At 47.9% G+C, this 144179-nt stretch overlaps 1 protein-coding gene and 2 pseudogenes across 1 annotated transcript; 1 reads left to right on the forward strand and 2 right to left on the reverse strand.

The window, feature by feature from the left end:
- Positions 1-3244: 3244 nt before the first annotated feature.
- Positions 3245-88888, reverse strand: LOC122125532 (annotated as a pseudogene).
- Positions 88889-97803: 8915 nt separating this feature from the next.
- Positions 97804-113335, reverse strand: LOC122125533 (annotated as a pseudogene).
- An 8498-nt stretch (positions 113336-121833) lies between these two features.
- On the forward strand, positions 121834-133050 carry LOC122125535 (serine/threonine-protein phosphatase 2A 65 kDa regulatory subunit A alpha isoform-like). Its single transcript, XM_042700065.1, has 11 exons — positions 121834-121863; positions 122504-122561; positions 122649-122719; positions 122924-123060; positions 123264-123435; positions 123535-123595; positions 124852-125006; positions 125367-125509; positions 126020-126096; positions 130388-130578; positions 132997-133050. The coding sequence occupies exons 1-11, from the start codon at positions 121834-121836 to the stop codon at positions 133048-133050; spliced, it is 1149 nt and encodes a 382-aa protein (XP_042555999.1).
- The last annotated feature ends 11129 nt before the right edge of the window (positions 133051-144179 follow it).

Raw genomic sequence — 144179 nt, forward strand, 5'->3', positions numbered from 1 at the left:
CTGCCTCTGTCTAACTTTCACTACTCGATCTTGAAGCATGCCCTAAGAGCCTGCATATATAATGTGCATTTGTTACCTTGCCCCAGACTTTCTTACTCCTGATTATATTATCACCCGCTCTCTTTCCAGATGTGTCCTCTTACCTTAGCAGGGTCCTCTGCCTTGATCCCTAGTTTTCAGGTCCCTGTTCAGGGGCCACATGCCGGAACCTGTAGGCAACAAAAGGTAATACTGAATTAGGGGGCAAGTATGTGGAAAAATGAAGGCATAAGACAAAGGATGGGGTCGGGAGGTCTGCAGCTCAAGACTGCAACACCATTTATTTTTAACTTTCCCTAATATATACTATTAGAAGTCAAGAGGTAACATAAGGTTACAATAGTCCAGAAAAACAAGGAAAATTTCAGTAAAAACAGAGTGCAGTAAAAACAAGACAAGGTCAACTGGTAGAAAGTAAAACAAACTCTGCAGACATAGCAAAGCAATCCCGGGCACCTGGTGTTTTTCAAGAAAGCCAGCTCCTTGTATGTGCCTTCAAGTGAGCACCAGGGTCAAGATGACCTTTAAACTTTACTCTCCTCTCCCAACACCTTGTGGGCCATCTCTCAAGAGCTCTCGCCCTTTGACCTCGAAGTCCACTTCATGCTGCTGGTGAAATGGCTGGCGGGGGGGCAACTGGTTCACCTCCCGCATCTCTGCCTGAGGCCTCCCCCCGTTTGCTACCCCGGAGTGTCCAGCCCTGTGAAGGCAGAGCTCCTTCATTGAGTCTTGGGCTCCCCTGCCACCACCTGCACCACCACCCCTGTCCTGTCCCCTCGGGACAGCTCACCTGCTCGGCCTCAGTGGCAGCCCCTCCCCCCCTCCACAGGTGCGTGAATGCACAGTAAGCCTACTTCCTGCTCCCTTGAGCTGCCGTGGCTGAAGGCCCCCCTCCTCCTCTTCCTCCTATCCTGGGTGAAGCCTCCTATGCCCTTGGCAGCAATCATGGAGCCCAAGGATCCACCCCCTCTGATCTCTCCTGACTCTGAGTTCATCCTGCCAAGGGTATCTCATCTCTCCTTCATATTGAGCATAGTAACTAGGTGCTGCTGTGAATGAAGTCAAGTCAGGAGCTGGCTGTGAGCTCTGACCAGCAGGTGTGCAGCGGGTTAGCAGGAGTCGGGAGTCTGGCCACCACATGGCAAGGACACAGGGGACAGGAAACAAGACGGTGGCATAGAACTGAGGGTGCTCAGGAAGAAAGGAGGAGACACAGATGGAGAGAGATGTCCTGAATGTGTGAACTCTCCAGAAGTAACGAGTCCAGGCAAGGCTGCATGTCAGCATGACAATGGGAGGGTGTGCTTCCAGCAGACTGCAGGGGTCTAAGGGTGCAGAGCCTAACCTTGAGCTGAAGAGCTGAGGGACAGCGCCTAGGCCCAGAGTTGAAGCCCCTCGGCAGACCAAAAAAAAAAAAAAGATGAAAAGCGCGTGGAGCATTCCCGAGTGCTGTGGGGGAGGGGAAGCGCAGGGTGTGGCTCAGAACCCACAGTCCACTCAACACCTGGCCTACTCCCTGGATGGCTCCTGGAGGCAGGTCTGTCATTTGCTTGCTTTCCTTTTCTGTGCCAGTCCCAGGACTTGAAATCAGGGCCTGGGTCCTATCTCTAAGCTTTTGTGCTCAGGGCTGGTGACTGTACCTGGGGCATCAGTGCTACTTCTGGCTTGCTGACACCCTGCAATTCATTCCCAAGAAGAAAAGGGTGGAGGTGGAGAGCCCTGGACCAGAGGGCCCTGCCTGTCATTCAGCACAGCAGCATTCACCAGCACGCCAGAGGCTGTGGTAAAGTGACCTCAAAACAAGCAACATGAGGAGCACTGCAGGAAATGTCACAATAGCCAAGCAAGGGGCTTTCTCAAGGAGCCATCGTGTTGTAAAAACAACTTTACATTAAAACATGTACTTTTCAAAATACACTTAATGTCCTTGTTGAATTAGCAGAGAGTCTAGAGATATGTAACATAGACCACCAAGGAAAATCAAGAGTTGTGAAAATAAATTATGTGGAAGAAATAAGCACCAGACTAAGGGAGTAACTGTCAGTAAAGAGCCTTGATGTTTGTGGTCAGTGCTACACCAGCAGGACTCCTCACTTCCCTCCGTCCTTTCCTTCCTTCCTTCCTTCCTTCTTTCCTTCCTTCCTTCCTTCCTTCCTTCCTTCCTTCCTTCCTTCCTTCCTTCCTTCCTTCCTTCCTTCCTTCCTTCTTTCCTTCCTGCTGTGCTGGCTTTCCCTATCTCTCCTCTGTCTGTCTCTGTCTATTTGTGTGTCTGTGTGTGTCCCTCATTCTCTTTCCTTCTTTGTGCCAGTCCTGGGGCTTGAACTCTGAGCCTCCATTCTATCCCTGGGTCGATTTTGCTCAAGGTTAGCGCTCTACAACTTCAGCAACAGCACCATTTCCATGTGTTTTTTTTTTAGTGGTTTTTTGGAGATGAGAGGTTCAGAGAGTTTTCTGCCTAGACTGGCTTTGAACTGTGATCCTTAGATCCCGCCTCTTCAGGAAATCAGAACACAGCTATCAACAATCAATACCCAGCTACTATTTTCTTTCCAACTACTTTCTTCCCCAGAACAGAAAGGGCTTTAAGAATGATTTGCTTCATTGCATAGTGAACTATTAAAGACAGAAGAACAAAAAAAATCAAAGACTCAAAATAGAATTAGGAAAACATTTTAGGTGAGTTTAACCAGTTTATCTTGAACTTGACACTACCACCCCTTAATGGAGCAGATTATCTGGAGGAAGTTGACATGATGTTAGAAGCATTATTTCAAAATCTAACATTTTCACTTTCATATAGTTTTGTAGGCCAGCACAATAGAGACAGATGAACACACACACACACAGATATATAGCACACAAATGTGCAGGTGTGGTCGTGTATGCACACCTCTATCTCTCAGCAGATACTTTTATCTAGTTGTGGAAATTGTTGAATGTCCAAGCAAAGTTCAGCAGAGATGTAAGCTTGGTTGGCCTCAGGGGAGGACCACTTTCTTCTTCTTTGTGCAGGTGAAGAGGAGGCTGCAGGAAGTGGAGTGTCCACTCATGAGCAGGAAAGGGCTGAGGGTTGGGAAACAGCCCATAACAAACACCCCCATATGGTAAAACACAGGGCTAGGATTGTAAATCACAAACAAGCAAATCCAAAAGATGCAGGATGCGGAGTAAAAGAAGACAAAGGAGCTCACCAGGAGGAGGATGCTTATGGTAGCTCTGGACTCAAGAAAGGCTCTGGTGGAGACACTGGTCTCTGGATGTGTTGCATTGTCTGCTTGTGTCTGTACAGGCCCAAGAGCGTGGAGCTGCTGGCCCAGAGCATGAGCGCCAGAAACAGAGCATCACGAACCGAGAGCATGGCCAAGTACAGCACATCAGCAGTTGGTATGTGACGCACGGAGGAACAGTATCCATAGGCCTTTAAGCTCCTCATGTTGTCCTGTGCTTTGGGTCCGGTCATGAACATGAGAAAAACAATACTCACCAGGAGGAAGACTCCCCCAGCTAAAGTAGACAGTGGAGACAATATGTTTGTGGGCGCTACCCTTCAGCCCTGCCCACTTGGAGTCCCCCTGACTGATGCTGACAGCAAGGAAGATGCTCAGGGAGCAAGTGCTACCATTCGACACCCCCCTGCCCACTCAGAAAAGATAGATCATTTTGCACTCCACATCACTGAAGAAATTTCTCCAGCCCCAAGCCACCATCGTTTGGGGAATACCCCTACACAGAAGACATAGGAAGCTGGCCACAATTAAGTGCCTAAGAATCAAGTCTGTGGCTCTCATCTTGTTCCCAATGCAGGAAAGGAATAGATAATGGGAGATAAGAGACAAATTATCCACAAACCCAACCACAGTCTGGGCTAAGAGGATCACCCCCATAGACACATGGGCATCTGCCATCTTCTCTGTTCCTTGAGTCTCATCCAGAGGTTCTGGCTTGGGAAACTGAGTCCTGCACAGTGGCAAGGGAACTCAACATTCTCCATCCAGCATTCAGACCATTCGAAATACTGTCCTACTGTCTCTCATGTATTAGGAAAAATCCATTCTATTCATCCATTGGGAAGAGGAAGATGGCATTTCCAGGAAAATTGGTGAACCTGGAGAAATGGCAGTAAGGGAAGGTGAGTCAGGTTCTGAGATGAAGGCAGCTACATTTCTCCTCTGTAGAATCAGATATAAGATTCTAAACAAGCGAGGCCCTAGTGGCTCAAGCCTGTAATTCTAGCTACTCAGGGGCTGAGACCTTGGATTCCCAATACAACGCCAGCCAGAGAAAGAAAGCCTATGAGACTCTCCTCTCCAGTTAAGCACCAGCAAACCAGAAGTACACCTGTGGTTCAAAGTGGTAGAGGCCTAGCCTTGAATAAAAAGGGCTGAAGTATAATGTGCAAGCCCCAAGTTCAAGCTCTCTGACTGACTAAAAAAAAAAAATTAGAAACATGCGTGACACATTCCCTGGGAGACATGCACCTATACCTCAGTACGCTGGCTGCAGGAGTGGGTCCCAGGTGTCACACGTTCCTCAATACGGAGCCCACATTTCACAGAAGAAAGACCAGGAAGATGAACCAGGTCTGCAGTGGAGATGGTTCAGGTGAAGGAGGAGGTGGATGACAGAGACCAAGAGCGGCAATTTTAGGTTCAAATGCCATTCTAGAGTCGCTGATGTGAACACAGGTTCCCCAGCCCCCGGTCAATCAGGATTCCTCCTCACTTGTCATAATCCAGGACAGACTCTGTGAGGGAGAGGAAGTTAGGAACCAACAGGGCTTGGGGCTGGGGAACCGAGAATCCCAGTTCTTTTCACTGTCCTAGCCAATTCCTATCTTTCCCTGTTTCATTATCATGCCACCTGATTCAATCCCAAATCCCTGCTCCTAAGGTGATCCCTTACCCAGAGTGTAGAACCTGGGGTCTCTCCTGCAGGCTGCGCCTCTCCAGTGGCAGTGAACACAAGTGCTTGCCTCTTCTCTCAGGATGTGCGTGGCAAGGCGACCCATGAGATGCACAAGGGAACTTCAGATATTCAGAGGGCTCCTTAGATAGGGGTTCAGGAGGGCGGCAGTTGAGGTCGTCTCCTGCAGGAGCGGTATTTTTCCCTTCACCTGGTGTGGCAAGCCAAGTTCTCAGTAAACTTTTTCTTTTCCCCCATGTGACAATTATCAAGACACTTTTCACTTTCTCGTGGGTGCTTCTCCAGGGGGCAAGGGAGTGGTGCAGTCGCTTACCTCTCCTGGATCCCAGTAGGCCAGCAGGAGACACTGAGGCCCAACTTGAGATGACTGTCTGTAAACAACCTCAGCGGTGTGTACGTCATTTATCCCCAAAATGTCTTACCAAAGTGTGGATTGAATTCTGGTCCTGGCTGCTGTGCCTCAAGTCTTCAGCTGAGGGCGAGCACTCTACCACCTGAGCCACAGCCTCATTTCTGGTTTTCTGGTGGTTTATTGGAGATAAGAGTCTCATGGACTTTCCTGCCCTGGCTGGCTTTGAACCATGAGCCTCAGATCTTAGCCTTCTGAGTAGCTAGGATGACAGGAATGAGCCACTGGCACGTGGCTAGGTTTGTGTCTTTTAAAGTCTAAATTGTTCCTCAGTAAAACTTATTTACATTTCTTGTCTGGCTTGTTTTCCTTCCCAAGACACATGATGAATACCAGTTCCATCCATTTTCCTGCAGGTGCCAGGCTTTGTTCTTTATTGAACAGACAAATATATGAGATAGAAAGGAGTACATGACAATAGATAGTATATTAAAAATTTGGAGCTATTTGGTGGTGGGGAATTGATATACAATGTAAAGCTGACAGTATTTTCCAGATCTGTATACACCTCCCCGAACTGTAAAGCAGTGACCCGGCTCTACCCTGTGCCTGTCAGCAAGAAGGGAGAGCTGGCCCGAGCCAACACTGCATAGAGATGACACTTCACCAGCCAAGACTGAAAACTGAAAGTTCCAGATGGAAAACTGTCCCAAGCAAATGTGAACTGACCTGAACAGAATTCCCAGTTGCTTGTCCCACAAGAGCAGGGGAGACATAAGAAGCCTCACCCTCTGCTGACAGCAAGCCAGCACACAGATGCGTACTGCTGCCCTGGTTTCATGAACTAGTACTACTTGATGCCATGGAGCCATAAGTCCAGACCAAGTTAGAATGTTGGCTTAAGACCCTCCCTCATCAAGTGGTAGGCTGTAGAGCCCAAAGTCAGCCATAAGACTTAAGGATAGAAAGAGAATCATAAAAATCAAGATAGAGCCAGCCAGACACAGATGGTTGCTCACCACTAATCAGAGCTACTCCAGAAGCTCAGATCTGAGGATTATGGTTCAAAGTCAGCAGAAAAGTCCACGAGGCTCGTTTTCTTTTATTTTTTTATTTTTGGGTCCTGTTGTGGGGCCTGGGCACTGTCCCTCAGCTCTTCCACTCAAGGCTAGTGCTCTACCCCTTGAGCCACAGTGCCACTTCCGGTTTTTATCTTTTTGCTTATGTGGTTCTGTGGAATCGAACCCAGGGCCTCTGGCATGCAAGGCCACATGCAAACCACTGAGCCACGTTTCCAGCCCCACAAAGGCTCATTTTCAATAAACTATCACCAGAATGTACAAAGCAGAGCTGTGGCTCAAGTGGTAGCACAATAGCCTGGAGCTAAAGAAACTTAGCAATACTGTCCAGGCCCTGAGTTCAAGCCTTATGACAGACACATACATAAACACACACACACACACACACACACACACACACACATAAATAAGGGTAAAAATGAAAAAAAAATGGAGATTAAATGAACAATGTAAAAATAAATCAGTGAAAGAAGCTGAGGCCTGGTGGCTCACGCCTGTAATCCTAGCTAATCTGGAGGCTAAGATCTGAGGATCATGGTTCAAAGCCAGCCAAGGCAGGAAAGTCCATGACACTCATCTCAACAGAAAACTGGAAGTGGCAATTATGGCTCAAGTGATAGTGTGCCTGCCTTGAGCTGAAGAGCTGAGGGACAGTGCCAAGGCCCAGAGTTCAAGCTTCAGGACAGACAAAAAAAAAAATCAGTGAAGGTAAGAAGTTTCCTTGATAGCTAAGACTGACAAGCCTTCATCCAAGAACAGTGAAGACATCAACTAAGAAAACTAGAATATCATAACAGTTTAAATTCAAATTGTCACTGGGGAATATATTAGAAAATTAGTCCAGGGGCTAGGAAGGTAGCTCAGTGGTAGAGTGCTTGCCTTGCATGCCTGAGGCTCTGGGTTCGATTCCTCAACACCACATAAGCAAAAAGAAAAAAGCCGGAAGTGGCACTGTGGCTCAAGTGGTAGAGCACTAGCCTTGAGCTGAAGAGCTGAGGGACAGCGCCCAGTCCCAGAGTTCAGGCCCCATGACTGGACCCCCCCCAAAAAAAAAGAAAAGAAAAGAAAATTAATCCAACACTATACAAAACATACAAGGAATGGATTCAGTCTTTGCATGTTGGACCCATCAGGTTTGATCCAAGATGACTTTAATCACCTAACTTCATCTGTAATCAAGCAGTATATCGATTCATTGATGGGTTACACCAGGTGTTCAGAATTACCACCAATGCTCCTCAGAGAGGTTCAGAAACTAGGAAAGGAAGAAGGCTACCAAACTCTCTCTCATACCAAAATGAGAACAGACTAGAGACAAGATTAGACACCTATTTCCTTGAAGAACACAGATATAAAATATTTCATAACACACATGCAAGTAATATCAATCATGCATTGAAAGATCATGCACCATGCCCACATTGCATTTCACCCATAATTGCAAGTGTGGCTCAACAAGTCCTGGACAATTTGAAGAGTAAGACCCTGGACACCTGTGACTCACACCTGTCATCCTAGCTACTGAGGCTGAGATCTGAGTATCACAATTCAAAGCGAGCCTGGGCAGAAAAGTCCAGGAGACTCTTCAATTCCCTACCAGAACACTGGCAGTGGCACTAAGCTCCAAGTGGTAGAGCACTAACCATGAGGAAAAGAGCTTAGGGACAGCACCCAGGCCCTGAGTTCAAGCCCCACCCCACTACTGATTCCCCACCCTTCCAAAAAAATCATTATACCAAGGATTCATCTGCTTTAAAGGTTTGTCCGCCAATGCACTATCAGCTTTCAGAAATGAGTAGTTACGGATTTTAATGAAGTAGAAGCAATGGGAAGGAAGATACAGTACAGCTGGGATCTGACAAGGCAAGGTGTGTGCAGTGTGCAATAGTGGCCACCATCATGCCAGGACATGGGTGTGACCCAGGAACAGAAGTCAGATGTTGCCTGTCCTAAGCGTCAGTCAATGGTTATTCCCAGATCAGACCTGGCATGAGTGCTTCCCCCCAAAACCTCCTCAGGACGTCCTTGGCCCTTCTGGATTCTGCTGTTTTGATTGCAATGGAAGATGATTTGCCAGGCTGGTGGTTTTGTGAGGATGGTGACCACAGTGTGGCCTGCTCTACCAGTAGGAGGTGCACAAGGTGTGGGCCCGGAGCCCCCAAGCTAAGGATGCAGGGTGTGGGGGGGGGGCTGACTTCCCAGCTGCTTCACAGGCTGAGTCACACCTTTCTGTCACAACCCATTTTTTCTGAAAAGCTTTGTCAGGAGCTTCAAGTCATCCTCATGAGTGAGAGGTGAGCGTGTCTCATCCCTACTTCATATTGAGCATAGTCACCAGGTGCTACGTGAATAAAGCCTAGTCAGGAGCTGGCTGTGAGCTCTGGCCGGCAGGTGTATGGCAGCGGAGCAGGAGTCAAGGGTCTGGCCACCGCGTGGCAAGGACACAGGGGACAGGAAAGGGATTCATACAAGATGGTGGTGAAGAACTGAGGTTGCTCAGGAAGAAAGGAGACAGAGATGGAGAGAAACATCCTGAAAGTGCGAACTCTCCAGAAGTAACGAGTCCAGGCAGGGCTGCATGTCAGCATGATGATGGGTGTCTGTGCTTCCAGCGGACTGTAGGGGTGCGTGGGGTGCAGAGCTTAACCTTGAGCTGAGGAGCTGAGGGACAGTGCCTAGGCCCAGAGTGCAAGCCCAAGGCCAACCAAAAAATAAAAGAGGAAAAGCATGTGGAGCGTTGCTGAGCGCTGTGGGGGAGGGGAAGCACGGGGTGTGGGTTGTCTTGGATTGGGATCCTGCTCAAGACAGAGTGTGAGGTGGGTGGAAGGTGGGGTGCTCCTGGGGAGCAGGTCCTGAGAGGGGATGGGGTGGGGGCAGGGAAAGCCTTCATCCCCTCTGAAGGCAGGGAGCTGGTGGAGGAAACACGCTGCCCCTAGGTCAGGAGGATAAGTCCACATCCATGTTCTCCAAGGTGACACAAACAGGGGGGACCTCTGAGGACCGGAACACCAGGGGTCAGGAGAGGACCAGGTGTGTGTGAGGTTAATGATGACACCAGACAGCTCCCCAAGGAGACCAGAGCTCGAGTGTGCTGGGTGGAATGACTTTGGGCTGGATTAAGGGTGTTGGGCAGGTACGGAATCTGGCTAAAGAGAGTGTGGGGGGAGGGAGTACAGGGATAGTGGGGCCTGTGGTTCAAGCCTTTCTGTGGTGGGGTGGCTGTGGGAACTTCAGGATCAGGAGGAGGCACCTGGCTCAGAGCACACAGTCCACTCAACACCAGACATAGTCCCTGGACGCCCCTGGATGCAGGCCTGCCATCTGCTTGCTTTCCTTTTCTGTGCTGGCCCCAGCACTTGAACTCATGGTCTGGGTCCTATCCCTGAGCTTATGTGCTCAGGGCTGGTGACTGTCCCCGGGACATCAGTGCTACTTCTGGCTTACTGTCACCCTGCAATTCATTCCTGAGTAGAAAAAGGTGGAGGTAGAGAGCCTTGGACGGGAGGGCCCTGCCTGTCATTCAGCACAGCAGCCCTGACCTGCACCCCAGAGGCTGTGGTAAAGTGACCTCATAATAAGGAACATGAGGAGCACTGCAGGAAATGACACAATATCCAAGCAAAGGACTTTCTCAAGGAGACTTCGTGTTGTAAAAATAACTTTACATTTAAAAATGTGCTTTTCAAAAGTAAACTTAATGTCCTTGTTGATTTAGCAGAGAGTCTAGAGATATGTAACATAGATTGCCAATGAAAATAAAGAGTTGTGAAAATAAATTATGTGGAAGAAATAAGCACGGACAAGACTAAGGGAGTAACTGTCAGGAAGGAGCCTTGATGTTTGTGGTCAGAGCTACACCAGCAAGACTCTCTTCCTTCCTTTCTTCTGTCCTTCCTTCTGTCCTTCCTTATTCCTTCCTTCCTTCTTTGCTGGCTTGCCCTCTCTTTTCTCTGTCTGACTCTGTCTGTCTGTGTGTCTGTGTCCCTCATTCTCTCTTTCCTTCTTTGTACCCGGCCTGAGTCATGAACTCTGGGCCTCCATTCTGTCCCTGGGACGATTTTCCTCAAGGTTAGTTCTGTACCACTTCAGCCACAGCACCACCTCCATGGTTTTCTTTTTTTTAGTTGTTTATTGGAGATGAGAGTCTCAGAGAGTTTTCTACGTAGGCTGGCTTTGAAATGTGATCCTTAGAGTTCACCTCCTCATGAACTCAGAACACAGGCATCAACCACCATACCAGCTGCTATTTCCTTTTCTTTATTTTTTTTATTGTGAGAATACCCTACAGAGGCATTATAATTACATGGCAAAATATCGAGTACGATTCCTATTAAGCATTGTTGCCTCCTCTTTGTTTCCCCTCCCATCCGTTCCCATACTTCCGCCCTTCCCCAACCTGATACCTTCCCACACCAAAGTTGTAAAGTTCATTTTTTGACATAAGGCCTTGTACGTCTCATTGTTGCAATGGGTCCACCTGTATCCCTAGTTAAAAGATTTGTTTTTTCCCTTCCCCTCCACAAATTATACCAACATCAAATAAAGTGAAAGTATGGGTTATACCGTGGGCAAGGGACATACAAAGCAACATTGAAATCATCTTATAAATATGTTAGAAACAATTGCCAGGGAAGATGGCGGAGGAGAAGGTGGAGTCTAAACAAGCTCTAGCATAGAAAGCAGTTTTAGAGTTCCAGTGAACAGTCCTAAGCCAGAGAATCACACCAAGTGTGCCATCACAGGACAGAGAGGCCAGAGAGGGAAAATCCAGGCAAGGAAACACATCTGAGCTCTTGCCAGCAGCTACTGTGGCGGCGGCCGTGGTGGCGGCGGCGACGATCGCAGGCGCCATACCTGAGCCACAGAGAGTCTGAGACGAAGGAGCCAGACGCAGCAGGCGAGTGGATTCTACTCAACACCAGCAAGATCCGACAAGGAGTAGACATCTTCATCCTGCAGTTCGCAGACCAGAGACGACCCAGGAACCAAGACTCGGCGTGAATAGAAGCCTGACGTCCTCACTCCTTCTCAGGGAGCAGAGGAGGGAAGGCCATCCTTCCTCCCCTCAGTACTTGAGATCTCCATCTTGGATACCGACAAAGCTCAGCGGAGCTGCTAGTTCCAACTCAAGCCTTGGAATAAAACGAGTCATTTAGCAGGTCACAAGAACTTAACGGCGGCATGACCTGCCAGACTCAGCTCCACCCAGGGAAAAGTAACCCAGCTCAGGTACCAGCCCTAGGAGTGGCTTTCTTCACTGGGTAATCAGAGCCAGAGGCTGCCCCTCCCTCTAGCAGCCTCTACAATCAATTGAAATTCAGTAAAGAGAAACCCTGAGAATGGCTCTAGGCTGGGCTCTGTGAATTTTTCACAAACTAGCCCCTGGGAAAAGCTACTGTTTGTTGAAAGGCCTCAACTCTACCCAGAATCTAGCCTCATCACTGCATCCCCCTCTTTTGTGATACTCAAAGCAGATCTGCCTCCCATTGAACTAGCCTGGGTAAAGCAGAGCATTTTTCTGCCTGTTCAAACAAACTGATTTAAGAAACGAACCAAGCCACAGGACCACAAGCAGACCAGAGACTCCAACAAGAGGCTAGTTATGGACACAAGGGAGATACAGGATTTATCCCACCTCTCCCAAAAAAATCAAAAGAACTTTTCCTTCTTCTTCTTCTTCTTCTTCTTCTTCTTCTTCTTCTTCTTCTTCTTCTTCTTCTTCTTCTTCTTCTTCTTCTTCTTCTTCTTCTTCTTCTTCTTCTTCTTCTTCTTCTTCTTCTTCTTCTTCTTCTTCTTCTTTCTTCTTCTTCTTCTTCTTCTTCTTCTTCTTCTTCTTCTTCTTCTTCTTCTTCTTCTTCTTCTTCTTCTTCTTCTTCTTCTTCTTCTTCTTCTTCTTCTTCTTCTTCTTCTTCTTCTTCCTCTTCCTCTTCCTCTTGTTCTTCCTCTTCTTCTTCCTCGTCTTCTTCCTCTTCTTCTTCCTCTTCTTCTTCCTCTTCTTCTTCCTCTTCTTCTTCCTCCTCTTCTTCCTCCTCTTCTTCCTCCTCTTCCTCTTCCTCTTCCTCTTCTTCTTCCTCTTCTTCTTCCTCTTCTTCTTCCTCTTCTTCTTCCTCTTCTTCTTCTTCTTCTTCTTCTTCTTCTTCTTCCTCTTCTTCTTCCTCTTCTTCTTCTTCTTCTTCTTCTTCTTCTTCTTCTTCTTCTTCTTCTTCTTCTTCTTCTTCTTCTTTCTTCCTCTTCTTCCTCTTCTTCTTCTTCCTCTTCTTCTTCTTCTTCTTCTTCTTCTTCTTCTTCTTCTTCTTCTTCTTCTTCTTCTTCTTCTTCTTCTTCTTCTTCTTCGTGTACCTTATATAAAATTTTTTTTCTTTTCTAAAACTTTCTTTAATCTTTAATTTTTGCCATTTTTGAAAAACAATTTGTTCTCCACAAACTTTTTTTTCCTCTTATAATTTTTATTTTAGGGATACGTGAGTGTACATTTATTTCTTTTTTTGTTTTCTTTCTCTTTTTTCTTTTTTAATTATTTTTTTGTTTTTTGTTTAGTTCTACTGAACTTCTGATCTTTTTTCTTCCTTTCTTATCCTTTTCACCTTTTCCTCTCTTTCGTTGTTCTTTATGTGACTTAATTCTTGTCCTGCACATCCTCAGATAAACCCGTAGTTAATTAGTAGACTCTATCCCCCATTGTGTACACACTTAATCCACAAATTTATTACTCAGTTGAAAACCTCTGAGACTTAAATTCCTTAATAGCAGTACTACCTCTTTATACCTATATAATATTTTAAGCATTCTTATTTTTAAGTTTTTCACATCTCCTTTATATCCCTCCCCTTCTCTCAATATATTCACGTTCTTCTCTAAATAGATTGTGTTCGTCTGCATAATATTATTGACTTTTACTTTTCTATTTTTTCTGGTCTCTTTTCTTTTCCCTTTCCCTTTCTTCTTTTTTTCTCTCTCTCTACTTTCATCCTACCCAACCTATTTCCTGCCTTGAGATTAGGACTTAGTTAACTCTCCCTGTGCCTCCCCACATCAATCTATTCCTATTTTTCCCCACATCTCTCCCTAACCCTAATAATTTCTGGTTTTCCAAATTCTTCTTTGCAGTTTGTAGCCCACTAACATATAGTTGTTTGATGTTGAATAGATGTATCTGTTGAACTAGATTGTATCTATAGTCTATTGACTGTGCAAAATTCAGACTTTGGTTGATGCTTGCCTTAAGATAGTGTTCTAGCACAAAACTGGTTCTATTTTCATTTCAAATGGGCAGAGTAAGCCGGAAAAACAGAAGAAAAATGGCAAATCCGGGTATCTCAATTCCCAATCTTGATAATCAGGGGACAGAACAGATAATGAATAATCCAGAGCAGAGTTCCCAAATAGCTCTACAAACACTACTGGCAAACATGATAAATGAAAAGATTGAAAACATACAAAGGACTCTGTATGAGCGTGATAGAGAGATAGAGGAGGCAATCCAAAACTTTATACAGGAATATCATAAGCGTGAGGAAGCTACTCAAAAACTGATACAGGATTTGCGTGAGCAACTTGAGAATACTCAAAGAGAAAGGCAGGAATGGCATGAGCAGGCTGAGAACACTCAAAGAGAACTACAGGAATCCCACGAACAGGAGGAAGCTAATCAAAGAGTAATACAGGAATTGAGAGAGCTGGAAGAGAATACACAAAGATCACTAAAGGCATTCATGGAATCCATTAACAAAGAGCTGAAGGAAGTCAGGGAGACCACAAAGGGAATGCTGAATGGAACCCAACAGAAGGAATGGGAGTCCAAGGAAACCATAACCAATCAACTAAGTGATTTGAGAATAAACACTGAACACCAAATTAAGGAAGTAAAGAAGTTCATACAAGATCTAAAACAAAGCTTCAACAAAGAATTTGAAGCCATCAAAGCTGACCAATTAGAAGGAAAAGAGACAAACAACAAAGTAGAAAGTCTTGACAACAGGTTAGACCATGCAGAAGATCAAATCTCTGGGATTGAAGACAGCCTAGATATTATAGAGAAAGAACATACAACCATCCAAGACAAGTCCAAGAAATATGATAGATCTATCCAACACTTGGAAGACACCATCAGAAGGCCTAATCTAAGGATAATGGGTGTAGAGGAGCACCTAGAAACAGAAGTTAATGGTCTAGGAAATTTGTTTAACATGATCCTAGCAGAGAACTTCCCAAACATGCAAAAAGATAGGCCTATTCAGATACAAGAAGCTTTTAGAACCCCAAAGAGACCAGACCAGAATAGGACATCCCACCATCACATTATAATCCACACAGGATCAACTCAGACCAAGGAAAAGATCCTTAAAGCTGTCAAGGAGAAAAGATTAATCACCAATAAAGGGAAACCAATTAGAATCACCTCAGATTTCTCAGCAGAGACAATCAAAGCAAGAAGAGCCTGGAATGATGTATGCCATGCCCTAAAAACAAACAACTATCAACCAAGAATACTGTACCCAGCTAAACTCTCCTTCATAACTGAAGGTCAAATAAAAACCTTCCATAGCAAAGAAAAATTGAAACAATACATCTCCACCAAACCAGCCCTACAAAAGATTCTTAAAGATGTCCTACGCATAGAAAACCAACAAGACCACAATAAAGGCCAAGAAACTGCGCCCAAACTGAGAATCCAAGAACCATAGGAAGAACCCAGTTTTAGCAGCCCCCAAAAAGGTGAATAACATGGCAGGAACTCCCAAATACCTCTCAGTCCTATCTCTTAACGTTAACGGACTGAACTCTCCAATTAAGCGACATAGATTGTCTAGTTGGATTAAAACACAAGACCCTTCTATCTGCTGCCTTCAGGAGTCACATCTTGCCCATAAAAACAAACACATTTTCAATGTTAAAGGCTGGAACAAAATCTACCAAGCAAATGGCCCCTATAAACAGGCAGGAGTTGCAATCCTAATATCAGATAAAATAGACTTCAAATTAAAATTTGTGAAAAGAAATAAAGAAGGTCGCTAAATACTAATTAAGGGATCTCTCCTTCAGGAGGATATTACAATTCTAAATATCTATTCGCCAAACAATGGAGCACCCAAATTTATCCAAGAAACACTACTTTCCCTCAAATCCCATATAGATCCAAAGACATTAATTGTTGGGGATTTTAACACAACACTCTCCCCACTAGATAGATCAACTCGGCAAAAACTCAATAGAGAAACCGCAGAATTAAACAGCTGCATAGATCAACTAGATTTAACAGACATCTACCGAACATTACACCCAGCAGCATCAGAATACACGTTTTTCTCAGCAGCACATAGAACATTTTCTAAAATAGACCACATTTTAGGCCACAAAGCAAACTTGTCTAAATTCAGAAACATTGAAGTTATACCTTGCATTCTCTCTGACCACAAGGGAATAAAATTAGAACTCAACACCAAGAGCCACCAAAGAAAGTCCGGTATCACATGGAGGCTGAATAACACACTGCTGAATCGTGAGTGGGTCATGGAAGAGATTAGAAAGGAAATTCAAATTTTCATGCTATTTAACAAAAATGAGCACACAAATTACCAGCTCCTCTGGGACACAGCAAAGGCAGTACTCAGAGGCAAGTTTATAGCTCTGAGTTCCTACATCTACAAATTGGAGAGATCTGAAAACAACAATTTAATGAGACATCTAAACCTCCTTGAAAAAGAGCAGCAAGATAAACCCCAATCCAGTAGATGGAAAGAAATAATCAAAATTAAATCAGAATTAAATGAATTAGAATCCAAAAAATCTATAGAATGAATCAACAAAACAAAGAGTTGGTTCTTCGAAAAAATTAATAAAATTGACAGACCCTTAGCAAATCTTATCAGAAAAAGAAGAGAACACACCCAAATAAATAAACTCAGACATGAGAATGGAAACACCACCACGGAAACAAACAAGATTCAGAACATTATAAGGGAATACTTCTCAAAACTTTATGCTAATAAGTTTGAGAACTTGACAGTAATGGACCTTTTCCTAGCAAATATTGACATGCCAAAACTAAACCAAGATGAGTTAAACCATCTTAACAGGCCCATATCAAGCATTGAAATAGAAACAGCAATAAGAGACCTCCCAGCTAAGAAAAGTCCAGGACCAGACGGTTTTACAGAGGAATTTTACAAGGCCCTCAAAGCAGAGCTCACACCAATACTCCTCCAACTCTTCAATGAAATTGAAAGAGAGAGTTCACTACCGAACACATTCTATGAAGCCATCATAACCCTCATCCCAAAACAGGCAGGGACTCATCAAAGAAAGAGAACTATAGACCCATTTCTTTGATGAACATTGATGCAAAACTTCTGAACAAAAGTTTGGCCAATCGACTTCAACAATTCATCCAAAAAATCATACACCACCATCAAACAGGATTCATTTCAGGGATGCAAAGCTGGTTCAATATACGCAAATCAATTAATATTATTCATCACATCACCAGGAGCAAGAATAAGAACCACATGGTGATCTCAATAGATGCAGAAAAAGCATTCAACAAGATGCAACACCCCTTTATGATGAAGGTTTTGGAAAAATTAGGAATCCATGGAACATTCCTCATTACAATAAAGGCTGTATATGACAAACCTACAGCCAGCATTATACTTAATGGTGAAAAACTAAAGCCATTTCCTCTTAACTCAGGACCAAGACAAGGAATGCCTACTCTCTCCACTTCTCTTCAATCTAGTATTAGAATCCCTAGCTACAGCAATAAGACAAGATGCAGACATAAAGCGGATCCAAATAGGGAAAGAAGAAATAAAACAATACCTCTTTTCAGATTATATGATCTTGTATTTGAAGAATCCCATAGACTCCACTCCCAAATTACTCAAGCTGATTCAAAAGTTTGACAAAGTAGCAGGGTATAAAATTAACCCCCCAAAATCAATGCCTTTTCTGTATGCCAACAATGAGAAAAGTGTGGCTGAAATTAGGAAAGCAACTCAATTTGTAATAGCCCCACAAAAAAAATATCTAGGAATTAACTTAACTAAAGAAGTGAAGGACCTCTATGATGAAAACTTTAAAATCTTGAAAAAGGAAATCAACACAGAACTTAAAAAATGGCAAAACCTTCCATGCTCCTGGATTGGAAAGATTAACATCGTGAAAATGGCAATACTTCCCAAGGCTACCTACAAATTCAACTCGATACCTATCAAAATTCCAACCTCATTCTTCAAGGAAATAGAAGAGGCAATCCAAAAATTCATATGGAACAATAAAAGACCCTGAATAGCAAAAATGCTCCTCAATGGAAAGAACACTGCTGGAGGAATATCAATACCAATTTCAAACTCTACTGTAAAGCCATAGTAATCAAAACAGCTTGGTATTGGCATAAGAACAGACCTCAGGACCAATGGATTAGAATTGAAAACCCAGAAATGAACCTACAGACCTATAGCCATCTAATCTTCAATAAGGGAGCTAAAACAATAGAATGGAAGAAAGACAACCTCTTCAGTAAATGGTGCTGGCAAAATTGGTTAACTACTTGTAGAAAACTAAAGCTAGATCCTTATAAATCACCCTGCACCAGAATCAACTCCAAATGGATCAAAGACCTCAGAGTCAAAGCAGATACTCTGAAAATATTACAGGATGGAATAGAAGAAACCCTCGGTCTCCTTGGCTCAGTCGCGAAATTTTCTTAATAGAGACCTGGAAACACAACAAATCAAAGAAAGGTTGGACAAATGGGATTGCATGAAGTTGCAGAGCTTCTGCATGGCAAAGGACATAGTTAGCAAGATCAATAGAAAGCCCACGGATTGGGAGAAGATCTTCACTAGCCATACAACAGACAAGGGTCTCATGTCTAAAATATACTTGGAACTCAAAAAATTAAATCCCCCAACAACAAATCCTCAAAGAAACAACTGCCCATAAATAAGTGGGCTAAAGACTTAAAGAGAAACTTCTCTGAAGAAGAAAGAAGGATGGCCAATAGACACATGAAGAAATGTTCAACATCCCTAGCCATAAAAGAAATGCAAATCAAAACAACATTGAGATACCACCTCACTCCAGTTAGATTGGCAAAAATCAAGAACTCTAACAATAACAGATACTGGAGGGGATGTGGACAGAAGGGAACCTTACTTCATTGTTGGTGGGAATGTAAACTTGTTCAACCACTTTGGAACGCAGTATGGAGGTTCCTCAAAAGACTTCACATAGAGCTCCCCTATGACCCAGCAATCCCACTTTTGGGCATTTACCCAAATGTTTACAAACCAGACCACACTAAAGCTACCAGCACAACTATGTTTATTGCAGCATTATTTACCATAGCTAAGATATGGAACCAACCCAGATGCTCCTCAGTAGATGAATATATCAAGAAAATGTGGTATATATACACAATGGAATTCTATGCCTCCATCAGAAAGAATGACATTGTCCCATTTGTTAGGAAATGGAAAGACTTGGAAAATATTATATTAAGTGAAGTAAGCCAGGCCCAAAGAAAGATAGGTCCCATGGTTTCCCTTATTTGCAATATCTAGTATATGTATGAGTCAAGCGGAAAAGGTCAGATAATGTTATGTTAGGAAAATGAACCCGTAGATATGTATTGAAATGTTTTTTTGTTGTTTTTTTTTTTTTTTTTTACTTTCAGGCAATGTTTCTAACGCATTTATAAGATTATCTCTTTGTTGCTTTGTAAGTCCCTCCCCCACAGCATAACCCCTGCTTTCACTATATTTGATGTCAGTATAACTTGTGGAGGAGATGGGGAAAAACAAGTCGTTTAAGGATACAGGTGGACCTGTTGCAACAATGAGAAGTACAAGTTGTCATGTCGAAAAGGAGCTTTACAACGTTATTGCAGGGGTGGGGCGCGCGAGGGGGAAGGATTGGGTGGGGGGTTAGGGGAGGCTGGGAAGGGATGGGAAGGGTAAACAAAGGAGGGAGCTGCAATGCTTGATAAGAAATGTACACATTATCCTGTCCATGTAATTGTAACACCTCTGTACAGTATGTTCACAAAAAAAAAGAAAAGAAAAGGAAAGAAAAAAAAAAAGAAACAATTGCCAGGTTCTATTTTCTTTTCAACTATTTTCTTCTCCAGAACAGAAAAGGATTTAAGAATGATTTCTTCATTGCATAGGGAACTTTTAAAGAAAGAAAGAAAAACAATCAAAAGACTCTAACTGGAATTAGGAAAACATGTTAAGTGAATTTAATGAGTTTATCTTGAATTTGACACGACTACCACTTCATGGGGCAGATTCTCTGGAGGAAGTTGACATGATCTAATAAGCATTATTTCAAAATCTCACATTTCCACATTCATATAATTTTGTGGGCCAGCACAATAGAGACAGATGAACACACACACAGATATATAGCACACAAATGCACAGGTGTGGACGTGTGTGCACACCTCTATCTCTCAGCAGATGATTTTTATCTAGGTTTGGAGATTGTTGAATGGCCAAGCAAAGTTCAGCAGAGAAGCAAGCTTGGTGATCCTCAGGGGAGGACCATTTTCTTCTTCTTTGTGCAGGTGAAGAGGAGGCTGGAGGCAGTGGAGTTTCCACTCATGAGCAGGAAAGGGCTGAGGGCTGGGAAACAGCCCAAAGCAAACGCCGCCATATGGTGCAGCACAGGGGTGGTGTTGTAAATCACAGACAAGCAATTCTGACAGATGCAGGACACGGTATAAAAAGAGACAAAGGTGCTCATCAGGAGGAGGATGATTATGGTGGCTCTGGACTGGAGAGAGCCTCTGGTGGAGACGCTGATCCTCTGGGTGTGTCGCATACTCTGTTTGTGTCTGTACAGGACACAGACCATGAGCCCCATGGCTCAAGTGGTAGAGCGCTAGCCTTTAGCACAAAGAGGCTCAGGATAGCAGCAGCCAGGCCCTGAGTTCAAGCCCCAGGACCGGCCAAACCATTAATTAATTAATCAAATATAAAAATACTGACAGTTTGCCAAAAACTATATATGTTTTCCTCAAGAATAACTAAGAAGGGACTCTCAGATCAAGGCAGGACAGCTGTGTTGGCAGGCACAGTAGTAATTGTTTGCATGGGGCCGGGCCAGGCTGTATATTTTTTTTTGTTTTTTATTTTTATTTTTGTCAGTCATGGGGCTTGAACTCAAGGCCTGGACACTGTCCCTGAACCCTTTTTGCTCAAGGCAAGCGCTCTACCGCTTTTAGCCACAGCTCCACTTCCTGTTTTCTGGTGGTTCATTGGAGATAAGAGACTCACGGACTTTCCTGCTTGGGGTGGCTTTGAACTGCGATCCTCAGACCTCAGCCTCCTGAATAGCTAGGATGACAGGCATGAGTCACAGGCATCGGGCTCACATATTGTAATGGAGAGGGTTGGCTGGATCCACACTTGAGACCCTCATGTTCTGTTCTGTTCCAGCAGTGACCCTCAGGGTCTCGATCTTAGGAAGAGGCTTTGTGGTGAAATCAAATTCCAGCAGGGTTGGAAATGTAGGGGGATTGCGTCAAATTGTGGGGAATGCCATGTGGGAGCCCCGAGGGGCTGGAGAGGGGAGGGCCTGGACTCAGGGAGGAGGAAGCCATCCAGCTCCGGAAGGGAGGGGCACGGTGGGGAAACAAGGAGGAGCAGGGGGTGATGGCCAGCCTGGGAGTGGAATTGAGGCCAGGCCTGTAGTGTGGGAGCTGTTCGGAGACGATGTGACATGTACAGGGGGGAAGGATGGGAGGCAAAGTGGGTCTCACTTTTGTCGAAATGATAAGAAAATTGGGTCAGAACTGTGGGGGAGAAGGCTTGAGAATTGGGTCAAGCCTTTGGATAGAGGGGAAAGTGAGTCAAATGTGAATGTACGTGGAGAAAGGGGAGGAAGGGGGCGCTGGGGACAGCAGGCTGCTCCCCCAGATCAGAAGGGAGGGCCCAGGCAGAAGCAGCCATTCCCTCCCCACTCTGTTGGCCTGCTGGCTTGCCCTCGCATTGACTTAGACTCACATGATCGACTACCCCAAATCACATGACCTAAAGCACAGCCAGGACAGGGGATCATTCACCCTTTACTGTGCTTTGCAAACCTATCTTGGCGTTTGTGGTGGTGACGATTCCCCAGGACATTAGGCCACTGTGGGCTATGTCTCCCTCTCTCTAGCCCACACACCAACCCATCCACAATTCTCTCTTCTCTCTGACCCCTAGCATCATGATTTCGGAGCGTCAAAAATATAGTTGGTAAATAAAAGCTGAGTGATGAGTTCCTTGTAGCAGCTTCCAAGCTGGCCGTGTTCAAGTCGGTGCAACAGCAGGGCAGGCAGGCTACACCGTGTTTCCAAACTACACTGAAAAGGGACATCTGCCCTCCCTCTCATCAGCTCGATGCCTATTGGCCGCTGGACTGAGGAGAGACATTCTCAAAGCACAAACGGGACACACAGTTCACAGCTCTGTCTGCCAGGGCCTTGCACAGCCAAATCACTGGCATCCAAAGAACATGCTTATGACAGAAAGGGCCAGCACATGCCAGTGTGCTGCTCTGGTAGCTTTAGCTCTACTTACACCCAGGGTGGGTTAAATGTCCACTCAAGACCTACCATCTCTTCTGGGTACCTAGATATGGAGTTCTAATAAACTGGATTCGCTTAAGCCATGTTGATCCATCTCCATTTGGGTTCTGAGGATGCCCTTTCCATGGCATGAGTCAACGTCACCCATGAGATGGGCTTCTGGAATCTTCTGGGATCTTCTATCTACCTGTCTTGGCAAGACAGGGATAGGTTGACTAGGGAATAGCCTCCTTGTAGGAGAAAAGAAGGATGGAGACATCACTTACAGGGATGTGTGCTTGTTCAGATGAACTTTTAGATCAAGTCACTGGGCTCTGGTATTTCTTGCCTGTGAACCGTTGGCTGTAGAGGGGCCTTGCTGGTTCCGACCACCTCCAGGAAATTCAGGGAGGGGTGGGGGTGGGGGGGTACCAGTCCCTCTGCGATTCAAAACAAGGCTTCATTTTTCTTTGGCAGAATTATTTTGAGTCATTCATTATGATTTTTGCCCCCTCTAGAGTAGAGGCTGTTTGATGCTCTAAGACTTAAGAAGCACAAGGAGGAATGTGATCCCCAAGTATTGTCGTTGCTTCCGTTGCAGAAAAAGTTGGTGCTGACAAAAGATGTTTTAGCGCACAAACACACTTCAGCAGACCGAGAGAGAGAGAGAGAGAGAGAGAGAGAGAGAGAGAGAGAGAGAGAGAGAGAGAGAGAGAGAATGCACAAGCTCCATTAGGCAGCTCAGGGAAATTAGGTCCCTGCCTCTTTTCCAGGTCATTGGGAGGTTGCTCCAGCAGCTGCTCCCAGGCAGTGAGGTACAGACACCCCACACTGGATGTGGAGGAGGAGAAGCTGGGCTAAGAGCTTTCTGTCTCTTCCACTTCTGAGAGTTGTGACCTTGGCCAAGGCTCTTAACCTCTCTGAGCCTCCACATCCTCCCCCTGTGCAGGAGGAAAGGCAGATGGTGCCTGCCTCAACCGTGAGCCACAGCTTACAAAGCCCCATCCTACCTGTTCTCCGCGTGCATGCGTGGGGAAGACGCTTAATGTGGACTTGAAGCCCTGAGACCTGAGTTCCACAGAATAGTTCTGGCAGTCATATGAGTTAAAATAGGAATCCCAGGCTGGGTGTGGTAGTGCATGCCTGTGAACCCCAGCTACTCAGGAGGCAGAAAGTAAGAGGATTGGGATTTGAAGCCAACGTGGCAAAAACACAAGACCCTATCTGAAAAGTAAACTAAAGCAAAAAGGGGGGGGCGGTGCTCCGGTGGTCTAATACTTGCAACATGAGCTTCTGAGTTCAAACCCCAATGCTTAAAACAATTTTATTTTGTTTTTGGTCCGCCATGGGCCTTGAACTCAGAGCCTAGGTGGGCACTGTCCCTGAGCTTTTTGCTCGAGGCTAATGCTCCACCACTTTGAGTCACAGCGCCACTTCTGGTTTATGAGTGATTAATTGGAGATAAGAGTCTCCAACTTTTCTGCCCAGGCTGGCTTGGAACCATGATCCTCAGACCTCAGCCTCCTTAGTAGCTAGGAATACAGGCAGGAGCCACCAGTGCCTGGCTTAAAACAAATATTTTAAATTATGTTTTAAAATCTAGGAGTTCACTGGTCACCTTGAGTTAGTGGTTTAGCCTCTCTGAGCCTCAAGTTTCTCATTTGCAAAATGAGTGATCCTGTTGCCTGGGAGGGTGGCAGTTTGCATGGATCCCTGGTGGCAAATAGGACTCTCTGACAGAGAGGGCCGTGACCCCAACTGCAAAAGATCTGTCTGCCACCAAGATTCAGGTTAATCCCAGGAGTAACGAAGGAAAGGCCAACGTTGTATGGTCTGAAGCTCGGGGAGGGCTGTAGCAATGTGTGTAGGGGCAACGAATATCCTGTAACTAGCTTTCTTGGGGGAAAAGGAGAGAAGCTATTCTTTCAGATTGGAGAGGATGCCACTGTGGGCATTGGCATCACCCAGATAAGAAGAACCACCATAAGTGCTGTGCCCTTGGCCCTCTTCCTCCTCTCCGTGCCCCACAGTGAGGCAGGGGCCTTGTGGACCTCCAGAAGTGCACATGGGGCTGGATGCAAGTGTGCAGGCAGAGCGAAGCCCTCAAAGTCCAGGCCAGAAGTGCAGGCCTTTGTTCTCCTCTAGCTGTCATTCACTAGGCTGTGTTTGTGGGGCAGAAGAGTCAAACCAGCCTTTCATTCCCTCCTCTTCCCTCCTTCTCAAGTATCTCCCTACAGAAAGGGAAGAAAAGGAATCTTCTGATAACAGGAGGCAGGAGAGAGAGGCAGAGCTTAGGGACCATGCTGGCAGGCAACCAAGGTGGCAGGTTATGTCTTTCCCTGCCAGGGAGACTTTGGAATTCATTGCAACCCATTGGCCTGGAAGTATTCCATGAGACATCATCCCTATGAGACCCGCCATCTTGGATATGTGCCCCCCAGCACTTCCCAGGATGACTCTGAGGATCATAGGAATGGAATTCACCTCCCAGGCCTTTAAAACCTGATCAAAGCCTCCCTTTTGGGTGAAGGAAAAAGAGAAGACAGGACCGATGGGCTTCTTCCTTTGAAGCGTCACTTACCTCTAAGCGACTTTACCTTCTCGCCAATCTCATGAGTAATAAGAGCCAGGGGGCCTAGAATACTACCTATAGTCCAGGCACTGTTCTAAATGCCCTGTTTCAGTTGCCTCTCTTTGACTCTCACAACAGTCCTCCCATTTGTTTTACAGATGAGGAAACTGAGGCTCAGGGAGATCAAGTCACTTATTCAAGGCCACATCTCTAATTCGCTGAGATCAAGATCAGTCTCAGTGCCAGATCTGCCTCATTCTTCCCCGTGGTATATATAACACAGTGTATAGATAGACAGTCCTGGACTCGGGCTGTCTGCTTTCAATGCAGCTATCACAATGGACTGCAGTGGACTTCCATATCTTCACCTGTGAAATTGGTTTTGAAGTGGCTTAAGAATTACCATTGACTTTTGGGTCATGTATTGAGGCTCGACCATGATCCTAGCTATTTGGTGGAGATAGGGAGACAGAGGCTGGAGGCCAGCCTGAGGGTGTGAGCTCATGAAACTCCATGTCAAGCCCAGACTAAGTTTAGCACCACCTGTCTGTGGTCCCAGCAGTGGGGGAAGCACCATGGCTCAAGTGGTAGGGCACATGCCTAAGAAGTGTGAGACCCTACAATCAAACCCCAGTACTGCCAAGTAATAGTAATAATAATCATCTTTTTTCTTTGTCGTTTGTGGGGCTTGAACTCAAGGCCTAGGTGCTGTCCCTGAGCTCTTTTGCTCAAGACTAGTACTCTTCCACTATGAGTCAGAACACCATGTCTGGTTTATGAGTAGTTAATTGGAGATAAGAATCTCACAGGAACTTTTCTGCCCAGACAGGCTTTGAACCAGGATCCTCAGATCACAGCCTCCTGAGTAGCTAGGACTATAGGTGTGAGCAACTGATGCCCAGCATTAATAAATAATAATAATAATAGTTATTGTTATTAGCAATAATAGTTATTATTATTATTAAACACATTTGCAGTCCATGCTGAGAAATGGGCACCAGAAGCCCACCCATCCTTCATGTTGCACTCTTCCCTTGAGGGCCACAGAGCAAGTTGGCAGCATAGATTGAGATCACTCCATGGGGTTATTAGCCTGGGCCAATGTCAGCTTCCAGGGCCCAGCCTCAGGGCAGGAGTTCAAGTATGCTTTCGCCCGTGTCTTATGTGATCCGAGGGAGGGGAATCTGACAAATCGGTGCCCACTAGCAGTTTTGTGCAATCGCCTGAAATTCACTCAGGCTCTGGAAGCAGATCACTGTAGGCCCGTCCCTCCCCCTCCGGCTCCGGTCATTCCCCACCCTCACTGCGGCCTCTCCTGCCTGCCTGGAGAGAGGAGTCGATTGCTTTGTGAACCGTAAAGCGCTTTGTTCGTGGAAGGTCTTCCTCTTCAGGCCGGAGCCCTTGGATAAAGTGGTGAAACAGTGCTGGACACTGTAATCCTTGCTTCTCAGATCTAAGGATTTGCTGTTCAAAGCCAGCCTGGGCAGAAAAGGCCATGAGACTCTTATCTCCAGCAAAAAGCCAGAGGTGGAGCTACGGTTCAAGTGGTAGAATACCAGCCTTGAGTGAAAAAGCTAAAGACAGCACCCCAGGCTCTGGGTGTTCAAGACCCAGTAATAGGACAAAAGAAACAAACAAAAAAGGCTAAATGTTGAATAAACCATGATTGGGGCAGGAAAGAGGGCAGCTGTCACTTGCTGTCTCCCTGACACGAGGCCCCGCCCTCCTTGCCTTCTATACACCAGCCTCCCACCTGACCAGAGTGGCCCCCATGGCTTCTTCAGCCAGCACAGCCCCTCCACGGAGACCCTGGTGCGGCTTGCGCTAGTGACGCCTTCCTAGGCAGTCTGCTGTCCATGCTAAGCATTTACCGATCGTTCTGACATTTTTAAGAGTTCAGAGAATTCGATTTCTAGTCTCTTCCATCTTTTCTTAATCCTTGCTGCCTACCCAGATGGATTAATCACCTTCTTTCCCTTCGTGGGATCCCTTCCATTTCCCTCCAGCCTGTGCCTTGCCCCTTGTCTCTCTGTTTTCTGGAAGATTCATTAAGTCACTCCCTCACCCACCTCTGAAGTCAGTGCATGGGCACTAGCCACCCTCCTCACCCACCAAGCTCTGGCCCCAAGCTTTCTTCTTAAACACTTGATGTCCAGTGGAGACACGGGGTGGGGTTGGGTCAGTGTGGGGCAGGACGTGGCTGTGAGGAGAGACAGTAACCCCACTGGAACCCAGATGAGGACGGAAAGACTGACAAGCTGAGCACTAAAACTGCTCCCAGGTTCAAGGTCATCCCACAGTCAGGGGCAGGGAGATTGACACATCCCAAGACCCAGATTATTAGTAGAGTCCCCCCTCTCTGCAGAAGCCCCCTGAAGCCAGCCTGGTGGGAGGCACCATTGCCTGGGGTCTTTCCACCTCTACTCACTTCTTGCCTTCCATGCACTCCTATTTGAACTGTACCACCTGCAGCCTTTACCTGTTGTTTGTTGTGCTTGTTTGTTTTTTGTTTTAACATGTGTTGCTTTGGCAACCTGAGGTCTCTCTCGTGCTCTGCATCTGAGGAGATGCTTTTCCCTGTCTGAGAATGGGCCTGTCTGCACCTCCCATCATTCCTGTCATTTCTCTTCTGTGTTGCCCTTGGTTAATTCCTATCTGTCTTGCTCATTCTCATCCCTGCTTCTCTCTTCTTTCCACAAGGGCTGGCCACTCTGCCCACTAGCAGAGGCCTCGAAACACCAGGCACACCTCTTCGAATGTAGACTGTCAGAACCCCCATGGGCCTGTGAAGGGAGGGAAGGGGTACGGGAAGCAGAGGCTCCAAGCAGGCCCTTGGAGCCTGCAGCATTGGGCCAGGCCTGTAACTCAGATCTCAGTGCAGCCAGGTGCCCGTAGCTCATGCCTATAATTCTAGCTACTCGGAGACTGAGATCTGAGAACCTCAATTCAAAGTCAGCCTGAGCAGGAAAGTCCATGAGAATCTTACCTCCAATTAGCCACCAGAAAGCCTGAAGTGGAGCTGTGGCACAAATGGTAGAGTGCCAGGCATGAGCAAAAAATCTAAGGGACAGTTCCCAGACTTTGAGTTCAAACCCCAGTACAGACACACACACACACACACACACACACACACACACACACACACATGTGCGTGTGCATGTGCGCATGCACATGCATGCACACACAAATCTGACGTGCCTTCACATACCCCAGGAAGTGTGACTAGCCTTCTTCCTTCCATCAACAGGAAGGCTGGAAATTCACGGAGGTTGTGAGCACCTCAAAACGTGCGCACCTGATGAGTCAGTGTCTTGCAGAGCCCTAGCTCCTAACCCACAGCCTCGCTGTTAGCCGGCAGAACAGTCAGTGTGTAATCACCCGTCTCTCACAGCCCTAATCACGCAAATGCCAGTGGGAAGGCACAGGCCTTGCACAGGGGCATGAATTATTTAAACCAATCAGCTGTCAATGAGAGGGACACTTTTGGGGGTCAAATCCAAGGGGAGCTCTCAGCAGCATTTTTTCAGTCTGCTTGGAGACTGTCAGATTAATTTTTACTTATTTATTTCTAACTTTACAGAAAATGTATTACCACAAGGTCACAGCATTTTCCTCTCCCCCCTTTCTGTGTGTGTGTGTATGTATAATTAGGATTTCAGAAATAGAGAGACACTAGTTGAGTCAAGAACATCAGTGTGGACACAGCCTGCAGTTCTGACTGTCCTACCCTTTGAACAAATGATTTGAACATTCCAGATTCAGGAGTTAACACATTTCTGTTTGGGGGATGCAAGTGTAAAGAGGCATCTTGAAGAGGGTGTTCTGGGCATGGAACAAATTGTAAGCAAAGTCTAGGATGAAGCTCCATTATTTGGCTACCATGATAACCAATACTTGCACAGTAGTCCAGTAAGATTGTCCCACCAGCCAATGAGAAACTAAGCTATGCTCTATATTCATATTTTTTATTCAATTTTTTTTTGTAATTGGCTTCAGGATTTCTTAGGCCAAAACCTTGGCAATGGGGAGCTTTGAGTCTCACAAGATGAGCTAACTGGCCCTGTTCTGCTGGCTTCTCCTTAATTCTCTTCTCAAGTCAATCAAGAGTCAATCATTCTCCAGCCCAGCACCTCATGCTGGCCACGGGCTCTGGTGTCTAATCAATGTTTGCTGTCAATGCTTGGAATGAATGAAGCTCATATAAGGTGAAATCTTAAGGTTATGTCAATGTCCCACAGAAACTCAAGAGTCAGAAAAGGGGAAAGAGAGAAACTGAATCCTTATATTTAAACAGCTTATCATCTAAGTATGGGAAGAAAGCAACCCTGAGAACACACAACATATGTACACACCACACACACACACACACACACACACACACACACACACACACACACACACACACATGCATATTCCTGCGCGCACAATCTCTAGGCAGACAAATGCTAAAGCAGGTGGTTCAGACTCCAAGGACAACAGGCATTCAGAGCCCAGACTCAAGTCATGCCTTTAACGATGTGCAAGAATTATTGACCTAAGGTAGGCATATAGGCATTTAAGGGTGAGTGGTCTGATGAGGAATTTATGTGTCAACTTGGCTGGCTTATCCAATGCCCAGGAGCTGGTAAACATTCTTTCTGGGAGTATCTGTGAGAGTGTTTGTAGAAGAGATTAGCATTTGAGTCAATAGACTTGAGTAAAGAATATGGATAGGCTCCATACGACTCACTGAGGGCCCAAACAAAGCAAAACTGAACTGCTTCTTCTTTCCTGGGTGGCCGAGGTATCCATCTGCTCTTGCTCATGGTTGTGGGAATCGTAGGTACTGAAGTTCCTGGATTAAAACCAAGACTTCTACCTTCATTTCCCTTGGTTCCCAAGCCTTTGAACTCAGACTGGGTTCTACTACTGACTTAACAAATCGTTTTTATTTTTTATTTACTACTGACAACAAATCGTTTGATTTTTAAGCTGGCCCTTTTCAATTCCATATAGTAAGATTTGACTGAAATCTGAAAATCAGATTCTGCCACTACCCCAAAGGTCCTGGCTGGCGTTAGTCAGGAGCTGCAATGGAACTTTGAGGAAGAGGAAGAGGAGGAGTCTTACGGGAGGTTTTTAGGTCAATGGGGGGGAGTGTTCCATGGAGTTCTATTAAACCTTGATTTCTTCCTCTTCCTCTCTCTTTGCTTTTTGGCCATGAGGTTAGCAGTTTTCTTTACTCTGGGTCCCCTGCTGACTGCCCAGTTCTTGCACCACAGAGGCCCAAAGTGATAGGTCCACTCAGTCTTGGACTAGAGGAATCTCCAAAACCATAAACCGAAATAAACTTTTCATCTCTGTAAGTGTATTACATCAGGTACCTTGTTCTAACAACATGAAGCTGAATAGAGTCACTGCCATTGTATTCGCTTTAAGATTGTGCTGTTTGCTGGGGGCTGGTGGCTCATGCCTATCATCCTAACTACTCAGAAAGCTGAGATCTGAAGATTGTGGTTCAAATCCAACTTGGGCAGGAAAATCCATGAAATTCTTATCTCCACTTAGCCACCGGAAAACTGGAAGCAGAGCTGTGGTTCAAAGTGGTAGAGTGCTAGCCTTGAGGAAAAGAGCTCAAAGACAGTGTCCAGTTCTTGGGTTCAAGCCCCACAATCACAAACAACTATATGTATATACTGTTTACAGAGTGGATCAATCTTAACACATTTCCTCTTTCCATGGTCTCTATGTATCTTAGTAGCTCCGTTTCTCTGTGGACCCTGACTAATTTGTGGGGGTGAGTGCACAGGAGGGGGGGGGGGCCTGGGACCACCGTGGAGTGCTGGCTGGTCCTGAGAATCTTCAGTTGAACATACCAGAACTACAAGGTGGGAATGAGGGGCCTGGTGAAGGGGAGAGGGGTGCCGGGGGAAAGCAGTGAGCCCTGTGAACTGGGGTGACAGGATGACCCGCCTGGGAGCCCCTGGGAAGATCTAAGGAGCCTGTGTGGGCTAGACTGTTGCAGTGCCAGAGACTGAGGTGGCCTTGCTGTTTGATAGTGGTTAATATTATCACGAGCGAGCTGGAGCTGAGAAGTAACAGCACAGATGAACTGTTTTAGGAAGCCAAGACTAGCAAAGCAAAAAAAAAAAAAAATAGAAGAAGAAGAAAAAAAAAGAACTAAGATAACTACCAGATATTTAGGCCAGAAGAGAAGTGATTAGCATGGCTCTGTAAGGCACACTTAACGACACCCAGTGACCTAATTTCTCGAAGGAGAAACACGAACCCTGGCTTTATCCCTCTTGCTTTAAAGGCAGAGTGGAGCCTCCTGCCTCTGGCCTGCTGTTCCCATGTGTTTTCGCTGAGGACAAAAACAATCTTCCAGGCTTCTGTGTGAAGTTAATGGAGCCTCGTTACCCAGGGGCTTATAGCATGCTTTATAATAATAATAGCGGGTAATAAATGCCCTTCTGGCCAGTGCATTCTCCATTTCTTTCATTGTTTTTATTATTTACTTAATGGGTAGAGTCTTACTGTGTTGCCCAGGCTGGCCTTGAACTCCTAGGCTCAAGTGATCCTCCTGTCTCAGCCTCCCAAGGAGCTGGGACAACAGTCATGTACTACAGCACTTGAATAGCCAGGTGGCTATATCCACTTGGCAGCCATTGGCTGAGGCACAGTGCTAAGCACTGGGCCAGCCTGAGAGGTCATGGGCTGAGGAGTGGACTCTTGCTGTCAAGTGAGCAGAGCATGATAGGGGAACTGGACCAAAATCCAGCTAGGGACCCTGTGGCTGATGAAAGTTCTCCCTAAGGTAGGCACCGAGTCTTCCATCTGATGCCCCGTTGCAGGAGGCCTGAGCAGGGAGAAGCTAGGCTGGGAGAGGAGAGAAAGCAGAGCCCAGAGGGCAAGGTGTTGAGGTACACTGGGTATACTGGGAGCGGAGATGAAACAACCAGCCTGCATTCCTCTGAAAGCAGCAGAGTCTTCACAGGTATTCTGAGGGTGTTTTCCCACCGTTTTTTTTTTTTATTGTGTCAAAATTATCTATAAATGTTACTATTGTTCAGCCGGCTGTGGTGGCTCACGCCTGTAATCCTAGCTACTCAGGAGGCTGTCATGGTTCAAAGCTAGCCTAGACAGAAAAGTCCTCATGGGACTCTTATCTCCAATTAACCACTAAAAACCAAAAGTGGCACTGTGGCTCAAGAGTGGTAGAGCCCTAGCCTTGAGCAAAGGAGCTCAAGGATAGCATGCCCAGGCCCCAAGTTCAAGTTCCACAACTGACAAAACAAAAACAAAAACAAAAATCTATCGCTGTATGTATAGCTCAGTAGTATTAAACCCAATCCTGTAGCCACCTCCAACACCTGTCTCCAGACTCTCTGTATCTTATAGATCTTTAGCACTGGGCCCTGGGAACCACAGGTCCCCATTCATCCACCCCCTCCAGGCCCTGGCACCACCCTCTACCATATATCTACAACACACATAAACCACAGTCCCTTGAGCTGCCTCTGGGTGTTTACAATTATAATGTTGCAAACATACAAACGTCTCTTTAAGAACTCTTCTGTAGGCTGGGAATGTGGCTTAGTGGTAGAGTGCTTGCCTAGTATGCATGAAGCTCTGGGCTCGAGTCCTCAGTACCACACAAATAGAAAAATCCACAAGTGGTGCTTTAGCTCAAGTGCTGGAGTACTAGCTTTGAGCAAAAGAAACTCAGGGACAGTGCCCAGGCCCTGAATTCAAGCCCCAGGACTGGCACAAAAACAAAGCAAAATAAAACTCTTCTGTTCTTTTGGACATATACTCAGGAGTGGGACTTCTAGGTCATATGCTAATTCTGTTTTTAATTGTTGGAGGCCCTCTCCCCGTATGCTGTTTATTAGAGTGACTGGAGCATTTCAAGGTGCCACCAACCGCATTCAGGGCATAGTGCCTGCACCTTCTCAGCATCATTTAGTACTTTCTGTTTTTCAGAGTACCCTAGTGAAAAGTGGGATTCTTCTGACCCACACAGCCGGGCCTGCATTTCCTTAGAGAGTAAGACGATGAGGACATTTTCATGCACTTATTGGCTACTTAAAATGTCATTTGAGTCATTTGTTTGTCCCCCCTCCTTTTCTTTTTTTTGGGGGGGCCAGTCCTGAGGCTTGAACTCTGGACTTCTTTGGCTCAAGGCTAGTGCTCTACCTCTTGAGTCACAGCTCCACTTCTGGCTTTTTCTGTGACTAACTGGAGATAAGAGTCTCAAGGACTTTCCTCCCTGGGCTGGCTTCCAACTGTGATACTCAGATCTCAGCTTCCTGAGTAGCTAGGATTACAGGCGTGAGCCACCGGCACCCAGCCACTTGCTGATTTTTTTAATGGAGGCTTTATTTCTGTTTGATTTTTTTAACCCATGGAATTTTTAAAGGGAGTAATATAAGGCAATTTAAAAATGCTGATTGGGGCTGGGAAGGTGGCTCAGTGGTAGAGCGCTTGCCTTGCATGCCTGAGGCCCTGGGTTCAATTCCTCAGCACCACATAAGCAAAAAGAAAAAAGCCGGAAGTGGCACTGTGGCTCCAGTGGTAGAGTGCTAGCCTTGAGCTGAAGAGCTGAGGGACAGCGCCCAGACCCAGAGTTCAGGCCCCACGACCGGACCAAAACAAAAAAAAACAGGGGCTGGGGAGGTGGCTCAGTGGTAGAGCACTTGCCTTGCATGCATAAGGCCCTGGGTTTGATTCCCCCCAGCACCACATAAGCAAAAAGAAAAAAGCCAGAAGTGGTGCTATGGCTCAAGTGGTAGAGCACTATCCTTGAGCTAAAAGAGCTGAGGGACAGCGCTCAGGCCCAGAGTTCAGGCCCCACGACCGGACCCAAAAAAAAATAAAAATAAATAAAAATAAAAATGCTGATAGTTGGAAGCACAGTTTAGTGGCAGAGTGCTTGCCTAGCATGTGCAAGGTCCTGAGTCTGATCTTAAGCACTAAAAATTTAAAGATAACAAACAACAATGATGATAACTCTCATTAACTGAGCACTTATATGGTGCTGAAAAGTTCTTTTTGGGTGCCAGTAGGTCACTCACTTAACAGATGAGGAACTAGGAATACAGAATGGTCAAGTGACCTGCACAGAGCCACTGAGCATAGAAATTTTTGGACTGGGCTTCAAGGCCACACAGCTTGGCTCCAAGGCCTAAACACTAATCACCAGGCTTGGTTTGACTAGAAAAGTCCCTGTGCCTACATGTGAAGGTAGGCACTGAGAAGAGAAGCTGGAGTCTTAGAGGAACTAGAAATAAATCTTGAGTCCACTCAGGTCTTCCCTTCCCCTGCCTTCATGAACTATCCTTCCTTCTTCTTTCCATTGACCTCTCCCATCTGCGGCCCCCTGGGACTTCCTTCCACCTCCCCTGGCTCCCTGGACATCCGTCTGGCCTTTTGAGAAACCCCACTTCCCAGGGTACCAGGCCTCCACTATCCCAGCTGAATTATAAAAGCAAGAACTTAATTCTTCTGGGTCTATTCTCTTTATATTTCAGCCTGAAACACATGCTTTTCCCCCTGGAGCTTCCGGTCCTAATTTCTCTTTGCTGCTCTATAAACATTAGGCGCTGATGCTCATAAGAGAGAAGTCCCTTTATCACTCTGCAGTCTAGCGAATGGAATGGAATTAGGCAATGCCTCTTTGCACATACTTCTACTTCAACCCATTTTTCCTTCCAGGTGGTTCCAGCTTTCCTAGCTTGAGCAAGGGAAGACAGTCAGCTTTAGAGCTCGGTTCAGGTGGGTGGGGCCTTGGGTGATTGCCATGCTTGGGTGTGTCTTAGGCTCAGTAAGAGCCCTCCCCTAGGAGGGTCGGCTACTGGGCTCTCTCTGCCTCACAATTCCTCTGCATCCTAATACGGCCTTGGTGATTAACTGTGATAAGGGATCAGTAAGCAGTTAGGAATGATGGATGGACAGATGGATGAGTGTTAACATAGGCCTTTCCAGTTCCAGCCTCTTGAATCTGGGTATGGGCATGTGTTAAGTGACCCTGAATGTCCTTGGCTCTTCCATCCATGGTAAACTTTCCCTGTGCAACTAAACTTCCTTTTCTTGTAAGGCTTGACACACTAAGTTAGTGGAATGAAATATTCGTGACATCAAGTTCTACATTTTTTCTGGCCATCACACAATGCCCAGCCCTGGGGAGGAAACAGGGGAAAGAGGGCTTCAGCTGTGTGGGGCAGAACAGAGCTGTGAATGCCTGGAAATGCGGGTGTCGGTGATTGGCTGCGATCCTTAATGAACTCAGGTGTGACCCTCCTAGGCATGAACTGTGCTTGTTCCTGCTACCATCAGCCTGGCTCCTTCTGAGCCTCTTCAGGGCATCTGTGCCCTTGCTTAGAAACGGGCCCATGTGACAAGGCCTGTGTCCTGAATTTCCCTGTCTTCCAGTCTCCCACAGATGGGAGCTGAGTTAGGACTGCCTTGTTCTGGCCCTGGACACAGCGGGACCTCATGACGCGGCCCTGTCCGACTCTGAACAGTATCAGGTAGCGATCTGAGGCTCCTGGGGATGCTGGACTGGAGAGATGCAAGCACTTTGGATGTCTGCCTCCCACCACTCGCAGGAGAGGCCCCCGTGAGACGCATTAATAAAGATTAAAGGTCTCTCTAGTCCCTGTGATCTTCGCCATGTCAAAGGGAAAGAGTCATTTTCTCAAGCCTTCTCTATGTCATTTGCTAATATTACTGGGCTTGCTGTAAAAAGGAATAGCAGAGGGGGCCTGGTTTGAGACGCGCTTTAACTTCAGGATCGCTTTGCCATTTCGTTTTGTGCTTAGGCACACAGCGGTCATCAAAAATCCAATTTCCCCAGAGTTTAGGGAGACATAGATGGCTCTTTCCTCTAGGGTACCCCTTAGTATAAACCAAAGACCATTTAACTTGGGAGCCTGAAAGTTGTCTTGGTTCACAAAGAACAGGTATCTAAGTCACCAAGGGGAAAAGCACCTACTTGTCTGCTCTGTGTCCCTCTATGCCAGGCAGTGATCAGGCAAGTGTTGGCTACCACACTGGGGTGGGGCCTGTGTTGACTGACAGCTTTGGACAGGTCTTATGCTCCCAGTGAGAAGCTGAAGCTTCCAGCTCAGAGGAGGAAGGGAACCTGGGATGCTTCGTGCAGCGCTGTTGTGCCTTTACTTTTTCAGTGGCTATTATTCTAGCAACCCACATCAGTGCTCAGATTCACCCTTGTTTGCCTCCCTACATGTCACAGGACACTGGAGACACAGAGATAAATAACTTAAAGTTCAGGGAAAAAAATTGTAACCATGTGCCCCATGGAGAATGAAGTGCGTTGTGATGGAGTTCAAATCCTGGCTCCTTGACCGTGAGGGGGAACTAATGGCAAAAGTGTCTGCAAAAGAGTCCGAAGTGCCGAATCAACCAACTGTGTGTCATTGTCTAGGATGTATGCAAGGCGCCGAGGTGCTTGGCGCCAGGGTACCCCCACCTCCCAGGCTTCCTGGAGGATGGGGACCCTGAGTCTTAAAGGACACATGTGACTGAGTCAAACAGAGACCACCAAGTTTGGGGAGACCTGTGCAATTCAGCCCTGATTCTATGCACACGTGAGTGGGAGATGAGATGAACAGGGGATGAGGCGTGCGAGGGAATGAGTGAATGAATGAATGAATGAATGAGGGAGTAGATTACAGGTCTTTCAGTGCCTCCACTTCCCCACTTGCTCAGTGAGGATATGACCACTGGGGCCACCTCTGAGGGTGACTTGGAGTGGCACTCAGCTTGTAGGAAGTGGCAACAGTTGTTCTCCGGCTTCCTGGGGTCCGCCTGCAAGAAGATATCATTGTGTCCATTCTTCAGGTGAAGAAGCAGAGGGTGGCAATGTTCTGGCATGTATGCAAGGCCCCAAGGGAGCAGGGTCCCAATCCATTCAGTCTTCAGTCCAGGTCCAGTGATCTATCTCCTCTAGAGGTTTGGCACTGTGACAAGTCCTGGACCGGATTCCTCCCACCCCAAGCTAAAGGACTGTCTGTCTCAGGGTCCCTGTTATTGGGTGACATGCAGTGGTGTTCATTACCAACGCTCTGCCTCCTACCACGATGCCACGACCTTCTACAAAGCTGACCTGTGACAAGACCTTGGAGGTGGAGGAAGACCAGAGTGGGCACCATGGCAGCTGCTCTTGAGAACAGAGCTGCCTTCCTTAGGCCATGTGGCCCCTTGTGGCCACCCCATGTCCTCCTGACACCCCTGGGGGAGACACAGGGATCAGCCACTTAGAGGCTGATTTGTCCCATGTTGTGACCAATATGGGAAGCCAACTCCATGCCGCTCGCTCTTCTCTGGCTGAATAGGGAAACAGGTCTTCATTCTCAGGAATGTAGCATTTCCATGTAGCTCAATACCCCTCATGAGAGACAGAAGAGCAGTAATACCTTGAGACCCCTGTGGACCTCTGTCTTTCTCCCCCATGCCATTTTCTGAGCCGGTAGAAGTGGGCAAGGGACATGATCCATGTCGGCTCCCGAGCTGTGCCCTGTCAGGGGCAGAGCACCCAGCAATTGATTTCACCACGGGGAGCTGGCAATAGAATCTGCTGTCCAGGAAGGAAGGTCCAAGCCCTGAGAAGGAGTTCCAGTACAGACACAGTCCTGAGCTTCGCAGTCAGCAGTCAGCAGACATTCACTGGGCACTACATCCCAAGCCAGGCAATTGGACTCTGTCTCGTTGAATCTTCATGATGGCCCTATGCTAAAGTCACCTCCATTTTCCAGATGAGGAAACTGAGGCCAGAGAGAGTAAGTTGTTTACCCCCCAGACACAGGGTTAATTAGAAGACTGGAAAGAGACAGGTGCCTGTGGCTCATGCTTGTAAACCTGGTTACTCAGGAGACTGAGATCTGAGGATTATGATCTGAAGCCAGACTGGGCAGGGAAGTCTATGAATCTCTTTTCTCCAATTAATTACCAAAAAAAAAAGCTAGAAGTGGAGCTATGGCTCAAGTGGTAGAGCAGCAGCCTTGAGCAAAACAAACTCAGGTATGGCACTCAGGCCCCATGACAGGCTCAAATAAGTGGAAAATAAACTGGGAAGAGGCCAAGATTTAGAAAACCACAGGTGAACAGGGGTCAACTGGGCTTAACAACAGGCCAGTGGAGCTTCCGTCTATTCACAGGCCCATGTCACCTAATCCTGATGCACCTGCCTTGTGGGGGAGCCCTGGCCATGCCCGCCAGTCTTGTGATGCCCATGCGAGGCTGGCCAAACACCCATGCCACCCCCTCTCACCTGGGAAAGTTGGGGACCCAGGCTGGCAGGAGGAAGGAGGCCACCGAACCGAAAGTAGCAACATCTTTGTTTGTGTTGGAAACCAAAGGCCATGTGCTCGATTCTTCTTGAGTCACGGCAGGAATTCCAGGAGCAGCGTGGAGTGTCCTTGTGATTTTCCAAGACAGAAAGTGAGAATGGGCTGGAATTATCCCAGCAATCAAAAGCATCAGGAGGAAAACCAATGCTGAAATGTGACAGAGGCCTTGGCCTGCTTCAAACCCGAGGGGTGGTGAAGCTGGGGTTAAGCTCAGCCCTGGGAAGCCAGTGCCATGGACCGTCCACCTGGCTGGTCCCTGGGCAGGGGTGGGGTGAGCCCCTGCACTGGGCCCAGTTTTGTCATGAGCCCTGGAGACAGGCATGACCCAGGCTTTCCCTGTCACCTGGGAGCTCACAACCCTGTGAAGGCCAATGACACTTAAACAGGTAAATGACACGCAAGACAGTGGGCCCATCTCTGGGCTGGGGAGGGAGAATCCCCAAAGCCAAGCCTTTGCGGATATTGCACACCGAGTGGTGATGGAAAAGGCTGGGCAGTCAGCTACTGGGCCTCTGCCCCCTCCCCCACCCCAGCCCGCAGCCCCAATGATGGGAGCCAAGGCAGAGGAGGCAGCTCTTTTCGGTGGGGGGGGGGGAGGCTAATCACGCAGCCCTAGGAAGGAGGTGCTAGGGCTCTTCTGCTGAGGTGGTCTATGGGGTGGGCGGACAGCATGGATGGGGATGGACAGTGTGTTCTTCCTGCTGCTGAGCCTAGCAGTTGGCACAAGCTGGCACCTGAGCCCATCTCTTTCTGATCCCCCCAAAGTGAAGCCCATCTCAGCACCCCAATCTTCCGCCCGTCACTTTGTCATCTTGGGGGGTCTCACCTGGGTGCCATCAGCCCCATCCCCAGCTCCTGCTTCTTGGGCCCCAGATCTTTCCCTGGTCAGATGACCCCTTCTGCCACTCAGCCAGGCAGATCCACAGCAAGAGACTCACATTGGGGAATCAGCCCCTTGAGGCCTGAGCGCTGTGGGCTCCTCCATATTCTAGAAATCAGAATCTCCTCCTCTGTGGGTGAGGGTGGAGGAGAAATACAGACCTCACCACCGCCCCGCCACAGGCCATGTTCCTGGGCCTGGTGAAAAAGAATCATAGGGTTTAGAAGAATTAAAGTCTCTGCCCAGACTTTACAAAAATCATCAGCACAGTGTTTAAGTCCGGCATCCAGCCCTCTCCAATTTAGGAAATGAAATCTTAAGCTAAACTCCTGATCTAGCGGACTCTTATGCAAATAAGCTGCTCAGAGCCCTGGCTTCCTTCCCGCCCACCTGGGGCAGAGCTCCGCCTCCCAGGTCTGATGTGCCAAGTGTCTTCTGGGTAGCAGCTCTCTCCCTTTGTGACTAGAATCTGCACCTCCACCACCCCTGCACCCCAAGGCTGCCCACCAGACATCACTCCCTCTGCCTTCTCCATTGCAAAGTCTCTCCCCCACCCCCCACTGGCTTTCTGTGTTCAACGCCCCTTGACCTCTCCTGAAGACAGCAAAAAGGCACGATGCCACACGGCTGCTCAACCACTAGGCCTCAGAAGCCTTCACACACACAGACACACACACAGACACAGACATACACAGACACACAGACACACAGACACACACACACACACACACACACGCACAGCAGCTCAGCACAGCAAACAGCAGGAACTGGGTCACATGCCCCGTGGATGGTCCCACCCAGTGCCAGGGAAAGTACTGAGGCTATGAATCACTACAAGGCCTGGGGCTCTGGCTCTGAGCACAGGGGAGGACCATGGGAGGATGTGAAGAACGGGCCATGATCTGGCCACTGGATAGGTGGGAGCTGGGAGGCTGCTGGGCCAGATCTGGGCAGAGGATGTGGCTTAGATTTGGGGGTGCAGAGCAGATGAGAAGGGGCTGGAGTTGGGGTGTGGTGAAGCAGGGTGAAGGCGTCTATAGATTTGCATGTGGGTCAAGGGAAAGGACAGACATCAAAGCGGAGTTCAGGTCCAGGGGGGCCAGCTTAGAACAGGTCATCTGCCTTTCCCTTCCCTAAAGCATGTATAAGAGTGAAATGCCAAGGAAAGGGGGTGAGGGTGGGCAGGAATAGCCGTCGCTTTGGTCCCCGCCTCCCATCCAAACCTGAAATTGTGCCTGGTGTATGGGAGCTGACCGAGGAGTAACTCCTCCCATCCTCCACCTCAACACAAGGCCCAGCCCAAAGTCTGGGCACCCCTCCACCCTTGGAGCCCCCCATTCAAGTTCCATCTGCTTTGTTTCTTCATAGGTCTTGAATCTATGCACCTCTGTCCTCATTCATCACTGCCGATTCGTACTGGGAGAATCTTACAGGAAAGACACTGGGGTGGTTCTGACTGTGAGTGTGGAAAGATGTCATTCAGGGGCTCAGAAAGGGGCTGGGGTCTGAGGGGAAGCGAGTGAGAGGGGAGGAAGGGCAGCCTGGAACTAAGGGAAAGACGGATTCCAACACACACAGCAGAACACACATTTGCAGGTCAGATCAGAAGGAGGCCAGAGAGACAGCGCTGCTGAGGAGGGCAGGTGGCAGAGGGCGGGGCCGGCTGGCTGGCAGGGCCTCCAGGCCATGCTGAAGGCACTGACCTTCTCCCTGGGCTCTAGAAGGCGGGAACTATGGGGAGGGGTTGGGGGGGCAGAAGAGGAGGTCACTCAGGAAATGGGTTACAAGGAGGCATCAGGGTCACCTGGCAGAGGGTGATGCAAAGCTATGCTTGTTCCTGCCTGCACAGGCTATGCTCCAACAGGAACAAAGTAGGTGAAATTCAGAACTCTTGCTAAGAGCAGTGGACACAATTTGTTGGGCCCAGTGTGTCAACTGATGGAGACAGAGAGGGGGGAGGGAGGGAGGAAAGGGAGAGAGAGGAGAGAGCACAAAGAGAACAGAGACAAGAGAAAACTCTCAGTCTCTGCCTATAGATCACATCATATAATACATATGGTATGTGTGTGCGCTTCTGAAATCATACGAAATATACTGAAATTATATGGTAAGCCAAGTACAAGGCTCTTCTAGACACAAGGTCTGTGGGATGGCATGGTCCAGCCACTACTGAAGACAGCCCCCATGTGCTACACAGCAACACATGTTAAAGAGAGAAGAAAGCCTGCCTTTTATTTCGTGGAAAGGAAGTTGGCAATTTTATGTAAGGGCAAACAAGGAAGACCTCGGTGAGAAGACTTGACTCACATTTGAGTGACTATGTTGGAAGGAGACGAGGGAGTAAATAACTAAAATGTTATAATAAATAGAGTATTATCTGGGAAAAAGTGTTCTGGGGTGGGGATGGAGCATAGCTGGTGCAAAGGTCCTGAGGCAGGAATACACCTGCTGTGTTTTTAGACCAGCAAGAAAGGCCAGTGAGGCCCGAGTGAAGCAAGCAAAGCAGGAGAGGCTGGGTGCTGAGATGACGGAAAGCAGGGTAAAGAGGACAGTGGTGCGGCCCTGAAGACCACTGCAAGGAGGCTGGCTTTGAGTCATTGGGAGGAGAGAGGCGTGAGAGCCGAAGGCTGGGCTGTTGTGGTGTTACCATTCCTTGCGTTGAGTGGGAAGTGAGTGAAGGGCCAGGTGGCCATAGGGAGGGGACGGGTACAGAAATGGACAAGCAGGCTCCTGCCCCCATCCCAGCAGGACTCAGCAGCTTAGACAGGTGGCCCAGGCAGCGTGGCGGTGGAAGCAGCCACAGGCTGTGCAGGCTGGCTGGACCCTGGGTGTGAATCACGTACAGAGGTGCTGGGGCCCAGCTGGGAGGATGGAGATGCTGGTTTGGTCCTGAGAGGCAGGGCACAGTCAGGCAGCCAGCTGCAACCCAGCCACAGATCTTGAACCCATCACACTTGGCTGAGGTCACCCAGCAAAGAGGTCACGGTGAGGGAGGGAGAGGAGCAGGAGTGAGTCACAGGGCTTGGCACTCCTCACAAGGGAAGGGGGCCATTTTCCTTGGTGAAGAGTGTCCAGGACTTGCATACCTGACCATATTTCCTTCCCAGGCTACTGTGAAATGGACTCTGTTGGAATGGCTCTTCATCTGGGGCCTTGGAGAGAGGCCTAGAGGGAGGTGGGAAATAGGGGATCAAAGACAGAGAGAAGCAGGTGGAGGGGTCGTGGGGCAGATGTGTCAGGCCGCTCTCATTAAGATGATACTGGAAAGCTGAGCCCTGGCGGCTCACGCCTGTCATCCTAGCTACTCAGAAGGCTGAGATCTGAGGATTGTGGTTCAAACCCAGCCGGAGCAGGAAAGTTTGTGAGACTCTTATCTCCAATAAATCACCAGAAAACCAGAAATGGAACTGCAGTTTCAAGTGGTAGAGAAGGAAGGAAGGAAGGAAGAAGAAAGAAAGAAAGGAAGGAAGGAAGGAAGGAAGGAAGGAAGGAAGGAAGGAAGGAAGGAAGGAAGGAAGGAAGGAAGGAAGGAAGGAAGGAAGGAAGGAAGGAAGGAAGAAAGGAAGGAAGGAAAAAGAAAGAAAGGAGGAAGGGAGGGAGGGAGAAAGAGGGAGGGAGGGAGGGAAGGAAGGAAGGAAGGAAGGAGAGAGAGAAAGAGAAAAAGAAAGAAAGAAAAGAGAGAAAGAAAGAAAGGAGAGAAAGAAGGAAGGAGAGAAAGAGAGATAAAGAAAAGAGAGGGAGGGAAAGAAAGATAGTGCTAGCGAGTGAGACCTGGGAGGGTGGGGGGAAGGATTGGACACCTCCCCCTCTGCAGGACCTGGGCAAGGGTCAGCCATCACGTTGCCCAGTGTTTGCAGCCCAGCGCCTACCCCCTGGGGGGTCAACTCTGCATTCCTCCTTCCCCCATCCAGACCCGACAGGATGTGGTGTTTGTTCTTCTCTTGCTTGATTTGGAAATCAGATCATCTTTGTACATTTTTTATTTGCATTTCATTCCGGGCTCGTGGATGTCTCCTCAAGTTGGTGGAGTTATTTGGCAAAGGGCGGTGCTTACCCAGGGGAACAGTTGCACAATTGCCTCCAGTGGAGGCCCAGGACTTGACCGCAACAGAGCGGGGCACTGTGGTAACTGCCTGGTGTGCTGGACAGAAGCTCTCCTCTGGCTCCTGCTTCGATCCTTCTCTTACCCTAGGGTCATTTGTTCATATATGTATAGATATATGAGGTAGGGTTAGTAGGCTGTTGCTCTACCAGTGAGCTATCCTTCCACCCCCTTTCTCTCTGGGTTACTTTCAAGAGAGGGTCTCACTTTAGGCCCCAGCAAAGGGCGCTGTTAGTCTCCTATGAGTGCGTCTCTGCTGCTGGGGTGACAGGCATAGGCCACCAACAGCCAGCCAGACATCAGCTGGGATCGAATTTTGAGAACTGTTAAAAAGTTTTAATTTGGGCTTGCCTCGAGCCTTGAAACTCCATCACTAGAGAAGATGATCAGTAGCTAGGACACTGCAAATATATCTCTATCTATATATCTCTATCTCTATCTATCTATCTATCTATTTATATCTATCTATCTATCTATCTATCTATCTATCTATCTATCTATCTATCTATCTATCTATGTTGACCATGGGACTTGAACTAAGGCCTGGGCACTGTCCCTGAGCTCTTCAGCTCAAGGCTAACACCTCTACCACTTTGAGCCATAACACCGCTTCAGATTTTCTGGTGGTTTATTGGAGATAAGAGTCTCATGGATTTTCCTGCCCAGGCTGGCTTTGAACTGTGACCCTCAGATCTCAGCCTCCTGAGTAGCTAGGATGACAGGCTAGTGCAGCCAGCTAACAATATTTTTTTGAATCCTCCATTTTTTTTTTAACTGGGATGCCTAAGTTCTGGGGGTAGAGTGGGAAGCAACAAGTACAGTCCCTGTACTCATGGAATTTAACACAAACACACAAAAACACACACACGTACACACATACAACTACCAACCACACCAAGTGTGGAAGGCAACATCCAGGAATCTAGGAGACAGTGTAACTCAAGGTTTAAGTCCCTAGAAGGAGAGGGCTGGTATGGCAACTGGGAGACAGATGAGTAAGGAAAGAATGGTCCAGACTAAGATTACTTTATGGGCAAAGGTCCTGCGGCAGAAAACAAATCATGATCATTAAGGACCAAGAAAGCAGGCAAAGTGGCTAAGGAAGAAATCTGGAATTGATGTAATCAGATTTGCATTTTACATAACCCCTGTGACGGTAGAGCAGATAACAAGCTGGAAAGGAACTGGGGTGACCCAGGCTGGGCCTTTGAGGAGGCCACTGCCACTGCCCTGCTGAGAAGTGAAGGTGGCCTGGGCCAGGCTGCTGAGTGGAGAGGGAAAGAAATAACTTTGAGTGCTAGATCAATAGCCAAGAAAGCAATGTAATCCCTAAGCCCTTAGATGAGCCAGAATCCTGGACTCATTGATTGTTCACCACCTGGCTCAGCCCTGCAGAACTGCTGTGAGCTGACAGCAGCCTGGTTGTTTGAATGAAGGGTACTCCTGGCTGAGCACAGGTGGCGCATATCTGTAATCCTAGCTACTAAGAGGCTGAGGTCTGAGGATCACGGTTTAAAACCAGCCTTGTCAAGAAAGTCCGTGAGACTCTTATCTTCCCTTAACCACCAAAGGGCTGGAAATGGAGCTGTGGTTCAAGTGGTAGAACACTAGCCTTGAGTTCAAGCCCCAGGACCAGCACATAAAGAAGGAAGGAAAAAAGGAAGGAAGGAAGGAAGGAAGGAAGGAAGGAAGGAAGGAAGGAAGGAAGGAAGGAAGGAAGGAAGGAAGGAGGGAAGGAGGGAAGGAGGGAAGGAGGGAAGGGGGGAAGGAGGGAAGGAGGGAAGGAGGGAGAGAGGGAGAGAGGAAGAAAATGAGAGAAAAAGAGGAAAAGGAAAAGAAGCAAATCTCTGTTCAACTTCACAGATTGGAGTAGGCTCTTTGGAATTCGATGGGACTTATTTAAATACCTTTTTTTGTTTTGTCGGTGGTGGGGCTTGAACTCTGGGCCTGGGCGTTTTCAAGATGAGCACTCTACCACTTGAGCTGCAGAGCCACTTCGATGGGACTTATTTAAAAAAAAAAACAAAAACAAATATAACTGATTACAAATCAATTTTGTGCTGTGACAGCTAAAACTTGGCTGAGGAGCTGCTGATGGCAGCAATGATGGCACTGGCATCTAACCCAGACCCATCCCCCCATGCCTGCTCCAACAGCTTGCACATGCTCCTGGCGTCTGCCTCCAGGTGCTGCTCACTGCTCATTCCAGCAGACCTGGTTTGCAGAATCAAGCCAAACTTGTCGATTGCATTTTAGGTCAACATATACTTTTAATGGCTGGTGTCTGCTTCTGTTCCTACCTTCTTTCATTTCTACCCCAAGCTCTGATTTCAACCTAATCTTTCTAAAACTTTAGCCCTGATGGATGAGAAATGATTAATAAGAAATCCCTCCCCCCAAACTCCACTCTACATCAGAAATTTTACATTAAAATAGATATTGAGGCTGGGAATGTGGCTTAGTGGTAGAATGCTTGCCTAGCATGCATGAAGCCCTGAGTTAAATTTCTCAGTACCACATGATTTTTTTGGGGGGGGGGGGCGGGGTGGAGTCCGGTCATGGGCCTGAACTCTAGGCCTGGGCGCTGTTCCTCAGCTCTTCAGCTCAAGGCTAGCGCTCTACCACTTGAGCTACCACGCCACTGCCGGCTTTTTTCTTTTTGCTTATGTGGTGCTGAGGAATCGAACCCAGGGCCTCATGCATGCAAGGCAAGCGCTCTACCACTGAGCCACCTTCCCAGCCCACCACATAATTTTTTTTTAAAAAAAGAGTTCTTAAAAGAATTAAAAATAAAATATGGATTGAGGGTTTTTTCCCCTGGTGCTGGAGCTTGAACTCAGGGCGTGGGCTCTGTCCTTGAGCCTCTTTGTGCTCAAGGCTAGCGCTAAACCACTTGAGCCACAGTGCCACTTCCTGCCTTTTTGGAGAAGTTTGTTGGAGACAGGAGTCTCACAGACTTACCAGCCCAAACCTTGATCCTCAGATCTCAGCCTCCTGAGTAGCTAGGATTACAGGCATGAGTCACTGGTACCCAGCCCTGTATTGAGGTTGTGTGTGTGTGTGTGTGTGTGTGTGTGTGTGTGTGTGTGTGTGCTGGTGTTGGCTTTGAACTCTGAGCATGCCTATTTCTTGTCCCTTACCTTTTTTGATCAAGGTTGGCACTTGACCCTTGAACCATATCTCCACTTTTAGCTGTTTGCTGGTTACTTGGAAATAAGAGTCTTGTAGACTTTCCTGCCCAGGCTGGCTTCAAACCATGATCCTATTGGTAGCAACAGGTAAGAAGAACCCTTAATATTTCACTGTTCGACTGCAATGATTCACTGTCCATAAATGCCCACCTCCAGGCATTACCCACCACTGTGGAGGAAGGAAATTCTCTCTCTTTTCCTGCCCATTAAGCAAACGTGGGAAGCAATTACAAACACATGCAATCATCAGACATCAGCTTCCATTTCTATGGCAACTTTCACTAGAGGATTTTTCAAGCTGCTTTGCAAATGTTAATGAATGAGACCCTCTAGCGTGCCTGTGATGGAGCTAGGCATGCAGGGACACCAGCTCTCTGTCACCTCTAGGGTCAATGCACAGCTGTCGTTTAAAAATCTGTTTCATTGGGGGGAAAAACAGTATTGCACACAGAATTCAAAATTTTAGAACTAAGTTGAAGGAATTACAATCAAAGCTGCAGCTGAAGACTGGAGGAGGTAGAGGCTCTATCTTGGCATATCAGTGTGGTTGGCAGGGATGGGAGTGAGGGTGGCTCCTAGGCCACCAGGGCCACCACACCCCAGGGCCCCAGCAGTCCATGTTCCCACATCATGGCATCACTGCTCCAGGCTTGCCACCAGACATGACCTCATGGCCAAGATTTTGTTGGTGGTGGTGTTGGTGGTGGTGGTCATGGTGCTTGAACTCAGGATCTGGGCATTGTCCCTGAGCTCTTTCGATCAAGGCTAGTGCTCTACCACTTGGAGCCACAGTGTCATTTCTGGTTTTCTGATGGTCATTGGAGGCAAGAGTCTCGCAGACTTTCCTGCTCAGGCTGCCTTCTAACCTCAGATCCTCAGATCTCAGCCTCCTCTGTCACTAGGACTACAAGCATGAGGCACCAGCACCCCGCTGACCAAGAAATTTTACAGTAAAGAATGTAAGCAAGTCTTTTTTTTTCTTTTTGGTTGGTCGTGGGGCCTGAACTCTGGGCCTGGGCGCTGTCCCTCAGCTCTTCAGCTCAAGGCTAGGGCTCTATCACTTGAGCCACAGCGCCACTTCTGGCTTTTGTCTTTTTGCTTATGTGGTGCTGAGGAATCGAACCCAGGGCCTCATGAATGCAAGGCAAGCACTCTACCACTGAGCCACCTTCCTAGCCCCGAGTAAGCAAGTCTTTTAAGGAACACATATATGCATATGCAGGAATTACATTTTCTCAGGCACTATTAAGTGCCCCATAAATAGTAACTTATCAGATCTTTGCAGCAATTCCTTTTGGGATCAATCTAAGAAAACAGAAAAAGAAATTTGCCCAGTCATTGAGCTACCTCTCAGGGCTGGCCCTCTCTGTCAACAAACTTCAATGCTTACAAGCTGGCTGTGTCTCCTTTTTCAGCCTGCTAGCATGTGGAGTAGTCTGGTCTCCAGGAATGCTGAGCCAAAGCCATATCTGTAAAGAAAGGACAGAAAGTGCTGCTCACTTTCAGCACCGTGGAGAGCAACTTCCCCTCTCCTCTCAGGCCCCAGCCTGTACAGCGGCTGCCTGTCACCTCAAAGGGGTCGGAAGACAAGGTGGAAGCCCAGCCTTCTCTTACTAACATGGTGTCTTTGTGACCAAGAAGTAGAGGAGAGTTTTCTGGCCAGTGTAGCTCAGGTCTGCCCCAGCCTTGGGCCTGATGATTCTGCTCTTCCCATTCTTGGACCATTAGGTTCTTGGGCCTTAAAGCATACCTTTATATGTGGTATTGTTTCCCTATGTCTGTACCTCATTCTGTGAAGATTTTCCCCAGGCTCTCTTCTGGGCTGTGACAATTAGGATTTCACACAGGGAGTGCTGTGTACCTTCTCAGTTTGCCCCATACAGTAGAGTGAAGAATGGAGAAAGAGGAAGGCTCTGGAGTTCAGACTGCCTCTTAACTATGCCTGCGTCAAGTTGTGACCTCAAGCAAGGGACTTAATTGATTTTTATTTTGTTTTGATTTGTTTTTCAGTCAGGGCCTGGGTACTGTCTCTGAGCTTTTGTGTCAGTGCTCTACTACTTTGAGACACAGCTCCACTTCCAGTTTTTGAATGATTAATTGGTAATAAGAGTCTTACAGACTTTCCTGCCTGTGCTGGCTTTGAACCATGGCCCTCATATCTCAGCCTCCTGAGTAACTAGGATTACAAGCATGAGCCACCAGAGCCCAGCTCTTTCTTTCTTTCTTTTTTTGGTAGACTCAGTTTTTAAATCTGTCAAATGAGGCTGGCAATGTGCATGAGATTATCCTAAAACTTACATAAGGCAATATAATTAGACAGCACATTTCAATATGGACAGAAATAGAGTACATGATGAAGATCTTCCCACTGCAGGATCCTGTACCTCACCATAGTCCCCTGCTTTGGCTGCCAGAGAGCTTAGACCAAAGTTCCTACTTGGCTAAAGCAACGCTGGGGGACACGGAGGCTGGTTGCTGGTGTTTCTTTGCTTCTCCTCTGTTCTCAGCCTTTTCTTCTGATTAATGCAGATAATCTTTGATCCTGTCTCTGTCATTTTTATTGTCTGAGTGATTTAGGACACTACATGAGGAAGATAGATAGACAGATAGATAGACAGACAGATAGATAGATAGATAGTTGGATAGATAGATAGTTGGATAGATAGATAGATAGATAGATAGATAGATAGATAGATAGATAGATAGATAGACAGACAGACAGACAGACAGACAGACAGACAGACAGACAGACAGACAGACAGACAGACAGACAGATAGATAGATAGATAGATAGATGATAGATAGATAGATAGATAGATAGATAGAATACAGAAACAAGTGAGCAAAGAGTTGCCTTGCTGTACTCTCCCCCCAAAAAAACACCACAAAGACAGTACAAGCATATTGTAAAAGCTTAGGAGATATTTATATTCAAGTCTGAAAGATGTATGCGTGTGCCAGGCTGCTGGTGGCTACAATCCTGTAATGCTAGCTATCCGGGTGGATAAGAACTGATGACCTTGGCTTGAAACCAGTCCAGATAGGGAAATTTCTGAAACTCACATCTCCAATTAACCAGTAAAAAGCCAGAAGTAGACTTGTGCCTTAAGTGAGAGAATGTCAGTGAGTCTTGAGTAAAAATGCTAAGGGACAGGACTCAGGCCCTGAGTTCAAGCTCCAGCTGGGTGGACAGATGATTGATAGTTGGGTAGATGATAGATGAATAGCTTGATTGACAGATAACAAATGTAAGAAGAGAAAGGAGGGGAAGGATGGAAGGTAGGGAGGATGAGAGGAAGGAAGAGGAAGAGTACAGGAAGGAAAAATGGAGGAAAGAAGAAAGAAGGAAGGATGGAAGGAAGGAAGGAAGGAAAGAAAGAAGGATGGAAGGAAGGAAGGAAGGAAGGAAGGAAGGAAGGAAGGAAGGAAGGAAGGAAGGAAGGAAGGGCTGCAGGGAGGGAGGGAGAGTAGAAAGGTCTCCCTTGCCAACTCCTCCCTGTCTCCTAACCATGCTGCTGTCTCACAGCTTGCTTTGAAAATGTCACTGGCCAGCCACCTTCACGTGTCATGTCTGCCCACATGGCACTCAGACGCATCCCTCGGTTGGCCACACAGCACTCTAACCAGCAGGTTTGCACTGGAGGCACATTAATCAGCTGCTGCCCTTTCACTAACCACAGGGTCTACAGGAGCCCTCACCAGTCCTAAGGCCCTCACCAGGGCCTGAGCAGACATCACTGGTCATCCCTTCTCACAGGGCTGGCTGCTGTCTTTCAGCTGGTGTCTGAGGATAGAGGGTGAGCAGGGCAGGAGGCCACAGGAGAGCCTTCGACGTCATCAGGATGAGGCATCTGGAGATCTCAGCTCATGCGGGCCCCCTCCCTAAAATGCTACCAGGCTTCTTACCAGTGGGATCTCTCATGTAAACAGCAGTAGTAAAATTAGGCTGGGCTAAAGCATGACCTCCTGACTCAGAGCCCCACTGCGTGGACAGAGCTGGGCTAGGCTCCCTCCATCAGAGAGGCCCTACCCCACCCCCGAGAGGCTGCATCCTTCCGTGTCACAACCAATGCTTCCACACTGCTGGTCATTGTGACAAATTATCAGGCAAAAAGAGGAGCTTGATCCGATCTTCATCTAGAGCACAACAATAAGGTAGCTACTGAATTCATAAGCCAGCTAAATTCATCTCCCATACCACCTGCATCTCTTGAGCACTTCCTGTATTCCTGGGCCACAGAACTGTTAGATGCATCTAGCCCCCAGGTGTCTGAGTTCAGACAGAACTGGAAATGATGTTTCCTCTCTCCTCATCTGTATCCCTTCACCCCACCCACCCCACCCATGTCTGTCAGCCTTTTAATACCCTCCCATGAAGGAGCTTTCCTTCTCGTTTCTGGAAGGATGCAGCTGCCCTCTTCCATCGCTCAGCAGGACTCCCACAAATAGCAATTGCAGCCAGGTGGGGAGCACTTGCCTTTCTCTCCCTTTAGGAAACCTTCCAGATCTGTCTTGTTAGAAGAATCTTGCATTTGAAATCTCCCTGGGAATAAGCACACATTTCTGATACCTCTAAAGATTAAGCCGATGAAATAAAAAATAATTTTTCAGACATAAACTGTGAATGGCCAGGATTTTGCAGGCACACACCGGCACTCTGGGGGAGGCACAGCAGCCCTCTGGTTGACAGTAATTCTCCACAGTGAGCCAGGCAGGCCACAAGACATGATCAAACACCACATCTGAATTCTGTTCATATTATTACAGTGAAAAGGGAAATGTGACATCCAATTGCCTGGAGAATCTCACACACACACACACACACACACACACACACACACACACACACACACACACACACACATACACAGCTGGCCAGAGAGAAAACTGCTTAGTGAGTGAAATTTGTCTCCAGGGCCCCTGGCTTGCCTGGTTTTGGCCTCCTAACTGAGGCCTCTCCTTTATAGGAATCTGCTATGAATTTAAATCAACCTGTTTCCCCCTCCCAAAGGGATTTACTTTCTTTTTTGTCATTCATGGGGTTTGAACTCTGGACCTGAGCACTGCCCCTCAGTTCTTCAGCTCAAGGTGAGCAGTCTATCACATGAGCCCACAGCACCACTTCCAGGTTTTCTAGTGGTTTATTGAAAATTAGAGTCTCATGGACTTTCCTGCCCAAGCTGGCTGTGAGCCATGATCCTCAGATCTCAGCCTCCTGAGTAGCTAGGACAGCAGGTGTGAGCCACAGCACCCTGCTGAAGGGGATTTACTTTTTTTTTTTTTGAGTCCGGTCATGGGGCCTGAACTCTGGGCCTGGGCGCTGTCCCTCAGCTCTTCAGCTCAAGGCTAGCACTCTACCACTTGAGCCACAGAGCCACTTCCAGCTTTTTTCTCTTTGCTTATGTGATGCTGAGGAATGGAACCCAGGGCCTCAGGCATGTAAGGCAAGCACTCTACTACTGAGCCACCTTCCCAGCCCCAGGGATTTACTTTTTAAATGCATGCTATAGTTTGATAATGAAGGGGACTAGACACCCAACTTAGACACCTAACACGAGACAGATTTGTTTTCCCGAACTCTGTTAGTCCTTACCAGAGCAGTGAACTCTTCATTCATTCAGAAGTATTTGTTGATTGTCCACACTGGGGCAGGCCAAGTGCTAGGTTCTAGAACCCAGTAGAGATCAAACACACAAAAACAGCAGGGTACTGGTGGCTCACACCTGTAATCCCAGCTTCTCACTAGGCTGAGATCTGAGGATCAAGGGTCTAAGCCAGTTCAGTCAAGAAAGTCCATGAGATGCTCCAATTCGCCACCAAAAAGCCAGTTGAGCTGTGGCTCAAGGGGTAGAGCACTATTGATAGAAAAAGCTAAGGGACAAGGCTCAAGCCCTGAGTTGAAGCCCCAGTTCTAGCAAATTTAGAAACAAAAATAAGCAAAGAAAAAATCTTCCTCTCTTGGCTCTATAGACTGACTGGCAGGAAGGCAATTCAATAACCAAATATATCTATGATTGTTAAAGGTGGTGAGATGTACTTTGAAGACAGACAAAGCCCAGATGAAGGGACAGACAGCAACAGCAAGGAAATGATGTGTAAGATAGGATAGCCAGGGCGGGCCTCTCAGAGGGGACCTGGTTGAGCAGAGTCCCTAGAGAAGGTAATACATAGCTCACATACCTTGTGGGAATAACTCTCATTCCAGGTAGAATTAACAGCAGTACAAAGGCCCTGTGGATGCATGGAGTATATCATGGAGGCAAGTGAGTAAGAGTAGAGATGCTGGGGGAAGCAATGGAGGACAAGAGCAGAAAGCTGACTGACACAAGTGCTGGGCAGGCACTCTGGAGAACACACGAAGCAAAGAAGGGAACACTCATCAGTTTGGGTCTGAGAAGCGTGTTCTGGCGAGGTCGTTAACAACTCAGATGCCACTGGATCTGGAGTGGTGTTCTGACCCCATGCTGAGGGTAAGGAAAACCAAGGCCCGGCAGAGAACATGTTCTCCCAAGCCAGTCAAATTCCCCAGGCTGCCCCGATGCAGGACCTGGCTCTCTCTTGCTGCTCTCTGTCACTGGGTTATAAAAAGGGCCTTCTCCTGAGCAAAAGAACTTTGTTCCTTTTGAGGGCAGGAGCAAGGGTTCCTGGGTGGCTGGGGAGTTTTCTGGGCTGAGTCTTACTCGATCCTTCCATCAGAAGGGATCTTCCCATGGAGCCCTTTTCATAACAGCTGTGACTCTGCCCATCACTGGCCACGCAGGAGGTCACAGGTGACAGAACCAGGGCGTGGCGCCTGGAAGCTGAGCTCTTAGAACCCCTCCTTCCTCTTAGACACCCCGTTAGCCCTTCCCTGAACAGCTGTGGTCTTTGGAGATTGCTGAGTTTGAGGCTTAAAGACTATAGCTCACATGCTTATTTAGAATGTCCATGGCCATGAACTTAGGGACACTGCAGAGTGGTGCAGAGAGCAGTGATCCTCCTCAAAAAGGTGCCAGGGTGCTTTCTGCTGAGGAAGGCAGCTGAGACGGCCCAGGGTCTCCCATCCATCTCTAAGCAGCTGACAAGTATACTGGCCTGTCCATCCCGGGGCCAGAGTTGCCCATTCAGGGGGAGAGATTGAAGAGTCAGTAATAAAGCCCCACTGACAACTCTCAATTGCATTTGATGGATGACAGAGACGTCCCCAGCCCTTGGTGCATCCCAGGCTTCCACTGGGAAGACAAAGATGGAACAGGCAGGAGAGTGGAAGAGGAGGAGAGGATGCAGGGAGCAGATCACCCAACGATGAACAGAACTGTTCTGGGGTAAGACAGGCCGTTGCATGCTGGTCAAGGGACAGGAAAACGAGGGATACACATTGTCAAAAGACCATGGCTCAAGTCCCTAGTTTCCTCTCCCTTCTCAGCACCCCTCCCATTCGATCTGCTTCTGTGTCTTTTAGGAGGAGCTGCCTGAGCTCCCCTCCTCAGTAGAACTGGCCTCGCTTCGCTTTATCCCTCCCACCGGAATTAAAAACAAGCAACAACATCCTCTCTGTAGTCCAAACCTACAGCCTCCTGACCCAGGCATGTGCACTTGTGCCCTTAGTAAATTCCATACCAGTCCCTCCCCGCCCCCCACCTGAGCCGCTGGAGGGCTGGCTCATTCTCACACCCACATCTGCATCCTCGGCACCCAGTTTGTGCTTAGTAAATATTGATGGTAATGACTCATGGATGAATAAGTGGATGAAAGCCGCATGATCAAGAACTGTTTGTAGGCACAGACATGCTCACATGCGCCTTTGATGTCGGGGCCAATGACAGTGGTTCTTAAGAGCTTTGGTAGGACACAGTTCAAAAGTGCATTGGGCAGGATTGTGAGGGTTATGGGGGGAGGGGGAAGGGAGCAGAGCCACCCCAGCCACTAGCCTTGAAGAGTTGATAAAAAGAAGAAGAGTCCAGAAGAAAGGCCAAAGCACACAGCCAGGGAGGTCACTAGGGAAGAGACAGGGCAAATTATTGTAAAAAGTGATGGGAGAGCAGGGGGTGTGGGTGAGCTGTGGAGTACATGCTCAGCCTGTGGACCACCCTGGCCCCATTGCTGGTACGCTCCCTAAAAAAGCGACAGAGACAGAACACAGGGTACCAGGGAGAAAAGTATGGTTGGACATGAAGGCCAAGAGTAACAGGTATATAAGGTTGGATAGAGGTCATCCGAGTGAAAATGGGGGGGCAGTATTGCATACGGAAGAAATGGCATATGCTAAGGCTTTGGGGCTGGACTAAGAGCTTAGAGCCTTCCAGAAAACCCTAGAAACTCAGCTATGGTTAGAGCCAAGAGTTGGGGAAGATGGAAGGAAAGGAGCTAAAGAAGAAGGCAGGGGCCCAAAGAAATAGAGCATTCTGGGCTTCCTTAAGTAATTTGGGTTCTAGCCTACCACACAGGTGACCTATGAGGGGCAGGAAGCAGGGACGAGGCCCATTGGGCTGTGCCTGCTTTGCCGGCAGCATGCGGAAAGCCGGAGAAAGCGGAGAGACTGGTTAGGAGGCTCTTGTGTCCATCCAGATGGACTCCACTGGGACAGGGGCTGGGGATGAGAAGCAGGGCTGAGATCGCCTGTAGAAGCAGAATGTTGAGCAGAGAGGTGATAGTGACATAGCTCAGCCACATCCACAAATGGACCCGTGGATAAAGCAAAGGCCATGAGGATATGGCAAATAAAACTGCTAATTCCACATCTGTCCTATGTGGGGAAGTGGTTTCAGGCTGGCACCCGCCTCTCCCTACCCCCAACTTGGTTTCCTCATTTGAAAAGTAAGTCTAAGAGCTCTGGCCTTTCAGAAGAAATGTGGGGGCGTGGCCACGGTGTGCCAATGTCTCCTTTTGCCTACCAGACCACCAAACCTGCTACCTTAGGAAGTACCCCAAAAAACAATGCGCTTGCTGGGCACCAGCAGCTCATACCTATAATCCTAGCTACTCAGGAGGCTTAGATCTGAGGATCACGTTCAAAGCCAGCTGGGGCAGAAAGACCATGAGATTCTTATCTCCAATTAATTACCACAAGTCCAGAAATGGACCTGTGGCTCAAGTGGTAGAGGGCCAGCCATGAACACAAAACCTCAGGGACAGTACCCAGGCCCTGAGTTCAAACTCTAGGACCAGCACATACACACACACTCAAACACACACACACACACACACACACACACACACACACACACACACAAAGACAATGCCAAAGAGAAACGGCAGGTCAGCCTGCAACAGCCTGCCACATCGTGTCACTAACACATGTCACTGACCACATTCTCTGGTCACTTCGGCCGTAACTCAATTACCAGTCCCTGGGCACCCTTCAGGCACACAGCCGAATCTCCTTGGGGTCCCCATTGTTTTCCTGAGAGGCTCAGGACACACGTCAATTTCTTGGCCCTAATGAAAGCTTTTCATCACTTGAACAGTCGCGGTGGGGCAGGTGCTAAGTGCAGCCTGAAGGCCACCAGACTGTCTCCCAAAACAGAGCCCAGCCAGGCAGGAAGTGCTATGTGGGCCCTGGCACCAGCATCTCCCACAGCAGATGTTGCTGCCTTCCACGCTGGCCCAATTATGATGTTAACACCCTGGACCTTAATCCCTGGGCCCCTGCCAGCCAGGATCTGCTCTGCTCTCTGCTTTAATATCCTGAGTCTTTGAAGGGATCTGGGAAGGGTCTTGGGAATGCCAGGCTTTTAACTGCTCAGGTTCAAAGCCGAGCTCTCTGGCCGGACCCACAGTCCATGCAGAGTATTTCAGCAGTGTGGAGGCCACGCGAGTCACCACAGGGCAGTCAGGAAGGACTGTGATTGCCACAGAGACCCAGAAAATTAAATGTCTTACTCAAGGAGCTAAAGCACAGTTGCGGAAGAGGCTTGAATACAAATGTGCTTTGCTGGTAGCTGGGGCTTTGAAACTTGTTAAGTAAGTGCTAAGCTCTGTGAGACTGGGGAACATCATGCCGAGTCTGGCACAGACGAGGAGGACTAGCTGTGCCTGATTCAGATTCAGTATTGCATCTATGATCTGCAGTCCAGCAACCCACCTCGGAAGGTGCGAGATACAATTCTGTATCATCAGCAACAAAGGTTTTCATGACTAAGCCTGGCTCCTAGCTGCCCAGAATACCCTGGACTGCCTTTGTTCCTGTCCAGACAGGAATCAGATTGTGGCAAAGGAGCCTGGGCCTGTGTGGAAATCATGGAAGATTTCCTTGCAGTGGCTGAGTAGTTGAGAGACGGAAGAGGTGTGAGGCCGGCCCTGGTGCATTTGGGGTGGGCATGGGAGCAGGATTGGAAAGTACATTCTGAGCAGGGGAAGCAGCTTGGCTATGTCCTATGGATGGTAGGGAAGGAGGGAGGTGGAGACAAAAGAGAAAGAGAGAGAGCAGAGAGAGGCGGGGCTCAGGGCTCCGTGGCATCTGAAGAATCAGTCTTTCTTTTTTTTTTTTTTGTCGGTAGTGGAGCTTGAACTCTGGGCCTGGGCGCTGTCCCTCAGCTCTTCAGCTCAAGGCGAGCGCTCTACCACTTGAGCTACAGCGCCACTTCTCAGTCTTTCTTTTATCAACGCAGTGGGAAACCATTGGAGAGTTCTGGAGGTGAGGAGCAGCAGGGGTGCCTTGAGCAGATTTGATCTTGCACAAACTACAGAACAGCCTGGAACTCGTGCAGGAAGCCCAGTTGGGAAGCTAAAGCCACTGTCTCAGTAAATGGAGAGGGCAGCCTGGACCAAGGGGATAGCAGCCCAGATGAAGAGGGTGGAGTTAAAAGACATCTAGGGCCTCATGGAAAGGATGTGGGGTAGGAAGGAAAGGGGCATCAAGGAGAGTTCTAGAATGTCATGCCTCTCCCAACTGGGATGTTGAGGCAGAAATTTCCAGAAGAGGACAATGTGAGGCGGTGGGAGAGCACATGGGAAGCATGAGAGTCTTACTTTTAGGAAGAATGCTTGAGTCTGAGATACCTTAGAGACAGTCAGGAGGCAGCATCCTATAGGTGTTGCAACTCACCGGGACCGGGGACAAGGCAGTAACAGAGACCATACCATGGAATTGAGGTTTGGGGTACCAGGTGACCTGTAGCCTCACGTCAGCTTAAGGTCCCCAAGGTCCTCTTTTACAAGGTATTTACTGAGTAGGGTACAAGAGCATACGTGCAGAAAATGAGGTATCCATATTCTTGAAGTCACACACACCAATCATGTGATAAATCGTCGTCAATATCCTTGAAGTCACAAGCACCAATCATGTGATACAATCTTATTCCAGTGATAAATGACTTCCTTATCCTAGGAAGTAGACGTAAGCAGTAAACGACTTACGATTTGCATAGGCTTTTGTCTAACCCCAAGCTCTCAGAAAGTTTGGGGTCCAATTCGCCTACACTCAGGATAGAAATCTGAATTCCAGTCCAGCCAAGACTGCTGGACCTTTTCAGGAAACTCTCAGCGTTCTGAGACTACGTTGGGAGAAGACCTTCCGAGCTCCTAATCCTTTCGGGTCTCACATCTCAGCTTTTGGGGCTCTCACGTGTAGGGAGCTGGAGGACATGGGGAACTTGGAGCCACTGCTCTTACTATGGCGATCACTGACAAAGAGAGAGAGCTGATGCTGGGGGGGGCAGCATGGGAGCCCCCATGGGATTTCCTGGGGACAAGCTTCATCTAAGGGAGGTACTAGGATTTACTTAGCATTCTCCTGGTATTGGCCACTGAGTTCTTTCTGCCTTTTGACATTATACCATCACTCAATAATGGGCATCTTAGTCTTAATTTATAGCATTTTCCAGATATTAGGTTCATTTTCTAAGCTGTTTACGTGACTAACATGGTTAGCAACAAATATCTACTAGGAGAATGAATAGAGTGCGTTCATTCTCCTGAAAGTGAAATTGAAATTCTCTTTTTGATTGTCTGTTATGTGTGGTACTCTCTTGGAACTGCTGTCTTTTAAGATCTGGGTGATTGAATTCAAATCTTTCCTAACTAGCCAAAGAGACGTCTTTCCTCTGAACTCTAATGGAAATGCCTGGGGACACTCTCTCTGACCTCATCCTTTGGTATTTTAGCATAAATACACACATGAAGGACAGTCATATTCCCATGGTAACAACCTGGAAGTTGCAATCCAGAACCATGTTTTAAGTTTCTTGAGTCTCATTTAGAATGTAGAAAAACCCAAGAAAGGTCTACCTGTACCAAACATTACAGATTAACCAAGCTAGTATCTATGAGACCACCACCACACACCTCCCCTGTCCCCTGCAAACCAAGTATACAAAGCACATTTATACCTAAACCTTCAAAAAAATGTAGCCCTATTGTGCAAAGGTATGAGGCTCATAATCTCTGCTACAACAACTAACCCCTGCCCCCAAACCCAGTGGCCCCATACCAACAAGTTGGTTTCTTGCTCACTTCAAATCTACCACCAGCAGCCCTCCTCCAAGCATCAGGAACATGTGCCTTTCAGTCTCGTGGCTGCACACGGCCTCTGAAGTCCACATGATCCACAGGCCTCAACCTGAAGGGAAAACAGCAGAGAGGGTCAACCGGAAGAGGTTGTTAGGGGTCTGGGTTTTGGCATGGCACACAATTCATTCGTTGCATCCCAGTGGGCAGAATTGGGTCACATGGTACTACATCCCTGCAAGGGGAAAATGAGAAAAGCAAGTCAGGCTGAGCAAGAGACTTCGGTAACTCCTCCACTTGAAAGTAAAAGCCAAAGCCAAGATGCAAAGTCACAAACCTGCTGGCGTTCAGCCAAAACACAGAAAAGTTAGGACTCACCCCCTAGTCCAGATAACCCAGCGTGGGCCTCATCTACTATACCCTAGTAACTGGCAGCCATCCCTGGGGCTCTCGCCTTCTGACATGGGCCTATCTGAATCACCTTGTTCAATTTCACATTATCCAAATTCAGGCAGCATCCACCCTGCAGCAGTTGTTTTATTTCACATATAACCCAACAACCCAACTTCAGGCTGTGGGAACTTGAGAGACTGCCTCCAAACTGAGCTTGAAATGGGCTTTGCAGATCCATCCTCTTCCTTCCAACTGTGCTTCAGGCGGGCTTCTCCAACAAGTCAGTCCACTCACTGACATGCCCTTGTGCTAGGTAGGAGCATACCTCTGTTCTAAAGTCTATCCTTATAAACCTGACATATTCAGATGCTCCGGCTTTTATCGTGAGTAAATTAAAGTTCTTAAAATGTCAAAATATTTTTGTTTCATTTGACATTCTCACCATAGGTCAAACTGCCTCCAAAGCAGACGTGTCTAAAGGGCTGTCTAGCCAGATCGCTCAGAACAGCATTTTAGAGTTCGAGGATGTGTAGGATAAACAGGAGCAGCTCTGAACACCAGCCCCTCAGTGGGACTCATTCCCATACAAGCCCTGTGGGCTTCTTCCCTGTGTTATGGATTCAGGACTTGAAAAGTGCAAAGAGCTCTTGGGAAGGCATTGGCACTGCCTCTTGCTGTGTAAGCACAGACTCTAGAATCTTGTAGAGGTGAAAAAAATAATGACCTTAGTAATGACAGTAGCAGCCAGAGCTCTCAATGAGTGCATTCACTCAATAGCTATCTACAAAGATCCTGCTCAGTGCCCCATGTGGCTACAGAAGCTAAGGTCACAACAATACAAGGTGCTGGCCTATTAACAGAGAAGAGCAAATGCACACACACACACACACACACACACACACACACACACACAACCTGGTGGTTGTGAGTGCTATGAAAATGGAAGGAAGGTAAAAGGACTTGGAACTATGCAAGCAGGAGTCATTGGGTCAGCAGGACCTAGGGATGAGCAAAGACTGGAAGAAAGTTGCTGGTGAGACTCCAGGTAGAATAGTTCACAAAGAGAATTGAGAGGAGATCATGCTTTTCACCTTCCAGAAGAGCAAGTGGACCAGGTAAGCTGGCAGGGAGAGGGGGGAAGGGATACAGGGTGGACTGGCACTGGGGACAGACTGGGCAAGGTCCCCAAACTTCTCAACAGCATCTGTATCACTCCAATGAGGTGCAGGTTTCCTTTGGATGTTTACTTACAGAGGTTCCATTACCTAACATGTACAGCACCACACTGTGTCTTTGTGTTCTACAGGGGAAGTCTTCCTCCCCATTCCATTTCCTTTCTTATTAAAAAAAAAAAAAGGAAGATAGGAAGGAAGGAAGGAAAGGAAAATTGATGGATAGATGGATGGATGGATAGAGCTCTCAATGAGTAAATTCATTCATAGATAGTAAAAGGATCCACTTTCTCATTTGAAAAAATTAATTTGTGTAAGAGGTAGAGCCTACTAACACCAACTCTCACAGGAGTATGAGCAGCAGAGCTCTTTCTTGGTCTCAGCCCACGGGGAGCTTCAGCCCCTTTGGAAGGCTCTTGCAGTAGTACAAATGTTCACTTTGGATGATACTTGTTAAGATGCTTGGAGCTGCAAGCAAAAAACAACAACAACAAAAAGCAGCTCAGCCTGGCTCTGCAGTAGGAAGTGGGCCACTCGCGGAACTGAGCAGCTGCAGCTGGGTGACCTGTTTCTTTCACTCTCCCCAGGCCGGTAGCAGGACAGGTGCAGGACTTTGTGGCTTCATGTTTGCAAGGACAACACCCAAAGAACAGGACAGGGCTTCTTCTAGATGTTCTTAGATAGAAGCAAGAAAGCTGCTCTCCTAGAAGCCACAGAAAGCCTTTCCTCCTGTCTTATTGGCCCACGTTGGTCATGTGACCACTCATGCTATTCATTGGCTGAGGTTAGGTTGCCTGGTAGGCAGGAAGAGCATCCAAGAGGACATGGGCTACACTGAGGAAGGGGCAGTAAACAATCATAGAACAAAATGACAGCTAAAGCAGGAGAAGATGACAAATAGCATTTAAGAAGTGGCACACCACATCTATTACGTCTGACATCATAGGCCCTGTCCTGCTCCAAGCAGGAGCCCATACAGCTGGGAAACAGGAGTCCATGGTCTCCTGCCTCTCTCATGTACTGACTCAGTGTCCCACACCTCCCAATTGTGAAGTTCCTGCCTTCCTGCCAGCTTCCACCAATCTGCCTGGACTGGCAAAACCGCATCTTCATCCATTGCTCTGCATTCTACTGCCCCATCCAGACATCCATACTGGAAACTCCATTGTCTCCAGAAATAAAAGCAGGCAGTGTTGCTCTACCCTGGAAAGGCTGTGGCTTTGTGTGTGTGTTTGTGTGTGTGTGTGTGTGTGTGTGTGTGTGTGTAAGGTCTAATAAGGTGTAATGGATCCTTCCTCACCCATGCGAGCCCCTCTGGACATTTCCTGCCCTGTTCCTCTACTTGAGTTGGTGTCATGCTGTAGACTCTCAAATGATTGTCTCCTCACTCCATATAAACAGCTTACCTCTGTGTGTGGCTACCATCTATCTGCAGTATGAGCAAAACTCTTAAGACTTATCCTTGATTCCTTTCTTTACTTCTCCAGGCCCATCTAATCTTTCTATGGATAATGTTGACTCTTCCTGAAGAATATAATTTCAAAGTGCCCTCCTCTATCCATAGCCATAGCTACTACTACAACCTAGACCACATGCTTCCCTATTGGGTCTTCAACAATATCTGGTCAACTGGTCTACCCACCACTCCTGAGTCTTATCAGTAAGTCTTAAAATCCTCACCAAGTCCTACTAGCATTATTTGGTCTGAGCTCACCTGTCCGACTTGGGCTACAGCAGTCCTCTGAGATAGCTCCCTGCCTCCTGCACATCCACCATACCCTCAGTTCTGCAAGCCCTTGCCCTGCTGAATTGTTTGCCCCATTGTCCCAGTCTGTTCCTTGGAACACAGTAGGAAATTGGTGATGGGTTGAGTGAGTGTGGCTCGTATACTTCTAATATTCTGTCCCCTTTCCCTGCCTACCTCCTTCAGGGCCCTCATACTCAGCTCTTCCTGTTCTCAGATGACACATATTCATGGGCCTGGGCACAGGTAGTAGTCTACACTCCACTACATCCAGCATTTCTTTCTGTCACCGATGTGACACTGCGCTTTAGTGCCACGGGCCATCCCCCATGCTCTGGGCACCTTGAGGAAAGGGCTAAACCCTTCTAGCTGGCATCTCCCTTGATAACCCAAGGCCAGACCAGGACACCGAGGGGTCACACTGAATGAGCAAACAAATGTGTTCTTCGCTGACATCAAAGGTTAGTCCTCTTAAGGACTAACAGAAGACCTGTGTCACTCAGGTCTCTCAATGGGTCTGCAGGCTTGAGCAGGGTGTCCTCATTTGCTCCTTCTTCCTGTGTTCCTGACTACTATCTCTCTAAATGCCTTTAGAACCACGGCCTCCCTTGATGTGGTATTCAGGATTGGTTGCAATTTATTTTGACAATTGTTGGAATTTTTTTTTAATTTATGCCAAGCTCTCCCTGGGATTTGGTTACTGGATTCTTTCACTCGAACACCTAGAAAGAAGAGAAAATGACTTACTTGTAAATCTTTTTATTGAAGGTACACCATAAAACAGACCTGCTTTCTCTCTCTGCTCTCCCCTGAGATTGAAAGGATTCTTGAGATTTTAATAGCTGTCTTTTACCACTCGTTTAAGAAGGATGGAGAAACCGGGGGCTGGGGGACTTGTTTGCTCTGTGTGGGAAGATTCCAGGAGTCATGTATGCCTACCAATGGACCCAAACCATGGGGAAAATCGAGGGAGGAGGGGCTCTTGACAGTTTCCTATCAGAAGCCAAGGACATTTATTTTATGATGCCCATCCATCCAGTTGAAACAGCGGGCTGTTTTCTCCTACCTGTCCCTTCTGTTTGATTTCTGGCAGATGTCAATAGATAAAGCCAGCAAATTCCACTGAGAAAGTACAATCCTAAGTATAAATAAGAGAGGACTTCTGAGGCTCCTACTGAGAGAAGCTGTTCTTTGCTCATTTTAACTGGTGTTCCCACCCTTCTAGAAGGGCTGGGGCAGAGCTGGGAAATGAAGGTTTCAGAAATGCAAAGAAACCATCTCCCTTCCTGTCACCAACACCTCCTTTCTAACATCCATTCAAGCTAGAGTGTTGATTAAGGTCAACAGGAAATTGCTTACTGCTCATCTTTCTTTGGCTCCTGTGCATACCAGTCACTGTGTACCTTTCAAAAACATCTCGTCCTCAAATACCTATCCTTTCTTATAAATAGCACGGATTCTTTTATCTCTGATTGTATAAGCAAAACCTGCTCATTATAAAAACTGTAGTAAATATAGAAACGTATAAAGAAGACAGTTAAAATAGCTCATGACATTCTCACTGAGACATAAGTACTGATAACATTTTAGTAGAAATACATTAAGTCCTTTGTGCTTTTACCGTGGCTATAGATTCACATCTTCAGATGTGAGCTGGTAGCTTCACACTTGTAATACTAGCTACTCAGAGGGCTGAAATCTGAGGATCTTGGTTCAAAGCCAGCCCAGTCAGATGAATCTGTGAGAGTTTAGCTCTAATTTACCAGGAATAAGCTGGAAGTGGAGGTATGGATCAAATTGTAGAATGCCAGCCTTGAGTGGAAAAAGCTAAGTAGAGGGCAAGGCCTTGTTCAAGCTCCAAAAGAAAAGACTTCACTGATACTGGATACATAACTTTGATTCTTTTCCTTCACTTTACATCAAAGTTTTCCAGGTCCTTAGTCTGGAAGGGAAAAAGATGACTTTGAAACACTAATCATATTTTGGTAACCCCGAGACCCAACTTAGATACAATAAACCCCAGAAAAGCTATCAGATGTCAACCCAGCTACCTCAAAGTGACAAGTGAGCCCCAAATTCACAGAAAGCAACTCCTGTTTACTACTTTCTGCTTGTCTCCATGGCAACTGTGGCCAGGCAAGCAGAGGTTACATTTCAGGGAGCTGGAACTGAGAATGAACTCACATCCTAGATCTGGTCACCTTTCCTTTCCCGGGGGGGGGGGGGGGGGAGGGAGGTGGTGGGGACTCTAGACATTTTTACTGGCTTTGTTTTTCCTTTCCATGCAGTTAAATGCCTCACCCTAAACATGCCTGGTTTATCTGAAATAAAACATCAGGTCATTTTCATTTGGGAAGCAAACAACACTTCATTCTGTGGTTACTCTGATGGTTCCTTGCCCTACACTTACACACACACACACACACACACACACACACACACACACACACTCAAACCTTGAATCGACTTCCCACATTTCTCTACACCAGTCCCACTGCCTCCCAGGTCCTCGGCCAGTAGGATGGGATTCAGGGACTTCCTCTGACTCTCAGTCTCTTCCTGTTCAGCTTCAGTCCATTTGGTCTCAAGCCAGGTGTCAGGAGGACACATTGCTCAGCAGAAAGGAGGCACACCTAGATGGAAACAGGCTTTGATGTCACATGAGCTGTGTCACTTCCGATCTGTGTGGCTCTGGCCAAGTTACCTAGCTTCTCTGGACCTCAGTTTCCCCATCTGTGAAAGGGGATACAGAGGCCCCCCGTGTTCAGGATGATATCATGGTTAAACTGAGTGGGTATGTCCCAAATACAAGCTGTCACCCTATATCCACTGATCTGTTGAGGACCCCTGTGTACCCTGAAATGGCCAGTCCTCTCTCTGGCTCATTCACTTTTGCTATAGCTACAAACTCCTGATCAGCAGGCCAGGTGCTTAGATAAAGTGCTGCTTTGCATATAAGAGCCAGAAACCCTGGCAAAGGGCTGGGAATCCAGTTTCAAAAGCAAACCACTGAATAGACAAGAAGTAAAATATTACTCAGCTCTTAAGAAAGCGCTACCTGATTATGTGAGGCCCTCATCTTCCTTCCCAGCGCCAGACACAAAGATCTTCCAGAAAGAATGTCTCCCCTGAGAAAGATGCAAACAGCCAGTGAAAACCCCGACAGCTTCCATTTTCTGAACCCATGTTTAAACCAAGTAATAATAATAATAGGAGAGAGGACAAGGAGGATAGGAATGGGAAAAGATGGTGTGGCTCACATTATAAGCAAGAGAAAGAAGGAAAAGAAAAGAGAGAGGAAAGAAGGAGGGAAGAGCAAGAGCACTTGTCCAGAATGAATTAGGTCGCTGCTGTCACCTTTGGCCAGAGACTCCAGCACAAAGTGACTCCTTCAGTGACTAAAGTAAGTCGGCATGAGAAATAGGGTTGGAATTAGGAGGTCACCGCAAGTCTGCCACTGAGTTAAAGGGATCATGGCACATTTCTAAGCAGGTATTAAGAGCTCACTGCTGTCTTCTTCACACCTGTGTCTTTAAATTTTCAGGCAGCATCTCCTGTTGCCTATTGTTGAAGTTCACTTGCTCTCATTTTTTTCCCCCCAAGAAAATGACTAGAGGCAGGGGAAAAAAAACCCATACAGTCAAATTACTGTCGGAAGGTTTTACTAAAAATTATTTTTTAACTGCAGTTAAAGATAAACACAGTTTCTTCCAAGCTGAGCTCTTTTATCAATTCAGACAAAATGTAATACCGTTCCTTTTTTAAGGTTCAGATTAGGAAACTACTGCTGGTGATTATCTGGATGGAAGATGTTACAGTGTGCAGAACCCGGCTGCCTACGGCAGGCTTGGAAGACTGGTTCATTCATCCCTCAGAACCTCGCGTTTTTGAAAGACACAAAGTCAGGCGATTCGGAGGTGCCAGGTCCTGCCTGGCAGGAAGGGGAACAGACAGATCCACGCACAACCTCCAAACCGAACGTGATCCCCACATTAGAGAGCCAAGAGTGTATCCCCCAACCTCATCTGAAAGGAGGCCCAGAGGAGGGCAGGACTAACCTGAAGTCACAGGGCGAGTTCATAGAAAAGGCAGGATGCATTTTCAGTCTCCATGTCCAGTGTGCTTTCCCCTGCATAAATGGATGCTAGTGGTGCATGCCTGTAATCCTAGCCATTCAAGAGGCTGAGATCTGAGGATAAAGGTTTGAAGCCAGCCAGGATAGGAAAGTCTGAGACACTTGTCTCCAATGAATGCAGCAGAAAGCCAAAAGTGGAACTGTGGCTCAAGAGGTAGAGTACAGCCTGAGTGGAAAAGCTAAGGGACAGTGCCAGGGTCATGAATTCAAGCCATAGGATTAGCACAAAACTAAGACTCAACCTGGGCTTCATTGCTGAACTATGCTACTGTCCCATGCCTGGGAATAATGACAGCGCTGTGGCACTACAGGGTCCCTTTTAACACATTCTAGACCTTGGTGTCAAACCCACTACATCTGGCCACTTGCTCAGACGCTGCTGTTCACCCCAGGTCTGCAGATGAGTATCTGACTCCGGGCTGTGGTGAGCTTTTGAACTTAAGGCCTGGGTGCTGTCCCTGAGCTCTTTTGTTCAAGGCTAGTGCTCTACCACTTTGAGCTACAGCTCCATTTCTGGTTTTCTGGTGGTTAATTGGAGGTAAAAAAATCTCACAGATTTTCTTGCCTGGGCTGGCTTTGAACCACAATCCTCAGATCCCAGCCTCCTGAGTAACCAGGATTACAGGCGTGAGCTCCTAGTGCCTGGCCTCTCAGATCCTATGAAGGTATTCTTTAGACCAAAGACATCACTGGGCTGCAGGAGGGGAAGAGGTGTGGCAGAGGTGGTTAACGGTGGGGTTCTCTAGCAGGCCCTGGTTTGGCTTCTCCCACTGGGTGACGGTGATCAGGGCAGCCTGAGGTCCCTGGCTTTCCTCATCCTCAGAGCTCAGGCAGTTCAGAGTCATGGCGATGGCTGGCACACAATCAGGGCTAGGCAAAAGGAAGCGTCGTGGCTCCCACCAGGGCTGGGGAGAGGAGGGATGAGCTGTCCCTCCTGGCTCATGACTCCACCTCCAGCATCTTCTCCACCTCCCACACGGACTTCCCACTTCATTTGGTGCTAACTTGGTTTGGGAATTACTCTAGATATTCCTGGAATTCCAAGGTATGAATTCCAGGAGCCTGGTGCCTTGTGACCTGAAGGTCAAGGGTGAGATGTTTCGCACATAACTCTAAAGACTAGCTGTCTTTATTGTGTGGGGTGGGGTGGAGCAGAGAGACCCTTGCAGGACTTGGAGACCAAGCCCATCTTGAAGACCCAGAGAAAGAGGTCAAGTGACTTGCCCCAGGCCATACAGGGCATTCTCTGGACTTCATGGGATAGAGCCTCTGTCTCCCCATCCAGCAGGAAAGGATTAGAGAGGAGTCAGGGATGTCTGTCAATAGAACATTTTGTGCCATGTCTGGCCTACAAATGCTGCACTAAACAATACTAATCATTTTTACCATCATCCATCTCATCAGCATTCATTCCTGAGCAAATCCCAGACCTTTCCGTGCTTGAACCTCACACTTCCAGACCAGGTCAGCGTGAGTTAGCAGTGAATGAGGTGATTGAAGACAGGCTCCAGTCAGCACTGTGTTCCAGCCTAGTCTGTTCTCACAGTGAAGGCTACCACAGACAGATATTGCTGCTAGCCCGCTTCCCAGAGAAGGGGACTGAGGCTGAGTGACCACCGTCAGGCCCAGCACAGCCCCAGAGTTCCAGGCCAACCTGGATCCCGGTCCCTCCCATCAATGGTGTGTGTCCATATTAGAAGGTCTCCAAGCCCTGGCTCCAGACCGCCTGCACTTAGACACCAGTGAGACTTCTCTAGCTTCACCCCAAACCCACTGAATCAGGAACTTTGGGGGTATAGCCCAGCCACCTGGTTTTCAACAAACTCCCACCCCACCTCCCGCTGAAAACTTCAATGAGCACTCACACCTAGTGTGTGCCCAGCACACAGTAGGCGTCAGGAAATGTCCGTTGCGACAACAGCCAGCTCTGAATCCTGACCCATCACTGCCTGCCTGACTGAGCAACCTCGGGCAGGTCACTTAACCTCTCTGGGCTCCAGCCTCCTCCTCTGAAGAGCAAGAGTACATGGAAAGTTGAATAAGATCACCAGAGTGCAGAGTGAACAGCAGACAGTGAGCACTCAGGAAATGTCACCTGCTGTCTAACTGTTGTTAGACTACAGCTCGAGCAAATACAAGGACCGTTGCGCATGCCTGATGGGGCATACAAAGCAAGCCAGGCTTGAACAGTGCCGGTTTGCCTCAAGAGGCTGGAGATCAGAAAGTCTTTTGAATTCAGCTCTACTCAAGAAATAGTTAGCAAACATGTTTGGTTGTCACCTCTGTCACTCTGTGACTCTGATGCTGGAGGAATAAGACACGGTCCCAGAAGACAGATGTCATCCTGAATGGGCAGGATGGGGAGAGGGGTGGGCCTTGGCCTGCCTGTGCACAGAGCAGAAAGGAAGGCTTTGAGAGTGTGTGTGTGTGTGTGTGTGTGTGTGTGTGTGTGTGTGTGCGCTCAGACACTTGATCTAGTCTTTCCATGTGTTAACAAAAACCATACTGAGTCCTGAGAGATGGAGTGGAACTCATCACTCTGTTTTCTCAGTGTCGTTTTGTTCTCTCTGCTCTGTGGGTCTCCGGCCTGGCCTCAGTCCCTAGCGACCATGTCTAGTTCACATCCCAATCATCTGCATTCTCCTGAGATGTACGCTTCCTAGAGACAAAATCTAGGACCAGCAGACGGCCTGGGTGCAGGCCATCCCCGGCACCCTTCAGACACAGGGAAGGTTTCCTAGTGGAGGTTTACCCAGAGGACCAGGCTGGACTAATGAGTGGACCTTCCCACCTGAGCTTCTGCCGTCCTCGGGTCAAACACCAGAGGGGAGCTGGTGAATGAGGCAAATGCAGCCCAGCTCTGAGTACTAATATGCATCTCTCCTACCAGCTCCCTCACAAAACCCACAGCCTGCTCACACAATTAACATCTGTGCCATTTGACAGGTAAGCCAACACAGGCACAGAGAGGTTGGATAACTTGCCCATGGCCACACAGCCAGTGAGTGCAATTGCTGAGATTCATCCGAGGAGCTTTCCTCTTGAGTCTGTGCTCTTCAGCACTCTGCTGTGTCATCGAACAAGTGAACTGACAGCGGGATCAGAAGTGATTTTTTTTTCTATGTGGTGACCGTGCTTTGGAAGGAAAAGGAAAAAAGCCCTGGCATCCTCTTTCTGTGGAGGCCACCGTGTTCCCCGTCCTTGCCCTGCAGTAATCTTCGCTCCGGAGCGCAGGCTTCGCAGTCACTTACATGAGTCATTCAGTTGCATCCCAGAGGACAGCCGGCTTTAAGTTCTCATGCCAGTAAAAGAAAGGTTCTGGGGCTTCCTTCCTCTGCCAGTAGATTGGGGAGATTGGTACTGAAAGGTGAGGATCCAATTACTTGTCTGGGCTAGCCTGTTTTGTTTTCATCTGAGCTAAGGCACAGGCTAGGATTCCCCAGTCTGTGAGGCCTCCCTAGTCCTGGTGGTCCAGGTGCCTTGTGCACACACACACACACACATGCATTTTCCAGTTGATGATAATCTCTTTAAATCCACTTAAGCATAACTAGCTTAGAAGGCCCTGCAGAGGCACCATCCAACCCAGCTCTGTCTGTACCATCTCTGCTCTCGAGTTTGACTTTGTGTAGACATGAGCCAGCCACCCCAAGAGACAGCATTTAACTTTCCACAGATGGATAAACTCATCCAGGCTGCCACGCAGATAGGCATGCACCTTCAACTTGCAAATGGCAATTAGTTTTCAGATGGGAATTGTCTGTCTCAGCAAGGCCAAATTCTGTCTTCCAATCCGTGTCAATGGAAAGCCAGAATCAGATGGCAGCACTTAGACTTTGGAAGTTGTTTGATGAACTGAGATGCTGGTTGTAAGTCACAAAATCAGGATCCTTGTTTCAGGAAGAGGGGACCTGCCTGCTCTTCATCAGCCAATGAGAAAAGAACATGAGGGAATGTGAATGGTGGATGAGTCAGTGGAGGGCAAATCATTTTGCAGTGATCTTTACATATGAAGTGTGTGTGTGTGTGTGTGTGTGTGTGTGTGTGTGTGTGTGTGTGTGCACGTGCGCGTATACTAGGGCTTGAACTCAGGGCCTCATACTCTCATTTGGCTTTTTTCACTCAAGGCTAAAGCTTGAGCCATAGCTCCACTTCTTCTTTTGGATGATTAATCAGAAATAAAGATTCTCACCAACTTTTCTGCCTATACTGGCTTCAAACCACGATCCTCAGATCTTCAGCCTCCTGAGTAGCTAGGATTACAGAGAAACATGTGAGGGTCTTTAGACATCTTAGTCAAGAACAGAGTTTGTGCTTGCCACATACTGGCTGAAATAAAGGAATCCAGAAAAAAAAAATTTTTTTAAAGCTTTTGGCAAACGGACCTAACCAATGGGCTCAATTGACGCTGTTTATTTGCATTCTGGTAGTGCTGTAACTCTGAATCTCCAGAGCAATTTTGCTGTTATTGTACACTTGTGTGAGAGCTATAAGCGTACGCATAAGAAATTTGCACCTGGTGATATGTTGTTGGCTTTTTTTTTTTCTTCATTGTAAATACCAGTATTTCTTCTTAAAAACCTGTCATTCTGCAGTGGCAGGAGGATTTGTTTCTTGTGACATGCCTGCACTGCTAGGTAGAAAGAACTAATGCAGCTGAAGGAGTGTGGAACAGGGGCCTGATGGCTCCCAGGGAAAGCCCACCTCTGCCGCATAGACACTGATGCTTTTCTAGCATTCAGTGTCCTCATCCAAATGAAAATAAGAATGCTGGCCTCACAAAGATTTTTTTTGTCAGTTGTGGGGCTAGAACTCAGGGCCAGAGTACTGTTGCTGAGCTCTTTTGCTCAAGGCTAGCGTTCTACCACTTTGAGCGACAGTTCCACTTCCAGATTTTGAATAGTTAATTGGAGATAGGAGTCTCATGGGGACTTTTCTGCCTGGGTTTGCTTCAAACTATGGTCCTCAAATCTCAGCTTCCTGACTAGCTAGGATTACAGGAGTGAGCCACCAGTGTCCTGCTCATGAATATTTTTATTTTTTGTCAGTCATGGGGCTTGAACTCTGGGCCTGAACACTGTCCCTCAGCTCTTCAGCTCAAGGCTAGCGCTCTACCACTTGAGCCACTGTGCCATTTGTGGTTTTCTGGTGGTTTGTTGGAGATAAGAGTCTCACAGACTTTCCTGCCTGGGCGATCCTCAGATCTCAGCCTTCTAAGTAGCTAGGATTACAGGCATGAGCCACTGGTGTCTGGTTTCTCATAACGATTTTTAAATGGGAAGGGCCAACTGTACAGTAGACATTGCTAGAAATCTGATCACCGCAGTGTTGTTACCCCACTGTCTGCACCCCACTGCCGTCCCCTCCTTCCTGCCCCAGGTAGAGGACAGGCAGGGTGGAAAGCCAGGTCTGGAATCAATGAACTCACACTTGGTCATGTCCATTTGGATCTTTCTGGCTTGCCCAGGAAGATGGGTGGCCAGCAGGAAGGTAATGGGTGAGGCAAGGCACTTGGTACCTTCAGCTGCCACCTGTCTCCCCAGGAAGCACAGAGCCAGCCACTTGTGAGAGATTAGCAAGAGGATCTGGCAGCCTGTGCAGCAGGGTGGTGACAGAGGAACAGCTGCCTCCCAGGGCCCCCGCAGACACACTTGGCTGCTTTCTTCTGGGCTTCACCCAGTTCCAGCCCAGCTGAAGATAGGGCCATATGGCAGAAGCTCCTTATTGGAGGAAAGAAGGGGATGTTGGTCCTACCAAGCTCAGGGGACAGTGTCCTGGGCCTGGGATTCCTGGAACCCATTCAAAAGCAACCAGATGTCACCAGCGCCCAACTCACAATGCACTGCCATTCCTCTCTCCCCCTGCTCACCCTCACCCCCACCTAGGATGGAGCGTAGCCATACAAAATCAGAGCAGTTCAGCGCATGTTTATCGATCAGCTACTATGGCCAGGTAGACATCACGTGGCCCTTGTTTACACTCTCAGCAAGCAGCTGAAATGTTCTGAGCTTCTCAGGTTTAGATGGATGGCTAACAGTTACCAGCTCCTAGAATATGGCAGATGCTCAACACAAATTATCTCAGTGAATCCTCAAAAGCAGGAACCATCACCCCTCTCCGCAGGTGAGCCAACAGGCTGAGAGATGAAGGGTAGAGCTAATCATGTTTGACTTTGGCCTTTGGACTGTCTGACTCCAAAGCCTTTAGCTTTGGAGTGTCTTGATGGGAAAAGCAAACCAGGGTTTTAATGAACACCTACAAGTTTGCCAGAGATGGAGACTTTTATGTCATGTCTTCCTCCTATCTTCATAATAAGCCCACGAGGTAGATATGACTGTATATTCATTTCAGATGAGGAAACGGAGCCTCAGAAAGCTTGGGTAACTGGCTCAATGTGAAATAGCTGAAATTTGACATCGATGAAATGACACCAGGCCTGTTTCCAGAAGCCAGCATGCCTTCTCTCCCCCTGAGCCAATGGCCAGGTGTAGCATTTCCAGCATGATTGGAAAAGATATTACATCACCAATTCTCCTCGCCATCACCTATCATCAACTAATATGCATAGCTCACTTTCCCTGCCTCTAGCTCTGTAGTAGTAGTTATGAAGACTAGCATCTGTTCCTAGCCTCACAGGACCGTCCCGCCACATAGGTAGATAAGCCATGAAAACACAAAGAGTATCGCATGTCCCAGTGTTCTGAGCATTTAGAAGATGGAGAAATGCTAACGTCCCCAGCTCAGGTCCTCTGCTGATCAGTGTCCCTCACCACTCCTGGGGAGTCCAGCTGCATGTGGATTCCTCTGGGCAGACTTTGCTGGCATGAACTGGGTTATATCCTTGTTATATATCCCCAGGAGTCATAGACTTCCCCTTCCTCAGACCAGTCACGTACACTGTACACTACTGTGACCCTGACCAGCCTATCCCCTTCTGGAGAGCAGAGGTGATCTCCAACTCATTCACCAGTCTCCCAGGTGCCTGGAAAACCCCAAAAGCCAGTAAAACTACCTGACATAAACTAGAAAATAGTAAACCATGATGGAAGAAATAATCAGGAAATGCCTCATGAAGGAGGGACTTTATTTTTATTTATTTACTTATTTATTTATTTTTGTCAGCCATGGGTCTTGAACTCTGGGCCTGGGCACTGTCCCTGAGCTCTTCAGTTCAAGGCAAGCTACCACTTGAGCCATAGTGCCACTTCTGGTTTTCAGGTGGTTAACTGGAGATCAGAGTCTCACGGACTTTCCTGCCAAGGCTGGCTTTGAACCATGATCCTCAGATCTCAGCTTTCTGAGTAGCTAGGATTACAGGTGTAAACCACCAGTGCCCTGTTGAAAGAGTGGCTTTGTTGTGCCTTAAAGTACAGGAACAACTTGTATCCAGAGAAAGGCCTGGTAGTCAAAGCAGGGAAAAATTTCTGGGCCAAACTACAAGGCAAACTGGTATTGGGCCAATTGAATTTCCACATAGGGAACAAAATGTATCTCAATCCCTACCTCACACTGTATAGAAAGAACAATCAGTTCTGGATGAATTAAGGATCTAAACAAGAAAGGAGAAACCATAAGACTATATCTGGATCTCAACTAGAAAATTACTTTCTAATCTCCAGGATCTTACACTCTCATGAACAGACTTGAGATTCTACAATTCAAAGCACATGTTTTCCCTCAGATGAGGAAAGTAAATCTAAATTACAAACATATATGATAACATTTATTGAGATACATATATATATATAGAGAGAGAGAGAGAGAGAGAGAGAGAAATAGATATAGATACATCATCTAAAAGTATGTTTGCACAGGAAAGGTTTGCAATGGTGTAATCCTTTCCACAACCAAGTCATGGTTTAACTAAATGAGCGCCAGGAAGCTGGGAATATTGTTTTCAGGAGGGAGCAAGGTGAATTGTGGGAGGCAGATGAATGGAAGGAGAAAGGATGGGCAAATAATGTCATAATATTCAGTGTGTATATCTGAAAACAGAACCAGGTAATGGGACGTGATAGGTGGGGTTGAGAGAGATGAGGGAGAGGGTTGCAAGGGGTGAGCCTGATCAAGATGCATTGTTCTCATAAACTGATATGTTGGATTGAAACCTTTTTGTACAACAACTTGAAGACAATTTCTATTCTTTGGTGAGTGCCAATCCTGGGACATGAACCCAGAGCCTGGGTGCTCTCCCGGAATTGTTTTGCTCAAGGCTAGTGCTCTACCTCTTGAGCTACAACTCCACTTCTAGCTTTTTGGTGGTTAACAATAAGGTCTCATGGATTTTCCAGCTTGTGCTGGCTTTGAACTGCAATCCTCAGATGTCAGCCTCCTGAATAGCTAGGAAGACAGGTATGAGCCATCGACACCTGACTAATTTCTATTTAAAAAAGAAAATAAACTAAGCTAAGGGAGCAGAGATTGACAGTCAGGTGATTCTTTTTATTTTAAATATTGTCTTTTATTGGATTAACTAGTTCAAGTGGGGGTCCAACCACATGGACACAGCCCTATTTGGCATATTGAAGGAAGTAGAAAGCCAGTGTGGTTGGAACAGAGTGGAGTGGGGAGGGGTACAGTGCTGGGCAGGGTGCAGTGGCGGCTGGGCCTGTCAATCATTGCAGACTAAAATAGACAGGGCTCTATCATCGTGGTACCAACAAGATACACAAGACATTACACTGGGCAGCAATTCATGCAGTTTGCTCACAGGTCTTCTCTGTGTAAGAGTCCAGCCAGTCGCTGCAAACCCTATACATATATGATCTTTCCTGATCAATCAGATATAGCCTTATTTGCTACAGTTGGCCTGTGCACTCATACTCATCCAATGCATTCATTTCCCAGATATTTACTGAGCACCTTAGTGTAAGACAGGAACCTAAATCAGTGATGGAGATACATTGTGAATGAAATACACAAAGTCCTTGATTCTAAGCCATGCATATCCTCCAGAGAGGGAGACATGAAGTAAACTGAGTTACTATACCTGATACAGAGGCTCTTGTCCATGACTCAAGAGGAGAGACAAGGACAAGAGATGCTGGGAGAAGAGAAACAAGCTCTGCCTCCAGACTTCAAAGCACCTTCTTCCCTGTGCAGCTGGCCCAGGCCAGGAGTCCCAGTGGACGAGTAGACGGTTATAAACACAGAAAAGACTGTGTCTCCTTTTCCTCAACAGGTGTGGGCCCTTCCACCTCAAGCATTTCACTGGCTACCCTCTGCCCAACAGAACGGACAATAACACCACATGCCCAGCACTTGTGGCCCCCACCTAGCCCACACTCTGTAGATGTGCTAATGAGGGTGAAGCTGGAAACAGAAGATCAGCAGACAGCCTTCTACTTAAGGTCTCCCTTAACACAGCAGCTCCTCAAGGGGCTCACATTCTCATGAGGAACAGGTCAGGGAACCAGGGCAACCGGGCCTCATAGTGCACCATGGGAACCAGGCCAAGAGAGCCTCGCAGTGCACCATAGGAACCAGGACAACAGGGTCTTGCAGTGTACCATGGGAACCAGGCCAACAGGACCTCGCACCATGGGAACCAGGCCAAGAAGGCCTTGCAGTGCACCATGGGAACCAGGCCAACAGGGCCTCGCAGTACACCACGGGAACCAGGCCAACAGGGCCTCGCAGTGCACCACGGGAACCGCCAACAGGGCCTCGCAGTGCACCACGGGAACCAGGCCAACAGGGCCTCGCAGTGCACCATGGGAACCAGGCCAACAGGGCCTCGCAGTGCACATGGGAACCAGGCCAACAGGGCCTCGCAGTGCACCATGGGAACCAGGCCAACAGGGCCTCGCAGTGCACCATGGGAACCAGGCCAACAGGGCCTCGCAGTGCACCATGGGAACCAGGCCAACAGGGCCTCGCAGTGCACCATGGGAAGTGTCACTAGTGGTAGGGAGGTACTAGAGGAAACAGCAGGGCCAGTCTTTGGGATGATGAGGGACAAGCAGTATTTGAGGGAACCTCTCTAGAGGTGCCCTGTGTAATGGAAAGTTAAGGTACCAGTTGGAGGACCCAGGGGATTGGCCGAGAGGAGACATGGAATAAAGAGGAAGGGATGGACAGGCAGGAGGCATGTGGAAAAGCCCAGAGATAGGAGAGAAAATAATAGACCCTGGGGCTTACAGCAGCTTGTAGCTTCTGAAGAACAAAGCATCAAACAAATGATTTGTCCCATCCTGTAGGGGCAGGAAGGCATCCAGGGAGCAGCAGCTGAGGGCAAGAGGGAAGCTGGCTAGCGCTTGGAGGGTGCTCTTTTAATACAGAGAAACTTGATAATGGTCTGGATTAAAGCATGTGTGATTCAGAACAGGTTAGAGAATTGGAAAGCAGCCAAGTGTGGCAGTTCATACCTATAATGCCAGTTACTCAGGAGGCAGAGGCAGGAAGATTGGCAAAGTTAGGAGATCCTGTCTCAGAAACAAAAGACAAAAATGAAATGGCTAGAGGGTGTGTGACACTAGAGTGCTTGCCCAGTGTGCACAAGGCCCTGGGTTCAGTCCCCAGGGTTGCAAAAGCAAAGAAAAAAGTGAGGGGAGTATTTGAGAGCAGGTGAGAATAGAGATAGAGGTAGGCATCAAGGACGATGCCCAGGCTTGCAGCTTGAGGCACAGGCTGGATAAAGTAATAGTTTGTTCAGAAAGCCAATAAGGAGGAGGATGTGTGGGGGAGACAGACATCAAATCCATGTTGAGGTGAGGTTCAGACATCCCAATCTCATGCTCGAGCTGTGTTCTCCTTCTCTCCTCAGACTGATGTCATTTTACAAGTTGGAGTTAGGGTGAGAGTCAACAATTTCACAACTGTTGAGGCCTCAACACACAAATGGGCTCTGGCCATGGTGCTAAAACCAAATCTGGGTAACACCTCCGGGATGCAAGCTCCAGCCCTGGCTGCTGGAAACATCTCAGCGATTCCAGGGCAGTGGGGAGAAGGGGAGCTGAAAGCTACTTGGACAAGAGGCATTTTATCAGCCTGCATTTGGCTGCAGTGTCTGTCCTGTCTGGGGTCACAGGCCTGGTTGTTTACCAGTTTCTAGCAGCCTTAGCCTTCAGTGGCCCTGGACTAAGGGCCAAGTGTACTTGAAGACAGTTTCCCTGTCCAAGGCTGGTCTCTGAAGAGTCTTTGCCTGGTCCAGGGTCATGGTCTTAAGCCTCAAGTCAGTCAGATTCCTTTGCATCATTCTCCAGTAACAAGCTGTAGCTCCACTGCTAGCAAGTACAGATTTTGCAGGCACAGAATCCGCCAGGACCCTCCATTCAGACTGTCAGAAAAAAAAGCAGTGCCTTTGAGCCAGAATCTTCAGCAGGCAGGCCTTCCAACCCCCACAGCCCCTGGGCGGCCCTGCTGATTCCCCACACGCAGGACCCTTAAGTAGCTCTTAATTGAAGGGCTGGCTGAGCCCTCTGTGCATTGTGGATCTAATTAAGTTCCGACATCATATCAAATTGAATTGTTTTATTAAACATTTATCTGCAGATTCCAGAGTGTCACAACACCACATTGTTTTAAATGACAGAAATGCAAACAGCATTTGCCTTCTCACCAGCACCCAAAGCAGCCAAGCAAGACCAGAAGCAGAGGCAGGTCTTTCCAGAGGGCTCTCCCTCCATCCCCCACCCCACTGCCAGCAAGACAGAAGACTGAGTGAGCATATGTGCATGTGTGCACATGCACTCTGCACTCTCTCTCTGTCTCTGTCTCTATCTCTCTCAACACACACACACACACACACACACACACACACACACACACACACACACACACACACACACAGCAGAACCTGTGCCATCTCTTCCACACATATTCAGTGGCTGGGCAAACAGCTCACTGTCCCTGTCTAGCACTCCAGATCAGTTACAACTTTCCAAATAATTCTTCTCATCCCTTGGGAACCCCTTTCCTCTTGGGGAACCATGATGGACAGGTAGAAGGTGACTAGCCATCTTACCCACTCCTATCTCTTACCCACTGCTCTGTCCCTTCCACACCCTTCAGGCAAGGAAGCTTCCAGAACAAAGATTCTGATTTTCTCATCTTAACTGCCTCCCTAGCCTGGAGCCTGGCACAGAGGAGGCTGCTAAAGTGCACTTCATCAATGCATCCATCGCCAGTTAAACACTTGATCTTGCTGGGTTCTAGGGACTTTGGCCTGGAATCCTAGCTACTTAGGAGGCTGAGATCTAAGGATCAAGGTTTGAAGCCAGTCTGGGCAGACAAAGCCTTAAGACTCTTATCTCTAACTAACCAGCAAAAAGCCAGAAATGGAGGTATGCCTCAAGTGATAGAGTGCCAGCTTTGAGAGAAAAAGCTAGCAAAAGTGTAAGACCCTGAGTTCAAGCCCCAGTACTGTGTGTGTGTGTACATGTGCGTGCGCACACACACACACACACACACACACACACACACACACACACACACAACCCAGTCTTGCCCTTTATAGATTCTTGGACTTGCTCAAAAAAGGCCAAGCCCCAGAAATGGTAATGCCTGCCACTTAGACCCATAAAGAAACACACATACCTATTGTGATTAAACAAATGGTGGCTGAAGCAGAATGCTTGCTCCTAGGGGCTCAGGGACAGGAATGAGGACAACAGAACTCTGCAAGGAAGGCAGTCTTCCTTACTCCTGGTTGGTCAATCTGGATCTTAGTAAACATCTGGAAATGCTATAACTTGCATCTATCCATTCTATTATCTAGGTTGAACAAGGCCTGCTAGTCTTGTCATATCACAGTGATGAGAATACTGGCTCACATAAACCCAGAGCTTGTTGCATACTTCACTCTAAGAGCTCTATATGTATACTAACACACTGTGAAACAGGCCATGCTATTATCCCATTTTAATGAGGATGATTGAGGCTCCAAGACATGAATCAGCTTATGTAAGACTCCACACAGCCAGGTAGTCTGACAGCCTCCATCCTGAGTCTAGCAGCCAGGTGCTGGTGGCTCACACCTGTAATCCTACCTACTTGGGAAGCTGAGATCTCAGGATCAAGGTTTGAAGCCAGCCTAGGCAGGAAAGTCCATGAGACTCTTATCTCTAATTAACAACCAAAAAGCTGGAAGTTGGAACTGTGACTCAAGTGATAGAGTGCTAGCTTTGAGCAGAAAAACTGAGGTTAGTATCCAGGCTCTGAAATCAAGTCTTAGGACTAGCACACACACACACACACACACACACACACACACACACACATACACACACAAGCTAGCATCTATCTGGCAGACTCTGCAAACTTCTAGTCTCTCTTCTGTAGAATTGGTTCATCAGCAGAGCCTCCATCCGGGGATTAATATGGTCATTAAATCAGATGAGACATGGAATCCTGGCACACTAGTCTCGCAACACACTGAGAGAAAGAGAGAGGGGGGAAAGAGAGAGAGAGAGAGAGAGGGAGAGAGAGAGAGAGAGAGAGAGAGAGAGAGAGAGAGAGAGAGAGAGAACAGAGTATGAAATGTAACTCCTGTCCTCGACACAATTCTATTAGGAAAATGACACATGAACTTTGAAATAACAAGACAAGACAGCGACACAAGAACTGTCACAAGGTTGCCTGTGGTTAACTGCTGCTGAGAGATCTTGGAGGTAAAAGCAGAGAAGAAAGGAGGGAGAGGCGGCTGTGGACCGCAAGAATGAGGGAAGGCTTCTTAGAATCCTGGCTCTGAACACGAGCAAGGAACTCATTGTTCTTTCATTTCTTTCATTTTTACCCTGATTAGTGTGTGTGTGTGTGTGTGTGTGTGTGTGTGTGTGTGTGTGTGTGGGTTTATGTGTGTGCCTGTCCTAGGGCTTGAACTCAGGGCCTGGGCTCTGTTGCTAATCTTCTTTCGCTCCAGGCTAGTGCGCTACCACTTGAGCCACAGCTCTGCTTTGTACAGAATTGGGGATAGTTTATTGAAAATGAGCCTCATTGACTTTTCTGATGCCTTTGAACCACAGTCCTCAGATCTGAGCTTCTTATGTAGCTCTGATTAGTGGTGAGCAGTCATCAGTTCCTGGCTGGCTCTATCCTGATTTTTATGATTCTCTTTGTATCCACTGTTCTGGGTTTGTTTTTAGACTGTGCTTCATCATTGATTGCATTTGAGACACCTGACTTTTTTCCTGGCAGGCCCGCACAGCGGTAAATTCCCTCAGAGAAGCTTTTGCTTCATCCAAGAGGTTCTGGAAAGTTGTGGTATGGTTTTGATTCTTGAATTTGTAAACTTGTTCCTTCATTTGATCCTTAAGTCTTATGGCTGACTTTGGGCTCGACAGCCTATCTCTTGATGAGAGGGTGTCTTAAGCCAACATTCTAACTTGGTCTGGACTTACAGGTTCACGGCATCCAGTAGTACTAGTTCATGAAACCAGTAGGCATCTGTGGGCTGGCTCGCTGTTTGTCAGCAGAAGTTAACGGTCTTTATCTCATCAACCTAACTTGGGTTTGATGTCTCCCCTGCTCTCATGGGACAAGCAACTGGGGCTCCATTTCAGGTCTGTTCCCATTTGCTTGCGACAGTTTTCCACTCGGAACTTGCAGTTTTCAGTCTTGGCTGGTGAAGTGTGTCATCTCTATGCAGTGTTGGTTTATAACTAGGCCGGGCCAGCTCTCCCTCCTGGCTGACAGGCACAGGGTAGAGCCAGGACACTGCTTTACAGTTCAGACAGGTGTATACAGATCTGGAAAATACTGTCAGTTTTATGTTGTATATCAATTAGCTTTGAGACAATGCTATGTGCTCATCAAAAACATGGATGATTTTCCCAGGGCAGGGGTGTGGCTCAGTGAACAGTAAGAGGACTTGAGCAGTAGGAGGATGTGAATAATAGGAGGATGGGAACAGTAGAGCCTCCACAGGCAGCCTGGGTCCTTGGCCAGCTCTGCCACAGCAGGCAGCATGCCTAGGGGTCAGGACACCCAGTGTGAGTGTTTAGGACTAAGTCTCCTCACAGAAAAGGGCAGAGACCAAGCCCCCAGGACCCTCCCCCCAACACCCACTAAGACCTGAAGGCCGACTGTTTCTACACCTTTATTTCTTTTTGAAAAGAGGGAAAAAAGGAATAAAATATAAACAGTACAGTTGACACAAATAAACCACCGGGGTGGGGGTGCGGGGGAGGTAAGCGGAGGGAGGTGGAAGGCAGGTGGGGATGGGGTTCCCATCTCAGCAGCAAGAGGCAGTGACCCGGATGCTCACGTCTCTCTCTACAGGGCAGGAGTGGCGCCTTCCTCCTGGCTGCTGTCCATCCCACCGTGTGTCCCTCAGCCTTTGGGGGGGGGCGGGCGATGTCTCCCCAGGCTGCTCAGGGAACGTGAGTGGGTCCAGGTCTGGGATCAGGCCATGCACAGGGAGGGCTGTCAGCAACTCACTGGCTACATGAAGGAGGAGTTCAGGGAGGGCTGAGCCGAGGGTGGGCTGAAGGCTGGGCACTGGAGGCCCAAGCAATGGCTCTTCTTCCAGCATCAGGCAAGAGACAAAACTGAAGGAACAGGAATGGGATGGCACAGAAGTCCAGCCTGGCCCTCTTGCGCCCCTGCCCAGGCCCCACCACCCTCTCCCCATCCACCAGCATGTCTGGCCCCCTAGCCCCTGCCTGGGCACTGCCACCCTCTGTCCCTCCCGTTGCCTGCCTGGGCACCACCAACCCTCCCACCTGCCACCGCCCCCCACCCCCAACCTGCACCAGCCAAGGCCTCCTGGGCACCGTACTTGACGTCCACATCCTGGTCATGGGTCAGCTTCTCTAGGACCGGCTTGTCCTCGTTCTGCAGTGTGCTGGAAGCACAGGGGAAAGGGCTGAAGCATGAGGCAGATGGGGCCCACAGCTGGGAACTCAGTTCAGGCCTGGCCACTCCCTTGCATCTCCAGATGGCTAGCATTGCTGAGCCACCCCTCACTTCCCTTCCCTTCACACCCCTCCCCATAAGGCTTGCCACCGCCACTGCCGACTCCTCAGTCTACAGTGAAGCTGACACTGGGAGGAAGCAGCAGGGAGCAGTGGCAGCTGAACACAGTGGTGCACATCTGGAATCCCAGCCACTGAGGAAGCTCTAGCAATAGCTGGGCGTGGTGGCACCCGTTATCCTAGCGGTGTGAGCAGCATGCACAGACCAGGCAGCCTGGGCCACACATTCACTCTGTGAAATATAACCAAGGCAAAAAACGCTGGGGCATGGCTCAAGTGGGAGAATGCTTGCCTAGCGAGGTCAACCCTCAGTATCACCACAAAGGAAGAAACAGTGTAGCTGGAGAGGAGCATAAGAACAGCGAGTCCCAGCTCACCTGTTGTGGAGGATGGGCCTGATCTTCTGCAGGGACTAGGCCACATTGAAGGGGACCTTGGCAACGGGGTCCACTCCCATGCGCATGACAGTGGGCAGCATGTACTTGGTAGTGATATCCTGCCCGCACACCTCCGGCAGAACCTGGCAAGCACGTGTACACAATCAGTACAGTCAGTGACTGGCACCTGGGCCTGGGTGGTGAGGCTGAGCAAAACCTCTCTGGCATCCAAAGGTTGCACACAACTGACACCACCTCCCCGAGACTATGATTTACAATGAGCTCAACTCTGAACATGCAGCCAATGGTGTATCTCACACCAGCTCACCCACGCCCAGGCCAAGGGTGTCAGATGCCAGGAGTCCGCCCAGCTCCAGATGTGTACCACTGGCCTTGGCCTCGGGCCTCTCCACTCCCAAGCTTGGTGTCACAGCAGGGTTGTGCATGCCCCTCCCCTGGTAAGCCGGCTCCTGGGTACAGTTGGCACGTGGGCCGCACTCATGTTTATTCAGAAGATGGTGGTCATGCGGTGCAGGTAGTTGGGGTCTCCAGACATATCCAGCACCTTGGGGATGATGGTGGCATGTGCTGACTCCTTCCTGAACCTCTCCACCAGCTTCTTGAGGTTGCTGGTGGCTGCCTCATGAATGGCATAGACTGCACAGGGGAAAGTAAGGCCATAGGGGAGTTTTAGAGTGGGTCATGGCTCAAAGCCAGCCTTTCCCAGGGTTCAAACATCAGGGGGTAGGGCACAGACAGAACAGTGGCGTGGCCCCGCCCACTGGCTGCCAGCTTCTTCTGGCAGGACTCACCATGGTCCACCAGCATGCCATGCATAACAAGTTGAGTTTCTCATCAAAGAATTCCACTCCCTGCCAGAGGAGAGAGGTGGTGAGGGCTCCAAGGGTGAGGGAGGCCAGCCACCCTCCTCTCCCCTCCCCACCGTACCTGGCATGCCCTGGATCACACACCAGCTGCCCAGCCAGCAGGGGCATGTACTCGATGATGGCCAGCTGCACCCACCACTTGGCATCCTCGGCTAGCTCCACGATGGTGGGCAGCAGCGACTGGATGCTGGATGCCTATCACCTCCTTCACACAGTCCAGGTTGGAGATGATGTTCAGCTGCACCTCCGGGCACTGTAGAGGATGGGGCTCCAGTGATGCCTGGCCCAAGGCGGCCCAGAATGTGTGGAGGGGTGTGCCACCCCACAGTAACACCTTACAGAGTTGCCATCTCCCCAGGGCCATTGCCCCAGCCCCGGGCTGGCCATGGGGATATCCAATGGACTCCAGGATGGCGTTTGATCACCTGGTTGGGAGACTGGGGGAGAGGAGATTCACCTTGTCCTTCAGCTGGGCCAGGAAGAGGGGCAGGAGGTGCTCGATGGTGTTGTCTTTGACGAGGATGGGAGAGAGGCCCATGATGATGAAGGCCAAGGGGGACTTCACTTGCTGGTTGGCATATGACACCAGTTCCTGGGAGGGAGAAGGGAGGGAGGCCCCAGGTGACCTGCTTCAGCCTTCTCTGCACATGATTGATAGGGGGCATGAATGTGGGCTGCAGGGTATATGCCTCCATCTCCTTGGCTGCAGCCTGTGACCCAGGTGCCTGGGGCATTTCCACAGCCTATTCTGTGCCCTCTTTCCTGCCCAGCTGAATCCCTCCAGCAAACCTGTTACCTTGATGCATGGCAAGATCTGGGTCATGATCACGATCTCCCGACAGTCTGCGGAGAGGTTCTCGCAGAACTCTGCAGGCCAGGGTGGGGGATGAGATGGAGCTGGCTGCACCTCCACCCTGACTCCCCCTCCTTAAGCATGGGCCATGGGCACCCACCTTTCACCTTGTGGGAGGCCGCAGCCCTCAACTCGGCCTTGCAGTTCTTCATCAGGTTCTGGAAGGCGGGCACCAGGTCTGTCTTGGTGATCTCAGGCCCCACTGCTTTCTGGAGCTGTAAACCTGGAACCAGGAAGAGGCGGGGTGTGTGGAGTGAAAGAGGGTCTGGCAGCCTCTCTCCTCAGCTATAGAGGCCAAAACCCAGGCAGAAGCGGTGCAGAGGTTTGGAGACTGGGCAGGCTGTTCTCCCCAGAGCCGGGCCTCATCCCCAGCAGCATGTGCTGAAGCCACATACCTTAGTTCACATTATCCCAAGTGGGGCTTTCTGCGACTGGATCCAAAATTATGCCAGAAATGCACAGTTTGCCGCTTTTACATTTATACTAAAATATAGTGGGCTGAGTCACTAAATGGGCAGGGGAGCTAAGGAGATACATCTCCGAAGAGGGAAGAATGGCAAAGAAACACACGAGCAAATGCTCATCATCTCTGTGCATGAAGGAAGTACAAATCACAACAACCCTGAGATTCCATCTTAATCCAGTTAGATTAGCCAGCATTGTGAATTCGAACAAATGCTGGTGGGGATGTGGAGAAAAGGAGCCCTACTGTGCACCTGGTGGGAATGTGAACGAATGCAGCCACCCAGCACATCAGTCTGCAGGTTCCTCCAAATACTGAACACAGACCTTCCCTCCCACCCACTCCTGGGCATCTACACTGAGTATCATGACAAGGACACCTGCACACCCATGTTCACTGCCACAGTACTCACAATAGCCAAGATATGCAAACAGCCCAGATGCCCCACAGTAGATGAGTGGACCCACAAAATGTGGACAATGGAACTTTACACAGTCATTAGGAAGCATAAAATAATGTCATTTGCAAGGAAATGGATGGAACTAGAACAAATCATGAGAAGTGAGGTAAGTCAAGATTGGAGATTAATGGTGCATGTTCTCTGATATAAGGAAGTTAGATCTAAAATGCACTGGGATATGACAAACGCCACAGGATTCCAGAGACTCACACACAGTGAGACCAAAGGAGAGTAGTCTTAGGAGAGAATCACAAAGGCCCAATGCCTAAGCGTCTCTTCATATTTATATAAAATATTACACATACTGAAACAAATCCCAAGATGTGGAAACAAGATATATGTATATATATTTTGGTTTTAGCTTTTGATACTTCTGTGTTCTTTATCTGATAAAGAGTCTGTTCTCGGGTTATCTCCAGGAGGGTCCAGTAGGGAAAAAGGATGGAAAAAAAAGTGCATCCATGGAGCTCACAGGACACTGATGAAAGTGAACTGCACAACTTGTGAGTAAAGATGGGAGGCAGGGGCTGGGAGGGAATGAGAGAACAGCGGACACTCACACTGTACAAAAGGAAATGTCCTCATTCTCTGACTCATGCATGCCATGGTAATCCCTCTGTACATCCCCTGCATAATAACAGTACACATGTATAAAATGGGCTGGGCACAGCAGCTCACACCTACAATCTAGCTAGCTATACAGGAGGCAGAGTTAGGAGATTTGGAGTCCAAGGTTAGCCTAGGTAAAGGTCGAGATCCTAGCTGAACAATAAATCCAAAGGCCTCAAGAAGGGGGGCACCTGCCCAGGGAGCACAAGGCCCCAGTTCACAGCCCCAGTTGCCAGTATGAACACACGTCTGGATGAATGTGTGCCTAGTGACTCTGCCTTTTTCTTGGTTGCCAGAGATGCCTTACTCTTGCTCCTGACCACCACTTGCTCCTGACCATCACCAGAGCCGATGGGTCCACACTAAGGGCACACACAAGGGTAGCCCACCAAGGACCTCATGCTCTTTTACCAGTGTAACTGGTATGGAGTGCGGGTGGGCAGCCCTGTTTCTACCTCAGCTCTTTGTCTGTCTGCAGCTTCCACTCCTGGGCAGGACAAAAGTCTCCCTTGGAGCCCAGGACAGAGAGCTTCACTTTCCCACCTTTCCAGGTCCTTGCCGTGTACAAAGCAGGGCAAGTGACAGCTTCCCAGTGTGAATGTGCCCCCCTGACCCTGCCAAGATCCAGCCCTGGCTTCTCTGCCCATGAAGGTCAGGCTGCCTGTTCCCATGCAGGACATACTTGCGTCCCTCTTCCCTTCACCCTTGGCCCTGCCTGTCCATTACAGGCCTCACCCACCTCAGTGAACTTGTCAGCCACCATGTAGCACCAGGACTTGTTCTTGGCCACCTGGTGCAGTGTGGTCATCACCAGGGCCTACAAAGCCTCCTGGGGCAGGAGCTGGGCAATGTTCACACATGCCTCTACCGCTAGCAACCGCACGGAGTCTTGGGGAGCAGAAGGGGTGCTGAGTGCCCACGGGGCATAAGGGCAGAGGGCACAGTGGCAGGATGGGGGAAGGTCCAAGGGGGGGGAGGACGAAGGGCGGAGCAGAGACCCACCTGCTCATCAGAGGCTAGGTTGGAGAACATGGGGATGATCTCACTCTTGACATTGTCCAGCTCCAGGACCTTGGCCAACTCCCCCAGCTTGGAAGCTGCGGCCCGCTGCATCATGGGGTTGTCATCTGAGCAGAGGTTCTGGAAGTACCTGGGGATCCAGAGTGGCACTAGGCAGGAGGAACTCAAGGAATCCAGAGCGATCAGAGGGCGTGGACCATTGAGCTCCATGGTTGCCGCCCAGGGTATTGGATGCCTCACGCAGGATAGGAGGAAGAGGGGGGTGGCCTTCGGCTTGGGCAGCTCAACGGAGCAGCAGGTAGGTTTACTACACATTCACGCACCCATGGAGGGGAGGGTACTGCCACTGAGGCCCAGCAGGTGAGCTGATCCGAGGATACAGCCAGGGGCAATTGGGCAGGCGGTGGCAAGGGATCCCGGGATTCACTGGTGGAGCTCTGCCTTCACAGCACCAGACACTCATGGGTAGCAGATGGAGAAGAGGCAGCAGGCTGAGGTGTGGGAGGCGAACCAGTCACCCCCCTCTAGCCATTTCACCAGGGGCACGAAGTGGGCTACGAGGTCAGAGGGCTAGTGCTTGTGGGAGATGGCCCACAAGGACTCCACTACCTTTTCCCGCACCACTGTCTCCTCCAAGGTGGACAGAGACTCTAGTGGGGGCTGCAGGGGTGGGGGAGGGGTGTGTGGCACTGATGCTCTGCTCAGCCCTCCAGCCCTGAGGCCATCCCCCTGGACAGCAGCCCACCCCTCTACCATCCCAGCTCCATGGCTCCTGTCTCTGCCCCGGGGATGGGAGCAAGGACCACGCATGCCACTCACCAGCAGGCAGTGAACATACTCTGGACCCCCCACCAGGCCCGTGAAGGGTCCCAGCTGCTCAGCCAGGGCCAGAAAGACCTCATCCTCAGTGTAGATGGTATCTGTAGGGGCAGGGCATTCCCATCACAGCACACTCAGGGGCCCCGGTACCATGGTATCCTGGCCCCAAGATCCCTAGCTTGCTGTCAGAACCCAGAGTTTTCCCATATAGCCAGCACAGAGAACAAGATACGAGCTTGGGTTGGGTGGGGGCGCACTGCATGACAGGGCCACTCTACACCCCATAGGGTAGGGAGACAGAGTCCCATCCTGTGCAACACTGTGGCAAGCAGATTTCCTGTTCAGGTACAGCTTACACTCTCAGCACTGTTCTCTGCCAAAAATCCTTTTCTATCTGTTCAGACTCATTCAGCTACTGCCTCCTGGAGCCTTTGCAGGCTGCCCCTCCCCCAGACTGCCCCAACCACCGTCCTCTGTGCCTGGCTTCTACCTGAAGACAGTGCCAAGCCCAGCCACAGTCTCAGGCCTCAGGGCTGGGCAGGGCAGGCCAGGGCAAAGGTGATCTCTGGGATTCTTCCATTCAGACCTAGGACTTACCAATGGAAGTGCAGCACCCAGTGCTCAGAGCACCACCTCCAGAACCGCGACACTACACTGCTATACTTTAAGATGCCAGCTTGGCATTTTGCTCTACCCCACGATCATGCTGCAGTAATCGCTAACAAAACCAATCCTGTATGTTCTGCTGGCGTGAGACTGAGGCTTCTGCTTTTCTGTCTGGACAGCACCACCTTTTCCCAAAGGACACGGCACCTGCCACATGCAACTGGAGATGCTCCCAGGCAGCAAGTCCAAAGAAGGGACCTAAAGTCCCTTGGGGCTCTGAGCCCATTGTGTCTGGATACCCGGCAGCTCTTGGTTTGAAGCTCCCACATTCCCCCCATCCCAAGCCCCAGTTCTTTCCATCCAGGCAGGCAGAACATTGATGAGACTGTCCTCCCAGCCGACACTTAGGTGTTAAACAGACTGAACGCTCTCCATATCTCTAATACGAGTAACACGACTGTGTCCTCCTGGCAGAGCCCAAGGCAGGTCTCAGGTTGGGAGTCTCACTCTGGTCTGCGGCTGCCTTCCAGCAGACTTTCGAGAGGACATTCTGCCTCCACCTTTCTCTTCCTCAGCCTTCCCCTCAACACAGTCCTGCAGTACATAAAGCTTGTCTATCTGCCCCTCAGCCTCTGTACCCCATCATCCAGGGCCCCCGCCATGGGCTTCTCTTATTAAGCAGAAGCCATCTCCAGGCACCCCCACAGCACAGGGCCCCAAGAGTGCCCACCTGTAAGGAAGGAGAGGAGTATACTTTGGGTCCTTTCTGCTCCAAGGGCCAAGGCGATGGTGGACAGCTTCTTGATGCTGTTGAGGTGAAGCTGAGGAGAGAATAAGGAGGGAGAATGTCAGTAATCCCAGACTCAAAGGAGCTCCACAGTGCTGGGAGCAGACGTTCAACACACCCACCATGCCCTCCTCTGACCTGGAGGGCAAAGTTCAATAGAAACAGCGCACTTTCCGAGTTCATGTACGATCACACACGCTGCCCACCACTGGCTACTACACCTCATACTCCACTTAGTAGCAGCCGCTGCATAGCATGCATGCATGCATACTCTGGGCCAGGCCCTAGACAAGGCACATACACCTGCGACCTCACTGAACCCTCAAAGCCATCGTATAATGTGTGAAGTGGCTCACAGCGTTAATCCTGTGAGGCTCAGCACAAAGCAGAAACTGGCCAGCTCACAGACCTAAGAGGACGGCTGGTGGAACAGACATTTAAACACAAGACTTGTGGCTAACGGTGATGGTAAGAGAACAAACAATAGGATACTATTACTACAAAAACAAAAGTCAGGTATGCTGATGCACACCTGTAATCCCAGTACTCAGCAGACTGATGTGGAAGAATCATGACTTCAATCCAGCTTGGCGTACATAGTAAGATCTTTTCTCAAAATAGCAATGACCACATAGGGGCATCCACAGCTGTGCTGTGCATAACACCATGGGTGAATGGGAACCCGAGACTGTAAAGGTGGGTCTGGGTGCACAGTTTCTGACTCATTAACTCCCTCTGGAATGCAGGCCATAGAACCTGAGGTTTGTTTCAGAAGAGGGCCATGATAACTACTGGACCCAGAGTTTCCATCTCAGAGCCATTGCAGCAGAATCCTGACCAGTGTCTGACGGTAAATCCCAAGACTAATTACGGGACGGGTCCAGCCCCACGTGCCAACAGGAGGGCCAAAGAATGCAGACGGAGGTGCTGCTAGGCCCCGAGCCTGGCCCTGTCAGCACCCTGTCACACCCTTTCTGCTTGATCACACTTTGACACAGTCTTCCCCATCCAATGAAGTCTGTATATATATATATATATATATATATATATATATATATATATATATATATATATATATATATATATATATATAGGACAAAACCAGAGGATTTGGAGAGCTTCCAGAAAGCTGAAGATGTGAGGGTTCATGGAGCGTAGGGGGTGTAGACAAAGCACTCGGCTCCGGGGGCCTTGCCATACACTTCTTTTCAGTGGCATCCTTATGGTAAACCCGTGAGGATTTGTCCCCGCTCCTGATTCCTTTGAGCTGATCATCCCCACGTGGGGGCAGAGTAAGAAACACAGGCAAGCAACCTGGGACTTCACATCCGCAGCAGGGGAAGTTAGGGTGAGAAGTGAACCGAATTAGAGGTGCCAGACTGTGTCTGCTGTTGCATAAGGAAATACTCGGGGAGGGAGTTATGACTCTGGTGGTAGAGCACCAGCCAATGAACAAAAGCATCAGATACCCAGTTGAAGTTCTAGTCTCAGATAAAGAAAAAGAAAGAAAAAAAAAAGGAAATGCTTGCTTTCTACTGGGGAGAAATGATCCCACTTTTCAGGGCCACAGCTTTTCTGTTGACTGTGCTGGAAATGTGGAGAAAAATCAGGGAATTTTGTTTGTCTTTACACATGGGCTGTAAGCTATTTCCAAGTCCTGAGCCAGTGCTGGTGAATAGGAAAGTAGTGTCTGTGGGTGAGTGTTTCAACATCCCATGATAAGTTCACTCTGAATTGAGGGTGGGTCCTTAAGCAAAAAGAAAAAAGCCAGAAGTGGCGCTGTGGCTCAAGTGTTAAAGTGCTAGCCTGAGCTGAAGAGCTGAGGGAAAGTGCCCAGGCCCAGAGTTCAGGCCCCAGGACAAGATCCATACAAACAAACAAACAAACAAACTTTACTGTCAGCTCCCAATCTCTCCCCTGTCTTTGTTTAAAGAAGTGAACCCTCCTGTCTCAGGTTGGGTGGATCATCATGTCTGCCTTACATGTCATTGGGAACTTCTGAGTGAAGCTGAAGGCCTTGTCTTAGGTTGGTCAGACTGGCACCCCCTCTTACCCATCTGTGGCAGCAGTTCCTCTCAGTGTGGGGGGAATTCATTTATATGTAGCTTGATCTTATGTAGCTGGCCACCTCCAGCCCGCCCAGCGGGGGCTACTGGAGTCCCAGAGACTCAGGTAGCTGCCTGCAGATAGCTCAGAAGCCTCCTGAGGTACCCCTGTCAGACCTGCCAATTGCAACGACCCAGCAGGGGCCGCCGGGGTCCCAGAGACACAGGGGGCTGCCTGCAGATAACCCGTGCAGAAGCCTCCTGAGGTATTGATGTCAGACCTGCCAACTGCGATAAATGGAGAAACCCCCGAACCCGGAACTCAGCCCCATGACAAGAGCTCCCAGAGCTACATGGGACGCCCATGGAACAGCAAAGCAAAGGACCTACAAGGAAGTGCTGCTGATATGGAGAGTGTAAACTTCAGCACTCAGAACCTGTAAGGAGGCCCAGCCCCCACCCCTCGCTCCACTAGTTTTTAAGACTATTTTGACAATAGCCCAGGACAATTTACCAAGATGACAACCTTTTTCACTAGATAGTTCTTTTAATACGGCTCATTTTCTAGGCAGATTTAGAGGGCTCAGGCCTGTACTACTATTTTCCATGCCTTTTGCTTCTGTCTATTTTGCCAAAATTATTTTTATGACTCTGGTCCCTTGTTCTAAAAAGGGGATGATGGGTGAAGATTCATCTTCTGTAATTTCTTCAAGCTTACTCAGGGTGTTGCTCCTACCCAGCCAGGAACCTATAAGCTTAGTCTATTTTAAAAAGTGTTACCAGGGTTAGATGTCATTAAGAACAATATTTTAACTTTTGACAAATGCACAGACTTTTTTTTTTGGCTACAGCAGTGTAGTTTGTTTAGCACTCTGGTTTGTAATAGCATCTTTAGGAATGTGACCGCTAGTGACCCTAACAATGCCTATGTCACCTGTGCAGGCCTTTAGACAGATATTAATAGAAACACACTCTTAGGTTTACAAACTTTTTTCTTGAACAGATAAATTTCATGTAGCTGGTGTTAGCTCAAAAGTTACTGTCAATTAGGGCTTTTGGCACATACAGGGGTTGGGATTTAAACCATCCTCCACATTTTATAACTTTAGCTTTTTAGTACTATCACAGACTACTAACAAGTTTCTGTCCCTACAATGTAGTTAGTCATGGACATGAGGCATGCTTACAACCTATCTTCCCATGACCTCCTGGCTCTGACCAATTTTTGAAGGGCCATGCACAAAAGACTCTAGGATCTGACATTTCTACCATCCAAGCAGTGGCTTACTCCTCTGGATGCTCCTCCATTGCTCTTGTCCCAGGAGTGTCTTCTCTAAACTGGGATAAATGCCTGATTTGCATTCTCTTAGCTGGTTGCTGGACTTGAACTCGGGGTCTGAGTGCTGTCCCTCAGCTTTAAAGCTCAAGGCTAGCACTCTGCCACTTTGAGTCCCAAAGCAACTCTTCTGAGTAGCAGTGACATTCTCACAGGGACCTTTTTCTGCAGGGGCTGGCTTTGAACCATTTTGCAGATCAATGAGTCTTATAAAAGACCACTTTACTCCAATTAAAAGCAACAAGGTGGCCAACATAGAAGTAGCGTTTAAGCATGCTCTTACCTAAAACTTATTAAGAGCCAAAGTTACATCTGACAAACTTGTAAGAATCCTCTGTGCTTTACTCTGGGCTTGTTGGAAACTTTAAAAATCTATAAGAGCAAACTGGAATAGCAATTAAGCAATTATTTTGGTAATCTTAATATTTCCACTTTGAGGCAAATATTAAGAACAATTTTACTTTTAAACTTTATATCCAGAAATCCATTAGTAATTTTTTAAGCCTCCTATTAATCTCTTTTATTCCTTTATATTTTAGTTTTCAGTTACATTAAAAAAATCCCTTAAAATCTTGAGGGCAAGTGTCACTCATTGTCTCTTGACTGCTTGTTTTAAAACAGGTACACATTAAAACTTTTAAACTCAAATGACAATTTTTCCTTAATGCAAGAATTACAATCACCATCCCTGTACCAAGAAGCTAGACTTAACACCTTTATGACTTTTAAAAACATATCCTAATTGTAGAACATCATTGAAAGCAAGTCACATTATACAAATACATTTTTTAACCCTCTTTTTAAGTCCAAGGGCCAGTTTTAGCAATACTAATCAGACCATCAAATCACTAATTTTTACTATCATGTTTCTAGTATTTATCTGTAGAGAAAAAGGACAGAACAAAGCTGGGCCACTTGGCCCCTCCTATGGAATGGGCACGCACCTAGTCTCACTCTTTAGGGTAAGATGAACTGCCAGCTTGTCCTCTTTTACCATGTGTGGACTCCTCCCATGGCCCGTCCCACCATGTTTGACCAGCTGAACTGCACTTTTGCCTGTGCACCCTTTACCCCTAAAGATAGGTCTTTTGTTGGCTTTTAAGTTTTTTCCTTTTCTTATCTCTTGGTTTTTGAGTGAAAATACACAGTATTAGACAGATACAACAGGTAGTGTATTTGACAGTGTTAAACAAACTTTTATATTTAAACTTCTAATATTTATCCCCAAATTTTAGCCAAGGGAAAGAAATTCCAAACAGCCAAGGCATTTGTGTTAAGCCAGATAACTTGATTACAGTGTAAACAGCCTTATGCATTTTAAAATATCAGATTTTTTAATTTTTTAAGTTAAAGAATCCTTTAAAAGTCATTTAAATACAATATGAAAATTCTTTAAAATTTTTGGTGATGTCTAAACCTCATAACCTTTTAAATTTTAAACTTAAACTCACCCAATTGTTACAGCATGCTGATAATCCTTATATTAAACATGTTCACAAACACATACAAAACTCACACAGACGTTAAAGTGCGCCAAAAATCAAAATCAGTTGTACATACATTTAAAACTGGTACCAATTCTAAAACAGAGCTAGACAAGACAACAACCAAAGGCTGAGTTGGGGGTTAATGGGCCCCCAGTTTATCCCTACCTCAGAAAACATAGAACAGAAAACACACCGAAGTAAACAAGACAAACAAGTGGCCACAAAGACAAAATCAGGTCTCAGTGAATGGGGCAACATCTCACCACCATTCACAAGTGGGACTCAAATCCACTGACCAGGGGACTCGAATCCCCTTTACTCACCTGCGGAGGATTTTTCTTTTAGATTCCTGCAAACATTGACCCGGTGCCTTCCAAGGTGGAGAATTCCCAGTCATCTTGGAGAAAGGGAAAGAAGTCCCTAGTGGCCGTCCCCTCAGACTGACAGGTTCTCCCCCATACTCAGACCACCTGGGCCAAGACCTGAGGCTAAGATCTTGCTGGTGTCACTTGCAAGTGGTCAGTGGCATTTTCATCAGGCTGCAAGTTCTCCTTGCCAGCCCTTTTAAGTTATTGTTAAATCCTCCAGGTTTTTCACCCTCCACCACTTCTCTACTTCTGGATCCAGAGAGTGTGGAGGAGGTGGCAGTGAAGGGTAGAAAGGGGGGGTCAGTTTAAAGCGTAAGTAACATAGAAGGAGCTAGAGAGAAACAGATATTAAAAGGGGGTGTTAGCAAGTCTCCTCCAGGCTCTCGCATCAGGATGAATCTGAGAAAAGAAACATTCCAAGAATTCCAAAATACATACACACAAACATTGAGACAAAACACATTTACAACATGCGCTTTGTAGAATGTCAGACAGAAAGTGCCGGACTACAGACAGGCCCAAATATCCACACTACTGGATAATTTACCCTGATGAGGATCCGGGGACGTCTCCCCTGGGCGCAGTTGGCTGTTTTATAGTGCATCCACCAAGACCCTTGCCAACTCCAATACAGAACCTGCAAGCTACACAGATACCAGACAATCACAAAGCAGCAATGTTTTAACTTACAGGCCATTTGCATCATAGTGTCACTGAATCCTTTTATCCATTTTTTTTGTTAAGTTTCTAAACTAATGGTTCCTTCCTCTGGGAACCAGGGGCATACTTCCTTGACAAAGTGAATGAAACTCTCTAACTGCCTCTGTCCAACTTTCACTCCTTGAGGTTGAAGCCTGCGCTTAAGAGCCTGTATATATAATGTGCAGCTCTTACCGTGCCCCATAATTTCTTACTCCCAACTATACTTTCACCCACTCTCTTTTTCCAGGCGCGTCCTCTTACCTTAGTGGGGTCCTCTGCCTTGAACGCAGGTTTTCAGGTCCCTAATTGGGCGCCACTTGCCGGAGCCTGCCGGCAACCAAAGGGAATCCTGAATTAGGGGGTAAGGAGGAGAAAAATAAAGGCATAAGACAAAGCTTGGGGTCGGGAGGTCTGCAATTCAAGAGTGCAGCAGACACCCAGGGTGAGGAGTCACTGCTGATCCTCTCCTGAGCGCAGTGACAAATTTCTGCTTCAAAATCACCACTGATAATGATGAAAATGACTAGGGAATTAGAGAATGTAGTTACACCTCCGGAATGACCAGGCATGAAAAGAGATCACTCATCACCCTGCTTTCAGGAATATGCAGGAAATGCTTACCTCTAATCTCCAAATGGGGTCTCTAGGGATGAAAACATTTTTAGAAAAAAATGGCCATTATTGCCAAAGAAACTCCTGTACAGGTATGTCTCATTCTATTTTCTTTCTTTTTTTGTGCCAGTTCCAGGGTTTAAACTTTGGGCCTGGAAGCTGATGATGAGTTCTTTTATTCCAGACTGGCAGTCTACCACCAGAGAGTGGAGATAAGAATGGGAGATAAAAATCTTATGGGCCTTCTTCACCAGGCTGGCTTTGAACCTTCATTCTCTGATATCAGGCTCCAGAGATTGCATCAGTACAGGGTTCCATTTTTCTTTTCTAACAGCATATATGATATAAAAGAAAAGGAGACTGAGATGAGGAGGGCTGGGAAGGTGACTCAGTGGTAGAGTGCTTGCTTAGCATGCATGAAGCCCTGGGTTCAATTCCGCAGCAGCACCTACATAGAAAAAGCCAGAAGTGGTGCTGTGGCGCCAATGGTAGAGTGCTAGCCTTGAGCAAAAGCAGCTCAGGAACAGTGCCCAAGCCCTGAGTTCAAGTCTCAGACCTGAAAAAAATAAAAGGGAAGGGATACTTTGGGTAAGAAACTTTGGGGACACATGGCTTACACACCGCTGAGGTTGTTTACAGACAGTCATCTCAAGTTGGGCCTCAGTGTCTCCTGCTGGCCTACTGGGATCCAGGAGAGGTAAGTGACTACACCACTCCTCTGCCCCCTGGAGAATCACCCATGAGAAAGTGAAAAGTGTCTTGATAATTGTCACATGGGGGAAAAGAAAAAGTTTACTGGGAACTTGGCTTGCTACACCAGGTGAAGGGAAAATCACTGCTCTCGAGGGAGACGACCTCACCTGCCACCCTCCTGGACCCCTATCTAAGTAGCCCTCTGAAGCTCTGAAGTGCCCATGTGCATCTCAGAAATGACCCACCCTGCCATGCACATCCTGAGAGAAGAGGCGAGCACTTGTGTTCACTGCCATTGGAGAGGCGCAGCCTACAGGAGAGACCCCAGGTTCCACACTCTGGGTAAGGTATCACCTTAGGTGCAGGGATTCTTGATTGAACCCGGTTGCATAATAAAGAAACAGAGAAGGATAGGAATGGGCTAGACAGTGAAAAGAACAGGGATTCCAGGCCCCTCACCCCCAAGTCCTGTTGGTTCCTAACTTCGACTCCCCTCACAGAGTCTGTCCTGGTTTATGACAAGTTAGGAGGAATCCTGATTGTCTAGGGGCTTGGGATGATGTGTTCACATCAGCAACTCTAGCATGTCATTTGACCCTAATATTGCCCCCTCTCTGTCTCTGTGATCCACCTCCTTCTTAACCTGCAACATCCCCAATGCAGACCTGGTTCATCTTCCTGGTATTTCTTCTGTGAAATGTGGGCTCCATGTTCAGGAAAGGATGACACCTGGGACCCACTCCTGCAGCCAGAGTATTGAAGTATAAGTGCATGTGACCCCGGGAATATGTCAGGCATGTTTCATGTTTCTTTCTTTAGTCAGTCAGAGAGCTTGAACTTGAGTCTTGCCCATGTTCCTTGAGCCCTTTTTGCTCAAGGCTAGGCCTCTACCACTTTGAGCCACATATCAACTTTCGGTTTGCTGGTGCTTAACATGAGAGAAGAGTCTCAGAGACTTTCCTTCTCTGGGTGGCTTTGAATTGGGAATCCAAGGTCTCAGCCCCTGAGTAGCTAGGATTACAGTCTTGAAACACTAGGACCTTGCTTGTTTAGAATCTTAGATCTGATTCTACAGAGGAGAAATGCAGCTGCCTTCACCTCAGAACCTGACTCACCTTCCCTTAATGCTATTTCTCCAGGTTCACCCATTTCCCTGAACATGCCATCTTCCACTTCCCGATGGATGAATAGAATTGGATTTTTCCTAATACATGAGAGACAGTAGGAGAGTATTTCCAGTGGTTTGAAGGCTGGATGGAGAATGTTGTGTTCCCTTGGCACCATGCAGGCCTCAGTTTCCCAAGCCAGGGCCTCTGAATGAGACTCAAGGAACAGAGAGGATGGGAGATGCTCATGTGTGTATGGAGGTGATCCTCTTAGGCCAGACTGTGGTTGGGTTTGTGGGTAATTTGTCTCTTCTCTCCCATTGTCTATTCCTTTCCTGCATGGGGAACAGGATGAGAGCCACAGACTTGATTCTTAGGCACTTAATTGTGGCCAACTTCCTATGTCTTCTGTGTAGGAGTGTTCCCCAAACCATGGTGGCTTGGGGCTGGAGAATTTTCTTCAATGATGTGGAGTGCAAAATGGTCTTCTATCTTCACCGAGTGGGCAGGGGGGTGTCGATTGTTAGCACTTCCTCCCCGAGCATCTTCCTTACTCTCAGCATCAGCCAGGGGCATTCTAGGTGGGCAGGGCTGAAGGGGAGAGCCCACAAGCCCATTGTTTCCACTGTCTACCTCAGCTGGGGGGTTTTCCTCCTGGTGAGCATTGTTAATCTCAAGTTCATGACCAGACCCAAAGCATACCACAACATGACAAGCTTTAAGGCCTATGGATACTGTTCTTCCGTACGTCAAGACCCAGCTGCTGATGTGCTGTATTTTTTGGCCATGCTCTTGTTGCCTGATGTTCTATGTCTGGGGCTCATGCTCTGGGCCAGCACCTCCATGCTTTTTATCCTGTACAGACACAAGCGGAGAATGCGATACATCCAGAGGATCAGCGTCTCCACTAGAGCCTCTCTGGAGTCCAGAGCTACTATAATCATCCTCCTCCTGTTGAGTGCCTTTGTCTCCTTTTATACCGTGTCCTGCATCTGTCAGATTTGCTTGTCTGTGATTTACAACCCCAGCCTTGTGCTGCACCATATCTCGGTGTTTACTATGGGCTGTTTCCCATCCCTCTGCCCTTTCCTTCTCACGAGCGGACACTCCACTCCCTGCAGCCTCCTCTTCACCTGCACAAAGAAGAAGAAAATGGTCCTCCCCTGAGGACCACAAAGCTTGCATCTCTGCTGAACTTTGCTTGTCCATTCAACAATCTCCATACCTAGATAAAAGTCATCGGCTGAGAGATAGAAGTGTGTACACAGGTCCACATCTGTACATTTGTGTGCTATATATCTGTTTGTGTATTCATCTTTCTCTATTGTGCTGGCCCACAAAATTTTATGAAAGTGGAAATGTTAGATTTTTTAATAATGCTTATTAGGTCATGTCAACTTCTTCCAGAGAATCTGCCCCATTAATTGGTAGTTGTGTCAAATTCAAGATAAACTGGTTCAACTCACCTAACATGTGTTCCTAATTCCATTTTGAGTTTTTTTATTTTTTTTCATTCTTTCTTAATAGTTCCCTATGCAATGAAACAAATAATTCTTAAAGCCCTTTCTGTTCTGGAGAAGAAAGTAGTTGGAAAGAAAATAGCAGGTGGCAATTGTTTCTATCATATTTATAAGATGATTTCTATGTTGCTTTGTATGTCCCTCCCCCACAGTATAACCCATGCTTTCACTGTATTTGATGTTGATATATTTTGTGGAGGGGAAGGGAAAATACAAATCATTTAACTAGGGATACAGGTGGACCCATTGCAACAATGAGATGTACAGTCGTTATGTGGAAAAATGAACTTTACAACTTTGGTGTGGGGGGGAATCAGGTTGGGGGAAGGCGGGAGTATGGGAACGGATAGGAATGAGAAACAAAGAGGAGGCAACGATACTTGATAAGAAACGTACTCGTTATCTTTCCCATATAATTGTAACTCCTCTGTAGGGTATTCTCACAATAAAAAAAAAAAAGAAAAGAAAATAGCAGCTGGGTGTGGTGATTAATGCCTGTGATCTGAGTTCATGAGGAGGCCAGATTAAAGGATCATATTTCTTTTTTTTTAATTTAATTTTATTTGTGAACACACTGTACAGAGGAGTTACAGTTACATGGGCAGGATAATGCGTACATTTCTTACCAAGCATTGCAGCCTCCTCCTTTGTTTACCCTTCACCTCCCTTCCCAGCCTCCCCCCTCCCCCCCTAATCCCAATCCTTCTCTTTCCCCCCCCAACTCCCCCCCCCCCCGCACCAACGTTGTAAAGCTCATTTTGGACATGACAACTTGTACTTCTCATTGTTGCAACAGGTCCACCTGTATCCTTAAACAACTGGTTTTTCCCCATCTCCTCCACAAGTTATACTGACATCAAATATAGTGAAAGCAGGGGTTATACTGTGGGGGAGGGACATACAAAGCAACAAAGAGATAATCTTATAAATGTGTTAGAAACACATGCATGAAAGAAAAAAACATTAAAATACACATCTAAGGGTTCATTTTCCTGACATCACATTATCTGACCTTTTCCGCTTGACTCATACATATACTAGATATTACAAATAAGGGAAACCATGGGACCTACGTTTCTTTGGGCCTGGCTTACTTCACTTAATATAATTTTTTCCAAGTTTTTCCATTTCCTAACAAATGGGGCAATGTCATTCTTTCTGATGGAGGCATAGAATTCCATTGTGTATATATACCACATTTTCTTGATCCATTCATCTACTGAGGGGCATCTGGGTTGGTTCCATATCTTAGCTATGGTAAATAATGCTGCAATAAACATAGTTGTGCTGGTAGCTTTAGTGTGGTCTTGTTTGTAAACATTAGGGTAAATGCCCAAAAGTGGGATTGCTGGGTCATAGGGGAGCTCTATGTGAAGTCTTTTGAGGAACCTCCATACTGCTTTCCAAAGTGGTGGAACAAGTTTACATTCCCACCAACAATGAAGTAAGGTTCTAAAGGATCACATTTCAAAGCCAGTCTAGGCAGAAAACTCTCTGAGACTCTCACCTCCAATAAACCACCAAAAAAAACCCCAAAGAAACATGGAAGTGGTGCTGTGGCTGAAGTGGTAGAGCACTAGCCTTGAGTCAAATTTCCCAGGGACAGATTGTAGGCCCAGATTTCAAGCCCCAGGCCTGACACAAAGAAGGAAAGAGAGAATGAGGGACACAGACACACAGACAGAGACAGACAGAGAAGAGAGAGGGCAAGCCAGCAAAGAAGGAAGGAAGGAAAGAAGGAAGGAAAGAAGGAAGGAAGGAAGGAAGGAAGGAAGGAAGGAAGGAAGGAAGGAAGGAAGGAAGGAAGGAAGGAAGGAAGGAAGGAAGGATGGAAGGAAGGAAGTCCTGCTGCTGTAGCACTAACCACAAACATCAAGACTCCTTCCTGACAGTTACTCCGTTAGTCTTGTCCTTGCTTATTTCTTACACATAATTTATTTTCACAACTCTTTCTTTTCCTTGGCAGTCTATGTTACATATATCTAGACTCTGCTAATTCAACAAGCACATTAATTGTACTTCTAAAAAGCACCTTTGTTAATATAAAGTTGTTTTTAAAACACGAAGGCTCCTTGAGAATGTCCCTTGCTTGGCTATTGTGACATTTCCTGCAGTGCTCCTCATGTCCCTTGTTATGAGGTCACTTTACCACAGCCTCTGGGGTGCAGGTTAGGCCTGCTGTGCTGAATGACAGGAGGGGCCTCCTGTCCAGGGATCTCCACCTCCACCCTTTTCTTCTCAAGCATGAATTGAAAGGTGACAGCAAGCCAGAAGTAGCACTGATGCCACGGGGACAGTCATCAGCCCTGAGAACAAAAGCTCAGGGATAGGACACAGTCCCTGAGTTCAAATCCTGGGACCAGCACAGAAAAGGAAAGCAAGCAGATGGCAGGCCTGCCACCAGGAGTCAGCCAGAGACTATGCCCGGTGCTGAGTGGACTCTGGGCTCTGAGCCAGGCACCTCCTCCTGATCCTGTAGTTCCCACAGCCACCCCACCACAGAAAGGCTTGAACCACAGGCCCTGCCGTCCCTGCACTCCCTCTCCCCACACTCGCTTTAGCCAGATTCCATACCTGCCCCATGCCCTTAATCCAGGCCAAAGTCATTCCACCCAGCACAGGCAAGCTCTGGTCTCCTTGGGGAGCTGTGTGGTGTCATCATTAACCTCACACACACCTGTTCCTCTCCTGAACCTGGTGTTCACGTCCCCAGAGGTCTTCCCCGTCTGTGTCACCTTGGAGAGTGTGGATGTGGACTTAGCCTCCTGACCTAGGGGCAGCGTGTGTCCTCCACCAGCTCCCTGCCTTGTGAGGGGACACAGGCTTTCCCTGTCCCCACTCTACCCCCTGTCAGCACTCGCTCCCCAGGAGCACCCCACCCTCTACTGATCTTACCCTCTGTCTTGAGCAGGATCCAAATCCAAGACAACCCACGCCCTGTGCTTCCCCTACCCCACAGCTCTCAGCAATGCTCCTCCCACTTTTCCTTTTTTTTTGGTCGGCCCTGCGGCTTTAACTCTGGCCCTAGGCACTGTCCCTGAGCTCTTCAGCTCAAGGTTAGGCTCTGCATCCCATGCATCCCTGCAGTCCGCTGGAAGCACACCTGCCCATCGTCATGCTGACATGCAGCCCTGCCTGGACTTGTTACTTCTGGAGAGTTCCCACATTCAGGTTGCCTCTCTCCATCTCTTTCTCCATTCTTCCTGAGCACCCTCGGTTTTACGCCACTATCTTGTATGAATCCCTTTCCTGTTCCCTGTGTCCTTGCCACGCAGTGGCTGGCCACCCTACTCCTGCTCCCCTGCTGCACACCTGCCAGCCAGAGCTCACAGCCAGCTCCTGACTTGGCTTCATTCACAGCAGCACCTGGTGACTATGCTCAATATCCAGGAGGGATGAGACATGCTCACCTCTCCCTCCTGGAGATGAGTTGAAGCTCCTGACAAAGCCTTCCAGGAGAAATGGGTCAGCCTGTGAACCAGCTGGGAGGTCAGCTCTCCCTCACTCCCTGCACCCTTAGCTTGGGGGCTCTGGCCCCATCCCTTGTGCACCTCCTGCTGGTAGAGCAGGCCACACTGTTTGCCATCCTCACAAAACAACCACCCTGGCCAATCGCTGCCATTGTGATGAAAACAGTGGAATTCAGAAGGGCCAAGAAAGTCCTGGGGAGGTTTTGAGGGGAAGTGCTCATGTTAGTTCAGATATGGGAGTAACCATTGACTGACCCCTAGGACAGGCGCCATCTGACTTCTGTTCCTGGGTCACACCTGAGGCCTGGCATGATGGTGGCCACTATTGCACACTGCACACATCTTGCCTTGTCAGGTCCCTGTCAGACTGTATCTACCTTCCCATTGTTTCTACTTCATTAAAATCCCTAACTACTCACTTCTTACAGCTGATAGTGCTTGGCAGAGAAAGCTTTAAAGCAGATGGATCCTTGTTATAATGAATTTTTGGTGGGTGTGGGTGGGAAATCAGTAGTGGGGCTTGAACTCAGGGCCTGGGAGCTGTCCCTGGGCTCTTTTCCTCATGGCTAGCACTCTATCACTTGGAGCTTAGTGTCACTTCCAATGTTCTGGTAGGGAATTGAAGAATCTCCTATACTTTTCTGCCCAGGCTGGCTTTGAACTGTGATCCTCAGATCTCAGCCTCAGTAGCTAGGATGACAGGTGCGAGCCACAGGTGTCCAGGGACTTACTCTTCAAATTATCCAGGACTGGTTGAGCCACACTTGCAGTTTTGGGTGGAATGCAATGTGGGCATGGTGCATGATCTTTAAATGCATTGTTGAAATTTCTTGCAGGTATGTTATATTAAATATTTTACATCTGTGCTCTTCATGGAAATAGGTGTCTAATTCTGTCTCTAGTCTGTTCTCATTTTGATATGAGAGGGATTTTATTAGCATTCTTCCTTTCCTAGGTTTTGAACCTGTCTGAGAGGCATTGGTGGTAACTCTGAACACCTGGTGTAACCCATCAGCGACTCTATTTACTGCTTGATTAAAGATGAAGTTAGGTGACTAAAGTCATTTTGGATCAAACCTGATGGGTCAAACGTGCAAAGAGGTGAATCCATTTCTTGTATGTTTACTAATGTGTTGGATTAATTTTTCTAATATATTTCAGTGACAACTTGAATTTTAACTGTTATGATATTGTAGTTTTTTTAGTTGATGTCTTCACTGTTCTTGGTTGAAGGCTTGTCAGTCTTAGCTATCTTCCCAAAGAAAGTTCTTACCTTCACTTTTTTTTTTTTTTTTTTTTTGTCAGTCCTGAGGCTTGAATTTTGGTCCTGGGCACTGTCCCTCAGCTCTTCAGCTTAAGGTGTGCACTCTATCACTTGAGCCACAGTCGCCACTTCCAGTTTTCTGCTGGTTTATTGGAGATGAGTCTCATGGACTTTGCTGAATCAGCTGGCTTTGAACCATGATCCTCAGATCTCAGCCTTCTGAGTAGCTAGGAATACAGGCGTGAGCCACCAGAGCTCAGCTTCTTTCACTGATTTTTTTTCATTGTTCTTTTAATCTCCATTTCTTTCATTTTTACCCTGATTTGTGTGTGTGTGTATGTGTGTGTGTGTGTGTGTGTTTATGTATGTGCCTGTCCTTTGGCTTAAACTCAGGGCCTGGGCACTGTTGCTAATCTTCTTTCGCTCCAGGCTAGTGCGCTACCACTTGAGCCACAGCTCTGCTTTGTACATTCTGGGGATAGTTTATTGAAAATGAGCCTCATGGACATTTCTGATGCCTTTGAACCACAATCCTCAGATCTGAGCTTCTTAAGTAGCTCTGATTAGTGGTGAGCAGTCATCAGTTCCTGGCTGGCTCTATCCTGATTATTATGATTCTCTTTGTATCCACTGTTCTGGGTTTGTTTTTAGACTGTGCTTCATCATTGATTGCATTTGAGACACCTGACCTTTTTCCTGGCAGGCCTGCACAGCTGTAAATTCCCTCAGAGAAGCTTTTGCTGCATCCAAGAGGTTCTGGAAAGTTGTGGTATGGTTTTGATTCTTGAATTTGTAAACTTGTTCCTTCATTTGATCCTTAAGTCTTATGGCTGACTTTGGGCTCGAAAGCCTATCTCTTGATGAGAGGGTGTCTTAAGCCAACATTCTAACTTGGTCTGGACTTACGGGTCCATGGCATCCAGTAGTACTAGTTCATGAAACCGGGGCAGCAATAGGCATCTGTGTGCTGGCTCGCTGTTTGTCAGCAGAAGTTAACGGTCTTTATCTCATCAACCTAACTTGGGTTTGATGTCTCCCCTGCTCTCATGGGACAAGCAACTGGTGCTCCATTTCAGGTATGTTCCCATTTGCTTGGGACAATTTTCGACCCTGAATTTTCAGTTTTCAGTCTTGGCTAGTGAAGTGTCATCTCTATGCAGTGTTGGTTTATAACTGGGCCAGGCCAGCTCTCCCTTCTGGCTGACAGGCATAGGGTAGAGCCAGGACACTGCTTTACAGTTCAGCAGGTGTATACAGATCTGGAAAATATTGTCAGTTTTATGTTGTATATCAATTGGCTTTGAGACAATGCTTGTGCTCAACAATAAAATGGATGATTTCCCAGGGCAGTGGTGTGGCTCAGTGAACAGTAAGAGGACTTGAGCAGTAGGAGGATGTGAATAATAGGAGGATGTGAACAGTAGGGCCTCCACAGGCAGCCTGGGTCCTTGGCCAGCTCTGCCACAGTAGGCAGCATGCCTAGGGGTCAGGACACTCAGTGTGAGAGTCTCCCCACAGGAAAAGGCAGAGACCAAGGCCCCAGGACACCCCCCCCAACACCCACTAAGACCTGAGGGCCAACTGTTTCTACACCTTTATTTCTTTGTGAAAAGAGGGAAAAAAAGGAATAAAATATAAACAGTACAATTGACACAAATAAACCACCGGGGTGGGGGTGGGGGGAAGGAAGGGGAGGAAGGTGGGAGGCAAGTGGGGATGGGGTTCCCATCTCAGCAGCAAGAGGCAGTGACCCGGATGCTCGCGTCTCTCCCTGCAGGGCAGGAGTGGCGTCTTCCTCCTGGCTGCTGTCCATCCCACTGCGTCTCCCTCAGCCTTTGGGAGGGGGCCGGGCGACGTCTCCCCAGGCTGTTCAGGGAACGTGAGTGGGTCCAGGTCTGGGAACAGGCCATGCACAGGGAGGGCTGTCAGCGACTCACTGGCTCCATGAGGGAGGAGCTCAGGGAGGGCTGAGCTGAGGGTGGGCCGAAGGCCAGGCACTAGAGGCCCAAGCACTGGCTCTTCTTCCAGCATCAGGCAAGAGACAAAACTGAAGGAACAGGAATGGGCTGGCACAGAAGCCCAGCCTGGCCCTCTTGCGCCTCTGCCCAGGCCCCACCACACTCTCCCCATCCACCAGCATGTGTGGCCCCCTAGCCCCTGCCTGGGCACTGCCACCCTCTGTCCCTCCCGTCCTCTGCCTGGGCACCACCAACCCTCCCACCTGCCACCGCCCACCACCCCCAGCCCACACAAGTCAAGGCCTCCTGGGCATAGTACTTGACGTCCACATCCTGGTTGTGGGTCAGCTTCTCCAGGACCGGCTTGTCCTCGCTCTGCAGTGTGCTGGAAGCATAGGGGAAAGGGCTGAAGCATGAAGCAGATTGGTGCCCACAGCTGGGAACTCAGTTCAGACCTGGCCAATCCCTGCCGAATTACAACTTGCATCTCCAGATGGCTAGCGATGCTAAGCCACCCCTCACCTCCCTTCCCTTCACACCCGCCTCCCCATAAGGCTCGCCACTGCCACTGCCAACTCCTCAGTCTACAGTGAAGCTGACACTGGGAGGAAGCAGCAGGGAGCAGTGGCAGCTGAACACAGTGGTGCACATTTAGAATCCCAGCCACTGAGGAAGCCCTAGCAATAGCTGGGCGTGGTGGCACCCGTTATCCTAGCGGTGTGAGTAGCATGCACAGACCACGCAGCCTGGGCCACACATTAACTCTGTGAAGTATAACCAAGGCAAAAAGCGCTGGGGCATGGCTCAAGTGGGAGAATGCTTGCCTAGCGAGGTCAACCCTCAGTATCACCACAAAGGAAGAAACAGTGTAGCTGGAGAGGAGCATAAGAACAGCGAGTCCCAGCTCACCTGTTGTCGAGGATGGGCCCGATCTTCTGCAGGGACTAGGCCAAATTGAAGGGGACCTTGGCAATGGGGTCCCCTGCCATGCGCATGACAGTGGGCAGCATGTACTTGGTGGTGATGTCCTGCCCGCACACCTCCGACAGAACCTGGCCAAGCACGGGCACACAATCAGTACAGTCATTGACTGGCAACTGGGCCCGGGTGGCGAGGCTGAACAAAACCTCTCTGGCATCCAAAGGTTGCACACAACTGACACCACCTCCCCGCGACTATGATTTACAATGGGCTCAACTATGAACATGCAGCCAATGGTGTATCTCACACCAGCTCACCCACCCCCAGGCCAAGGGTGTCAAAGGCCAGGAGTCCGCCCAGCTCCAGATGTGTACCACTGGCCTTGGCCTCCGGCCTCTCCACTCCCAAGCCTGGTGTCACGGCACGGCTGTGCGTGCCCCTTCCCTGGCAAGCCGGCTCCTGGATACAGGTGGCACGTGGGCTGCACTCATGTTTATGTAGAAGATGGTGGTCATGCGGTGCAGATAGTTGGGGTCTCTAGACATATCCAGCACCTTGGGGATAATGGTGGCATGTGCTGACTCCTTCCTGAACCTCCCCACCAGCGTCTTGAGGTTGCTGGTGGCTGCCTCACGAATGGCATAGACTGCAAGGGGGACAGGAAGGCCATAGGGGAGTTTTAGAGTGGGTCATGGCTCAAAGCCAACCTTTCCCAGGGTTCAAACATCAGGGGGCAGGGCACAGACAGAACAGTGGCGTGGCCCCGCCCACTGGCTGCCAGCTCCTTCTGGCAGGACTCACCATGGTCCACCAGCATGCCATACATAACGAGTTGAGTTTCTCATCAAAGAATTCCACTCCCTGCCAGAGGAGAGAGGTGGTGAGGGCTCCAAGGATGAGGGAGGCCAGGCACCCTCCTCTCCCCTCCCCATCATACCTGGCATGCCCTGGATCACGCACCATCTGACCAGCCAGCAGGGGCATGTACTCGATGATGGCCAGCCACACCCGCCACTTTGCATCCTCGGCTAGCTCCACGATGGCGGGCAGCAATGACTAGGACAGCTGCCAGATGTCGATCACCTCATTCACGCAGTCCAGGTTGGAGATGATGTTCAGCCGCACCTCTGGGCACTGCAGAGGATGGGGCTTCAGTGATGCCTGGCCCAAGGCAGCCCGGAATGGGGGGAGGGGAGTGCCACCCCATAGCAACACCCTACAGACCTGCCATTTCCCCAGGGCCACTGCCCAGCACCAACCTGGCCCCAGGGACACAGCGACAAGGCCACATACAGAGCCACACTTGACATTAAGTGATGGAGGCTTGGGCATCACATGACACCTGCAGTCATTCTGAGAGAACTTGCAGGAATCATGAGGAAAAACAACACAGTGGGAGAAGAAAGGTGAGCCCCAGCTCTGCCCAGGACAGCTGTGTCAGGACGAAATTGAGGCTTGAGCCAGAAGGGAGGAGTCAGAGCTCTTGGACCACCAGTACTGAGAGTTGCCCCTTTCATTCCTGTCACCTCAACTCCCTCCACTGACATGAGCCCCCACCAGAGCACAGCCCTGCCTCCAGGGCAAGCCTCATCCATGCCATGCCCCCACTATCCAGCAGGGCTGGGGCAAACACAGCAGGTGCTCCATGACAGAAAGAGTTTGAACTGCTTCTGCCTCCCAGATCGTGAGCTCTGATCAATCACGTGCATGCTTACCCTTCACACATTGACTCACTTAGCTCAGAAGCCCCCCCACCTCCCCGCTGGACTCCATGATAGCCATCAATCACCTTGGCAGGGCGATAGGGGAGGGGAGATTCACCTAGTCCTTCAGCTGGCCCAGGAAGAGGAGCAGGAGGTGCTCGAGGGTGTTGTCTTTGCCCAGGATGGGAGAGAGGCCCATGATGACGGAGGCCAGGGCTGACTTCACATATTGGTTGGCATCTGACACCAGTTCCTGGGAGGGAGGCCCAGGGGGACCTGCCTCAGCCTCCTCTGCACATGACTGGCAGGGGACTTGGGAGTGGGCTGCAGGGTCCATGCCTCCATCTCCTTGGCGGCAGCCTGTGACCCAGGTACCTGGGGCTTTTCCACAGCCTGTTCTGTGCCCTCTTTCCTGCCCAGCTGACTCCCTCCACCAAACCAGTTACCTTAATGCAGGGAAAGATCTGGGTCATGATCACGATCTCTCAACAATCTGCGGAGAGGTTCTCGCAGAACTCTGGGGGCCAGGGTGGGGGATGAGATGGAGCCCGCTGCACCTCCACCCTGAGCTGGCCTCCTCAAGCATGGGTCACGGGCACCCACCTTTCACCTTGTGCGAGGCTGGGGCCCTCACCTCACCCTCAAAGTCCTTCATCAGGTTCTGGAAGGCGGGCACCAGGTCTGTCTTGGTGATCTCAGGCCCCACTGCTTTCTAGAGCTGGAAACCCAGAACCAGGAAGAGGCGGGGTGTGTGGAACGAAAGGTGGTCTGGCAGCCTCTCTCAGTTATTGAGGTCAAAATCCAGGTAGAAGCGGTGCAAGTGTGGAGACTAGGCAGGCTGCTCTTCCCAGAGCCAGCCCTCGTCTCCAGCAGCATGCGCCAAAACCACAGACCTTAGTTCACATTATCCCAAGTGGGGCTTTCTGTGACCTGATCCACAAACATGCCAGTGATGCAGAGTCTCCTGCTTTTACATTTGTACAAAAATATAGTGTGCTGAGTCACGAAATGGGCAGGGGAGCTAAGGAGAGACTCCTCAGAAGAAGGAAGAATGACAAAGAAACACAAGGAAATGCTCAACATCCCTGGACATGAAGGAAGTACAAATCACAACAACTCTGAGATTCCATCTTAATCCGGTTAGATTGGCCAGCATTGTGAACTGGAATAATTGCTGGCAGGGATGTGGAGAAAAGGAGCCCTACTGTGCAGCTGGTAGGAATGTGAACTAGTGCAGCCACTCAGCACAGCAGTCTGTAGATTCCTCCAAATACTACACACAGACCTTCCCTACCACCCACACTGAGGCATCTACGCTGAACATCATGACAAGGATACCTGCACACCCATGTTCACTGCCACACTACTCACAATAGCCAAGATATGGAAATAGCCCAGATGCCCCACAGTAGATGAGTGGACCCACAAAAAGTGGACAATGGTTCTTTACACAGCCATTAGAAAGAATAAAATAATGGCATTTGCAGGGAAATGGATGGAACTAAAACAAATTATGTGAAGTGAGGTAAGTCAAGACTGGAGATTAATGGTGCACGTTCTCTGATATAAGGAAGTTAGATCTAAAATGCACTGGGATATGACAAATGCCACAGGATTCCAGAGTCTCACACACCGTGAGACCAAAGGAGAATAGGCTTAGGAGAGAATCACAAAGGCCCAATGCCTAAGCATCTCTTCATATTTATATAAAATATTACACATATGGAAACAAATCCCAAGATGTGGAAACAAAGTACATATATATTTTTTGGTTTTAGCTTTTGATACTTCTCTGTCCTTTATCTGATAAAGAGTCTGTTCTCATGTTATCTCAGGGAGGGTTCAGGGAGGGAAAAAGGATAGAAAAAAAAAGTGCATCCATGGAGCTCACAGGACACTGATGAAAGTGAAATGCACAACTCGTGGGTAGAGATGGGAGGGAGGGGCTGGGAGGGAATGAGAGAACAGCAGACACTCTGTACAAAAGGAAATGTCCTCATTTGCTGACTCATGAATGCCATTGTAATCCCTCTGTACATCCCCTCTATAATAACAGTACACATGTATAAAATGGGCTATGCACAGCAGCTCACACCTACAATGTAGCTAGCTATACAGGAGGCAGAGTTAGGAGAATTGGAGTCCGAGGTTAGCCTAGGCAGAGGTGGAGATCCTAGCTGAAAAATAAATCCAAAGGGTGGGGTGTGCCTCAACAAGAGGGGCACATGCCCAGCGAGCACAAGGCCCAAGTTCACAGCCCCAGTTTCCAGTATGAACACACGTCTGGACGAATGTGTGCTTAGTGACTCTGCCTTTTCTTGGTTGCCAGAGATGCCTTACACTTGCTCCTGACCACTGCTTGCTCCTGACCACCACCAGAGCCGATGGGTTCACACTAAGGGCACACACAAAGGTAGCCCTCCAAGGGCTTCATGATCTTTTACCAGTGTAACTGGTATGGAGTGCGGGTGGGCAGCCCTGTTTCTACCTCAGCTCCTTGTCTGTCTGCAGCTTCTACTCCTGGGCAGGACAAGAGTCTCGCTTGGAGCCCAGGACAGAGAGCATCACTTTTCCACCTTTCCAGGTCCTTCGCGTGTACAAAGCAGGGCAAGTACAGCTTCCCAGTGTGAATGTGCATACCTGACCGTGCCAAGATCCAGCCCTGGCTTCTCTGCCCACGAATGTTAGGCTGCCCGCTCCCATGCAGGACAGACACGCGTCCCTCTTTCCTTCACCCTTGGCCCTGCCTGTCCACTACAAGCCTTACTCACCTCAGCAAACTTGTCAGCCACCATATCGTGCCAGGACTTTTCCTTGGCCGCCTGGTGCAGTGTGGTCATCACCAGGGCCTCCAGGGCCTCCTGGGGCAGGAGCTGGGCAATGTTCACACAGGCCTCCACCGCCAGCAGCCGCACGGTGTCCTGGGGAGCAGAAGGGGTACTGAGTGCCCATGGGGCATAAGGGCAGAGGGCCCAGTGGTGGGAGGGGGGAGGGGTAAGTGGGGGAGGAGAATGTGCAGAGCAGGGACCTACCTGCTCATCAGAGGCTAGGTTGGAGAACATGGGGATGATCTCACTCTTGACATTGTCCAGCTCCAGGACCTTGGCCAACTCACCCAGCTTGGAAGCTGCGGCCCGCTGCATCATGGGGGTGTCATCTGAGCAGAGGTTCTGGAAGTACCTGGGGATCCAGAGTGGCACTAGGCAGGAGGAACTCAAGGAACCCAGAGCGATCAGAGGGCGTGGACCATTGGGCTCCATGGTTGCTGCCCAGGGCATTGGTGGCTTCATGCAGGATAGGAGGAAGAGGGGGGGTGCCTTCGGCTTGGGCAGCTCAACGGAGCAGCAGGTAGGTTTAGTGCACATTCAGGCACCCATGGAGGGGAGGGTACTGATACTGAGGCCCAGCAGGTGAGCTGATCCGAAGATACAGCCAGGGGCAGTTGGGCAGGCGGTGGCAAGGGAGCCCGGGACTCACTGGTGGAGCTCTGCCTTCACAGCACCAGACACTCATGGGTAGCAGATGGAGAAGAGGCAGCAGGCTGAGGTGTGGGAGGCGAACCAGTCACCCCCCTCTAGCCATTTCACCAGGGGCACGAAGTGGGCTACGAGGTCAGAGGGCTAGTGCTTGTGGGAGATGGCCCACAAGGACTCCACTACCTTTTCCCGCACCACCGTCTCCTCCAAGGTGGACAGAGACTCTAGTGGGGGCTGCAGGGGTGGGGGAGGGGTGGGTGGCACTGATGCTCTGCTCAGCCCTCCAGCCCTGAGGCCATCCCCCTGGACAGCAGCCCCCCCCCTCTACTATCCCAGCTCCATGGCTCCTGTCTCTGCCCCGGGGATGGGAGCAAAGACCACGCATGCCACTCACCAGCAGGCAGTGAACATACTCTGGACCCCCCACCAGGCCAGGGAAGGGTCGCAGCTGCTCAGCCAGGGCCAGAAAGACCTCATCCTCAGTGTAGATGGTATCTGTAGGGGCAGGGCTTTCCCATCACAGCACACTCAGGGGCCCCGGCACCCTGGTATCCTGGCCCCAAGATTGCAAGCTTGCTGTCAGAACCCAGAGTTTTCCCATATGGCCAGCACAGAGAACAAGATACGAGCTTGGGTTGGGTGGGGGAGCACTGCATGACAGGGCCACTCTACAACCCATAGGGTAGGGAGACAGAGTCCCATCCTGTGCAACACTGTGGCAAGCAGATTTCCTGTTCAGGTACAGCTTACACTCTCAGCACTGTTCTCCAGCAAAAATCCTTTTCTATCTGTTCAGACTCGGTTCAGCTACTGCCTCCTGGAGCCTTTGCAGGCTGTCCCTCCCCCAGACTGCCCCAACCACTGTCCTCTGTGCCTGGCTTCTACCTGAAGACAGTGCCAAGCCCAGCCACAGTCTCAGGCCTCAGGGCTGGGCAGGGCAGGCCAGGGCAAAGGTGATCTCTGGGATTCTTCCATTCAGACCTAGGACTTACCAATGGAAGTGCAGCACCCAGTGCTCAGAGCACCACCTCCAGAACCGCGACACTACACTGCTATACTTTAAGATGCCAGCCTGGCATTTTGCTCTACCCCACGATCATGCTGCAGTAATTGCTAACAAAACCAATCCGGTATGTTCTGCTGGCATGAGGATGAGGCTTCTGCTTTTCTGTCTGGACAGCACCACCTTTTCCCAAAGGACACGGCACCTGCCACATGCAACTGGAGATGCTCCCAGGCAGTAAGTCCAAAGAAGGGACCTAAAGTCAATTGGGGCTCTGAGCCCATTGTGTCTGGATACCCGGCAGCTCTTGGTTTGAAGCTCCCACATACCTCCCATCCCAAGCCCCAGTTCTTTCCTTCCAGGCAGGCAGAACATTGATGAGACTGTCCTCCCAGCCGACACTTAGGTGTTAAACAGACTGAACGCTCTCCATATCTCTAATACGAGTAACACGACTGTGTCCTCCTGGCAGAGCCCAAGGCAGGTCTCAGGCTGGGAGTCTACTCTGGTCTGCGGCTGCCTTCCAGCAGACTTTCGAGAGGATATTCTGCCTCCACCTTTCTCTTCCTCAGCTTTCCGCTCAACACAGTCCTGCAGTACATAAAGCTTGTCTATCTGCCCCTCAGCCTCTGTACCCCATCATCCAGGGCCCCCACCATGGGCTTCTCTTATTAAGCAGAAGCCATCTCCAGGCACCCCCACAGCACAGGGCCCCAAGAGTCCCCACCTGTAAGGAAGGAGAGGAGTATACTTTGGGTCCTTTCTGCTCCAAGGGCCAAGGCGATGGTGGACAGCTTCTTGATGCTGTTGAGGTGAAGCTGAGGAGAGAATAAGGAGGGAGAATGTCAGTAATCCCAGACTCAAAGGAGCTCCACAGTGCTGGAGCAGACGTTCAGCACACCCACCATGCCCTCCTCTGACCTGGAGCGCAAAGTTCAATAGAAACAGCGCACTTTCCGAGTTCATGTATGACCACACACGCTGCCCACCACTGGCTACTACACCTCATACTCCACTTAGTAGCAGCCACTGCATAGCATGCATGCATGCATGCTCTGGGCCAGGCCCTAGACAAGGCACATACACCTGTGACCTCACTGAACCCTCAAAGCCATCGTATAATGTGTGAAGTGGCTCACAGCGTTAATCCTGTGAGGCTCAGCACAAGGCAGAAACTGGCCAGCTCACAGAGCTAAGAGGATGGCTGGCGGAGCAGGCATTTAAACACAAGACTTGTGGCTAATGGTGATGATAAGAGAACAAACAATAGGATACTATTACTACAAAAACAAAAGTCAGTTATGCTGATGCACACCTGTAATCCCAGTACTCAGCAGACTGATGTGGAAGAATCATGACTTCAATCCAGCTTGGCGTACATAGTAAGATCTTTTCTCAAAATAGCAATGACCACATAGGGGCATCCACAGCTGTGCTGTGCATAACACCATGGGTGAATGGGAACCCGAGACTGTAAAGGTGGGTCTGGGTGCACAGTTTCTGGCTCATTAACCCTCTGGAATGCAGGCCATAGAACCTGAGGTTTGTTTCAGAAGAGGGCCATGTGGACCCAGAGTTTCCATCTCAGAGCCATTGCAGCAGAATCCTGACCAGTGTCTGACGGTAAATCCCAAGACTAATTACCGGACGGGTCCAGCCCCACGTGCCAACAGGAGGGCCAAAGAGTGCAGACGGAGGCACTGCTAGGCCCCGAGCCTGGCCCTGTCAGCACCCTGTCACACCCTTTCTGCTTGATCACACTTTGACACAGTCTTCCCCATCCAATGAAGTCTGTATATATATATATATAGGACAAAACCAGAGGGTTTGGAGAGCTTCCAGAAACCTGAAGATGTGAGGGTTCATGGAGCGTAGGGGGTGTAGACAAAGCACTCGGCTCCTGGGGCCTTGCCATACGCTTCTTTTCAGTGGCATCCTTATGGTAAACCCGTGAGGATTTGTCCCCGGTCCTGATTCCTTTGAGCTGATCAGCCCCACGTGGGGACAGAGTAAGAAACACAGGCAAGCAACCTGGGACTTCACATCCACAGCAGGGGAAGTTAGGGTGAGAAGTGAACCGAATTAGAGGTGCCGGACTGTGTCAGCTGTTGCATAAGGAAATACTCGGGGAGGGAGTTATAACTCTGGTGGTAGAGAACCAGCCAATGAACAAAAGCATCAGATACCCAGTTGAAGTTCTAGTCTCAGATAAAGAAAAAGAAAGAAAAAAAAAAGGAAATGCTTGCTTTCTACTGGGAAGAAATGATCCCACTTTTCAGGGCCACAGCTTTTCTGTTGACTGTGCTGGAAATGTGGAGAAAAATCAGGGAATTTTGTTTGTCTTTACACATGGTCTGTAAGCTATTTCCAAGTCCTGAGCCAGTGCTGGTGATCAGGAAAGTAGTGTCTGTGGGTGAGTGTTTCAACATGGCAAGATAAGTTCACTCTGAATTGAGGGTGGGTCCTTGAGCAAACCACAGTGTCCTCCTAAGCACCCCAGCTGGAGAAGACTCAGTACACAGAGGGCACAGCCTGGGAACAGAGGCAGGGGGAGGCTGAGGATACATCCATAAGCCCAAGAAAATCAAGAACCATAACTGGGCCTGAAGTGAGGAGAGGAACTCAGAGTGGATCCCCATAGAAGCTGTGAATGTAAGCCACTGGGTGAGGCTATTTGTCCCAGCAGTCCCAGAGAACAGGTGCATCAAATTCTCATAGTGTGTTTACATGAAAGGAGAAGCAGCAGCGAGACCCTCCCTCCCCTGAAGAAACTAGGGTGGGAACAAGGGACACCTGTCGAGGGCAGCCTGCATAGACAGGTTCCTAACCCGATAGCTCCGATTGCGACCACTGCAGTGGACTGCAAACCCTACCTTGTGTGCTTCTCCTGCCTAGGTCCAGTGCATGGAACACAATGATGTCATGTGTGCTGAGTGCAGTGACATCACTGAGACCGGCTAACCCTGGTGGGCACAGAAGGCCTCCTCCCCCAGGGTATGGCAGACCAGGAAGCTGCACTGAGGTGAAGAGTAGGCCCCACACCCAGGGAAAGAAAAGAGTGACTGAGAGCTTCCCTGCAGATGAGCCTCTCATCAAGACATTTAAGCATCTCTTTGGGATCACAATGGAACTGATGAACAGCTAGGTAAATAATGCAGCTGGGCTTAGTGACATGCACCTGAAATTCCAGCCCTGAAGAGGCTGAGGCAAGAGGATACTAGGTACAAGGCTAGCCTGGACTACAGAGTTGAGACCCTGTCTTCAAAAGCAAAAGAGGGGCTGGGGAGGTGGCTCGGTGATAGACTGCTTGCCTTGCATACAGGAGACCCTGGGTTTGAATCCTCAGCACCACATAAGCAGCAAAGGCTGGAAGTGGCACTGGGGCTCAAATGGTAGAGCCCAACCCAGAAGCTCCATGGTGTCTGCAGAGAAATGAGTGAAACTGAACATGGTCATGTGGAGCTAAGTCAGCCAGGTTCAGAGCAGTGGAGTCACAGGCCCAACTGTGGATGAATGCATAAAGAAGATTTAGCCTGGTCAGTCGGTGCTTGAGTCCCAGGCCAGAGGCATGATCTTGAGATCCCGCCCCTCCGGGTGCCTTTGAGGACCTTTCATCAGAATTTTTGAGTCTGAGGCACAGTTCAGTGCCAGGATGATGAAAGCTGACATGGATGTTGATGCTGAAAATCAGATGGAACTGGAGGAAAAAGCACTACATTAATTAAGTGTTGGAACTCCAACACACACTTGAAGATCTCTCAGCAAGAGTAGATGCAGTTAAGGAAGAAAACCTGAAGCTAAAATCAGAAGACCATGTTTTTGGACAATATATAGAAAACCTCATGTCTGCTTCTAGTGTTTTCCAAACAACTGACATGAAAAGTAAAAGAAAGGAAGAGATTTAGTTCCCTTCTCATTTATGGAATTGCTGGTTCTCTCTCCCTCTCTCTCTCCCCCTTTCTTTCTCTCCATCCCTTCCCCCACCCTCCTTTTCTCTCCCCTTTAAAACTAGGGAAGATTCCAAACATTACAGTACCTTTGTTTGTGGCTTCATTGAATGTTTATGAAAATAATTTCAAATCTAGGCAAAATTAACTACTTAAGAGGAGACTTCCATGAGTCTGTGTATTATGTTAGTCTAAGAAAATGTGCAGATGTGTTGTAAAGACTTTATAATTAGAATTGCATATATTTATGAAACTTGAAAATGAATGTTTTATTGAATTTGCTTTGGTATATGGGCTTAGTCTTTTATTACACGTTTACTTAATAAGATATACAAGAAAATAACCATGTTGTTAAAATGGGACTAAAGTCATGTACTGAATGCTCAGCTTTATGTATGTACCTGTTCACCATTGTGTGCCTCTCCTCCATCTGCCTCATCCTTCCCATTTACCTTCTCCTAAGTCAAGATAATTTCACATTTGTAAAAGTTCTTTGAATAGTAATCACCCGACAGCAATCTGATCTGTAAGTCCTGAAGTTAACCAAAACCTTGCCTAAAGTTTGTCAGTTGTACTTTCTAATAATAATATAGGACTGATGGTTTCTCTTTAATCATTTGAAAGCAGATTTGGACTATAAAGAGGATTGTTGAAACTAAATTATCAAATTGAGATCTGTTTAAAAACAAAGAACCAACTTGCTTTTGCACGAAATAACCCACTTGCTATCTGAAAAGATAAGAATTTTGCTTATGGGCTGCGATGGTGGCTCAGTGGTAGAGGGCTTGCCTTGCATGTATGAGGCCCTGGGTTTGATTCCTCAGCACCACATAAGCAAAAAGAAAAAAGCAGGAAGTGGGGCTATGGCTCAAGTTGTAGAGGGCTAGCCTTGAGCTGAAGAGCTGAGGGACAGCACCCAGGCCTAGAGATCAGGCCTCATGACTGGACTCCCCCCCCTAAAAAAAATTTTTGTTATGTATTGATTAGAAGTAGAAAGTCTGGGAGGAATACAGAGAAATAGGTAAAAATATAATGTGATAAACATAGCAACCAACTCCAAATGTTTTCATTTCCAATTTGTATTGTCTCTGGCACAGAAGAGCTCTTCCAGGAAATATATGTATATATATATATATATATATATATATATATATATATATATATATATGAAAATGGGTTAAGTTTAATTGATCTTACATACACCACATGCTATGCTATTCCAGCTCTCGGATTTGGTTGCAAGGTTTATTTGTTGTACCTAGTCAATGAACTGTTACCAAATTCCTTGAAGAGTATACTGGTAGTAGAATCATGAATGAGAGAATTTTATATGTATAATAATTGGTAAGCTCAGTATTTTTTTAAATTTTTTTTATTGTAAAGATACTATACAGAGGGTTACAGTTACGTTAGCAAGGTAATGAGTACAGTTCCTATTGAGTATTGTTTCCCCCTCCATTGTTTTCCCCCTACCATCCCTTCGCTCCCTACTTTCCCTGATGTCCTTTTTTATAAAAATTGTGGTTAAGTGAATACATAATTTCCCAAATTTCACAGTACTGTGGAATAATGATGCTCATTTAAAGTCACAAGTTCATTCTAACTTTCCTGGGGCAAATTGTCTATCAAAGTCTATAACATATAGTGGTGTACACTATACACCATACATGTGATCAGCAGCATGGGAAGCTCAGTATTTTTATCTCACTCTGTAAATTTAACTAATTGGTTGGTAGAATTTTAGTCATTCTCATAACAATTTCTAAAAATTTAGTTCATAGATTCCATTTGGTAAAGGAATCAATATCAGAGGTAATATTAAGTTATTAAACTAGGAAATGAGATCCACTAATATAGCTTATGGTTATTAGATTTGAACTACTTTAATCATGGGATAATCTTATGTTCTAGTATAAGATTTCATAAATGACTTTAACTATATGAAGATGTAATTGTCGTACTGCAAACATCCCTTTTGCATCCCTTTTGTGACCTAAATTTACAAATATTTAAAATTGTGTTGCATTTCTGCTTTGCTGTTTAATAAAAAGATGTTTCACACACACAAAAAAGAAGATGTAGTCTATTTCCATCACAAAGTACAACTAGGCCAGCAACAAGAAGGAAATCCTGTCATTTGCTGCCGCATGTGTAGAACTACAGATCGCTGTGGGAAATGCAAGAAGTCAGACACAGAAAGGCAAATGCATGTTCTTGAAACAGACAAGAACAGGGCAGAGGAATTGTCAGCAAGACTAGGAGGGTCCAGGTGAGGAATGGAGTCACATGCAATGAGGTAGACCAGAAACCCAGGGTGAGGAGTCACTGCTGATCCTCTCGAGCACAGTGACAAATTTCTGCTTCAAAATCACCACTGCTAAGATGAAAATGAGTAGGGAATTAGAGAATGAAGCTACCTCCTCAGAAACGACCAGGCATGAAAAGAGATCACCCTGCTTTCAGGAATATGCATGAAATGCTTACCTCTAATCTCCAAATGAGTTCTCTGGGGATGAAAACATTTTTAGAAAAAAATGGCCATTATTGCCAAAGAAATTCCTGCACAGAAATGTCTCATTCTATTTTCTTTCTTTTATGCCAGTCCAGTGGTTTGAACTGGGCCTGGATGCTGTTGCTGAGCTTTTTTGTTCCAGGCTGGCACTCTACCACCAGAGAGTGGAGATAAGAATTGGAGATAAGAATCTCATGGGCTGAACAAGTTTACACTCCCACCAACAATGAAGTAAGCTTCCCTTCTGTCCACATCCCCTCCACCATCTGTTGTTATTGGAGTTCTTGATTTTTGCCATTCTAACTGGGGTGAGGTGGTATCTCAATGTTGTTTTGATTAGCATTTCATTTATGGCTAGGGAGGTTGAGCATTTCTTCATGTGTCTGTTGGCCATCCTTCTTTCCTCTTCAGAGAAGTTTCTCTTTAAGTCTTTAGTCCACTTATTTATTGGGCAGTTGTTTCTTTGAAGATTTGTTGTTGGGGATTTAATTTTTTGAATTCCAGGTATATTTTAGATATGAGACCCTTGTCTGTTGTATAGCTAGTGCAGATCTTCTCCTAATCTGTGGGCTTTCTATTGATCTTGCTAGCTATGTCTTTGCCATGCAGAAGCTCTGCAATTTCATGCAATCCCATTTGTCCAACCTTTCTTTGATTTGTTGTGTTTCTGGATCTCTATTAAGAAAATTTCTGCCTGTGCCAAGGAGACCGATGGTTTCTCTTATTCCATCCTGTAATATTTTCAGAGTGTCTGCTTTGACTCCAAGGTCTTTGATCCATTTGGAGTTGATTCTGGTGCAGAGTGATATATAAGGATCTAGTTTTAGTTTTCTACAAGTAGTTAACCAATTTTGCCAACACCATTTACTGAAGAGGCTGTCGTTCTTCAATTCTATTTTTTTTTTTTTTTTGCTCCCTTATCGAAGATTAGATGGCTATACATCTGTAGGTTCATTTCTGGGTTTTCAATTCTATTCCATTGGTCCTGAGGTCTGTTCTTGTGCCAATACCAAGCTGTTTTGATTACTATGGCTTTATAGTAGAGTTTGAAATTTGGTATTGATATTCCTTCAGCACTGTTCTTTCTGTTAAGGATTATTTTTGCTATTCGGGTCTTTTATTGTTCCATATGAAATTTTGGATTGCCTCTTCTATTTCCTTGAAGAATGAGGTTGGAATATTGATAGGTATCACATTGAATTTGTACATAGCTTTGGGAAGTATTGCCATTTTCCAATCCAGGAGCATGGGAGTTTTTGCCACTTTCTACGTTCTGTTTTGATTTCCTTTTTCAAGTTTTTAAAGTTTTCATCATAGAGGTCCTTCACTTCTTTGGTTAAGTTAATTCATAGGTATTTTATTTTTTGTGGGGCTACTATGAATGGAGTTGCTTTCCTAATTTTAGCCACACTTTTCTCCTTGTTAGCATACAGAAAAGCCATTGATTTTTGAGGGTTAATTTTATACCCTGCTGCTTTGCCAAAGTTTTGAATCAGCTTGAGTAATTTGGGAATGGAGTCTGTGGGATTCTTTAAATACAAGATCATGTCATCTGCAAATATGGAGAGTTTTATTTCTTCTTTCCCTATTTGGATCCCCTTTATGTTTGCATCTTGTCCTATTGCTGTAGCTAGGCATTCTAATACTAGATTGAAGAGCAGTGGAGAGAGTGGACATCCTTGTCTCGTTCCTGAGTTTAGAGGAAATGGCTTTAGTTTTTTACCATTAAGTACAATGCTGGCTGTAGGTTTGTCATATACAGCCTTTATTGTATTGAGGAAGGTCCCATGGATTCCTAATTTTTCCAGAACCTTTATCACAAAGTGGTGTTGGATCTTGTCAAATGCTTTTTCTGCACCTATTGAGAAAACCATGTGGTTCTTATCCTTGCTCTTGTTGATGTGATGAATTATATTAATTGATTTGCGTATATTGAACCAGCTTTGCATCCCTGAAATGAATCCTGTTTGATCGTGGTGTATGATTTTTTGGATGAATTGTTGAAGTTGGCCAAACTTTTGTTTAGAAGTTTTGCATCAATGTTCATCAAAGAAATGGGTGTATAGTTCTCTTTCTTTGATGAGTCCCTGCCTGGTTTTGGGAAGAGGGTTATGATGGCTTCATAGAATGAGTTCGGTAGTGAACTTTCTCTTTCAATTTCATTGAAGAATTGGAGGAGTGTTGGTGTGAGTTCTGCTTTGAAGGCCTTGTAGAATTCCACTGTAAAACCATCTGGTCCTGGACTTTTCTTCGATGGGAGGACTCTTATTGCTGTTTCTATTTCAATACTTGATATGGCCCTGTTAAGATGGTTTAACTCATCTTGGTTTAGTTTCTGCAGGACATTTTCTTTTGTGCAGTGAGTCCCTGCTGTTCTCTCATTCCCTCCCAGCCCCTCCCTCCCGTCTCTACCCACAGCTGAGCAGTTCACTTTCATCAATGTCCAGTGAGCTCCATGGATGCACTTTTTTCCATCCTTTTTCCCTCCTTGGACCCTCCCAAACATAACATGAGAACAGGCTGTTTATCACATAAAGAACACAGAAAAATCAAAAGCTAAAACCAAAATATATATATGTATTTTGTTTCCACATCTTGGGATTTGTTTCCATATGTGTAATATTTTATATGAATATGAAGAGACGCTTAGGCATTGGGCCTTTGTGATTCTCTCCTAAGACTATTCTCCTTTGGTCTCACTGTGTGTGAGTCTCTGGAATCCTGTGGCATTTGTCATATCCCAGTGCATTTTAGATCTAACTTCCTTATATCAGAGAATGTGCACTGTTAATCTCCAATCTTGACTTACCTCACTTCACATGATTTGTTCTAGTTCCATCCATTTCCCTGCAAGTGACATTATCTTATTCTTTCTAATGGCTGTGTAAAGTTCCATTGGCCACATTGTGGGTCCACTCATCTACTGTGGGGCATCTGGGCTGTTTCCATATCTTGGCTATTGTGAGTACTGTGGCAGTGAACATGGGTGTGCAGGTGTCCTTGTCATGACGTTCAGCGTAGATGCCCAGGAATGGGTGGGAGGGAATGTCTGTGTTTAGTATTTGGAGGAACCTGCAGACTGCTGTGCTGAGTGGCTCTACTAGTTCACATTGCCACCAGCTGCACAGTAGGGCTCCTTTTCTCCACATCCCTGCCAGCATTTGTTCGAATTCACAATGCTGGCCAATCTAACTGGATTAAGATGGAATCTCAGGGTTGTTGTGATTTGTACTTCCTTCAAGCCCAGGAATGATGAGCATATCCTCCTGTGTTTCTTTGCCATTCTTCTCTCTTCTGAGAAGTCTCTCAGTAGCTCCCCTGCCCATTTAGTGACTCAGCCCACTATATTTTAGTGTAAATGTAAAAGCGGGAGAGTCTGCATCGCTGGCATGTTTGTGGATCCGGTCACAGAAAGCCCCACTTGGGACAGTGTGAACTAAGGTCTTTGGTTTTGGCACACGCTGCTGGGGACGTGGCCTGGCTCTGGGGAGAGCAGCCTGCCTAGTCTCCACACCTCTGCACCACTTCTGCCTGGATTTTGTCCTCAATAACTGAGAGAGGCTGCCAGACCCCCTTTCGCTCCACACATCCTGCCTCTCCCTGGTTCCAGGTTGACAGCTCCAGAAAGCAGTGGGGCTTGAGATCACCAGGACAGACCTGGTGCCTGCTTTCTAGAAGCTGATAAAGGACTGCGAGGCCAAGGTGAGGGCCGCGGACTCCCACAAGGTGAAAGGTGGGTGCCCGTGACCCATGCTTGAGGAGGGGGGGCTCAGGGTGGAGGTGTAGCTGGCACCATCTCATCCCCCGCCCTGGCCTGCAGCGTTCTTCGAGAACCTCTCTGCAGATTGTCGTGAGAAAGTCATCATGACCCAGATCTTGCTGTGCATCAAGGTAACCGGATTGGAGGAGGGAGTCAGCTGGGCATTAAAGAGGGCCCAGAACAGGCTGTGGAAATGCCCCAGGCACCTGGGTCATAGTCTTCAGCCAAGGAGATGGAGACAGGACCCCTGCAGCCCGCCCCCAACCCCCCTGCCAATCATGTGCAGAGGAGGCTGAGGCAGGTCCCCCTGGGCCTCCCTCCCCTCTCCCTCCCAGGAACTGGTGTCAGATGCCAACCAGCACATGAAGTCTGCCCTGGCCTCTGTCATCATCGGCCTTTCTCCCCTTCTGGGCAAAGACAACACCATTGATCACCTCCTGCCACTCTTCCTGGCCCAGCTGAGGGACAGGTGAGTATTCCCTCCCCGAGTCCCCCACCCAGGTGATCGATTGCCATTGCGGAGTCCAGCAGGTATCCCCAGGGCCAGTTTGGGGCTGGGGCAGTGACCTTGGGGAGATGGCAGGTCTGTAGGGTGTTGCTGTGGGGTGGCACACCCCTCCCCCCATTCAGGGCCGCCTTGGGCCAGGCATCACTGGATCCCCATCCTCTGCAGTCCCTTGAGGTGCGGCTGAACATCATCTCCAACCTGGACTATGTGAAGGAGATTTTCGCCATCCGGCAGCTGTCCCAGTCGCTTCTGCCAGCCATCGTGGAGCTAGCCCAGGACGCCAAGTGGCGGGTGCGTTTGGCCATCATTGAGTACATGTCCCTGGTGGCTAGGCAGCTGGTGCGTGATCCAGGGCATGCCGGGTAGGGCAGGGAGGGGAGAGGAGGCTGGCTATCCTCCTTCACCCTCTGAGCCCTCACCACCTCTCTCCTCTGGCAGGGAGTGGAATTCTTTGATGAGAAACTCAACTCATTGTGCATAGCATGGCTGGTGGACCATGGTGAGTCCTGCCATAAGGAGCTGGCAGCCAGTGGGCGGGGCACGCCACTGTTCTGTCTGTGTAGCCCCCTGCTGTTGGAACCTTGAGGGATGCTGGTGCTGAGCCCTGACCCACTCTAACACTCCCCCATGGCCTTCTGCCACGGACCGGGTTCTGTCGGGACGACGGAGGATACCTAGGGGAGGAACCTGGAATAGGATGGGGAGATGGCAAACAGACAACTCACACACATTAGGAGTGGATGCTGAGTGCTGAGTGCTGAGTGCGATTTAATGCAGAGGATAACAAACTTTTATAACAGAAGTCTTCATAAGAAAGGGGCAAAAGGTTACACAATCTTGCTGCAAGGCTTCGTTCTTGGATGGTCACCAGCTGGTCGCCTGAAAGGGCAAAAGTTTACACAATCTTGCTGCAGGGCTTCATTCTTAGGTGGTCACCAGCTGGTCGCCTGAAAGGCACTTGTTTCCGGCTTATCTCTAAGAAATATAATGAGTTTCGACGTTTGTCACCAACTAACCATTACCTTATTTCTATAGAGGCCTTAATTATCCCATAAGATTTTTCCTGTTCCTTCTTTAATAGTAAGGTCACGGAGGCCTAGATCTAGCAAGTCTCAGTAAATGAGAGTACCAGGAAGTTCTTCCTCCTAAGTAGTTATCTCAGCAATTGCCATACATTCCTTCTGTTCTAGCCGCGCCTACAGCTTCTTGTAAATTTCTTACAATTCCTTCTGCTGGAGTGACTTTGTGAAACCCCCAATACTTTTATATTTGCTTATAACTTGTCTACTAGCCTTCATAAGAGGGGTTGCAGGGTAGCACTTAACTCTGGTGAGTTAGTCATATTTTTGAGACATTCATCAGATATTGGAGTCGTCAACACTCTTAAGAAAGAGCTTTGAATAAGGGAACGTTGACAATGAGTAAGCACAATGAGCAGCAGAAACAGTAAAAGATTAATAGGCACTCTTATACAGTGAGGAAAAGAAAGGCAGAAACACATCTTTCCCAGGGGCTTGCCAGCCTTTTTCCAGGAGTAGGCCTCTTAGAAGCCCTATTCTCCAAGGTAGACTTCGGTGAAGTCCCAAAACTTGGAGATAGGTTTCTGTAAAGCCCCATTCTCTGAGGTAGACTTCAGTGAAGTCCCAAAACTCAGAGATAGGTCTCTGAAGCCCCTATCTTGGTCTGATAGATGGTTTCCCATGCTAAGCAGACTCCACTGGAGTCGGCGTGGCAGCCTTCCTGTCCCCCTTGCAGTCTATGCCATCTGTAAGGCAGCCACCAGCAACCTCAAGAAGCTGGTGGAGAAGTTCAGGAAGGAGTGGGCCCATGCCACCATCATCCCCAAAGTGCTGGCCATGTCCGGAGACCCCAACTACCTGCATCGCATGACCACCCTCTTCTGCATAAACGTGAGTGTGGCTCACTCCCCAACTGCACCCAGGAGCCAGATTGCCAGGGGAGAGGCACACACAGCCCCGTCGTGACACCAAATTTGGGAGTGGAGAGGCCGGGGGCCAGGGCCAGCTCTACACATCCAGAGCTGGGTGGACTCCAGGCCTCCGCCACCCTTGGACTGGGTGTGGGTGACCCGGTGTGAGACACACCGTTGGCTGCGTGTTCAGAGTTGAGCTCATTGTAAATCGTAGTTGCGGGGAGGTGGTGTCAATTGTGTGTGCCTTTTGGATGCCGGTGAGGGTTCTTGCCGCCTCGACACCCGGGCCCAGCTGTCAGGCACTGACTGTACTGATTGTGTGCCCATGCTTGGCCAGGTTCTGTCAGAGGTGTGCAGGCAGGACATCACCACCAAGCACATGTTGCCCACCGTTGTTCGAATGGCAGGGGACCCCTTCGCCAAAGTCCGCTTCAATGTGGCCAAGTCCCTGCAGAAGATCAGGCCCATCCTCCACAACAGGTGACCTGGGACTCGCTGTTGTTATGCTCCTCTCCAGCTACACTGTTCCTTCCTTTGTAGTGATAGAGAGGGTTGACCTCACTTGGCAAGCATTCTGCCACTTGAGCCATGCGCCCAGTGCTTTTTACCTTGGTTATATTTCACAGAGTGCATGTGTAGGCCCAGGCTGCCTGGTCTGTGCATGCTGCTCACACTGCTAGGAATAGGGGTGCCACCACACCCAGCTATTGCTAGGGCTTCCTCAGTGGCTGGGATTCCAGATGTGCACCACTGTGTTCAGCTGCCACTGCTCCCTGCTGCTTCCTGCCAGTGTCGGCTTCACTGTAGACTGAAGAGTCAGCAGTGGAGGTGGCGAGCCGAATGGGGAGGAGGTGTGAAGGGAAGGGAGGTGAGGGGTGGCTCAGCATGGCTAGCAGTCTGGAGATGCAAGGGGGTGGCCAGGCCTGAACTGAGTTCCCAGCTGTGGGCCCCATCAACTTCAGGCTGCAGCCCTTTCACCTCTGCTTCCAGCACCCTGCAGAGCGAGGTCAAGCCAGTCCTGGAGAATCTGACCCAGGACCAGGACTTTGCCCTGGAGGCCTTGACTGGTGCGGGCTGTGGGTGGGCGGGCAGTGGCAGGTGGGAGGGGTGGTGGTGCCCAGGCAGGGGCCCGGGAGGGCCAGAGTGTGGCAGTGCCCATGCAGGGTCTGGGGGCCAGATAGGCAGGTGGATGCGGAAAGGGTGGTGGGGCCTGGGCAGGAGCGCAAGAGGGCCAGGCTGGGCTTCTGAGCCGGCCCTTTCCTGTTCCTCCAATTCTGTCTCTTGCCTGATGCTGGAAGAAGAGCCAGTGCTTGGGCCTCCAGTGCCTTCCTCCGGCCCACCCTCCGCTCAGCCCTCACTGATCTCCTCCCTCAAGGAGCCAGTGTGTCGCTGACAGCCCTCCCTGTGCATGGCCTGAACCCAGACCTGGCCCTATGCAGGTTCCCTGAGGTCCCTGGGGAGATGGCACCTTGCCCCCTCCCAAAGGCTGAGGGACACGCGATGGGATGGACAGCAGCCAGGAGGAAGGTGCCACTCTGCCCTGTAGGGAGAGACGCGAGTATCCGGGTCACTGCCTCTTGCTGCTGAGATGGGGACCCCATCCCCACCTCCCTCCCACTTCCCTCCCCTTCCCTCCCCCCACCCCCTTCCCTGGTGGTTTATTTGTGTCAACTGTACTTTTTATATTTTATTTCCTTTCCCCCTCTTTTCACAAAGAAATAAAGGTATAGAAACAGTTGACCCTCAGGTCTTAGTGAGGGTTGGGGGGAGTGTCCTGGGGCCTTGGTCTCTGCCCTTTTCTGTGAGGACAATTAGTCCTAAGTGCTCACACTGAGTGTCCTGACAGCTAGGCATGCTGCCTGCTGTGGCAGAGCTGGCCAAGGACCCGGGCTGCCTGCGGAGGCCCTACTGTTCACATCCTCCTATTATTCACATCCTCCTACTGCTCAAGTCCTCTTACTGTTCACTGAGCCACACCCCTGCCCTGGGAAAATCATCCATGTATTTTGATGAGCACATAGCATTGTCCCAAAGCCTGGGTTTCCCACTGGGTACGGCAAGCATTCCCAAGGCCCCTGTGGTCGAGGACATCAGTGTGAGTCTCCTTTACGGCTTTATATCTTTTTTGTTTTTGGTTACTCATGTGTATTAAACTCTGGTCCTGGCTGCTGGACCTCAGCTCATCAGCTGAGAGGGAGCACTCTACCACCTGAGCCACAGCCTCACTTCTGGTTTTCCGGCACCTGGCTAGGTTTGTGTCTTTTAAAGTCTGGATTCTACTTGAGAAAAACATATTTATGTTTCTTGTCTGGCTTGTTTTCCTTCCCAAGATGTATGATGAAATACAGGTTCATCCATTTTCCTGCAGGTGCCAGGCTTTGTTCTTCATGGAAAGTTGTTTATTTTAGCAGAACAGACAAATATATGAGATAGAAAGGAGTAGATGGCAATAGATAGCATATGAAAAATTTGGAGCTATTTGGTGGTGGGGAATTGATATACAACATAAAGCAGACAGTATTTTCTGGATCTGTATACACCTGCCTGAACTATAAAGCTGTGACCCAGCTCTACCCTGTGCCTCTCAGCCAGGAGGGAGAGCTGGCCTGGCCCAGTTATAAACCAGCACTGCATAGAGATGACATTTCACCAGCCAAGACTGAAAACTGAAAGTTCAGGGTGGAAAACCATGCCAAGCAAATGGGAACTGACCTGAAAGGGAGCCCCAGTTGCTTGTCCCATGAGAGCAGGGGAGATATCAAACCCAAGTTAGGCTGATGAGATAAAGACTGTCACCCTCTGCTGACAGACAGTGAGCCAGTGCACAGATGCCTACTGCTGCCCCGGTTTCATGAGCTAGTACTACTGGAGGCCATAGACCCTTAAGTCCAGGCCAAGTTAGAATGTTGGCTTAAGACCCCTCTCATCAAGTGATAGGCTGTCGAGCCCAAAGTCAGCCATAAGACTTAAGGATCAAATGAAGGAACAAGTTTACAAATTCAAGAATCAAAACCATAGCACAACTTTCCGGAACCTCTGGGATGCAGCAAAAGCTTCTCAGGAATTTACAGCTATTTGGGCCTGGCATGAAAACAGTTGTCTCAAATGCAATCAATGATGAAGCACAATATGAAAGCAAATCCAGAACAGTGGATAGAAATACAATCATAAGGTCTGGGAAGGTGACTCAGTGGTAGAGCACTTGCCTTGCATGCTTGAGGCCCTAGGTTCAATTCCTCAGCACCACATAAGCAGGAAAAAAAAGCCAGAAGTGGAGCTGTGTATCATCTGGAAGACTACTATCCTTGAGCTAAAGAGCTGAGGTACAGTGCCCAGGCCCAGAGTTCAAGTCTTAGAACTGGAAAAAAAGAGAAGGGACACTTTGGGTAAGAAACTTTGAGGACACATGGCTTACACACCGCTGAAGTTGTTTACAGACAGTCATCTCAAGTTGGGTCTCAGTGTCTCCTGCCGGCCTACTGGGATCCAGGAGAGGTAAGTGACTGCACCACTCCCCTGCCCCCTGGAGAAGCACCCACATGAAAGTGAAAAGTGTCTTGATAATTGTCACATGGGGGAAAAGAAAATGTTTACTGAGAACTTGGTCTGCCACCCCAGGTGAAGGGAAAATCACCGCTCCCGCGGGAGATGACCTTGGCTGCCGACCTCCTGGACAACTATCTAAGGAGCCCTCTGCAGCTCTGAAGTGCCCATGCGCATCTCAGAAATGACCCGCCCTGCCACGCACATCCTGAGAGAAGAGGCGAGCACTTGTGTTCACTGCCACTGGAGAGGTGCGGCCTGCAGGAGAGACCCCAGGTTCCACACTCTGGGTAAGGAATCACCTTAGGAGCAGGGATTCTGGATTGAAACCGGATGCATGACAAAGAAACAGGGAAGGATAGGAATGGGCTAGGACAGTGAAAAGAACTGGGGTTCTAGGCCCCCCCACCCCCAAGCCCTGTGGGTTCCTCACTTCCTCTTCCTCACAGAGTCTGTCCTGGTTTATGACAAGTGAGGAGGAATCCTGATTGTCCAGGGGCTGGGGAAGATGTGTTCACATCAGTGACTCTAGAATGGCATTTGAACCTAAAATTGCCCCTCTCGTTCTCTGTCATCCACCTCCTCCTTCAACCGCACCATCCCCACTGCAGACCTGGTTCATCTTCCTGGTATTTCTTCTGTGAAATGTGGGCTCCGTGTTGAGGAAACGGTGACACCTGGGACCCACTCCCCCAGCCAGTGTATTGAGGTATAAGTGCATGTGACCCCAGGAATGTGTCACGCATGTTTCAAGTTTCTTTCTTTAGTCAGTCAGAGAGCTTGAACTTGGGGCTTGCCCATGTTCCTTGAGCCCTTTTTGCTCATGGCTAGGCCTCTACCACTTTGAGCACAGGTCTACTTCTGGCTTGCTGGTGCTTAACTGGAGAGAAGAGTCTCACAGACTTTACTTCTCTGGTCTGGCTTTGAATTGGGCATCCAAGGTCTCAGCCCTTGAGTAGCTAGGATTACAGGCTTGAGCCACTAGGGCCTTGCTTGTTTAGAATCTTAGATCTGATTCTACAGAGGAGAAATGTAGCTGCCTTCATCTCAGAACCTAATTCACCTTCCCTTAATGCCATTCTCCAGGTTCACCCATTTCCCTGAACATGCCGTCTTCCTCTTCCCAATGGATGAATAGAATTGGATTTTTCCTAATACATGAGAGACAGTAGGACAGTATTTCCAGTGGTGTGAATGCAGGATGGAGAATGTTGAGTTCCCTTGGCACCATGAAGGCCTCAGTTTCCCAAGCCAGAGCCTCTAAATGAGACTCAAGGAACAGAGAGGATGGGAGATGCCCATGTGTCTATGGGGGTGATCCTCTTAGGCCAGACTGTGGTTGGGTTTGTGGGTAATTTGTCTCTTCTCTCCCATTATCTATTCCTTTCCTGCATGGGGAACAGGATGAGAGCCACAGACTTGATTCTTAGGCACTTAATTGTGGCCAACTTCCTAAGTCTTCTGTGTAGGAGTGTTTCCCAAACCATGGTGGCTTTGTGCTGGAGAATTTTCTTAAATGATGTGGGGTGCAAAATTGTCTTCTATCTTCACTGAGTGGGCAGGGTGGTGTCGATTGTTAGAACTTGCTCCCTGAGCATCTTCCTTGCTGTCAGCATCAGTCAGGGAGACTCCAGGTGGGCAGGGCTGAAGGGGAGAGCCCACAAGCACAGTGTCTCCACAGTGTACCTCAGCTGGGGGGGATCTTCCTCCTTGTGAGAATTGTTTGTCTCATGTACATGATCGGACCCAAAGCACATGACAATATGACGAGCTTAAAAGCCTATGGATACTGTTCTTCCATGTGTAATGATCCAGTTGCTGACATGCTGCACGTGGCCATACTCTCGGTGCCTGATGTTCTGTGTCTGGGGCTCATGCTCTGGGCCAGCACCTCCATGCTCTTCATCCTGTACAGACACAAGCAGAGAATGCGACACATCCAGAGGACCAGTGTCTCCACCAGAGCCCCTCTGGAGTCCAGAGCCACCATAAGCATCCTCCTCCTGGTGAGTGCCTTTGTCTCCTTTTATACCATGTCCTGCATCTGTCAGATTTGCTTATCTGTAATTTACAGCCCCAGCCCTGTGCTGCACCATATAGCGGAATTTGCTATGGGCTGTTTCCCAGCCCTCAGCCCTTTCCTGCTCATGAGCGGACACTCCATTCCCTGCAGCTTCCTCTTCACCTGCACAAAGAAGAAGAAAGTGGTCCTCCCCTGAGGACCACCAAGCTCGCATCTCTGCTTAACTTTGCTTGGCCATTCAACAATCTCCACACGTAGATAAAAGTCATCTGCTGAGAGATAGAGGTGTGAGCACATGTCCACACCTGTGCATTTGTGTGCTATATATCTCTGTGTGTGTTCATCTGTCTCTGTTTTGCTGGCCCACAGAATTATATGAATGTGGAAATATGAGATTTTGAATAATGCTTATTAGGTCATGTCAAGCTCCTCCCGAGAATCTGCCCCATTAATTGGTAGTCATGTCAAATTCAAGATATACTGGTTAAACTCGCTTAACAGGTTTTCCTAATTACATTTTGAGTCTTTTGATTTTTTTTCTTTCTTTCATAATAGTTCCCTATGCAATGAAGCAAATAATTCTTAAAGCCCTTTCTGTTCTGGAGAAGAAAATAGTTGGAAAGAAAATATCAGCTGGCAATTGTTTCTAACATATTTATAAGATGATTTCTATGTTGCTTTGTATGTCCTTCCTCCATGGTATAACCCATGTTTCACTGTATTTGATGTTGGTATAATTTGTGGAGGGGGAGGGAAAAAACAAATCTTTTAACTAGGGATACAGGTGGACCCATTGCAACAATGAGATGTACAGTTGTTATGTGGAAAAATGAACTTTACAACTTTGGTGTGGGGGAGAATCGGGTTGGGGGAGGGCGGGAGTATGGGAAGGGATGGGAAGGGGAAACAAAGAGGAGGCAACAATGCTTGATAGGAAACATACTCGTTATCTTGCCCATATAATTGTAACTCCTCTGTAGGGTATTCTCACAATAAAAAAAAAAATAAAGAAAAGAAAATAGCAGCTGGGTGCGGTGGTTGATGTTTGTATTCTGAGTTCATGAGGAGGCGAGATCTAAGGATCACATTTCAAAGCCAGTCTAGGCAGAAAACTCTCTGAGACTCTCATCTCCAATAAACCACTAAACAAACAAACAAACATGGAGGTGGTGCTGTGGCTGAAGTGGTAGAGCATTAGCTTTGAGCAAAATCTTCCCAGGGACAGAATGGAGGCCCAGATTTTAAGCCCCAGGCCTGGCACAAAGAAGGAAAGTGAGAATGAGGGACACAGACACACAGACAGAGACAGACAGAGAAGAGAGAGGGCAAGCCAGCAAAGAAGGAAGGAAGGAAGGAAGGAAGGAAGGAAGGAAGGAAGGAAGGAAGGAAGGAAGGAAGGAAGGAAGGAAGGAATGAAGCAAGCAAGCAAGCAAGGAAGCAAGGAAGGAGGAAGGAAGCAAGGAAGGAGGAAGGAGGGAAGGAGGGAGGAAGGAAGGAAGGAAGAAAGGAAGGAAGGAAGAAAAAAAGGGAGTCCTGCTGGTGTACCACTGACCACAAATATTAAGGCTCCTTCCTGACAGTTACTCCCTTCGTCTTGTCCATGCTTATTTCTTACACATAATTTATTTTCACAACTCTTTCTTTTCCTTGGCAGTCTATGTTACATATCTCTAGACTCTTTGCTAATTCAACAAGGACATCAAGTGTACTTTTGAAAAGCACCTTTTAAATATAAAGTTGTTTTTAAAACACGAAGTCTCCTTGAGAAAGTCCCTTGCTTGGCTATTGTGACATTTCCTGCAGTGCTCCTCATGTCTCTTGTTATGAGGTCACTTTACCACAGCCTCTTGGGTGCAGGTCAGGGTTGCTGTGCTGAATATGAGGAGGGGCCTCCTGTCCAGGGCTCTCCACCTCCACCCTTCTGTTCTCAGGAATGAATTGCAGGGTGACAGCAAGCCAGAAGTAGCACTGATTTCCCGGGGACAGTCAACAACCCTGAGCACAAAGCTCAGGGATAGGACCCAGGCCCTGAGTTCAAGTCCTGGGACCGGCACAGAAAAGGGAAGCAAGCAGATGGCAGGCCTGCCTCCAGGAGCCATCCAGGGACTATGCCGGGTGCTGTGTGGACTCTGGGCTCTGAGCCAGGTGCCTCCTCCTGATCCTGAAGTTCCTACAGCCACCCCACCACAGAAAGGCTTGAACCACAGGTCCCGTCCCTGCACTCCCTCCCCCCACACTCGCTTTAGCTAGATTCCCTCCATGCCCCATGCCCTTAATCCAGCCCAAAGTCATTCCACCCAGCACATGCATGCTCTGGGCTCCATGGGGAGCTGTCTGGTGTCATCATTAACCTCACACACACCTGGTCCTCTCCTGACCCCTGGTGTTCCCGTCCCCATAGGTCCTCCCCGTCTGTGTCACCTTGGAGAGTGTGGATGTGGACTTAGCCTCCTGACCTAGGGGTAGCGCGCGTCCTCCACCAGCTCCCTGCCTTGTGAGGGGACACAGGCATTCCCTGCCCCCAACCCACCCCCTCTCAGCACCCGATCCCCAGCAGCACCCCACCCTCCACCCACCTCACACTCTGTCTTGAGCATGATCCAAATCCAAGACAACCCAAGCCCTGCACTACCCCTCCCCCACAGCGCTCCGCAAGCGCCACACGCTTTTCCTCTTTTATTTTTTGGTTGACCTTGGGGCTTGAACTCTGGGCCTAGGTGCTGTCCCTCAGCTATTCAGCTCAAGGTTAGGCTCTGCACCCCATGCACCCCTGCAGTACACTGGATGCACAGACACCCATCGTCATGCTGACATGCAGCCCTGTCTGGACTCATTACTTCTGGAGAGTTCCCACATTTAGGAGGTTTTTCTCTGCTGCGGACCGGCTCTGTCGGGATGACGGAGGACACCTAGTGGAGGTAACTGGAATAGGTGGGGAGATGGCAAACAGACAACTCACACACAAGAGGCTTTGTTGGGACGACGGAGGACACCTAGTGGAGGTAACTGGAATAGGTGGGGAGATGGCAAACAGACAACTCACACACAAGAGGGGTGAATGCTGAGTGCGATTTATTTCAGAGGATAACAAGCTTTTATAGCAAAAGTCTCCATGAGAAAGGGCAAAATTTTACACAATGTTGCTGCAAGACTTCATTCTTGGGTGGTCACCAGCTGGTCGCCTGATCTTGTTTTTTGGATGACGAGGTATGACGATAGGCACTTGTTCCAGGCTTTACCTCTATTTTTAAGAAATACAATTGGTTTCGATGTTTATCACCTATTAACCACTAACCAGAGCATATGGGCAAGCTGCTGAACAGAAAGGCATGAAGTCTAGTACTTCATAGTTACTTTTGTTTAGTTTTATACTTTATAAGTTTCAAATCTTTTCTGAGCAATTGTGCTTCTTTGCCATTCTTTAGAGGGTCCCCAATTTGTGGCCCAAAATCAAGATATTCAGTATACTTAGTTAAATCTGGCCATATATCAAATTTAAGCTCATAGTGTCTTTTCTGTAACCCTTTCACATAATCGTTTACTCTTCTCCATAGAGGCCTTAACTGTCTCATAAGATCTTTCTTGTTCCTTCTTTGATAGTAAGCACCAAGGAGGCCTAGATCTAGCAAGTCTCTCAGTAAATGAAAGAGAGTAATAGGAAGTTCTTTCTCCTAAGTAGTTTTCCCAACGGTTGCGATCCTTATCATACACACCTGTTAAAGGCTATGCATCTGGGGGAAGTCTTTAGGGTCCTCTAGATAATGGAGGATCCCACCATTTTCCTCTGATATGCCATTGCCACATTCCATCTACCAACTTTTTAGGAATGTTATTTAGCTTTTGGTCTAAATAGCCCTCTACAGCTTTCTTATCTACAGGATATCTATATGAGTCTATTGTATATGCTTTAGGATTAAACGGAAGTCTCCAATAGCCATACACTCTTTCTGCTCTAGCTGTGCCTACAGCTTCTTGTAAATCTCTTACAAACAATTCCTTCTGCTGAAGTGACGTCATGAAACCCCCAATACTTTTATATTTACTTATGACTTGTCTACTAGCCTCCATAAGAGGGGCTTTCAGGGTAGCACTTAACTCTGGTGAGTTAGTCATATTCTCAGGACACTCATCAGATGTTGGAGTCGTCAACACTTCCAAGAAAGAGCCTTGAATAAGGGAACGTTGAGCATGAGTAAGTAGAACAAGCAGCAGAAACAGTATAAGATTAATAGGCACTCCTATACAGTGAAGAAAAGAAAAACAGGAATAGAAACACATCTTTCCCAGGGGTTTGACAGCCTTTTCCAGGAAGTAGGCCTCTTTGAAGCCCCATTCTCAGATCTGAAAGCAGGTTTCCCATGCTAAGCAGACTCCACCGGATTAGGCGTGGCATTTCTCCATCTCTGTCTCCTCCTTTTCTCCTAGCACCCTCAGTTCTGTGCCACCATCTTGTACGAATCCCTTTCCTGTCCCCTATGTCTTTGCCACACTGTGGCCGGACCCCCCGACTCTTGTTCCCCCGCCGCACACCTGCCAGCAAGAGCTCACAGCCAGCTCCTGACTTGGATTCATTCACAGCAGCATCTCGTGACTATGCTCAATATGAAGGAGGCATGCTCACCTCTCACTTGTGGGGATGACTTGAAGCTCCTAACAAAGCCTTCCAGGAAAAATGGGTTGTGACACAAAGGTGAGACTCAGCTCATGAACCAGCTGGGAGGTCAGCTCCCCCCCACACCCTGCATGCTTAGCTTGGGGGCTCCAGGCCCCACCCCTTGTGTACCTCCTGCTGGTAGAGCATGCCACACTGTGGTTGCCATCCTCGCAAAAGAACCAGCCTGGAGAAGTGCGGCCATTGGGAGTAAAACAGTGGAATTCTGAAGGGCTAAGAAAGTCCTGTCCTGGGGAATTATGGGGGGAAGCCCTCATGCCTGGTTAGATCTGGGAGTAACCATTGACTGATGCCTAGGACAGGCACCATCTGACTTTGTTCCTGGGTCACACCCGAGTCCAGGCATGATGGTAGCCACTATTGCACATTGCACACACCTTGCCTAGTCAAGTCCCTGCCAGACTGTATCTACCTTCCCATTGTTTCTACTTCATTAAAATCCCAACTACTCACTTCTTACAGCTGATAGTGCTTTGGCGGAGAAACCTTTAAAGCAGATGGATCCTTGTTATAATGACTTTTTGGGGGGGAGATTGGCAGCGGGAAATCAGTAGTGGAGCTTGAACTCAGAGCCTGGGTGCTGTCCCTGAGCTCTTTTACTCATGGCTAGTGCTCTACTACTTGAAGCTTAGTGCCACTTCCAGTTTCCTGGGGTCCCTGCACCCTGGGATCCCGGCCCCAAGATGCACAAGCTAGCTGTCACTACCCAGAGTTTTCCCATATGGCCAGCACAGAGAAAAAGATATGGGCTGGAGGTGGGTGGGGGAGCACTGTGTGACAGGGCCACTCTACACCCCTCAGGGAGGGGAGACTGAGTCCCATCCTGTGCAACACAGTGGCATGCAGATTTCCTGCTCAGGTACAGCTTACACTCTCAGCACTGTTCTCTGCCAAAAATCCTTTTCTATCGGTTCAGACTCGGTTCAGCTACTGCCTCCTGGAGGCTTTGCAGGCTGTCCCTCCCCCAGCCTGCCCCCAACCACCGGCCCCTTGCCCGGCTTCCACCCGAAGACAGCGCCAAGCCCAGCCAAAGTCTCAGGCCTCAGGGCTGGGCAGGGGAGGCTGGGGCACCGGCAATCTCAGGGATTCTTCCTTTCTGACCTAGGACTCACCACAGGAAGAGAAGCACCCAGGCTCAGAGCACCACCTACAGAACAGCGACACTACACTGCTGTCCTTTAAGATGCCAGCCTGGCATTTTGCTCTAGTCCACAATCATGCTGCAGTAATCACTCACAAAACCAATCCTGCATGTTCTGTAGGCGTGAGGCCAAGGCTTCTGCTTTTCTGTGTGGACAGCACCACGTTTTCCCATAGACGGCTCCTGCCACATGCAACTGGAGAAGCTCCCAGGCAGCAAGTACAGAGAAGAAGGAACCGAAAGCCACTTGGGACTCTGACCCCAAGTGTCTGGATTCCCTGGCAGCTCTTGGTCTGAAGCTCCCACATTCCCGCCATCCACTGCCCCAGTTCTTTCCATCCAGGCAAGCAGAACATTGTCTGATGAGACTGTCCTCACAGCCGACACTTATGTGTTGAATGGACTGAATGCTCTCCATGTCTCTAGTATGAGTCACATGACTGTTTCCACCTTGCAGAGCCCAAGGCAGGTCTCAGGCTGGGGGCCTCACTCCGGGTCTGCAGCTGTCTTCCAGCAGACTTCCGAGAGGACATCCTGCCTCCATCTTCTTCCTCAGCCTTCCCCTCAACACAGTCCTGCAGTACATAAAGCTTGTCTACCTGCACCTCACCCTCTTACCCCATTATCCAAGGCCCCTGCCGTGGGCTTCTCTTATTAAGCAGAAGCCATCTCGAGGCACCGCAACTGCACTGTGCCCCAAGAGTCCCCACCTGTAATTAAGGGGAGGAGTTCACTTCTGGTCTTTTCCACTCCAAAGGCCAAGGTGATGGTGGAAAGCTTCTTGATACTGTTGAGGCGAAGCTGAGGAGAGAATAAGAAGGGAGAATGTCAGTAATCCCAGACTCAAGGGAGCTCCACAGTGCTGGGAGCAGACGCTCAGCACACCCTCCATGCAATCCTCTGACCTGGATCTCACAGTTCAGTAGAAACAGCGCACTTTCTGAGTTCACGTAAGATCACACATGCTTCTCACCACTGGCTACTACACCACATACTCCACTTAGTAGCTGCGGCTGCATAGCATGCTCTGGGCACGGCCCTAGACAAGGCACACACACCTGAGACCTCACTGAACCCTCAAAGCAATCATACAAGGCATGAAGCTGGCTCACAGCGTCAATCCTGTGAGGCTCAGCACAAGGCAGAACCTCTTGCCAGCTGACAGAGCTAAGAGGATGGTTGGCAGAGCAGGCATTTAAACTCAAGACGTGACTTACGGTGATGATGAGAGAACAAACAATAGGATACTATTACTACAAAAGCAAAAGTCATGTAGGCTGATGCACACCTGTAATCCCAGTATTCAGCAGAGTGATGTGGAAGAATCGTGACTTCAAAACCAGCCTGAGGTACATAGGAAGATCTTTTCTCAAACTAACAATGACAACAGAGGGGCAACCTCAGCCATGTTGTGGGCAGCACCATGGGTGAACAGAAACCCAAGACTGTACAGGTGGGTCTGGGTGCACAGTTTCTTGCTCATTAACTCCCTCCGGAATGCAGGCCATAGGACCAGAGCTTTGTTTCAGAAGAGGGCCATGGTAACTACTGCGCCCAGCGTTTCCATCTCAGAGCCATGGCAGTAGAACCCTGATCAGTGTCAGATGGTACATCCCAACACCCGTTACGAGATGGGTCCAGCCCAATGTGCCAACAGAAGTGCCACAGGGTGCAGGTGGAGGTGCTGCTAGGCCCCCAGCCTGACCCTGTCTGCACCCTGTCACACCCTTTCTGCTTGATCATACTTTGACACAGTCTTCCCCATCCAATGAAATCTGCATTAAAAAAAGTACAAAAATGAGAGGAAAAAGCACAACATTAATCAAGTGTTGGAACTCCAACACACACTTGAAGATCTCTCAGCAAGAGTAGATGCAGTTAATGAAGAAACCCTGAGGCTAAAATCAGAAGACCACGTTTTTGGACAATATATAGAAAACCTCATGTCTGCTTCTAGTGTTTTCCAAACAACTGACATGAGAAGCAAAAGAAAGTAAGGGATTGAGTTCCGTTCTCATTTATGGAATTGCTGCTTCTCTCTCCTTCTCTCTCTCTCCCTTTCCTTCTCACCATCCCTTCACCTACCCTCCTTCTCTCCCCCTTTAAAACTTGGGTAGATTCCAAACGTTACAGTACTTTTGTTTGTGGCTTCATTGAATTTTTATGAAAATAATTTCAAATCTAGGCAAAATTAACTACTTAAGAGGAGACTTCCATGAGTCTGTGTATTATGTTAGTCTAAGAAAATGTGCAGATGTGTAGTAGAGACTTTAGAATTGCATATATTTATGAAACTTGAAAATGAATGTTTTTTTGAATTTGCTTTGATATATAGGCTTAGTCTTTTATTACACGCTTACTTAGTAAGATATACAAGAAAATAACCGTGTTGTGAAAATGTGACCAAAATCATGTACTGAATGCATAGCTTTATGTATGTATCTGTTCACCATTGTGTGCCTCTCCTCCATCTGCCTCATCCTCCCCATTTACCTTCTCCTAAATCAAGATAGTTTCACATTTGTAAAAGTACTTTGAGTAGTAATCACCGGACAGTAATCTGATCTGTAAGTCCTGAAGTTAACCAAACCTTGCCTAAAGTTTGTCAGTTGTACCTTCTAATCATAAGATAGGCCCAATGGTTTCTCTTTAATCATTTGAAAACAGATTTGGGCTATAAAGAGGATTTTATGTTGAAACTAAGTTATCAAATTGAGATCTGTTTAAAAACAAAGAACCAACTTGCTTTTGCAGGAAATAATGCACTTGCTATCTGAAAAGATAAGAATTTTGGTTATGGGCGCTGAAGGTGGCTCAGTGGTAGAGTGCTTGCCTTGTATGTATGAGTCCCTGGGTTTGATTCCTCAGCACCACATAAGCAAAAAGAAAAAAGCGGGAAGTGGCACTATGGCTCAAGTTGTAGAGCGCTAGCCTTGAGCTGAAGAGCTGAGGGACAGCACCCAGACCTAGAGTTCAGGACCCATGACCGGCCCCCGCCCCCTAAAATAAAGAATTTTGGTTTTGTATCAATTAGAAGTAGAAAGTCTGGGAGGAATACACAGAAATATGTAAAAAATAATGTGATAAATGTAGCAACCAATTCCAAATGTTTTCTCTCCAGATTTGTATTATCTCTGCACAGAACAGATCTTTCGGAAAATGTATATATATATGAAAATGGGTTAAGTTTGACTTATCTTACATATACCACATGCTATGCTATTCCAGCTCTAGGGTTTGGTGGCAAAGTTTATTTGTTGTACATAGCCAATTAAATATTACCAAATTCCTTGAAGAGTGTACTGGTTTTAGAATCATGAATGAGAGAATTTTATATGTATAATAATTGGTAAGCTCAGTATTTTTATCTCACTCTGTAAATTCAACTAATTGGTTGCTAGAATTTTAGTCATTCTCATAACAATTTCTAAAAATTTAGTTCATAGATTCCATTTGGTAAAGGAATCAATATCAGAGGTAATATTAAGATATTATACTAGGAAACGAGATCCACTAATATAATTTACGGTTATTAGATTTGAACTACTTTAATCATGGGATAATCTTATGTGTTAGTATAAGATTTCCTAAATGAGAGTTCTGGGAAGATGGCGGAGGAGAAGCTGGAGGCAAAACAAGCTCTCACCTAGAAAGCAGTTTTAGAGTTCCAGTGAACAGTCCTAAGCCAGAGAATCACACCAAGTGTGCCATCACAGGACAGAGAGTTAGGCCAGAGAGGGAGAATCCAGACCAGGAGACAGATTGGAGCTCTTGTCAGCTGCTGCCAGTGGCGGCAGCGGCGGCACCAGTGGTGCTGCCATTCCTGAAACAAAGACAGTCTGGGACGAAAGAGCCAGGCGTGGCGGGCGAGTGGATTCTACTCAACACCAGCAAGAACTGACAAGGAGCAGACATCTTCATCCTGCAGTTCGCAGACCAGAGATGACCCAGGAACCAAGACTTGGCGTGAGTAGAAGCCTGATGTCCTCACTCCTTCTCAGGGAGCAGAGGAGGGAAGGCCACCAATCCCCCCCCCCCCAGGACCGGAGATCTCCATCTTGGATACTGATAAAGCTCAGCGGAGCTGCTAGCTCCAACTCAGGCCTTGGAATAAAACTAGGGTCATTTAGCAGGTCACAAGAACTTAATGGCGTGACCTGCCAGACTCAGCTCCACCCAGGGAAAAGTCACCCAGTTTGGGCGCCAGCCCTAGGAGTGGCTTTCTTCACCGGGTAATCAGAGCCAGAGGCTGACCCTCTCTTTAGTAGCCTTGACATCAATAAACAGAAACCCTGAGAGTGGCTCCAGGCTGGGCTCTGTGAGTTTCTCACAAACTAGCACCCAGGAAAAGCTACTGTTTGCTGAAAGGCCTCAACTCTACCCAGAACCTAGCCTCATCACAGCATCTCCAAACTTGAGGAAAAAGCCATCTCCCTCTTTGTGATACTCAAAGCACATCCCCCTCCCATTGAACTAACTTGGGAGGAGGATCACAAAATCCTGGGTAAAGCAGAGCATTTTTCTGCCTGTCCAAACAAACTGACTTAAGAAACCAACCAAGCCACAGGACCACAAGCAGACCAGAGACTCCAACCAGAGACTGATTACAGACACAAGGGAGATACAGGATTTTTCCCAACCCTCCCCAAAATATCAAAGAACTTTTTTCCCCCTTTTTCCTCTTCTTCTTCTCTTTTTTAAATACCTTTTACAAAATTTTTTTTCTTTTCTAAAACTTTTTTTAATTTTTACCTTTTTTGGAAAAAATTGTTTTCTAGTAATTATTTCCCTCTCATAATCTTTATTTTAGGGATACATGCGTGTGTGCGTTTTTCTTTCTTTTTTTAAAAAAATTTTCTTTTTGTTTTTTGCTTAGCTCGACCGAACTTCTGATCTTTTTTTTCTTTCTTCCTTATCCTTCTCACCTTTTCCTCTCTTTTGTTCTTCTTTATGGGACTTAATTGTTGCTCTGCACATCCTCAGATAAACCCGTAGTTGACTATTAGACCCTATCTCCCATTGTGTACACACTTAATCCACAAATTTATTTCTCAATGCAAAACTTCTGAGACTTAAATTCCTTAATAGCAGTACTACCTCTTTATACCTATATAATATTTTAAGTATTTTTATTTTTAAGTTTTTCACATCTCCTTTATATCCCTCCCCTTCTCTCATTATGTTCACGTTCTTTGAATAGTTTGTTCTCAAATCTGCATATTAATAATTTTTATTTTTCTATTTTTTCTGGTCTCTTTTTTTTCCTTTCTCTTTCTTCTTGTTTTCTCTCTCTTCTTTCATCCTATCCAACCTATTTCCTGCTTTGAGACTAGGACTTAGTTAACTCTCCCTGTACCTTCCCACATCACTCTATTCCTATTTTTACCCATATCTCTCCCTAACCCTAATAATTTCTGGTTTACCAAATTCTTCTTTGCGGTTCATAGCCATTAATATATAGTTGTTTGATGTTGAATAGAGGTATCTGTTGAACTAGATTGTATCTGCAGACTATTGACTGTGCAAATTCAGACTTTGGTTGATGCTTGCCTTAAGTTAGTGTTCTAGCACAAAACTGGTGTTACTTTCATCCCAAATGGGCAGAGTAAACCAGAAAACCACAAGAAAAATGGCAAGTCCAGGTATCTACACTCCCACTCATGATAATCAGGGGACAGAACAGATAATGAATAATCCAGAGGAGAGTTCCCAAGTAGCTCTACAAACACTGCTGGCAAACATGATAAATGAAAAGATTAAAAACATACAAAGAACTCTGTATGAGAGTGATAGGGAGAGAGAGGAGGCAATCCAAATGTTTATACAGGAATATCATGAGCGTGAGGAAGCTACTCAAAAACTGATAGAGGATTTGCATGAGCAGCTTGAGAATACTCAAAGAGAAAGGCAGGAATGGCGTGAACAGGCTGAGAACACTCAAAGAGAACTACAAGAATGGCATGAATGGGAGGAAGTTAAGCAAAGAGTAATACAGGAATTGAAAGAGCAGGATGAGAATACACAAAGATCACTAAAGGCATTCATGGGATCCATTAACAAAGAGCTGAAGGAAGTCAGGGAGACCACAAAGGGAATGCTGAATGGAACCCAACAGAAGGAATGGGAGTCCAAGGAAACCATAACTAATCAACTAAGTGATTTGAGAATAAACACTGAACACCAAATTAAGGAAGTAAAGAAGTCCATACAAGATCTAAAACAAAGCTTCAACAAAGAATGTGAAGCCATCAAAGCTGACCAATTAGAAGGAAAAGAAATAAAAAACAAAGTAGAAAGTCTTGACAGCAGGTTAGACCATGCAGAAGATGGAACCTCTGGGATTGAAGACAGCCTAGATATTATAGAGAAAGAACATACAACCATCCAAGACAAGTCCAAGAAATATGATAGATCTATCCAACACGGGGAAGACACCATCAGAAGGCCTAATCTAAGGATAATGGGTGTAGAGGAGCACCTAGAAACAGAAGTTAATGGTCTAGGAAATTTGTTTAACAGGATCCTAGCAGAGAACTTCCCAAACATGCAAAAAGATAGGCCTATTCAGATACAAGAAGCTTTTAGAACTCCAAATAGACCAGATCAGAATAGGACATCCCACCATCACATTATAATCCACACAGGATCAACTCAGACCAAGGAAAAGATCCTTAAAGCTGTGAAGGAGAAAAGATTAATCACCTATAAAGGGAAACCAATTAGAATCACCTCAGATTTCTCAGCAGAGACAATCAAAGTAAGAAGAGCCTGGAATGACGTATGCCAAGCCCTAAAAACAAACAACTATCAACCAAGAATACTGTACCCAGCTAAACTCTCCTTCATAACTGAAGGCCAAATGAAAACCTTCCATAGCAAAGAAAAATTGAAACAATACATCTCCACCAAACCAGCCCTACAAAAGATTCTTAAAGATGTCCTACACATAGAAAACCAACAAGACCACAGTAAAGGCCAAGAAACTGCACCCAAACTGAGAATCCAAGAACCATAGGAAGAACCCAGTGTTCGCAACCCCCAAGAAGGTGGATAACATGGCAGTAACTCCCAAATATCTCTCAATCCTATCTCTTAACATTAACGGACTTAACTCTCCAATTAAGCGACATAGACTGTCTAGTTGGATTAAAAAACAAGATCCTTCTATCTACTGCCTTCAGGAGTCACATCTTGCCCATGAAAACAAACACATTTTCAATGTTAAAGGCTGGAGCAAAATCTACCAAGCAAATGGCCCCCATAAACAGGCGGGAGTTGCAATCCTAATATCAGATAAAGTAGACTTCAAATTAAAATTTGTGAGAAGAGATAAAGAAGGTCGCTACATACTAATTAAGGGATCTCTCCTTCAGGAGGATATTACAATTCTAAATATCTATTCGCCAAACAATGGAGCACCCAAATTTATCCAAGAAACACTACTTTCCCTCAAATCCCACATAGATCCAAACACATTAATTGTTGGGGATTTTAACACACCACTCTCCCCACTAGATAGATCAACTTGGCAAAAACTCAACAGAGAAACCGCAGATCTAAATAGCTGCTTAGATCAACTAGATTTAACAGACATCTACCGAATATTTCACCCAGCAGCATCAGAATACACGTTTTTCTCAGCAGCACATGGAACATTTTCTAAAATAGACCACATTTTAGGCCACAAAGCAAACTTGTCCAAATTCAGAAACATTGAACTTATACCTTGCATTCTCTCTGTCCACAAGGGAATAAAATTAGAACTCAACAT

The sequence above is a fragment of the Dipodomys spectabilis genome, unplaced genomic scaffold (assembly GCF_019054845.1).
Source record: "Dipodomys spectabilis isolate Male_0828 unplaced genomic scaffold, ASM1905484v1 ptg000266l, whole genome shotgun sequence".
Lineage (NCBI taxonomy): Eukaryota > Metazoa > Chordata > Mammalia > Rodentia > Heteromyidae > Dipodomys > Dipodomys spectabilis.

What these genes read in the sequence shown, in the direction of transcription:
- LOC122125535 (XM_042700065.1), top strand. Translation starts at nt 121,834, where the DNA reads ATGACGTTCAGCGTAGATGCCCAGGAATGG. An exon ending in CCCTGGTGGCTAGGCAGCTG is followed by an intron (nt 123,436 to 123,534) that starts GTGCGTGATCCA and finishes CTCCTCTGGCAG; the next exon opens with GGAGTGGAATTCTTTGATGA. An exon ending in AGCATGGCTGGTGGACCATG is followed by an intron (nt 123,596 to 124,851) that starts GTGAGTCCTGCC and finishes TCCCCCTTGCAG; the next exon opens with TCTATGCCATCTGTAAGGCA.